The sequence below is a fragment of the Carettochelys insculpta genome, chromosome 5 (genome assembly GCF_033958435.1).
Source record: "Carettochelys insculpta isolate YL-2023 chromosome 5, ASM3395843v1, whole genome shotgun sequence".
In the NCBI taxonomy this organism is placed as follows: Eukaryota; Metazoa; Chordata; order Testudines; family Carettochelyidae; genus Carettochelys; species Carettochelys insculpta.
In genome coordinates this window covers 111,232,439-111,376,617 of record NC_134141.1, presented here as the reverse complement: position 1 = coordinate 111,376,617, position 144,179 = coordinate 111,232,439, and the positions used below count along the sequence as shown (strand labels likewise).

The 144,179-nt window shown below is 42.0% G+C and overlaps 2 protein-coding genes across 5 annotated transcripts; one reads left to right on the top strand and one right to left on the bottom strand.

The window, feature by feature from the left end:
* Positions 1–49,359: 49,359 nt before the first annotated feature.
* On the top strand, positions 49,360–102,139 carry RAB27B (RAB27B, member RAS oncogene family). 2 transcript variants are annotated; one of them, XM_074995775.1, is made up of 7 exons: positions 49,360–49,426; positions 81,616–81,787; positions 86,520–86,608; positions 88,542–88,645; positions 90,916–91,039; positions 95,061–95,266; positions 101,477–102,139. In XM_074995775.1, exons 2-6 carry the CDS (start codon positions 81,635–81,637, stop codon positions 95,248–95,250), a joined length of 660 nt encoding a protein of 219 aa, XP_074851876.1. In that variant the 5' UTR covers positions 49,360–49,426; positions 81,616–81,634; the 3' UTR covers positions 95,251–95,266; positions 101,477–102,139. The 2 variants fall into 2 exon arrangements, with proteins under 2 accessions (XP_074851876.1, XP_074851874.1); XM_074995773.1 differs by lacking the exon at positions 101,477–102,139 and having other exon boundaries at positions 95,061–99,388.
* Positions 102,140–102,212: 73 nt separating this feature from the next.
* Positions 102,213–138,857, bottom strand: CCDC68 (coiled-coil domain containing 68). Of its 3 annotated transcripts, none has more exons than XM_074995772.1 (10): positions 138,616–138,857; positions 123,934–124,076; positions 120,745–120,885; positions 120,013–120,138; positions 119,216–119,344; positions 115,291–115,373; positions 113,827–113,932; positions 112,059–112,142; positions 109,900–109,976; positions 102,213–108,615 (listed from the first exon to the last, which is right to left on the bottom strand). In XM_074995772.1, exons 2-10 carry the CDS (start codon positions 124,054–124,056, stop codon positions 108,549–108,551), a joined length of 936 nt encoding a protein of 311 aa, XP_074851873.1. In that variant the 5' UTR covers positions 124,057–124,076; positions 138,616–138,857; the 3' UTR covers positions 102,213–108,548. The 3 variants fall into 3 exon arrangements, with proteins under 3 accessions (XP_074851873.1, XP_074851871.1, XP_074851872.1); XM_074995770.1 differs by having other exon boundaries at positions 120,745–120,888; positions 138,616–138,855; XM_074995771.1 differs by lacking the exon at positions 138,616–138,857 and adding an exon at positions 126,891–126,927 and having other exon boundaries at positions 120,745–120,888.
* Between the last annotated feature and the right edge of the window lie 5,322 nt (positions 138,858–144,179).

Here is a 144,179-nt window from a genome sequence, read left to right as displayed (position 1 = left end):
AGAGTGCAGGACATGGTGTAGGGTCTGAGAGGGATTTTGGGTAAAGGAGGGGGTTGTGACCTGGGGAACAGAACTGGGGTGCAGAAAATGATTCTGGCCTGGGGGAGAGATGTAGTAGGATGTGCAGGGCCTGGGAAGGAGTTGTGACCTGAGGCAGGGAGGGGAGGTGCAGAGGGTTTGGGTGGTGATGGGGCAAGGAAGAGGTGCTGACCTGGGGCAGAGGATTGGGATGTGGGAGAGAGTAGAGTGTCAGAGACAGACTCTGGCCAGGAGGCACTTACCTAGTCACCTCACAGTCAGCAACCCAATAGGACCCGTCAGCAGGCTACCTGCCTGCCACAGCCCTGCACCACTCAAAGCAGCTGGCTGCTCCCTACATGTGCCTCTTTGTGCCATGCTCAGTGGAGGGCAGAGGCTTTGTGCACTGGCCCCACCCCTAGCAGACAATCTCTCAGCTCCCATTGGGCGGAACTGCATTGCTCTGTGGAGGGGGGAGGGGTTTTGCATGCTGCCCCCACCCATAGCACAATCTCTCAGCTCCCATTGGCCGGAACCTCATTTTTCTGGCTGTTAGAAACATCCTCCATACTTTCAGCCTAAACTCACTCATAGCCAGTTTAAACCTGTTTGTTTTTTGTATACTATGGCCCCACTGAAACACTGTGGAGGATTTGTGGATGAAGCAGTATATTTTCCCCTCTTTTTTCATTCTCTGTACCTTATAGCAAAGCTAGATGAAATATATTTGTCATAGACAAGGTGGGTGGAGGAATAGCTTTTTTATTGGACTGACTTCTGTTGGGGAAAGAGACAAACTTGATCTTACAGAGCCACTTTTAAATTAGCTTCTTCTGCTGCGGGACTCTGGTTGCATCAGGCCTTCACATACAGAACACTTACAACAAGGGTACAACCAAGCACTCATTTAGCACAAAATAAAGACATTAAGCATGAATTTAATTAAGGCATTGAAGGTCAGGAAAAGAGAAAATTCTTTAACTGCCTCTGAACTAATGGAAAAAGTATAATAAACACAAGGAATTGTAATTGCTCATTTATGAAAATAAATTCAACCCAGGTGGTATTATTGAAACCTGATGGGAAGATTTGCATGATTGAAATGTTAAAATCACTGGATGGAACATATTTAAGGAAGATCAAGTGGATTAAGAGAAGGGTATTGGGCACTCTGTCAAAAATTGTTTCCCGGTAACTGACAACTCATGATCTTTAAAGTTTATGTGTCATTGTTCAGTCAGATAAAGTGCATGATGAGTTATTAGATGATGTCTCATACAGACTGGAAAATCATACTTGGGATAAAGAAGTTCTAAAAATTGTAGATGAAAATGTCCTAACTGAAAATATTTCATCTACTATAAGGGAATTCCGATTAGGTTGTCTCCTGATAGATGGAAAAAAGGGAAATAATTGCAGAATAAAAGTTAGTGGCTGCTTAGGTGTAACTTATGTTGACTTGATTGTATTTGCTCTGCAGAATTAAGTGTAAAGCAGAAATATATAATATTGATGGTTTAATTTCCTGAAAATGTAAAAAATTGAGCCCAATCACCTTGGAGAATTTAAACAAGAATATTAAACGATAATTGGGAAAATGTTTTAAAAGCTATGTCTGAGTCACAGTCCCACAATCGAGAAAGAAGATGACATTTGTTAAAGAACAATGTGTGTTAGCAGGAATTTGATAGCAATGAATATAAATGGGAAACTAGAATTTGTAGAATATTGATTGTGGAAGCAAAAGGATGCGAGAAGTCTGTGGCTCTCAATGTTAAGGACAGTGGGAAAGAGTTGCTTATTAGGGACAAAAGGAATTATAATAATAAGAATGTTCCGTTATCAGATAGAAATTGTGGAATCAGCAGTAACAGAAAAAGCAGAAATAGTCAATAAATATTTTTGTTCTGTATTTGGGGAAAAAAAGGGCAGATGGTGCATCACATGATGACAAGAATGAAAATGCTTTCTATTCCGACAGCAACTCAGGAGTATATTAAAACATCAGACACTAAAGTTAGACTTTTTTCTTTTTAAATCAGCAGGTCGGGATATCAGCAGGTCCAGAAGTTTTGAAAGAGCTACCCAAGGAACACTGTAAACAACTAATGTTGATTTTTTTCCATAGTTCTTGGAACACTGGGGAAGTGCCAGGGGACTGGTAGAAAACTAATATTGGACCAAAATTTTTAAAAGAATAATTGGGTAATTATAAACATGTCACTAAGGGCTAAATAATAGAATGGCTTATACTAGACTCAATTAAAGAAATATAGAAGGAAGATATGATTAATGGCAGTCAACATAGGTTTATGGAAAAAAAACCATTCTTGTCAAAATAGATGGATAACTTTATCAACCAAACTTGAAATCTCATAAAAAATGCATTGCTCTATTATACTTAGACTTCTGTAAGTCTAGATTTTGCACCACAGTTTGTTTAAGAAACTAGACTGATACAAAATTAACATGGCACACATTAAATGGATTAACCACTGGCTAGCCAAGAGTTCTCAAACTGTAATTGTGAATGGGACATAATCCTCCAGCAACTGTATTTCTAGTGGAGTAAAAGAAATTGGTTTGAGTGATATTTTGACATTTGTATCAAAGACCTAGAGGGAAACATGAACTGATCTCTGATAAATTGTGCAGATGATTCAGAGATTGAAGGACTGGTAAAGAATGAACATTCAGAGCAGTCTATTCATCATCCCAAATGTGCATTATGATACAGTCCCACTAGCCAGTGCTCGTTTCTTGGGCACCACCATCTGCTGATGGCTCCATGAATGCCACCAACAGCTGTAACTTGATTTGTGCTATGTCCCAAAGCTAACTGTCCTCCAAAAAATCGTCAGGTTCCCACAGTTCTTCTAGTGCGCCTGCAAATACCAGATGATCATGCATCCTGTGCCTTTGCTTGCAATGCTTTTGACAATAGTACTAGATTATACAAGCTCCAAGCATCTGTCAGAGACAGTGGACAGCAACAAGTCCATCAGAGGTTCATGGGAAACTGAAATAGCTGCAAAATTATGGGACAGAGCTAATTTTATGGGATGGGAAACACAGCATTGTGGGAAATTGACACACTTGCTCTCCATCATCTGTGCATGACTTGTTTCTTCTTCATCATGCATCACCAAAACTGCCCAGAAGGCAGTGTGCTGAAGGGTGGTGGATTGCTGACTGGGATACCTACCACTGCACCTCACTATGCACTGATACAAACAAACACTCCTGAGTATGCCCAAGCACTGACCCAAGGAACCAAGTATCTGCATGCAGATGCACTACACTAACTCTGGTGTCTTTATGCCAACATCAAATGAATCAGCAAAACTTTGTAAGAAATACCCTTGATTTATTGACAAGATGGATGCATGCAGATTCAATATGTAGTCATTCATCTAGGAACAAAGAATGCAGAGCCAGCTTACAGGAGAGGGAATTCTATGCTGGAAAACAATGACTTTGAAAGAGACTTGGGGTTTAACAGTGGTTAATTAGCTGAACATGAGCTTCTGTGTGATGCTGTTGCCAAAAATGGCTAATGTGATCCTTGGCTTATCAACAGAAGAATATCAAGCAGGAGTGAAGAGTTCATATCAGTTCTGTATTTGGCTCTGGTATGACTGCTGGAACACTGGGTCCAGTTCTGGTGTCCACAATTCAAGAAGGATGTTGGTAAGTTGGAGAGGGTTCAGAAAACCACCAAGAGGATGATAAAAGATATGAAAACATTCCCTATAAGGGAAGACTCAGGGAGCTCAATGTATTTAGTTAATAAAAGAGAATATTAAGAGTGACTTGATCACAGCCTATGAATACGTACCTTGGAAACAGAAATTGGATAATGGTGGACTTTTCAATGTAGCAGACAAGGTGTGACAAAATCACTGGCTGAAATCTGAAGCTTCAGAAATGTAGACGGGAAAGAATGCATTCATATTTTATAGTGAGGGTAATCAATCATTGGAATAATTTACCAATGGTTGAGGAGGAGTCTCCACTGGTGAAATTTTTTTAAATCAAGATTGGATTTTTTTTTTGGAAACGATATACTGTAATCCAAACAGGACTTATTTCAGGGAAGTCGTACTGTACTGTATTATACAGGAAGTAAGATAAGATGATGACAATGGCCCCTTTTGTCTTTATAATCTAGGAATCGATGAAGTGCACTGGTACAGTTTTCCTCTCCTCTCCTTACTAAAGTTGGTCAAATAGCTCATTTTCAATATTAACAATAACAACAAAAGCAATAATAATAATTATAAAATGGTTGATTTTGAGCAAACTATTTTTTCCAGATTTCTTTGCACAAATGAAAACCCAAATTGAAATAAGCTGAAATGAAGCATTTCAAGCTTCATTTCCAAACATTTTCTAAGTAAAGCATTTTGAATTTTTGATTGCGTCCCTCTCGCTCTCCCCACGTCTTTTTTCCTCAGTTTTTATTCAAATGAAGCCATTTGCCCTATTCAACCAAAATTTATGAATATAGTTTTGGTTATTCCAAAACTTTGTTTAGGCAAATTTACTGTTTGATTGAATTTTGTCCTGCTCTACTCCTTCCACTGTGACTTTGGCTCTAAAACCCACAATGAATCTCTCAAACTATAGATTATTACATCTGACAAAATGAGCACAGTCTGTACTGCCTCCAGGAAAATAAGTTGCAGTCCTTCACTTAAGCAACAGCCAAAAGATTTGTAGATTGATACCACCATAGATTTGAGCTCACAATTGGATCTCAGGGCCCCAGACTTCTTGTCAGTGAAGTTAATGCAAAGCACAGACTGTTTTCAATTAAAAGAAAATCAGGACTATTGTATTAAATTATATGAGACTAGCACATTTACCTGGAGTTACTTGAGTCCTAACTCAGTTATAGTTTTTTTTAAATAAAAGGAAAATGTGCATGTTTTATTTAAATGGTAGATTTTTTTTAAAAAATATACTTATTTTATGTATTTAATTTTATCTCAGATTTCTTTAAAAAGGGATGGTTAAAATTAGTCCATTTAATTTTTTGTCCTTTTTTGAAAAAATGGGAATTCCATCAGATGTATTTTTTCTTCATTCCAATAAATGCTTATCATTTGCTATGTTTTAACAAAAAAGGGCTCTAGTCAGTTTGCTTTCCAGTAACGTCTTCTTCAGTTTTCAAAACTTAGGCATTGATTTTGCTGTGTCAAACCAGAGGACTACTCTAAATTTCTCCATTTTCTCTCTTTTCTGATATTGAGAAGCAATCCAATTCTCTGTTCACCTATTTTTCCTGCTCATCTTGAGTCAGTCTTTTTCAGCATTATCTCAGTTGTGTCAGTTTGGAGAACTGTATTTGATTTGGTGATTCTGTCTCTTTTCTCTTTGGTTTATGAGAAGCAGTCCCATTCCAGGCACATTCTGTTTTCCTGGACCAACCAAACCCTTACACTGCTTTAAGTTATGATAAAAGGAAGCTGCATACTAAATTTGGTTGTCCTACCTCTTACCATTTTTAGGAAGAGTTCTTGATCAACCAGACAGAGAAACTCTCTAAAATATATAGTAGATACAGGGTGTAAACCATGTGATTGTCCAACCTTAAATAGTGTTTGGAGGTTTGGTATTCAGTTTGGTTTGCCATTTTAAATAGACCACTAAAGATCCTTTTAGCTTTTTATTAAACCTAAACAAAAGAAAGAATAAAAACAGTTAAAACTTCTGAAACAAGGTATTAAATAAAGCTTTAATTTTAATGACATTATTTTCTTCTTTTCAGTCTGGCTAGATAGAGTTTTAGAACAAAAAAAAAACAGGCTTAAAGCCTTTCTCATGCTACAGCTATGCTACAGAGCTATTTTAAGATAACAGCTGTTATTTCAAAATAGCTTTGCTAATGTGTACAGTACACACATGCTATTTCTAAATAAATTCAAAATAGCGGGTGTATTATTTCAAAATCGATATTTTGAAATAGGTGCTGTTAAGACACAGAATAGTTCTATTTCAAAATAAGTCATAATGGCATCCAATGGTACTATTTAAAAATAATGCTATGTGTCCAGAAATACTAATGTGAAATAGCTGGGTGCTCTTTCGAAATGCATTTTGTGTGTAGCTGTGTTATCTCAAAATAAGATATTTTTAAATATCTGTTTCAAAATATCAGATTTCAAAATACCTCTGTAGTGTAGATGTAGATTCATCTGGCTTGTTGATGGCTGGAACTATTCTTGATGCTGTTAGAATTCGGGTTTCAGTCTAAGCTGGCAGTATCATCTAGGTCCCTCTTTCTGGGTTGATTTTGTCAGGATATCTTTCTGGATAGGCATGATGAAGGTCCAGGGCCCCAGGAAATGGTGGGAGTGGCATGCTGATGATGGAGCTCACATTTTCTTCTCCCATTGTTTCCATGAATTCCTTGTCAGCTGACTTGTTCCAGTGAGTGGGTAATTGGTTAATCATCACTGACTCCATTTGGCAGCTGAGCCCATTATTTCTCTCATGCTTCATGGATAAGACGGCTTCAATTCAGATACAATTTTTGGTTCCTATGGTGCCATAGAAGGAGTAGGGGTGTCTGGAGATATTTTTAGTGGGGAGGTGAGGTTAGTCCAACAATCTTATTAGGGAGGTTGGTTCTTTTTGTTAGCATGTAATTTATAATAGTATTAAATTGGACCATTTTTTCTTAAGTCTAAATAAAAATGAAGCATTGTGCAAAGCTTGTAGCCATGTCTTGCTATGCGTACCTGTGGAGATACAGTGGGAAAGGGTAAAAATGTCTCTAACATTAGAAGACCATAGTATTTGTATTCTCTTCTTTAAGCACTGCTAAAAATGTTGCATCCCTATTCTGCAGTTGTCTCCAGATAAGAACATAAGAACATAAGAATGGCCATACTGGGTCAGACCAAAGGTCCATCCAGCCCAGCATCCCATCTGCCAACGGAGGCCAATGCCAGGTGCCCCAGAGAAGGAGAACAGAAGACAATGATCAAGTGATTTATCTCCTGCCATCCATCTCCTGCCCTTGTTCTGAAGGCTAGGGCACCATACTTTATCCCTGGCTAATAGCCATTTATGGACCTAAACTGCAAAAATTTATCAAGCTCTTTTTTAAACCCTAATAGAGTCCTGGCCTTCACAGCCTCCTCGGGCAAGGAGTTCCACAGGTTGACTGTGCGCTGTGTGAAGAAAAATTTCCTTTTATTAGTTTTGAACCTACTATGCATCAATTTCATTTGGTGTCCCCTAGTTCTTGTATTATGGGAAAAGGTAAATAATTTTTCTATATTCACTTTCTCCACACCATTCATGATTTTATATACCTCTATCATATCGCCCCTCAATCGCCTCTTTTCCAAACTGAAAAGTCCCAGTCTCTCTAGCCTCTCCCCATATGGGACCCGTTCCAAGCCCCTAATCATCTTAGTCGCCCTTTTCTGAACCTTTTCTAATGCCAATATATCTTTTTTGAGGTGAGGAGACCACATCTGCACGCAGTACTCAAGATGTGGGCGTACCATAGTTTTATATAGGGGAAGTATGATATCTTTTGTCTTATTATCGATCCCTTTTTTAATAATTCCTAACATCCTATTTGCCTTACTAACTGCCGCTGCACATTGCGTGGATGTCTTCAGAGAACTATCCACTATAACTCCAAGATCCCTTTCCTGATCTGTCGTAGCTAAATTTGACCCCATCATGTAGTACGTGTAATTTGGGTTATTTTTTCCAACATGCATTACCTTACACTTACCCACATTAAATTTCATTTGCCATTTTGCTGCCCAATCACTCAGTTTGCTGAGATCTTTTTGTAGTTCTTCACAATCTGTTTTGGTTTTGACTGTCCTGAACAACTTGGTGTCATCTGCAAACTTTGCCACCTCACTGCTTACCTCATTTTCTAGATCATTGATGAACAAGTTGAACAGGATCGGTCCCAGGACTGACCCCTGGGGAACACCACTAGTTACCCTCCTCCATTGTGAAAATTTACCATTTATTCCCACCCTTTGTTTTCTGTCTTTTAACCAATTCCCGATCCATGAAAGGATCTTTCCTCCTATCCCATGACCACCTAATTTACATAAAAGCCTTTGGTGTGGGACCGTGTCAAAGGCTTTCTGGAAATCTAGGTATATTATGTCCACTGGGTGCCCCTTGTCCACATGTTTATTAACCCCTTCAAAGCATTCTAATAGATTAGTTAGACACGACTTCCCTCTGCAGAAACCATGCTGACTTTTGCCCAACAATTCATGCTCTTCTACGTGCCTTGCAATTTTATTCTTTACTAGTGTTTCTACTAATTTGCCTGGTACTGATGTTAAACTTATCGGTCTATAATTTCCAGGGTCTCCTCTAGAGCCTTTTTTAAATATTGGTGTTATATTGGCCGTCTTCCAGTCATTTGGTACCAAAGTGGATTTAAAGGATAGGTTACAAACCACTGTTGTTAACTCCGCAATTTCACATTTGAGTTCTTTCAGAACCCTTGGGTGAATACCGTCTGGTCCTGGAGACTTGTTACTATTCAGCTTATCAATTAACTCCAAAACCTCCTCTAATGTCACTTCAATTTGAGTGAGTTCCTCAGATTTGTCACCTAAAAAGGCTGGCTCAGATTTAGGACCCTCTGTAACATCCTCAGCCGTGAAGACTGAAGCAAAGAAATCATTTAATCGCTCTGCAATGGCACTGTCTTCCTTGATCGCTCCTTTTATATCTTTATCATCCAAGGGCCCCACTGCTTTTTTAGCGGGCTTCCTGCTTCTAATGTATTTAAAAAACATTTTACTATCATTTTTTGAATTTTTGGCTAGCTGTTCCTCAAAATCTTTTTTGGCTTTTCTTACTACATTATGACACTAGCTTTTATGTCCAGCATATACACAACAGATCTGTATTTCTCACTGACCTTGGCAGCACAGGATAGATTGTTAACCATTTTCTCTATTGTACTAAGCATCAGGAGGCTTTTACTTAACATCAGGTTTATGTTTGTTTTCAGCACATTGTGTTACAGGCTGCTGTAGCAAGAAAAAGCTGAACACCTCATTAATGATCCCCTGTCTATCTTCTACAGTATTATAGGAAACATTTTGATGGAAAACAGAAATCCATTTTTCAGTTCCCCAATGCTTTAAATCCTTTAAATCACGGTTCACATTTATATAATACATCACAAATCATGCATCATAGCACTACAAAATTGCAGCCAGCCACTGGTACAAAGGATTGTTGCAGAGAGATGAAATGGTGAAAGGCACAAGGTCAAACCTTCTCTTAGGAAAGTATCCTGGTGCTTTTTCATGTTGGGCAAAGAAGACATTGCTTTAGAGAACTTATTGACAGTGAAGAATGGCACTTCAGTTTAGCCAGGAATTTGAACCTGCCTTTTCAGGAAGTCTAGATATTGCAAACTTAATGCTTAGTTGATGTGAAGCCATCCCCGCTTTCATAACTCCTGGTTCGCAATAAAGTGATGAAAGAGTACTGAGAGTGAATTGTTTTATCAGGGTATGTGAAGATTTGAAGTGTGCTGTTTTGTTAATTTTCTTAAAAGAAAAAGAACAGGAAATATCATCTTCAGCAAGCACTCACCTTGATCATCATGGCATCGAAAATTAATGGAAACAAGATAATGCATTCCTATGAGGAAAAAAAAAGAGCATCGTAAAATAAATGTGAAATGTCATCCAAAGTATCATATTTCCTCACTTCTCACTGCTTCTTAGCATGCAGCATTCTCTTGTTTCCTTGAGCAAAGATGTTATGAGAGAGTCTGAATTTCCATGCACTGAATGGGTATCAGCCTGTATTGCTCCACGTAAGAATTCTCATGGGAACTATCATATTACATTCATTCTCCAGAGTTCTTGCGTAAAGGCACTCATTTCTTTTATTGGGGCATGCCAATCCTTGTTGTCTAAAACACTGGTCCTAATGGCTCAGGATATATCGGAAGCTGTGTTCACAATCAGAAAGAGGAGCAGAAGTATGGGCAGGCTTTGGTCAGTTCTAAACACCTGTTTCCAGTAAATCTAAGTAGCTCACTTGCTTTGTGCATCTTGGTAAGAGAATAGCTGAAGTACAAGTACTGGGCATTGAAGAAGTCACTGTTAATGGTAATATGGGTATTGCAGTCTGGGCCCCAAATGCTCTACTCATGGTTTGGACTTACGTCTTTTGGGTGCAGGGGACTGGGGTACCCCTGGTCTGCCTCAGTAAGCAGTCCCTCCCCAGCCTCACCTGGTGGGAGGGGAGCCAAAACAGTCCCTCTGGGATCCCTTTACTTACCCTACTCTGTCTGGCAATCAGCTCTCTCACTTTATCTGTTGTCCTGTCCTGTCCTGTCCTGTCCTGTCCTGTCCTCTGTCTAACTTCCTCTTCCCTTTTCCTCCCCTTCTCCCAGCAGGGAAGACTTTTTAAACAGTCCCATGTCAGCCTCAGATAAGCTCAGCTGGCCCTAATTGATTTATAGCAGCCCTTTCTCTGTCGCTTCCACAGGTCAGCTGCCCCCGGCTGCCCTGAAGTATCCCTCTGCTAATTAGCGAGGCCATGGCTTGCTTTGTGTTGCCTCTCTTCCCTTGTACTTTAGCCCTCTGGCCTGACCCCATCAAGCAGATTAGTGTTCCTAATGTGAATCACTGTATAGGAATACAAGCACTACATGTCCTATGTCATCTTCAATGAATTGGTGCTCTGGGGTATTGTTACAATGTATAACAGTAACATTAATCATTTGAAAAAATGCCAAGAAGTTCTGTGGCACGTTGTAGACTAACAGATTTTTGGAGCATAAGCTTTCATGGGCAGAGACTCACTTTGTCAATATATGCATCTGACAAAGTGGGTCTTTGCCCATGAAAGCTTATGCCCCAAAAAGTCTGTTAGTCTATAAGATGCCACAGGACTTCTCATTGTTTTTGTGGATACAGACTAACACAGCTACCTCTCTGATATGAAGCATTTTGTGGCCTTGCGCTCATTTTGTGTGAATAATCTAGTGTAACATTTGCATTTTTTTTCCTACATGCTCAGTTTGCTGAATAGGTTGATTCTTGTTAAATGTTTGCCTATTTTACCTCAGTGCCTTTTATCATGACCTTTTTAATGTGACCTGAATTTTCAAAGCACCATAGTATGAACAGCATGAACCTAGAAAAGCAAAGAATGGGAGGCAGCACAAAATTAAAAACCTATCACAAATGTCAAATTAATTCAGAGTACATAGCTAGCTACAGTAAACCCTTGATTTAATGGGTGGGAGGGGTGTCCATTAAAGCCAAAAGTCCTCATCATTATTTATCATACACTCAGTGTTGATGTAATCAGCAAACTACCAGTGGTGATTTTATGTTTTCTTCCAAGTCATTGATCAAAATACTAAAAGGTAGAGGGTCAAAACCAGATCTCTCATGGGGCCTCATTAGGAATAGACCAGCTCAGTGATAATTCTCTGTTTATAGCTACTTTTTGCCACATTACCACCCAGTTTTTAATTCATTTAATGTGTACCTAAAGCAAATTGTGGTGTAGTGAAATGATATTGGCATAATTTTAGTCCTAAGAGCCAGGTAATACCTTTAGGTACAGACCTTGGTAAGCAAATGTGTGTATCCTATAGAGCTGGATGAATAGTGGTTTTCTGCCAATTAGGAAAAATCTAAATAAATTCATTGCTGGTTGAATAAAATGTTTCCTTCATCCTGCAACACTTCATTTAACGTTGGAGCATTTTAAGTTGTACTAGAATAAAATTAAAGAAAGTTTCATGGTGAAGTCTTTTTGAACAAAAAAGCACATTTTATTTCAGAGATATCACAGCTTAATGTATAGCGTGATAGTTTCAGAATTGTGCCTAGGGGTTTATTTTGTCAACTGAAACAGCTTAACAAAACTGATAGGAATTCAGGGAGTCCTGTAGCTGAATCTGTGTTATTTGTTGACAAAATATTTCAGTTGAAAAATTTCACTCAGTTCTAGTAGCTGCTTCCCTCACCTTCCCTGTCCCCCTTAAAGGACTATCTGTGGGCCACAGTTCTGATTTCTGAAGTCACCAGTCCTCTCTTGTTCCATCCTTCTCTTTGGGAAAAATCTGCAATAATCCTTGCCAGTAGAAATCATTTCCTCCTTGGCTACGTCTACGCTAGAGGGTTTTTTTGACAAAACAGGCATTTTGTTGATAAAACCTGTGGAGTGTCCACACTAAAAATTCCTTCTGTCAACATACTGTCCTACGAGCTACATAGCGCCTTTAAGTATAGACCTCAGTAAGCGAGTGTGTGTGTGTCCTGTGGATGACTAGTGATTTTTTTTTTTTTTGGTTTTCTGCCAATTAGGAAAAATCTAAATAAATTCATTGCTGGTTGAAGTTTCTTTCATCCTGCAACACACCCTGTCAACATACCATTGACAGGACTCAACACTTTTGTTGACAGCCTTCTGCCTCTCTCCCATGAGGCAGAACACCTGTTTTGAAAGAATCTTTCTACCCAAAATCTGTGTGGACACTCTGGGGCGGGGGGTCCTCTGTCAACAGACAGGGTTTCCAGGTCACTGGGCAGCCCTGTCTGCTGTGCTTACTGTTGGCTGTTCTGTCAAGAGAGGGCCAGGCAGTACAGCCACTCTCTGCCAACAGAACGGATCCCTTTTTCAATAGCTTTTGTGTGTGAACACACTCTGTTGACAGAAGCCTTGTCAGAAGATCTCTTCAGACAGTGAATTCTGTTGACAGACTGCTGTAGCGTAGATGTAGCCCTCTTCATGCTAGCTGCAATGGGCAGGCTGGAATGGGAAGAAAAGCAGTGCCCGAGTTCACACAGCTGCAGCCCAGCTTGCCATCCCAAACTGGTGCCTTTGGCTGAAACGCATGCTGAAGTCTGCCTCTCCTCCATGTAATTTGTTGTACAGGGAGATAGTGTAGAGGAATATGTCTGGTGGAATCTTACCCCTCATCTTTCCTTATGCCATTACGCTGTTGTATAACATGAGGCTACCATCTGTCTTTACAAATGGAGGATCCTCAATGACAGGAATCCTCCCAGTTTCCTTAGCACTGCATGTCTATAATTTTCCCTCGACAAAGATTTGTTAACAATCCTGACATCTGATGGATTTTCAAGCAGTCTTGCAATATCTTCCTACCTAGACTTCTGCTTTGGTTTTACTGACATTGCCTGGATAGCTTTTGAATCAGAATCCCTACTTTGTACGCTGTAATGGGAAGGTAAAAATTTACTGTCATGGAAATTCCTGGATTATCTGGAAAAAAAAGATACAAACCACTGGGGCCCTTGCTGGAAAATGACTCCACTAATTATATATTACTAGGAGATTTACCCTGCATTGCTTGGGAATCTTAACTCAAAGAAGTGTCTTTCTTAAATAAAAGGAGAAATGTACATGTGTTATTTAAATTATTGCATTTTTCCAAAATAGTGTCATTTTTATTAAATTAAATTTTCCTTTTGGATTTCTTAAAAATGGGGGTTGTTAAATTTTTTCCATTTAATTCTTTTAGTACTTTTTTAAAATGGAAATTCCTTCAAGTGTGGGGTTCTTTTCTCCATCCCTATAAACTTTTATTATTCACCGGGTTTTATGAAAAGCGATCCCATTGCAGACACATCCCATTTTCCTGACACAACCAGATCCTTACAATGCTTTAACTTATGCTAAGAGGAAGCTGTTTACCAAATTGGTGGTCCAAGCTTTTACCATTTAGGAGGAGTTTTTGATCAGATAGACAAATTCTCTAAAATATATGAGAGTGGTTATGTTGAGCCATGTTGTCAATAACCCTTGATGTTAACTCTTAGAGCAACATAGCCTCTTACAATGTTATCAAGGACCTTGTGTGCTGCTCACTGACATTTAAATCCTGTAATAAATTTCACAACTAAAAGTTAATTCATAAAAAAAACCTGTGCATAATTAGCACTGAAATTAGAAGTCATTAACTTGGTCTATATATTCCCTCTTTATATACCGACTTGGAGGAAATTTTTGACTCCTTTCAAATTTGTGCATGTGTATCAGTTCTACAAAGCATTACAGAGTGTCTTCTATATAATTTCAGAATAATTCTTCTAAAATTATATTATAAAACAATTTAAAAAATTTGGAATCTTTTCTAATGCACTCAGGCTGCAGACAAAAATCCCCATTGTCTTGTTTATTTTCATGCATTCAACATAGATTCAACAATCTACCTAACTGTGTACCTAACAAACATGAGTAGCCCCAGACCAATATATATTTGGGCTCCACTGAATGAGTGAGGCTACTCGTGCCTAAAGATAGGCATGTGACTCAGTACTCGGCTGAACTGGGGACACAGGCTCTAAATTCCCCAGGATAAGAACCCATCATTTTGTATTTGTCACACCCATCCATAATGCTATCAAAATATAAATTATGGTATTGGTATTTGTTTAAACCACCAAATTTTAAACCTGTTGGTTCCACTGCAATAAACCAATCCAGGAATGCAAAGAACCAGAGGGCTTGTCTACACTAGTTCCCTACTTTGAAGGGAGCATGCTAAGTAGGGTGCTGGGAGTTTATTAATGAAGTGCTGCCTGCCAACTCAAAATTTGAGGAGTAAAGGGACTTCGAAGTACCCAGGTCCTTAGAAGTACCGGCGGGTGAGCTGCGGCTAGACGTGAGCCGGCACTTTGAAGTTTAACACATCGCAGTTGCTGTGGGGGTGGGGGGGAATTTGTTTAATGAAGTGCAGCATATGCACCACAGCACTTCATTCATAAACTCCCAACACCCTACTTACCATCCTCCCTTCAAACTAGGGAGTTAGTGTAGACAAGCCCACATTGTTTGAGTACTATACTGCCCTTCCAGTGTATGGGAGAGATGATTACAATCACATGATGTAATTAACTAGTGATGTTGCTAGTGTGTGAGGGATTATAACTAGCTCCCAGACAGAGTTTTCATTGTCATCTTTAGCACTGGAATGCAATAAACTAGCACATTGTGCTCTAGACCAAGGACCTATAAAGTAGAGGGCAGGCCCCCTTCGGGGGTTGTGAAATTTTGTAAGCGGGGTGCAGCATGATCAACTGCAGGGTCTCAGGCTCATCCATTTAATTAAAAATGTTGACATATGTTAGTTTTTGTGTCTGTGTATTCACATTTATATACCAATTAATAAAGTTTTTACATTCTGTGGCCTTATTTCCTTACACATCCCAAAAGGTATTTTTTTCATGTGCACATAACTGAAATTTCCGTTGATTTGGATGTCATTTGACAGGTTGGGGGTCCTGCTAATTGTAGAGTTGAAAAGTGGAGCCTGATGTTAAAAGTTTGCTCACCCCTGCTCTAGACTGCATAAGACCATATAGGACATAGGCCTAAATCACTAATTAGCCCTAATATTCCAGGTTAGAGGTGCAGGATTGCCTCTCCCCTGTGTCACTTCTTGGCATATAGGATCAGCTGAGTTAATCATATGTTCTATGTTGAAGTTATTCTAGTTTGTGAGGAGTCAGGACATTCTTAGTGGATGATCCCATCTCTATGACCTCTTCTGTATCTAGCCTTTGTAGTTGCCAGCATGGCTCATAAGGATTCCTTATTGAATATTTTGACTTTCTATTTTCACCACCTTTTCCTCAGAGACGTTTTTCATTGTTAATTGTTTTCATTTGCATGTGTCTTTTGAAACTGCCTGGTTTTTGAGTGATGGCCCAGTATTATTTTCCCTCAATTGGCTTCGATGCACATTTTTCATAACAGAAAAATAAATTAAATGTGAGAAGTTGCCATGACAGTCATTCTCCTTTATTTACCTATTCTTGCACATACATTTAACATGGGAAGGAGAATACATTTCTCATTTAAAACACTGGTGTCGTTGCTTGCAACTGAGCAGCTGTCTTTTAAAGACTTCCATGGTACTACACCACCTTTATTGATTTAAAAGCATACTGCTTCTCTTGTCATCTGAAGGTCTTTCAGATGCTGACATTTGCTTTTTCATTTCTCGTCAGACTGTAGGATGGGCACTCATAGCCAGTGGTTGAAGCAGGAGTCAGTAGCTAGGAAGGAGAGCCCGAGGGTTAGATCCAGAGTCAGGGTATGTCTAGACAGCAGTCTTCTTTTGAAATAACCTGTTCTGGAAGAGCTATTCTGGAATAGTTATTTCAAAATAATGCTGTAACACACAATGCATTTTGAAATAGCATTTAGCTATTTCAAAATACAGGCTACATCTACGCTAGCCCAAAACTTTGAAATAGCCATGCAAATGGCCATTTCGAAGTTTACTAATGAACCGCTGAAATACGTATTCAGCGCCTCATTAGAATGCTGGCAGCCACGGCACTTCAAAATTGATGTGTCTCGCCGCCACACGGCTCGTCCTGACAGGGCTCCTTTTCGAAAGGACCCTGGCAACTTCGAAATCCCCTTATTCCTAACAGCAGATAGTAAAAAGGGGATTTCGAAGTTGCCGGGGTCCTTTTGAAAAGGAGCCCCATCTGGATGAGCCACACCAATTTTGAAGTGCCGCGGCTGCCAGCATTCTTATGAGGTGCTGAATATGTATTTCAGCACTTCATTAGTAAACTTCAAAATGGCCATTTCGAAGTATTGGGCCAGTGTAGACACGGCCACAGTGTCTACTCACAGTAGAGCCTATTTTGAAATAGAGCCATTGGATGCACTGTGGCTTATTTGAAATAGCCTTTATTCCCTATCTTAGCAGTACCTATTCTATATAGCTATTTTGAAATAAGCACTATTCCTTATACAGTGAAGTTTACTTAGTTTGAAATATGCCAATAATTTTGAAATTATTTTGAAAGAGTGGTTGCATTGTGAAGATGCTAGGGTAGTTATTTTGAAATAATTTTGCTATGTAGACATGCCCACAGAGACCAGAACTGAGAGTCTGAGCTGGGTTACATGGAGAGAAGCAACATTTGGAGTAAAGCAGAAGTTATATATTTATATTCCAAATAATTTATTTCATACTTCTATAGCAAAAAAATGAGAAAGTAAGCAATGTTTCAGTACCAGTGGGCTGTGAAACTTGCATTTTATGTATGATTTTGTAAGCAAGTAGTTCTTAAATGAGGTGAAACTTGTGGGTACACATAATAAATCAGGCTTCTGAAAAGGCTACAATAGTTTGGAAAGGTTGAGAGCCACTGCCATATGACAGACATACACGTCCCTCTTCCAAGATGCATGTGAATATTCCATGAGTCATCAAATGTATAGTTTGTTGAATACAAAGAGTTTGAGCTAAAAGCCTGAATGAATCTTGTGCCCATGGTTAATTCTGATCACTATCCCCAGTTCCCTGGGAATGCTGGATAATAATGCTTATACTGTACTAAAAACCAAACCAAAACAAAAAAACATATTGCTGGGACAAAGTCTGGATACTGTATGTGAAACAACAAAGGTTTATTACAACCAGCTGGTGGAGTGATTCTGAATTTGGTTGAGTTCCAGAATGCACTGACAGGCCTCACGCTGTGATTGGTTATATGGAGAGCTGATAGGCAGAGGAAAGAATAGGAGCAGACAGTAAGGAAATGAGCATAATCAATGAAAAATCAACGAACAATCCAGATGAACTAGTGAACAATCTGGGAGTTACAGAGAATTTCCACATGCAGTTTACAGAACATTTTATCTATAAACAATAGGTCTTTTGAAGAATGCAGTTGCCAACACCAATGTGTGAAGCTGTGATATCTCATCTGTAATACACTGATGTGTAAAGTGGTGATATCTCATCTGGCATTCTGATGTAATCTTTGCACAGATATGACCATTCGTGTTATCACTACAGAACCAAAGTAAGCAGGCAATGCAGGATCAAAGCAGAAGGTAGTGAAGGAATCATGTGAATTGCCTTTTAAGTGTAGTCCAATTCCTCTCCCTGAGGGTCCCTTCCTGGACTGTGGCTACCTAGGGAGTTATTTACACAGTTGGGATGACCTCTCCAGATGGCCGGCAGATGGGGTTTAACCAGACTCCATTTTGGAACAGTGGTTCTTAGCAAATGTCATGGCCTCCTTCAGAATTTTCTTCTATGCATACTAATAACGAATTGAGCTGGGCACGTTATTGTTTATTTATTTGAAATGGTTAATTCATCAGAATTAGGTAATTTTTTGGCATAGGCAATGGACCTTATCATACGCATGAAAGCAGCTTCAGAAATGCAATACTGGTACGGGATTTTCGACCTGGGTAGCATTCTATTTGCCAGTTAAAGGATGTTTAAAGATGCAGTATGTGGACTCAGTGCAGATATGCTTTCATTATCAATGAGAACAGAGAAAGTTGAATCCAGTCTGCCATTACCTAAGAGAATATTTTTTTTTCAAAATTTGGAAACTGTATAGAGTGAGTGATAAAGAGACATGTCCCTGAAGATGACAAAGCCCTTGACTTTCAAGGGGAACCTATCCAAAATATTTAAAGATGTTAAAAAGGAGCCTTCAAAACACATCAAGAAAGCATTTAAGTAGGGAAAAGGCTTCTGTTGCCATAAGTAACTTTCTTAAATACCAAATATTTAATTGTGTCATTTCATACATTTAGGCCGTTTCTACACAGGCTACTTTCTTCGAAAGTGGCATGGCAATACATGGCCCGAAATATGCTAATGAGGCACGGATGCAAATTCCCTGCACTTCATTAGCATATGGTCATGTGATTTGGAGTCCAGAAGACCATTCTTCTGGACTTCAAAACGCCGTTTAGAAGTGCGGCCCCAGGGGAGCTTCCGGAAGGAAGTCCTTCTTCCAGAGGCCCCTTCTTCCTGAAAATTTTTGGGAAGAAGGAGCCTCTGGAAGAAGGACTTCCTTCCTGAAGACCCCCCCCCCGGGGGCCACGCTTCTAAACGGCGTTTTGGAGTCCGGAAGAATGGTCTTCCGGACTCCAAATCACGTGACCGTATGCTAATGAGATGCAGGGAATTTGCATCCGTGCCTCATTAGCGTATTTTGGGCTGTGTATTACCATGCCACTTTTGAAGAAAGTGGCCTGTGTAGAAACAGCTTTAGATGTATATGGTTCTCCTCTCCTCAGTCTGAATAGGCAATCGTTCCTTTTGCAGAGGTACATCAGAGCAGTGAGAAAGACAGATATTTTATAATTTAGTCTTGGCCAAAATGAATGTATTGGCCTACATATATCACAGGGTCCAAAGAAAGTTTAAAAAATGTAACACTATTGTAAAATTTTAGTTTGTGTCTTAATTATTTTCACAGCTAGTAGTAGTGTGTCCCTAGAAAGAGGCTGTAAAAGACAGTTTTTGATATCAGTAGCATTATTATCTCTAGAGTAAATCACTTGTTCCCAGCTTGTGTGTGCTAGAGATAATCAAGACAGTTCATCTCTGGGCATAGATTATGCAGTTTGGTTGATTCTGAAACAAAAACAGCTTTTATGTTTTGTTATTGTAAGTGAATACATAGTAGTTGGTATAATTGGTGGAGACGAAGGGAAAGTTTTGTTTGAAAAATCACATTTCAGTTGCTTAAGTGCATTATGATTTATACTCCCTATTATGCAATCCTTGTTTTGACCTTTAGGTGCAAATACTAATCCCACTTTGCTTCCTTGTGTTCTTTGCTGTAACTCCCTATTCAGCAATGTACCTAAAAGCACTTAGTAGCAGTAGGGTTTGGTTTCTGGCTAGAATGTCTGTGTCTACACTAGTGGCCCCCCCTTTTGAAAGGGAGATACTAATGAAACACTTTGGGATATGCTAATGAAGCACTACAATGAATATGCAGAGCCTCATTAGCATAATGCAAGTGCCACTTTTGATCACGTGCAGCTTGTCTACATAGGGACCTTTCTGAAAGGACCTAGCACATGTTGAAATTCCCTTATTCCTATAACCAAGCCACAGGCGATTGAAAGCAGCACTTTTGAAGTGCTGTGGCCACCATTATGCTAATGGGGCATAGCATATTCATTGCAGCACCTCACTGCAGCGGGGAGCAAAACCTGCAGGTAAGTGGAGAGCATGGATACCTGGGAGATGAATGTGAAATGGGAGGGAGTATGGGCTACACTGGGAGAGTAAAAAGAGGGCCAGGGCAAAACTGGGAGGCAAGACCAAATCAATGTCTGAGATGCATATATACAAATGCAAGAAGTATGGGAAATAAACAAGATGAATTGGAAGTACTAATAAATGAATACAACTATGATATCGTTGGCATCACAGAAACTTGGTGGGATAGTACTCATGATTGGAATGTTGGTATTGAAGGGTACAGCCTGCTTAGGAAGGACAGACAGGGAAAGAAGGGAGGAGGTGTTGCCCTGTATATTAAAAATGTACACACTTGGACAGAGGTGAAGATGGACGTAGGAGATGTACGGGTTGAAAGTCTCTGGGTTAGACTCAGAGGAGTAAGAAACAAGGATGAGGTCCTACTAGGAGTCTACTACAGGCCCCCTAGCCAGGTGGAAGAAGTGGATGAGGCTTTCTTTAAACAGCTAACAAAATCATCCAGGACCCAGAATTTGGTGGTGATGGGGGACTTCGACTATCCAGGTATATGTTGGGAAACTAATACAGCAGGGCACAGACTGTCCAATAAATTCTTGGATTGCATTGCAGACAACTTTTTATTCCAAAAGGTTGAAAAAGCTACCAGGGGGAAGTTGTTCTAGATTTAATTTTAACAAATAGGGAGGAAATTACTGAGAATTTGAAAGTGGAAGGATGCTTGGGTGAAGGTGATCATGAAATCATACAGTTCACAATTCTAAGGAAGGGTGGAAGGGAAAACAGTACAATAGAGATAATGGATTTCAGGAAGGCAGATTTTGGTAAACTCAGACAGCTGGTAGGTAAGGTCCCATGGGAAGCTAAACTGAGGGGAAAAACGGCTGAGGAGAGTTGGCAGTTTTTCAAAGGGACATTATTAAGGGCCCAAAAGCAAGCTATCCCGCTGTGTAGGAAAGATAGAAACCATGGCAAAAAGACTGCCTTGGCTTAACCAGGAGATCTTCCATAATCTCAAAGTAAAAAAGGAATTGTATAAGAAATGGAAACTAGGACAAATTACAAAGGACGAATATAGGCAAACAACACGGGCATGCAGGAGCAAGATTAGAAAGGCTAAGGCACAAAATGAGCTCAAACTAGCTACAAGCATAAAGGGAAACAAGAAGGCTTTTTACAAATACATTGGTAACAAGAGGAAGACCAAGGAGAGGGTAGGACCATTGGTCAGTGAGGAGGGAGAAACAGTAACAGGGAATTTGGAAATGGCAGAGATGTTTAATGATTTCTTTGTTTCAGTCTTCACTGAGAAATCTGAAGGAATGCCTGACATAGAGAATGCTATTGAAAAAGGGGTAGGTTTCGAAGTTGAAATAAGAAAAGAACAAATTAAAATTTACTTAGAAAAATTAGATGTCTGCAAATCACCAGGGCCTGATGAAATGTATCCTAGAATCCTCAAAGAGCTGATAGAAGAGGTATCTTAACCTTTAGCAATCATTTTTGGAAAATCGTGGGAGACGAGAGAGATTCCAGAAGACTGGAAAAGGGCAAATATAGTACCCATTTATAAAAAGGGGAACAAGAATAACCCAGGAAACTACAGGCCAGTCAGCTTAACTTCTGTGCCAGGAAAGATAATGGAGCAGGTAATTAAAGAAATCATCTGCAAGCATTTGGAATGTGGTAAGGTGATAGGGAACAGCCAGCATGGTTTTGTTAGAAACAGATCATGTCATACCAATCTAATAGCTTTCTTTGATAGAATAACGAGCCTTGTGAATAAGGGAGAAGCGGTGGATGTGTTATACCTAGACTTCAGTAAAGCATTTGACACTGTCTCACATAATATACTTATCAATAAACTATGCAAATACAACTTAGATGGGGCTACTATCAGGTGGGTGAACAACTGGCTGGATAACCGTACCCAGAGAGTAGTTATTAATGGTTTTCAATCCTGCTGGAAAAGTATAACTAGTGGGGTTCCGCAAGGGTCTGTTTTAGTACCGGTTCTGTTCAATATCTTCATTAATTATTTAGATATTGACATAGAAAGTACACTTATTAAGTTTGCAGATGATACCAAGCTGGGAGGGGTTACAACTTCTTTGGAGGATAGGGTCATAATTCAAAAGGATCTGGATAAACTGGAGAAATGGTGTGAGGTAAACAGGATGAAGTTTAATAAGGACAAATGCAAAGTGCTCCACTTAGGAAGGAACAATCAGTGTCACACATACAGAATGGGAAAGGACTGCCTAGGAATGAGTACAGCAGAAAGGGATCTAGGGGTTATAGTGGACCACAAGCTAAATATGAGTCAACAGTGTGATGCTGTTGCAAAAAAAGCAAACATGATTCTAGGATGCATTAACAGGTGTGTTGTGAACAAGACATGATAAGTCATTCTCCCCCTCTACTCTGCGCTGGTTAGGCCTCAGCTGAAGTATTGTGTCCAGTTCTGGGCACCGCAGTTCAGGAAGGATGTGGAGAAATTGGATGTGGAGAAATTGGAGAGGGTCCAGAGGAGAGCAATGAAAATGATCAAAGGTCTAGAGAACATGACCTATGAAGAAAGGCTGAAAGAATTGGGCTTATTTAGTTTGGAAAAGAGAAGATTGAGGGGGGACATGATAGCAGTTTTCAGGTATTTAAAAGGGTGTCATAAGGCAGAGGGAGGGAACTTGTTCTTCCTTGCCTCTGAGGATAGAACAAGAGGCAATGGACTTAAATTGCAGCAGGGGAGGTTCAGGTTGGACATTAGGAAAAAGTTCCTAACTGTCAGGGTGATCAAACACTGGAATGAATTGCCAAGGGAGGTGGTAGAATCTCCATCACTGGAGATATTTAAGAAGAGGTTAGATAGATGGCTTTCAGGGATGGTCTAGAAAGTGCTTGGTCCTGCCATAAGGGCAGGGGGCTGGACTCGATTGTCTGTCGAGGTCCTTTCCAGTCCTACTCTTCTATGATTCTATGAATAACATATCCCAAAGTGTCTTATTAGTATCCCTGTTTCAAAAACGGGGGGGGGGCAGGGTTAGTGTAGACACAGCCAATGTATTTTAAAAATTACAAAACATAGCAATCCTTTTTTGTAATATGAAGTTTTAATATGAGTGATTTTTAAATGAACTTTCAAGGAGTATTATTGTTTGCATGTTGTTGTGCTCATACCTGGAAGCATCAGTTGTGGACTAGATCTGCATTGCGCTAGGTGCTGTACAAAAACAGAACAGATATTGTACCTGACTCCTCAAACACTTGAAGTTTATTCAAAATTTAGTACGTCTTTCTAGACATAATTTCTTTTTCAGCTTTATTAGGGAAGTACCCCTCTGAGTTTGATTACTTATTATAATTCACCACATTTATTTATTTATTTTATTCTTTGGAATAGATTAGTGATTACTTCTTTTTATTTAGTTTGCATAAGACACTACATAAGCACACATCATAAGACATACCCTGCTCCAAATTGCTTACGATATAATTTGAATTGCTTACGATATAATTGGAGGCAAAAAGTGATAATGAAAGGAAAGAAGTAGGATAAGGGCAATAAAAATAAGATTGTATGGTTACACTGATTATCAGGTTCCTGATTGTCCTCGACTTTAAAAGAGCTTATATTATTCCTGTTTTTAATTTTCTTCTAGAAGAACAAAATACTGCCCCAAACTCCCCTTCCTGTGGAACATTTTGGTAGAGACATCTCATAGATTATAAAGCCATAAGAACTGTGATAATCTATTCTGATTTTTTGTACAAGCCCTGAAATGTCTCCATTTTAATTCCTGTTTGAACCAAAACATTTTCAGGAAAAAAGAAATCCAAATTGTGATTTAAAAATTTCTACAATGGAGACTCTATCATTGACCTTGGTATTTATCCAATAGTTAATAACCCACACTATTACATATTGCTACTTTATTTCTAGTCTTACTTTTTCAATCTTTGTGTGCCAGAATGAAGAGTCCTCAAGTATTAAATGTCTGTCCTCCATGTGGATAATTAGAGAATGGGATCAAGTCACCCATTAACTAGGTTTGAGTCAGGTCCTCTCTCACCTTGCCCTCGGGCCTGCAGTGGCTGTCTGCACCACGGGGGATGGTTGCTCCACTCTGGCAGGGAGAGATTAACGCAGGCTGGAAGGGGCCTGCGCAGGGCCCCAGTCAATCAGAAAAAGGCTCATAGGGAGCCAATAAGAGGGCAGCCTGCTGGGGCAGCCCTGTTTATAAAGAGATGCTCAGCAAAGCAGATGGCAGTTGAGTCCTAACCAGGGAGGGTGCAGGACTGGTTCCTAGAGAGAAGCAACTCAAGCAGAGCAGTTCTGGGCAGGCTTCCCTCATGCATCACATTGAGCCACCACAATGAGAGGCTTTTATAGACTTTGGCCTGCCCCTAAAGCTAGGGGCTAGACCTGTGCTACAGCTGGTCACAGTGGCAGAGGGTGAGACTGAGGACTGCTGATACCCCCCCAGAAGGGGGTAAGATTCTGGAGTAGTAGGCACTGCCAGATGGCAGCATCCCAAAGAAGTGGCCGCAGCCCTGAGAGCGACACAGTTGCAGATGGTGGAGACATCAGAGTGGAGAGTGAAGATAGGTGAGACACTGGCTAGAAGAGTGCTCCATGCTGAAGAACAGAGCTAATTCCCAGAGTGACCAGCAGGAGGTACCACAAAAGCGAGTCAATCCCATTACAACCCCTCTCCACAGAGTCGCTAGCAGCTATTTGAACTGTAGGTTCTGTATCTAAGAAGTCTCCTGCTTTTTTCCCTCAGATGCACAACCCCCAGAACTGGCGAGATATTCCACCTTCTGTGAATGTTCAAGTCCTTCATGTGTGCAGTTTGCAACAGTGTTATCAGCCCAGTGAGCGACAAGTTAATGGTTGTTAGTAGATTGCCAAGGGACCATCTCTTTGTAAAATGCTTCCTATTCCACATCAGCCTATAGCAGGGTTTTGTGGAAATGAAGGGGTAATAAACCTCTAACATGGTTTACAGTGAGAGGTGTAAGAAGTTTAAACTGCTTGGTTTATCCAGGAGAAAGTTAAGAAGTGACTTGTTCATGGTCCGCAAGTATCTACATGTGGAAGAGATTTCTGTTGGTAGACAGCTATGGAACCCTTTAATCTATGAATCTTAACTTCTATGTCTCCATATGTAAACTGGGAGAACAATTCAGCCCAACTAGCCTTAATCGTTAAGTTCCTCACTGAAGATTTCTCTGTATGGTTCAAGAGTGGTCTTTAGAAAAAGAAAAGAAAATGGTACAGAGTCCTATCTTCTCAAAGCCTTCACTGCCTTCTCTGCTTTCAAAGGAGCCAATTCTTAATGATCTCCTGCCCCTTCGTACCCACTCTCCTGAGCATGCCTGCTAAAAGTGGGAAAAGCAGACCAGTGCTTTACTCTATACCTCTGAGCAACCAAGCAATGCTCCTTCTCCTGTCACATGGGGATAATAGTACACAACTGACTGCTCCACAGGGCTACTGTGAAAATTAATCCAAAGAGTCCACATAGCCTTTTGAACAGTGCTTCAGAAATACTATGATTAAGTCTCTGTAGTATTATTGTGATGCAGCATGTCTTTCATTTTCAGTTATTTACAGTTATTCCCCTGCAGAGATGAAGATACCTCACTATCAGTTATCCCAGAACTGGGCTTTGAAGCCCAGTGACAGCTCTGATGTACAGGAAAAGCCTCTATTCATTCTGTCCTGTCTCTTTAGCAGGTGGGCCTTCCTGCTCATTTGGGTGACTAGATAGGTAATCTCAAGATAGACTGTGAATTGAATGATCATGACGATGAAATAACATGCACACCTTTCGCTCTAGTTCAGGGATGACACGTGTTGAACAAGGTACTGGAGAGTGGGGAGAAGAACACTGTTGTATCATCTGCTGAGAAGCAGTGGTCTGTAGTGGCTAGAGCATGAACCTGTGCATTGAGAGTGCTCAGTTCTATTTCCAGCTCTTCCATGAAATTATGCTGGCTGGCTGTGAGCGTGCCAATTTGTCTACTTATGTCTCAGTGTACTTTTTATTAAATGCTGGATGTAAGTTGTGAGATCTAATTCATGAAGTTTGTATCAATGGAGCGGGCAGCAATATGATTCCACCCATCATTCCCTTGGGAGCCCAGTTACTCTGGCTTGTCATTCAGACAGCTTTTTGTCCTAAGAGTAGATTTGCTATGGATGCACTTTATTTGTCATGAAAATTAAAAGTACACACAGCAAAGGAAAAAGTAAATGTTGACATGAAGTCTTATACGAAATATAATGCCATTTGATCACCATCTAACTGTCTGCATGTTTTATGTCTGTGATTTTCTGGGTGTTTTCATTTTGAATTCAATAAAAATGTTTGATATCTGGATTAAATTGCTGATTTAATATCTATTCCTGCTGCTTTGCCGTGTAGTATTTTTTCAGCAGTTACTTAATAAAATTGCAAAGAAGTTGTGAAAATGCAGCTATCCCATAATATTTCTTTCTGACACCTTTTCTGTCTGGCCTTGTAAGACAAACTACCTTTCCATTTAATGTCCAGATGAGCCTCCAGTGGAGTATTGCTACTTCAACACCTGAACAGATGGGTGAAATTTTTACTATAACTTTTTAATGAAAAATGCAGATTCAGTAACACCAAAACAAGGTAAGAATTTGCCAGTTTCAGTGAACATTTTCAGTTAAATAAAAATGCCTGAAAAAAATCCCCAAATTTCCAAAGTTTCAACATTTTTTAAATGGAGCACATCAGTTTTTCACTTCAAATCTGCTTTTCATTTAAAATTTCCTTTAATTTTATTTTAAAATTTTAAAAAATTTCAATTTTATTTTAATTAAAAATTTTAATTTTATTTTATTTATTTTATTTTAAAACCAATCAAATATGCTAATTCTTCAAAGCACACTGTAACATTTTGTTTCAAATCAAATGAATCATTTGCTGTTCTTTCAATTTTTTGATGAGATGGAAGTTTTCAAAACTTTTCACTTTGTTTTGACTTGAAATTTGTCTGTGTGTTCATGATTCTTATTCCTTTTGAATATTCAGTGAACTTAAAAATCCATTATTTACATAGTTGTAATCACTAGTATTAGTAATCTTCATATGTGCTGTGAGTACTTTAGAATTCAGAAGTTTACAGTCGCATAATAGCTGGTTCTTCACGCAGAAGACATTAGACCACAAAAACATCAAACAAAAGCTAGAGATGAGCAAGCAGAAACACACATTCTCCAAAATGCGCATCGGGTGAGAAAAAAGGCATACTGAGTGAAATTCATATACACGTAACTGGTGACCTCAGTGAAAAGACACCACTCATGATTTTGGCCCATTTTATTTATTACTTGGCATCCTCATTATTCACTTTTTCTCAATGCACAGTGCAGAGATTCACTTTACTCAGAGTAGTCTCTTCATTTTAGGGTATGTTTACAGTGTGCAAAAAAACTATGTTGACATCACCTTGTTGCAGAAAGTCAGTGTGTGTGAATGAAGTTTGTTGGAACTTCTGTGGACAGAATACTTCCATGCCCTATCCTGCCTTTTGCTTTGCTGGCAGGAGACAAGCAGGGTTCACACTTTCACTTGCCACGGCAAACCTTTGTTTATTGAGAGAAGTGATTAAGGACTCATGAACAACATAAGTTTTGTCGATCAAGGGGAAATGTAGCCATATCCTTACAGTGCTTAGAGTAAACATTGCAATGAAGGGTGTGTGTACATGTGTAGCAGATGCTACAGTTGTAGTTCCTGATCAGCCCCAGCCGTCATTAAGAAATATTTATACCTCTGTTTGAAGAATGCAGTGTTGTAATAGAATTGATCCAAGGATATTAGAGAAAACAAGTGAGTGAGGTAACAGGCCTATACACAGGTGGCATGTGAGAGGGGCAAACAGGCGCCCCCCCAGTGGGCTGCCCCTCCCCTCCCCTCCCCTACTTTGTCCCCACCTTGATTCCTGGCCCCCTCCATGACCACCCTAGCTGGGGATTTCTGAGGCAAAGGGTGGGCAGGTGGCAGCAGCAGCCACAAGGGATCTTCTCCCTGTGGCCTCCATCACCCCCCCTGCACTCAGAGTGTGGTCACCCTTTTTTTTTTTTTTAAGTTCTTCCCTCCCTCCCCTTCCCCGCTATATAAATGCTGGATTCTTATTGTCTGTTCCAGACTAAAAAAGTGAGTCTTATCCATGAAAACGCATTACCTAATAAATAAATGTGTTCGTTTTTAAAGTGCTACAAGACTGCTTGTTTTTTGTGATGCCACAGACTCACATAGCTCTGAGACTATTGAGTGTAGGTAGTCAGCACATATTGTAAGGACCAGAAGTGGACTATTAGCATCCCTGGCATCACATGACAGAAAGAGAACAGGGGCTTGTGAGTTATAGATTGTTGTAAGAAGCTATAAATCCAGTGTCTTGATTAAGACCATGATTTTTAACATCTTACAAAGTTATGAATTTAGCTCCCAAACTCAGCTACATATTTCATTTGAGGATGGGGACTGTTAGGTAAGATATAGGTTGAGCAGTTTGTGAAAATTGTTCATCCACAGGTGATGGGTGTTTGGTCTTCTGTCATTTTCCTGTGTGAGTTCATTCAAGAACGTATTGTCGGGTTTCATGCATTTAGTGGTTCTTGGGATATTGAGTTCCCTGGATGAGGTACACCGTATGTTGTGATCCACACATGTAGGACACAGGGGTCTTGCAAGATGTGTTGTTGGAGGTGCTTATTATTCTGAAGAAGTCTTATCAGTGTATAAATGGGCTGAAATGACTGCTGAATATCTTGGCATTATTTTGAGTGTGTTGGACTGATCTATGCTTGTATAACTGCTGATGCCCTCAAGCAGCTTCCTGAAAATGAGGCTATCCCAGTGTGCCCATGGAAAATAATCATAGTGTATAGAAAAGGCAGAGTATGAAGAAGAGTCCTAAGAGGACAAGCAAACAGTGACTCAGAATGTACAGTACACATTGATAGCCCTTTCCTGAGTTCACACTGCTCCTGGGAACACATGAGTAATCAAGAGAACTCAGGAGTGGTGCCATCAACCAACTGTGCATTTATTTTCCTTCACAATGGACTAGGAGGGGTGTGATCACACTGTAACTATCTGAGTAAGACCCTGAACCTTGAAATAGGAAAAGAAGTGGGACACTGATGATGATGCTTGCAAGAGACTGAGTTAAGAGTCCCAGTCCTGGAACAGGGATTTAAGTGTGTTCCACTTGGCTTATTAAAAGTATCCAGATGCCCTGGGACCAAGAAAACTGAACCATTTGCTTCTAATATGTGAGAAAAGCAGCCTAGCGCTTCTGCAAGAGAAGAGTAGATTTTATGCCTGGTTTGGAGAAGGGCTGATGGCTAATTCCAAAAGAACTATTCAAGGGGAGTGGAAACAGAGCAAAAAGAGAACGCTGGTAAACTGGAATAGCCCATGAGAGGGTTTGGTGAGGTATATCTGACTTGAAATCATAGTGGCTGGGTTAGCTTCCAGTCTGAATTCTTAGTCACTGCCAACACTATCAATTTGGGGTGTGGTTGAGAGGAGGAAAGAAGGGTAAGGCATGACTCACTTGTATGGTATTTGATTTTTTTTTTAAATAGCTGACCTACTAGAGCCTAGTGAATGATCATACACATGTGGTTCCTTTCTTCCCACAGGGGCAAGGTTGGAAGAGAAGGAACACTGGTGGTACTGGTATTGTCCTATGACAACTCAGGTCCCTGCCATCTCTCTAAATAACTCCCTCCTGGCTTTTGCTGCAGCTCAACCAGCTCTTGCCAGAGGTGTGCACCAGGGCACACCCCTTACTTTTACCTCCAAATCATGAGCAATGAAGGAGTTAACAGTGTTGGTATCTTAGCTATCCTCAGAGTCAGGTACCCATTTAGATGAGTGGAGCAGGTCACACCTCCCTTCCAGCCATTGGACCTCGTTCTCCAATCACTTGCTCCAGTGTCAACTGAGAGTAGCTCTGTGTAGATATGACAAGGATCTTCCAGTCTGAGGTAGATGTCATAAGCTTCCCTCACCCTTTACATACGTAGCAGCTGGCAGTGGCAGAGTGAGCCCCCCCGCCCCCCGCAATGCTAGCTCTGCCCACTGGAATTTCAAATCCCAGAAGCCCTTTCAAAATTCCTCGGGAAATGGCACAAACCATTGCATCCATAATCTGTATCTATGCTGCTAAGAGTGGACAGAGAAAAAGCTGAGCCCCAAATGCTCATTCTGGCAACATCTGCATCCAAATATTACTGTGTCAAGTCCACCCATCTTTAGTGGCAACACTGGAAATGTACAGAGTCTGGCATGTCCAGAGAAGTTCATGCAGCTGAGCTGCCAGATCAGAAGTTCAGTTTTTTCTGGGAGACATGCATGTTTGTCAATCAATCTGTAGCACTTCTTTTTCATCCCAATACATGTCACAAAGTCTCATCGCATCTTAATCTCAGACTTCACAACCACCAAGATCTTTCAGTTTGATCAGTTAAAGGGTTGTTCCTTAATGGAACTGAAACAAAAGGTATAGCTCCTGTGTTAGGACTGCTCTGAGTAATGGTTTGTGGGAGTAAACCTTTAATTACTTGGTCATAGAAGGTACTTAAGAATGCTTCTCCAGAAAGGACAATATCTGAGCTTTATAGAGACAAGGATCATTCAGTACAAAGCATGCAATATTGTTTGTGCTTCAAGCGCTATTGGTAATAGAGATGAAACATGCGGAAAAATGAGACAAGAAAAAAAGACTGGAAGGGATAAATAAAGGTCAGATTGGGATGATTTTATTTTTATTATATTTTTAGAGATTTCATTTGATAACAGGTTTTTCCCAAATTTTTAATTTTTTTAAATGATACGGAACTACATCTGTGGATATGAGTTCATCACAGTAAAATTAGGCAAAATTCACTGACCAGTCATGGTAAAACTGTAGAAAATCTGGGTGTGGTCGTGGCAGGGCTGAAGCTAAAACCAAGCTGCTAGGGGCAAAGCTGGAACCCGAGAAGTCACGGAGCTCTTAAAATCTCAGAATCTGTGACATTCCATGACGAAAGTATATACTGACGCTCACTTGCAAACTTTTGAAAATTCTTGATTTACAGACTTACACTCAAGAAAAGTAAACAAATAGTGCAGATACAAATTAAGAGAGTGCTGGAAAACAACAAGACCAAGATTTATAAATAACTCTCTTGATTTCTTTTTCTATATGATAAATCTTTAGAGCTGCGTCTACACGTGCACGCTACTTCGAAGTAGCGGCACCAACTTCGAAATAGCGCCCGTCGCGTCTACACGCGTCAGGCGCTATTTCGAAGTTAACTTCGATGTTAGGCGGCGAGACGTCGAAGTCGCTAACCTCATGAGGAGATAGGAATAGCGCCCTACTTCGACGTTCAACGTCGAAGTAGGGACCGTGTAGACGATCCGCGTCCCGCAACATCGAAATTGCTGGGTCCTCCATGGCGGCCATCAGCTGGGGGGTTGAGAGATGCTCTCTCTCCAGCCCCTGCGGGGCTCTGTGGTCACCGTGGGCAGCAGCCCTTAGCCCAGGGCTTCTGGCTGCTTCTGCGGCAGCTGGGGATCTATGCTGCAGGCACAGGGTCTGCAACCAGTTGTCAGCTCTGTGGATCTTGTGTTGTTTAGTGCAACTGTGTCTGGGAGGGGCCCTTTAAGGGAGCGGCTGGCTGTTGAGTCCGCCCTGTGACCCTGTCTGCAGCTGTGCCTGGCATCCCTATTTTGATGTGTGCTACTTTGACGTGTAGACGTTCCCTCGCTGCGCCTATTTCGATGTTGGGCTGAGCAACGTTGAAGTTGAACATCGACGTTGCCGGCCCTGGAGGACGTGTAGACCTTATTCATCGAAATAGACTATTTCGATGTCGCAACATCGAAATAAGCTATTTCGATGTTGGCTGCACGTGTAGACGTAGCCTAGATATGATAAATCTTTAGATGTTGCCCACAAGCCTTGTCTTTAATGTGAGAGCTTAAGCTCAGTTGGTCCCTCGAGAGTTGGAATAATCTGAGTAAAGGACCAAGTATCACAAAAATGAGCTTACCTGGCTGGCAAAAGAGATCAAAGTACCCCAGGGGACTGTCCATTACTACATGTTAAAGCTGTATCAGGGCCTGTAGATTTTATACTTGAAACTCGTTAGTGATCTAAACATATTACTAACAACCAATTTGGGGTTTGTGCCTTGATTCTTAATAGAGTGGCCTGAGGTTTGTACTGATGCTTTTGAGTCACTGCCAAATGCCTTGACATTGAGATTGTCTCCAAAATGCAGCAGTCAGACTGGGAATCTTATTTGGTCATTTTGGTTATGTTCTACTACCTGTTTAATCTGAAGAGCTGTATGCCAATATGTGTCAAAAGTTTGCAGCTCTTCCACTGCATTGCAGATTCTGTGGTCTTACGTGTTTCTTTTTGGCCAAATGTCCTTCTTCTCTTCCTCCTAACTGAGCATTTCTTCTTTCTGCCAACAATCATCTCCATTTGCTTTTGTTACTTATGGTCAGATGCAGTCTTCAGTACCTTCTTCAACCACCTTTCCAGCACTAACTTCTGCATTTGTAGTTTGTAATAGCGCCATATCTTTAATGTATCCCTGCCCCACCCACTTAAATTGCTCCACATTTTTCTTTCATGCTTCTGAGGCTCCCAGATGGACTGCCACTTCCATTCCCTCACCAATTCTCCCAATTGCTTCCTCAGACTCTTTTCCAGTCTTTTTTCTGTAGCTGATTCCTCATGCTTAGCTTACAATTTTCTCCATCATTAGAGCTTTTCTGTCTGCTACAATGTACCTGATTTCCTAAGAACATAGAAAAGGTATCAGTAGATGGTCTCAGTATTTGCCATTAGGCTTCTTGTTGAGAGTGAGGTCAATACTCAATACTTCCAATTAATAAATCCAATATCTCCACCATGTGACACTGTGGAGTAGCTTAGTCTTTTTGCAGAAGTGTAGACAGGTTGGTCAAAATGGCTTATCATATTTTGTCACACATTACACTGACGTCCTTGCTCACACAAATGATTATCTAGACTCGGTTAACAGCAACATTATCTTGCAGCAGTTATACAGAATTAGTCACAGATATGTTTAGAGGTTCTTTCTGAGAAGATCATGATTTTATGGCAATCTTGTTAGAAAGATTAATCTCTACAATGAGAGAAGAGTTCCTGTTGCTCTGTAGAGTGAATCATATTTTCCATTGACCAACAGTGGTTTAATTAAAAAGCTCTCAGTTTCTACTTGAGATTTAATCTAGTTTAGAGCATTTTACTTTTCCCCCATAATGCATATACCATCAAAAATGAGAGTAATTGGGAGCAAAGAAGGGATTTATAATTCTTTTACGGTTAAAATACATGATGACTCTCCAGTCTACGTTCTGGATTGCAGACAGCCGTGTGCCCTCAATTCTCCAATCCGGGGGAGCGTTCTACTCTGCTTTGCTCTCAGAATAGCTATTCCTGGCCTGTTCACACATGGCCTTGCGTATGCAAAATCACTCCGACCTAAATGGCATGAGTGCATCTGACAGTCGCTCCTGACTTATATTGTGGAGAAATAACAGCAAATGCTGAGTCCCAGAAACATCTGTCTTTTACTTCCCAGCACCCTCCTGGACAATCTTAGCTCACAGAAACTCCATCATTATAGTAATAGAACATGACATGCACATATCCTCACAAAACCAAAAAGCAGTTCTGTAGCACTTTAAAGACTAACAAAATGATTTTTTGTGAAGATACAGACTAACACAGCTACTCTCTGTGACTATGTACATATCCTGTTAGCTCAAGTGGAGGTTTCCAAACAAACCCCAGTTTAGTTAATATAATAGTAGTTTATTAACTACAGAACAATAGATTTTAAGTGTTCGGAAGTAATGAGGCATAAAAGCCAAAAATGTTTGCAAAGAAGTAAAAGGTAAAATACAAACGGATACCCAACTTAACAAGCTTAGGCTGTTGAGAACAACAAAAAGTCTTGTGGCACCTTATAGACTAACAGATATTTTGGAGCATAAGCTTTTGTGGGCAAAGACCCACTTCATCAGATGCATAAGTGGGGCTGTGGTGGTTTCAGAGCGGTATTTAAAGAATGGGGTCCCAGTAAAAGGGAGGGCCAGAGCTGACAAGTTCTATTCAGAAAGGTGGAAATGGCCCATTATCAATAGTACATATTAAAAGAGGAAAAAACAAGTCAAATCAGACAGGGATGTGGGCCATTGTCAGAGTCTAATGGGGAGATCTTAACCCACAGGGCAGAGAAGCTGCTTTTGTAAGCTGCGAGCCACTCCCAGTCTCTGTTTAATCCATGGTTAATGGAGTCAAATTTGCGAATAAATTGCAGCTCAGAGATTTCTCTCTCCATTTGATTTTTGAAATTTCTTTGTTTCAGGACTGCCACCCTCAAATCTGCTACTGAGTGTCCAGGGAGATTGAAGTGTTCCCCCACAGGCTTCTGTACATGACCATTCCTGATGTCTGATTCATGTCCATTTATTCTTTTACATAGAGACTATCCAGTTTGGCCAATGTAAATTGCAGTGGAGCATTGCTGGCACATGATGGTGTATATTATATTAGCAGATGTGCAGGTAAAGGAGCCCCTGATGGTGTGCTTGATGTTAGGTCCTGTGATGTTGTCACTGGTGTAGATATGTGAGCAGAGTTGGCAATGAGGACTATTTCAGGGGCTGGTTCCAGGCCTAGAGTCACTGGTTTGTGATCTGTAGTGGCTGATGAGGATTTGTTTAAGGTTGGCAGGCTGTCTATAGGTGAGGACAGGCCTGCCTCCCAAGGTCTGTGAGAGTGAAAGATCATTGTTCAGGATGGGTTGCAGATCACTGATGATGAGAGATGAAGAAGCCTTAGGTGGGGTCTGTATGTGATGGTCAGTGGTGTTCTCTTGTTTTCCTTGCGAGGCCTGTCTTGTAGCAGGTGGCTTCTGGGTATCTGTCTGGCTCTGTTAATCTGTTTCCTCACTTCATTAAGTGGGTATTGTAGTTTGAGGAAAGTTTGGTAAAGGTCTTGTAGATGTTAGTCTGATGGATCAGAGCAAATACGGTTGTACCTTAGTATCTGGCTGTAAACAATGGATCGTGCAGTACAGTATGCCCTGGATGGAAGCTGGAGGCATGTAGATAAGCATAGTGGTCCATGGGTTTTCGGTATAGGGTGGTATGTATGTGACTGTCGCTTATCTGCACAGTAGTGTCCAAGAAGTGAATCTTTTGTGTGGACTGGTCCAGGCTAAGGTTGATGGTAGGGTGGAAACTGTTGAAATGATGATGTAACTCTTCAAGAGCCTCCTTCCCATAGGTCCAGATGATGAAGATGTCATCACTGTAGCGCAGGTGGAGGAGGGGCACTAGGGTACAAGAACTGAGAAAGCATTGTTCCAGGTCAACCATAAAAATGTTAGCATACTGTGGGGCCATGCGGGTACCCATAGTAGTGCCATTGATTTGAAGGTATAATTTGTCCTCAAACCTGAAATAGTTGTGGGTGAGGAGAAAGTCACAAAGCTCCGCCACCATTTGTGCCTTGGTCTCATCAGGGATAATATTCCTAACAGCTTGGAATCCATCTTCATGTGGGATACTGGTGTAAAGGGCCTCTACATCCATGGTGTCCAGGATGGTGTTTTCAGGAAGGTCACCAATGGATTGTAGTTTCCTGAGGAAGTTGGTGGTATCTAAAAGAAAGCTGGGGGTGCTGGTAGCATAGGGTCTAAGTAGACCCCCCCATATCCGGACAATCCTGTGGTGAGGGTGCCAATGCGTGAGATGATGGGGCGTCCGGGATTCCCAGCTTTATGGATCTTGGGTAGCAGGTAGAATAAACCTGGTTTGGGTTCAACGGGTGTGTCTGTGTAAATCTGTTCCTGTGTTTTACCTGCACATCTACTAATATAATATAAGCCATCATGTGCCAGCAATGCCCCAATGCAATTTACATTGACCAAACTGGACAGTCTCTACGTAAAAGAATAAATGGACATAAATCAGACATCAGGAATGGTCATGTACAGAAGCCTGCGGGGGAACACTTCAATCTCCCTGGACACTCAGTAGCAGATTTAAGGGTGGCAGTCCTGAAACAAAAAAAATTCAAAAATCAAATGGAGAGAGAAATCTCTGACCTGCAATTTATTTGCAAATTTGACTCCACTAACCAAGGATTAAACAGAGACTGGGAGTGGCTTGCAGCTTACAAAAACAGCTTCTCTGCCCTGGGTGTTAATATCTCCCCATTAGACTCTGACAAAGACTCACATCCTCCTGTCTGATCTGACTTGTTTTTTCCTCTTTTGATACATACTATTGATAATGGGCCACTTCCACCCTGCTGAATAGACCTTGTCAGTTCTGGCCCTCCCTTTCACTGGGATCCCGTTCTTTCCACACTGCTCTGAAACCACCACAGCCCCACTTATGCATCTGATGAAGTGGGTCTTTGCCCACAAAAGCTTATGCTCCAAAATATCCGTTAGTCTATAGGGTGCAACAGGACTTCTTGTTGTTCTTGAAGCTATGGACTAACACGGCTACCTCTCTGAAGCTTAGGCTGTTTCTACACTAGGGATCTTACAGCAGTACAGCTGTTCAAATGCAGCTGCACCATTCTAACTTGTAAGATTTCTTGTGTAGCTGTTCTCTGCCAATCAGAGAGCTCTCCTGTTAACATAAGTAAACCACCTGCAATGAGCAGCAGTAAAAATGTTAGCAGGAGACGCTCCCTCCCTGACATAGTTCTGTGCACAGTTCCACTTGTACTGTTGAAATTCTTGTTGGTTGGGAAGGTGGTTTTGTCATTCCCCCCACCCCTCGCACCAGCAACATAGTGTGAATGGGCCTTGAAGCAAAAAGGTCTTTTTCATCATAAGCTCTTAACAGCGTGGCTGGATCTTTCAGCCAGAAACACTCCCCCAGTTCAATGATGCTCTTTTGTTTTTCAAAGGTTGTTGATACTGTGAGTAGAGATAAAGGGATGGGGTGTTTTGTATCCTGTGTTATCCCTTTCTGCAGCATTTCTCTTCTTCACAAATCACCTCTCTCTGGTGTTCAGGCAACAGCAAGACTGCTTGGGAAGGGAACCCTCAGTTGTTTACTTGCAACATGAAAATTTCTCACCTATACCCTCTTTCATGCCAAAGAATATCTGCTTCCCCCAGTGATAGGCCATCTGATTTTGTTAACATCTCAGTTTGCCGTTTGTCTCCAATAATGTGGTTGTGCATGCTTTTCTAACCTAGGAGAACATTTCACCAATGTCATATGATAGCATCTTATAACCTGATGTACAATGTTGCTAGAACATTTTATTATGATAATAATGATTAGTGAATTATGAGTTTTCAAATGGTACCTCACAAGGCACACTTTGTACAAAACTTATCATTGTCTTGTAAAAGTAGTGAACATATGGTACAGACTGTCATAGTTTGACAATATGGATGGAGCAGATATGAGAAACTGCTTATAGAAACAGCAACGAAGGGTCCTGTGGCACCTTATGGACTAACAGAAAAGTTTTGAGCATGAGCTTTCGTGAGCACAGACTCACTTCATCAGATGCTGGTCTTGGAAACCTGCAGGGCCAGGTATAAATAAGCCAGAGCAAGGGTGGGGATAACAAGGTTAGCTCAGTCAGCAAGGGTGAGGTTTACTACCAGCAGTTGATCTGGAGGTGTGAACACCAAGGGAGGGGAAGCTGCTTCTGTATTTAGCCAGCCATTCGCAGTCTTTGTTTAAGCCAGAGCTGAGGGCATCGAATTTGCAGATGAATTGTAGCTCAGAAATTTCTCTTTGGAGTCTGGTCCTGAAATTTCTTTGCTGTAGCATAGCTACTTTTAAGTCTGCTACTGTGTGGCCTGGGAGATTGAAGTGCTCTCCTACGGGTTTTTGTATATTGCCATTTCTGATATCTGATTTGTGTGCGTTTATTCTTTTACGTAGAGACTGTCCAGTTTGTCCGATGTATATAGCAGAGGGGATGACATCTTCATCATCTGGACCCATGGGAAGGAGACTCTGGAGGAATTCCACCGGGACTTCAACAACTTTCACCCCAACATCAACCTCGGCCTGGAACAGTCCACACAGGAGATCCACTTCCTGGACACCATGGTGCTAATACACGACGGCCACATCAATACCACCCTGTACCATAAACCTACTGACCGCTATGCCTACCTTCATGCCTCCAGCTTCCATCCCAGACACACCACACGATCCATTGTCTACAGCCAAGCACTAAGATATAACCGCATTTGCTCCAACCCCTCCAACAGAGACAAACGCCTACAGGATCTCTACCAAGCATTCTTGAAACTGCAATACCCACCTGAGGAAGTGAAAAAACAGATCAACAGAGCCGGACGTGTGCCACGAAGCCTCTTACTACAGGACAAGCCCAAGAGAGAAACCAACAGAACACCACTAACTATCACCTACAGTCCTCAGCTAAAACCTCTACAGCGCATCATGAGAGATTTACAACCCATCCTGGACAATGATCCCCCACTTTCACAGGCCTTGGGAGGCAGACCAGTCCTTGCCCACAGACAACCTGCCAACCTGAAGCAAATCCTAACCAGCAACTATACACCGCACCACAGTCACTCTAACTCAGGGACCCATCCATGCAACAAACCTCGTTGCCAGCTCTGCCCACATATCTACACCAGCAACACCATTACAGGACCTAACCAGATCAGCCACACCATCGTGGGTTCATTCAGCTGCACATCTACCAATATAATTTATGCCATCATGTGCCAGCAATGCCCCTCTGCTATATACATCGGACAAACTGGACAGTCTCTACGTAAAAGAATAAATGCACACAAATCAGATATCAGAAATGGCAATATACAAAAACCCATAGGAGAGCACTTCAATCTCCCAGGCCACACAGTAGCAGACTTAAAAGTAGCTATCCTACAGCAAAGAAATTTCAGGACCAGACTCCAAAGAGAAATTTCTGAGCTACAATTCATCTGCAAATTCGACGCCCTCAGCTCTGGCTTAAACAAAGACTGCGAATGGCTGGCTAAATACAGAAGCAGCTTCCCCTCCCTTGGTATTCACGCCTCCAGATCAACTGCTGGTAGTAAACCTCACCCTTGCTGACTGAGCTAACCTTGTTATCCCCACCCTTGCTCTGGCTTATTTATACCTGGCCCTGCAGATTTCCAAGACCAGCATCTGATGAAGTGAGTCTGTGCTCACGAAAGCGCATGCTCAAAACTTTTCTGTAAGTCTATAAGGTTCCAAAGGACCCTTCGTTGCTGTTACAGATGCAGACTAACACGGCTACCCCTCCAATGCTTATAGAAAGGGGCTAATAGTTCATTAGGATGGTCTAGTGATCACAGTTGGAACTTCTAATCAGAAAATCTTGGTTCTATTTCTGGTACTTCTTAAGAGTCATGTGGCGGCAGCATCACTTTTATAAATTTGAATGCCAAAAGGAGCCAGTAGAATCATCTAGACTGATGCCCATAATACAGGGGATAGTTATTCACGTTGCATGAAACACAGTAACTTGTGGTTGAACTTCAGTATATCATTTAGAAAAACATCCATTTCAAGTGATGAAGAATCCACCATAATCATTATCCACATCCACTGGAAATATTGTTCTGACATTAATTGCCCTCACTTGTAAAAGATTTGTACCCTGTTTGAATTTGTCTAGCTTCATCTTCCAACAGCTGTATTTTGTTAGGCCACAGCCAAATCAGAGAACTCAATCAAATTTCACTCAGTTAACCTGTCTGTGGGCACTGTCTTTAAATCGAGATAGTGATACTTCCCTCATGAGGGTGTTCTGAGTATTAAACATTGAATTATCTTTAAAATATAGGCCAGATTGTTTGTCTGCCAAATAGAGCTGGTCAGGAATTTGTGGTTGAAAAACTATACCAATAGAAATCCAGTTTCCATAACATATTTTGCTTAATTTATTGCTTAATATGCTACTGGAAGGCACTCAGGTACCATGGTGATGAGTGTATATAGCTAGTAGAATACAAAATGAGCATGTCCACTCTTTTCAAAAGTGTTGATCTTTCTATTGGGAAAACCAAAACAAAACCTTCCAGGCTCCTGGCAACCCACCTGGTATATCCCCACTTAAGTAAAAGCATTGGCTAAAATGTTCAGATTTGAGAACTTAAGTCAGACACCTGTGACATAGTTTAGAAGTTGGCTGATAAACAAGATTTGTATCTATTACATGGCTAATAAAAAGAAGATATCAAAGACATGGGAAGACGTGGGTTACAGAACATATTCATTTGTCAAATTCAAGTTTTGGGCTCTGTAGAGGAACTGGATATAATTCTATGGTCTGCATGATATAGATAAACATGGTTCTTTCTGGCATCACAATTTATGGGTTATAGGGGAATGCTGTTTCCTCTTTCTTCTCAAAGCTGTAAAGACCCAGTTAATTATCAGCACTAGCTTGATCTGATTGATTATGGCTTTTAGTTTGTGTTTTGTAAGGAGACCTGTAATTGAGACATCATTTTCCCCTCTTGGGTTGGTAAGTCTGTATTCTGAGATGGTTTACAGCCATCTCTGCTACTGCACAATCAATTCCACAAAACTGTACCATCATACAATGTAAGTATCGTTATCTTTTGGTAGGAAACTAGGATAGACCGTGTTCAGTGCAGAAAGGTGCCAATCAGAAATGGACATTGTTAAGTACCTAAATAAAGTGGCCTTATTTTCAGAGATGCTGAATGCAATGAAATTAACACAAACAGCAGCATCTGAAAATCAGACCATGTTGATTTAGATGCTAAACTTTTCTGATTTAAGTTACGACAATGTCTTCCCAATGTCTTCATTTCCCCTCTAGGGACAATAGTATTTGCCACCTTTGTAACATGCTTTCAGATGCTGGACTTGATTCTCCATGGCCTTGTACCTTGTGTTGCCATCTACTCCAGTAAAATATCAATTCAGAAAGATATTGGAGGAGCAAGGCAGCTGGGCAGAAGATAGTCTTTGGTAGTGGCTAGTGTGTGCCTTGGAAAGGATTAAGGGGTACATTTAAAGTGGCAATCATCCTTGTTTTCCCTGAGAGCTGTGAAAGAAGTGACCAGACCAGAACTGCAGTGGTGCACCAGTTCGTAGCACTAGACCTGTAACTGGTGTGTCTCTCTGGCCATTTCTAGACACTCCACTTTCTCCGAAAAATGCTAATGAGGCACAGATGTAAATTTCTGGCACCTCATTAGCATAGGGTCACATGATTTGGAGTCTGGAAAGAAGCTCTTCAGGACCCCAAAACAGCATGCAGAGGGCAGCCCCTGGGGGATCTCCCAGAAGGAATGGCCTCTGGGTCTGGGTACTTAAAAGGGCCACACCCTCCCCCAAAGTACTCTTGGGATGCACTGTTCCAAGCTGTTGCTGTGGGTGTGAAGATACCGTTAAGGGCCCCAGAACCTTGTTCTTATGGTTTCTAGCTGAGGTGTGGGGCAGGAGGGCTAGTGCTGGTGTGAGCGCACCAATTTACAAACCCGCCTCCAAGGTGGCCAGTTGTAGCCCTGTACATTACACAAGTATTAATAACTTCAAAAGGTCCAAGCTGGTGGTGAATCAGGACCCAAAATGTGTGCCAAGTTACATAAGTGCTCAGTGCCTGTAGATGGGGCTGTAGACAGTGGGGAAGGGCAAGGGGGCAGCTTCCATAGGGTTCAGTGATTTAAATGGAGCTAGGGCTCCTGGTGGCAGCTGCTGCTACTTTGAGCGGGACCTTTAAACTGGAGATCCAAACGGTGCGCTCTGGGCACTCCTGAAGGACTGGCTTTGGAAGGCTACCCGAGCCCCAGCCCTGCCCCTTCCACCCAAGGCCCCATCCCTTCTGAGGGCATGGAACTGGGCCCCACTCCCACCTTGCCCAGGGACCCAGCAAGTCTGTCCTCAGCCCTGCCCATGGGTGATGAGCAAAGCTACTGTTTGGACAATCAGGCTCTTCAGTTTGTGGCCCCGCCCATACTCCACCCTTGCTCCATCCAGGCCAGGCCCCTCCACACTGTCTCCTTCTTCTCTTCCCTCCTCCCTCTGCTAACCCCTTCCATCCAAGTCCCTGAACCCAAATGTAGCAAATGACATTGAAAAAACACTCTTCTAAAATTTCTTTTTAAAGGAAATGGACCACGTTTTCTACTGTGTGCCAGATTGTGAAGACTGGACATGCAGAAGGTACCTAATTAAAACCAGTAAATTTGGAATTAAAATGTCACAGTTTTTTTTTATAGATACCCTGAAGTTTGTCAGAGATTTATTTGCACAAACTCTGTTTTATGTGCAAGTCAGCTGTCCTGCTGAATACAACGTTAAATATAAAGGAGCAAAATTCAGCTCTTTTCTGTTTTGCTTTTTCTTTATCAGTATCTTGAAGCTGATTTTATATTTTAAAGGTACTCTTAAGCTTTCATACAGTAATTATTCCAAATTCCTACATATTTAACACATTGAAACAAAAACATTATATTAAATTGATAAGTGAAAGTGGGTTAACATGTTTATAACAAAGTTAATTGCTTTTATAAAAAGGGAACACGTATTTTGTGCAATCTTCATAACAATAAGCTGTATTTATGAAATTTCATCACATGTTTACATTAAAAATGTTTCCAAAGATTTTAGGCATAACAAAGAATTTTATATCTTAATTTAAATTACTGATTTTGGTGGAGGGTTCTCTTAAATCTAGTTAATCAAATAGTCAGAAGTAAAGAAAGGGAAACCTATTTGTCCAGGTATCTGGAAGAAAAAGAATGTTGTCAGGGGAATGAAAGGAAATCAGAGATGGACAGAAAGGACAGGAAGATTTTGGAAGCAAGTTTTTGTACTACAGTAATTTAAATTAAAATGTGTATTTGGGAACAGGGGGCATCTTTTGAAGAATTTATTTAAAATTTATATGTCTGAAGATCCAAGCATTTAAGGCTAAAGCTGAATACTTAGATTCTGCTTCTACAAATCTACCTAAGGATTTTTTTAGAGATGTGATTTTATAATTTTCAGCAACAAACTAGCGAAATATTTAAAGCATATTTTAAACTAAGGTCATGTAGACATAGTTGACAACTGTTTTGTCAATAAATTCAGAAACTGACAGTATGTATCTCCAGGTTGGCACAAGCCTATTAAATGGGTTCATTACCACTTAATAGCTCTTTCACAGGTTCACTGTTATGCTAATAAGTCTGGCAAGCTTTTCAGTTAATAGATCCACTTTGAGGGAAGACTCACCAGTCTGCAGCAGCCTGCTGTGTGGGTCTTCAGGAATTGTCATAATAGGGATAGGAGGAAGGGAGACGTTGAGCACTAAGGCCCAGGAAAGGCTGTACCTTCCCTTTCTTCTCATGCCCATTGTCCATGGCCCTGTCTGTAGACAAATGATATAACAGTTGAAATACGATATTCTAATACTCTGCTCAGATTTTGAACATTTCTAGAGTGTGACAGCAACATAAATGTCATGCTGAGTGGAACCTTTTTGGTTCTGCATAATTAATCAAAACTGGACCTTTATTACAGCTAAGTTCATAACCCATTACATGGCAGACTCTGGTTCTAATGACAATTGCTAGGCAGTGATGATAATAATTCACTTTCTTTCTTTTTTACTCTGTCCTAAATCTCAATGGTTAATCATTAACAATTCTCTAATTATATGTACCAAAGTGACAAGAGGTCTTGCCTAAATGTGGCAGTGAGAGGAGAGAAATGGCTGGAAACAGAAAGAAAGAGAGAGAAAAAGAGAAAGAAAGCTCAGATTTCAGTCAGTAGATGCATGGGGGCACCCAGTCAAATATGCAGGTATTGAAAAGGACATGCAATAAGGTAACAAAGAGGAAGCCGTGCTAGTCTATACACTATCAAAACAAAAAGCAGTCAAGTAGCACTTTAAAGACTAGCAAAATGGTTTATTAGGTGAGCTTTTGTGGGACAGACCCACTTCTTCAGAGCATAGCCAGACCAGAACAGACTCAATATTTAAGGCACAGAGAACCAAAAACAGTAAGCAAGGAGGACAAATCAGAAAAAGATAATCGAGGTGAGCAAATCAGAGAGTGGAGGGGTCGGGGGGAAGGTCAAGAATTAGATTGAGCCAAGTATGCAGACGAGCCCCTAGAGTGACTCAGAAAGTTCCCATCACGATTTAAACCATGTGTTAATGTGCCGAATTTGAATATAAAAGCCAGCTCAGATGTTTCTCTTTGGCTACATCTACATGTGAAGCCTACATCGAAGTAGCTTATTTCGATGTAGCAACATCGAAATAGGCTATTTTGATGAATAACATCTACACGTCCTCCAGGGCTGGCAACGTCGATGTTCAACATCGACGTTGCACAGCACCACATCGAAATAGGCGCTGCGAGGGAACGTCTACACACCAAAGTAGCACACATCGAAATAAGGGTGCCAGGCACAGCTGCAGACAGGGTCACAGGGCGGACTCAACAGCAAGCCGCTCCCTTAAAGGGCCCCTCCCAGACACACTTGCACTAAACAACACAAGATCCACAGAGCCGACAACTGGTTGCGGACCCTGTGCATGCAGCATGGATCCCCAGCTGCAGCAGCAGCAGCCAGAAGCCCTGGGCTAAGGGCTGCTGCACACGGTGACCATAGAGCCCCGCAGGGGCTGGAGAGAGAGCGTCTCTCAACCCCTCAGCTGATGGCCGCCATGGCGGACCCCGCTATTTCGATGTTGCGGGACGCGGATCGGCTACACGTGCCCTACTTCGACGTTGAACGTCGAAGTAGGGCGCTATTCCCATCCCCTCATGGGGTTAGCGGCTTCGACGTCTCGCCGCCTAACATCGATGTTAACGTCGAAATAGCACCCAACACGTGTAGCCGTGACGGGCGCTATTTCGAAGTTAGCGCCTCTACTTTGAAGTAGCGTGCACGTGTAGACACGGCTTTTCTGGTCTGGCTATGGTCTGAAGAAGTGGGTCTGTCCCACGAAAGCTCACCTAATAAACCATTTTGCTAGTCTTTAATGTAATAAGGTGTTTGTCTTTTAGTGTGTTGTAATGTAACAGTTAGTACAAATATCCTCTTGAAAGGCTTGATAAATTCAGACCGAAAGCTTTCTTCTAAAAGAAAGTTCATTCAATAAATGGCATTTGTTTTTTTACTGCAGTCATCTTTTTTAATAATTGTTTAGTCACTGCTATGTGCAGTAAACCATTCCTCTCTATCTTGAAAGAACAGAGTCCTTACACATTTCCTGCTCTTGCAAATAATGCTTGATTTTAATTAGCAGAGGCATAGGCAGGAAACTGAGGTCCTTGAGAGACATTCCTTTTGTTTAAGTGAGCCAAAGGAAACAGACTATATGGATTAGTACATCTAGTCACAGCCAATTCAAAGGAAAAAGGAAAAGTTATCCAGAAATTAGAGGGTTGCTTGTCTCTGAAGCAGGGCTGGGGAACCTACCGCCAGGATCAAGCCACTGGCTTAATTTGATCTGGCCCACAACAATTCTCTGTGCCAGGGACCAGAAAACTTGAGCCTCAGCATCTCCCTGCAGGGCCAGTCACCAAGCATTGGTGCCTGTCTGGCTGTCCCCTGTGAAGCTGGAGCATGGTGTGGGCTGAATTAAGTCTAAGGGAGGGGTGGGCTTTTGGGTATTTTTGTATTTTGCTTCCCACCTTGGAAGCATTGGAAGCAGGTGAGTAGTGAGGGGTTTTGGTGGTTTGTTTTGCTTTGCTTTTGGCTTGTGTGGCCCCAACAGATTTTTCTGTGGGTCACTGGCCCCTGACTGAAACAAGTATTCCCACCCCTGCTCTAAAGTATCCTGCTGTAGCTGAGCATTTCCAGCAATACCTGCAAAGCCCGTGAGTGTACACAGGGCAGAACTGAAGTTAAGTCAGCACTGTGACCCTTAAGCTACTTTGGATGATGCTTGAAGGGATCGGAGAGTGTCTGTTCTGAGGCAGCGAGTCTTAAAGAAATGTTTGCCGGCAGCATTTGATTTCGTGGGCTCACAAGCACTGGTTGCTATTGGATCAGTGGAGCCCACATGGGAAAAAAGAGTACCAAAGGAAATGAGCAGTCAGAAGCAGGGATGTTCTGAGGAGGAAAGGCAGGGCCTGCGGTAAGACCCCCCCCCAACCCCACTGGCCTGGGTCTGGGGCTACCTCCCATGCTGTAGGCCTTATCCTTCTGCTGTTCTGTCTCCACCTGTCCCCTTATTCCCCCACACCCCGAACAACTGGGCCAGGAATTACATGGGGAAGGGTGTGCTGGCAGCAGGGTAACCTGTGCCAGGGTGTATGTGGTGGGGAGTGGAGGCTGCTTCCCACTGCTGCAGCAAAGCAGGGCTCAACAGGACGGGAGGGCACAGTGTGGCACAGCAAAGCGGAAGAGGAGGCAACCCCCACTGCTGCTGCTGCCACCTGCCACCACTACTGCTCCCCGTCCAGTCCATAGCATGTCTGGGGAAGCCAGACAAAAGCACAGGGACTAAGGTGGCCACCCCAGTTTGACCTATGGATGGGATGTCTCTGGCGGGGAAGAGTGAAGTCTGCCACATGAACAGAAGTGAGCAGCCAAATGTGAACAGCTTGTGCTGATCACTGAGTTAATGGCTGTCATTTCACAGGGGAGCTGTGTTGGAACTGCCACAAAGAAGGACTCATGCAGCACTACGTCAAGAAGCCCAAATTAAACCAAAAGAATAAAGCTGTTCAGGCTGTGGGAGAGAGAGCGTCTCTGCTAGTGGTAGCGACTCTGCTACTGTAAATGCTGCCAGTAAACAAACCCCAGATACCATTTACACAGAGACACAGGGGGAGTGCATTTTGACCAATTGCCCAGAAAGGTTACGAAAGGTTATTTGTGGCTATGCCATTTGTGCATGCATCTCTGCACCCACACAATTACAGCATAAATGAATAAATAGAGTCAGCCAGGGTCCTGCACGTTCAATACTAGAATCAGCCATCACAGCCTTGTTTGTGCTTCTTACTCTGGCACTGAGTTCTCAGTTATCTCATCTAGACATTCTGTAACTAGATACCGAGTCTCCTGCTACAGTCTGCCTCCATCTCTTCTGTCTCACCCTGCAGGCCAGAGCCCCACTTTCCAGCAGGCATTTGATTGCTTATCCACACCCCACATCTTTATAAAACAATAGCAGCTGGTCTGCACAATTTACTATATAAATCCATTCAGGACCCCAGCCAAGCTTTACCAGGCCTGGGCATGAAGAATAAATGGAGCCTCTTTGGGTATGTCTACATTGCATTGGAGAGATGCAATATCCACAGTGAGCAGGCAGACTCTTGCTAGCTTTTCTCACAGTAGCTCACTAAAATGAGGCATGTGGGTGTTGCAGCAGGGTTGGTCACTCCAGCTAGCTGTCTGAGTTTGGACTTGGGGGATCAGACAAGCTTGGATTTGGGTGGCTTGGTCCATCTACCTCAGCCTCACATTGTTTCCTGCAGCCCTCCTCCCACCTGAAGGCTACCCTTTGACTAGGTCTCTGCCCTATTTCATTCAACTCTGAGCATTTCACTGTCCTCTTCCCCCATTCTACTTGTTTCTCACCTTTTTCTTTCATATTGGGGTGGATGGGGTCTCACAGATCTCCCTGAGACTGTCACCTACTGTGCTGATTACAGTCACAGCCCATAGCAGAGCATCACAGATAGTGAGAACACCTCCACTCTTGGAAGGCTCAGTCACAGGGACTTGCCACTACATCCCCATGTACAGCCCCAATGGGACTAGAACCACAGATAAATCCATCTTACTCTGCATAAAGTTTATACAGTGCAAGCTCGTAAGTTATTTGCCTCCTTAATCAATGAAAGAGAGCATTAAAAGGGATATACTGCTCACCTGAACTCTTAGGGACAATGATCACACACCCATGAGGGACAGATTATTCCACACCTGCCTTTGGTTGTGTTCCTTGTCCCCTCCTGTAACATAGCCTGGGGTGGCTGCTATCAGAAACAGCCTATCGAGCTAAATGGACCAATTGTCTGCTCCAGGGTGGCAATTCCTATGTATCTTTTCCTTCCCACTGTTTATGGATCTTTGAAGGCAAGGTGGGTTCACAGGATGGCAAAGTCTATGGGACCAAAAAGAATAAAACACCCAAAGACCTTGATAGACATCAGAACTGTTCCATAGATACCAGTCACCTACTCTGAAGTCCAGCACTGTAAATAGAAAAGGCAAAAAGGCAAAATTGAGTACATGTATTTCAGGGCTCTACTGTATTGCTTTGCCAAAGCTGTGGTCATTTGAACACAACCTATGCATGGTGTCTATTGTGGAGCATACTTCTCAAGGATACCCCGTTCAGAGAGAAATTCTCATTTTGTTCCCCAGACTACTAACATTGCACACAAAGGTGGTATACCCTCTTCCTGTTATCAAAAGTTATTTTAATCAGCCCTAAAGGTTCAGAGACCAGAGATGATAGGAGTCATCAGCAACACAAAAGAGCAACCTCTGGCAGCATTTTAAAGTTTCCTCCATGAATAATTGTTGGAGTCTCTTGGGTCTTTGCTTCCTACTGTGCTCCATATTTGGCCTTTGGCAGATTTAGAGGTCAGGTGATAAAGAGGAAGTACAACCAAATTTACGTTTACATAGTAACAGAGAGGAAGCCATGCTTGTCTATACACTATCAAAACAAAAAGCAGTCAAGTAGCACTTTAAAGGCTAGCAAAATAGTTTATTAGGCAAGCTTTCCTGGGACAGACCCACTTCAAAAGCTCATCTAATAAGCTCTTTTGCTAGACTTTAAAGTGCTACTTCACTGCTTTTTGTTTTTACATTTACATAGAAACTGAAAAGCAACACAGAGTAGTACAAATATAAAGAGTAACCCTGAATGATTTAGTGTAAAAATACTCAACCCAATTCTAAGAAGTGGTAACTCCCTCTAAATTAGGTTAATCAGTGCAACCCCCCTATGTGCTTAAAAAGGGATTTAAATTGCTGTAGTTAACCTGAAGCAGCTGATCACCTTTTATGAAGCCTGACATTGCTGTCACCAGCTGTTAGCAGGTGTGCAGAACCTGAAGCAGGGCAGAGCCTTTAACAAAGGGCAGTGTGTATTCAGCAGTTAGTGCCTGCAGCTGAGTCACCAGCAAGATTTGCCCGGGGTTAGTTCCTTACATGCGTGTGCAGACGTTGTGGGCACTCCCCCTTCTCTCACAAGCCTTGGCAGGCTCGCTCCCAGGGGTGGTGCTAAAACAGCCTCTAAACTGCTTCCCTGTCCTGACAGCAGCAGACTCCACGTACATAATCGCTCCGGACTATCCGAGTAAGTTTCTTGGCATACATTTTTAAAGGTTTCCCAGGAAAACTGGGTTGTCAGGGAGGGTTTGCTTAGGAGGAGTTGAATGCAGGACGGGAAAGTAAAGCAAATATCTGTACCTGAAATCTGACACCCAAGTTCGCAGGCTACTCAGTGTGGCAAGCAGGGGAGAGAAAGTCACAGAGAATGGCTGGGCATTATTGCTGGAATGTATTCACACCCATCTAGCGTGTTCATAACTGCTCGGTAGCTGTATGGAAAGGAAGTTAGCAATGCAGGTATGCAGTGCTGGGCCTAAAAGGCAACTAGTGGGATTTTTTTTTCCTTTAATCGCTTTCTCTGCTGTTTTAGTCTAGATTCTGTTATAGAAAGATTTTCAAAGATCCTACTTTCCTAAAGCAGGTGGATTTATATACAGTAGGAATACGTTGGCACTGCAGTCACCAGTCTATAATATTTACATATCAAAAAGCCTCCAGGTATCAGTGTTTTCATTTTATTGCTGTTCCAAATTGTGTGTGCGCTCCGGTAAATGGAGAGAGTGGGCTAATTCTTTAACTTGGCCCCCCTCTGTGTGTGACGTTTGTTTGTGATTTTTATAACTATGTTCTGAATGCCAATAAGGTTCTACTTTATTTTAGTAAGCAGTTGCTACTAATATTTGCTGATGCATTCTTGTTCCATGTTTTACCTCTAGTTTTAAATAAAAGAACTTTTATAGTGGCAGTTTTCACTCATTGTCGGAGCTGCTTGTAGTGAAATAGATATATTTTATAGCCCTAGACAGTATAGAAAACATTCTGTCCTCAGCTATACCCCATGGAAATCAGCAGGATTTCCTGGCGTGTAAATGGAGTACAACTGGTTTCCTTACTTCTGAATTACTTAAAATGCAGGACAGTTAAGGGCAAGGGCTGCTGATGTGTAAGAGGGTTTACATCAGACTGAGTTGAAAAATGGCAGTGGGTTTGCACCAAGTTTCATGTGGCACAAAAGGGGGCAAAAATCTAATTCTAGTTTATAATAGCCACTTTTGTGTGTAAAATCTGAACAGTTTTAAGTGTGGCTTCCTCACTAAAATGAACATTGTCTTCCATTCCTGCATTCTAAAACTTTGTTGTGTCTGGAATAAATCCCTGCTGCTGAACTGTCAGTGTATTAAGAGGTTTTTCCTGGGGAGCCAAGAAATAGCCAGTTGCTTCACAATACTGGAAAAGTCATATTGATTGTGCTGCAGGGCTATCTGAGTTTCACCATTGCTGCTCACAAGGACTGTGCAGATTTTCAACAGCAATTGGATTATTTTGTGCTCCCTGCAGATGTCACTACATGGACAAAGTCAACGCTGATTTGTGCAGAATGCTTGATTCCGTCCACTCCTATTTGTTGACTAAATTAGCTTTCTGAATTAAAACACACAATATTGAGTGATTCACTTAGAATGTTAGTGTTGGGATTGTTGTGATCTGTGGATTCACTAGTCTCTTTAGCAAATAGTAGTGGAGGGTTGTAATCTGCCAGGTCTACACTGGAAAAATAAATTGGCTCTCGCTAGACAATGGCAGTAGCTAGTATTATCTGAAATTGACTTACCTGGCTGTCTCACCAAGGAAGATTGAGAGGAAAAACTCTCCCATTGACTTCCCTTACTCCTCACGATAGCGAGGAGTACAGGGGCTGATAGCTGACCCCTGATAGGCTGAATCATAGAACACTAGAACTGGAAGGGACCACAAGAGGTCATCAAGTGCAGTTCCCTGCCGTCTTGGCAGGACCAAACACTGTCTAGATCATCCCCGATAGGAGTCTGTCTAAGCTGTTGTTAAATATCGCCAGCAATGGAGATTCCACAACTTCCCTAGGTAACTTATTCCAGTGTCTAATCACCCTGACAGGAAGCTTTTTTTCCTAATGTCTAATCTAAACCTCCTTTGCTGCAGGTTAAGCCCATTGCTCCTTATCCTATCCTCAGAGGCCAAGGAGAATAATTTTTCTCCCTCCTCCTTGTAACCCTCTTCAAGGTACTTTGAAAAATGCTATCACATCCCCTCTGTCTTCTCTTTTCTAAACTAAACAAGCCCAATTCTTTCAGTTGTCCCTCATAGCTCATGTTCTCAAGACCTTTAACCATTCTTGTTGGTCTACTCTGGACCTTTTCTAATTTCTCCACATCTTTCTTGAAATGTGGTTCCCAGAACTGGACACACTACTCCAGCTGAGGCCTAATGAGCGCTGAGTAGAGCAGAAGGATGACTTCGAGTCTTGCTCACAGCTCTCCTATTAATACATCCCAGAATCATGTTTGCTTATTTGGCTTATCACACTGTTAACTTATATATTTAGCTTGTTGTCCACTATGACCCCTAAGTCCTTTTCTGCAGTATTCCTTCCTAGACATCACTTCCTATTCTATATGTATGAAGCTGATTGTTTCTTCCTAAATGGAGTACTTTGCATTTGTCCTTATTAAACCATATCCTGTTTACCTCAGACCATTTCTCCAGTTTGTCCAGCTCATTCTGAATTATGAGCCCATCTTCAAAGCAGTTGAAACCCCTCCCAGCTTGGTATCATCTGCAAACTTAATAAGTATACTCTCTATGCCAATATCTAAATCATTGATGAAGATATTGAGTAGAAGTTGTACCAAAACAGATCCCTGCAGAATCCCACTTGTTATACCCTTCCAGAGTGACTTCAAACCATGAATAACTACTCTCTGAGAATGGTTATCTAGCCAGTTATGCACCCACCTTTATAGTGGCCCCATCTAAGTTGTATTTGCTTAGTTTATTGATAAGATCACGTGTGACCCTGTCAAATGCCTTACTAAAGTCTAGGTATACCACATCCACCGCCTCTTCCTTATCCACAAGACTTTGGTCCTGTCCAAAAAAAAAAAGCCAGATTGGTCTGGCATGATTTGTTCTTTAGAAATCCATGCTGGCGGTTACCTGTTGCCTAATTTTCATCCAGATGTTTGCAGATGAATTCCTTAATTATTTGCTCCATTATCTTTCCTGGAACAGAAGTTAAACTGACTAGTCTGTAGTTTCCTGGGTTGTTCTTTTTTTCCCTTTATATAGATGGGCACTATGTTTGCCCTTTTCCAGTCTTCTGGAATCTCTCCTGACTTTCAGGGCTTTTCGAAGATGACCGCTAAAGGCTCAGAAACGTCCTCTGTCAGCTCCCTAAATATTCTAGGATGCATTTGCTTGGGCCCTGGTGACTCAGACATCTAATTTTTCCAAGTAATTTTTAATTTGTTCTTTATGTATTTTATCCTCTAAACCTGCCACCTTCCCACTTGTATACATTATGAGAGGCATTAGTTTGCAGACTCAAAGCATTCACCCAAAGGTAAAATAAAGTGCATGCTTTCAGGCATGTGTAAAGTAAGAGCTGAGTGCTGGAGTTATGCCCATTTACATCAGCATAAGATCTGCCCCCAAAATTCTTAATTCTTGTTTTAGATTTCTGAAAAACTAGTCAGCAGAGCAAAAAGTGGTAAATTTCAGCGTGGCACAATACTCTCAAAATTCAGGGGTTGTGTGTGAAGGCTCAAGAAGATGGTATTGGTAGCTCTGCATACACAGTGTTAGCAGGCCTGGCTCAGCTGTGATTCTGACAGTTTGAACAGCTGTAGAGAGAAGAGAGAGCTCTCATAGCCCTGCACTTATGTTTGCCTTCAGAGAAACAACACTGAAAGACACCTGCTTACAAATCTGCATGAGGTTGCAGCAACTTGTCTAAAATGTCCTCAGAGTGCTCCCTTAGAAACTTGGAGGGCTGATGCACAAAGTTTGGGGCATGTAAGGGGGAGGTACAGTGCAATCAACATTCCCCCCCTCTCTCTGCAGCTTCTGCTGTCTTCCCAGACCTCTGACTTTTCTTGTGTGGTGACTGTGCCTCAAAGGGAACGCCTCCCCTGCACACCACTGGGCCAGTAAGCATATGCAGAGGCCCTGAGTCAAAAAGTGGGGTAGCTGCTGAGTTTGTGGATTCAAAAGGTACCTTCCTGGGGTCCTCCTCTGAGAATCCCTCCTCCTTCAGGGCACCCTCTGGAGCCTCCCACTGCCCTCTTCCCGAGCACCCCCTCACTCCCTTACATCCCTTCCTGTGGCCCTACCACAAGTTGCGGGGAGGAAGGGGCAGCTAATTGCAGACCTAAAAAATTTGCTCACCCCTGCTTTAGGACTCTCGATATGCTTGCTGCCAGAGTATGTGAATTTTAAAAGTAAATATTACTGTTTAGCAAATGGCATGATAAGAACTGCTGGTAACGTGCATAGGTCCTAATAAATTACCATTGTATCCCAGGTGGTATATCATTCCTCGGAACACTGGTGATTTCTACATACTGTAAGTGTGGCTTTTAGACAGACTAAAACTGAGTCCTGATATGAGAATCTACAGTGTTTGGTTTTTTTCCAGTTGAGCCTTTTAAAATTCTGAGCTCAGAATGTCTGTTTTGGTCTCAAATTTATTATAGAAAATATACGTGACGCATACAGTGTGTTCTCTCTCCCTCTCTCATGGAGACTTCTTTTTTACTTTTTTGGAGGAGGCTGTCTTTTCCTCTGCAATGTAGTAAATGGAGTCATTTTAGATGCAAAATGTCTTTATATTTTGTACGTGGAAACATAAGGCCAAAACATTCACTTCAGTGGATTTATATCAAGGGGTGTGAAGAGAAGAGTGAGTCTCATTTGCTTCCCATTTACCCCACCCTTTTGTATATAGCTTGATAATCTGTATTATAATACGAATCTGCAAAGTGAGTGTCTGTCTTTTTAACTAGTGTTTGTTTTATGAAATGGCAGATTTAATTGCTGCCCACAAAGAAACAGTCCTGTCGCCTCATGCTATGGTTTAAAGCACAGCAAATTCAGAGTGCAGTAAGTGATTCCTTGGTGGAGTGGTAAAACAATACATAATGGACTATATGCTTGTTAACATTGTAAAGTTACCATAAAAAAACTACATTCTTGTGTGTCAAGTGGATGCCTGAGGTGCTGGCTTCCATTTATGGAGCTGCCTTGTCCCAGGTGTCTGATAACCAACTAGTTTTGTCACACAAGGATTCTGGTAGAGAGTGTGGGTCAGGAAGGGTTTGGTGGAAGGGAGAAGGAGTTGATAGCTAATCTTGCCTGAGACAGGTCCTGACTCACTTTACCTCCTTGCAGCCAAAATCACTCGCTGATCTCATATCTGCCTGCCCCAAGAAATCCATATCTCTGCCCTCAGGCTGAGCAATTAGCTGGGTGAGGCCAGACATGGGTGTTTTCTGGAGGTCAGAGAGGGAGCAACTGGATGCAACTTTTAAGGGCCTGGTTTTTTCCTCTCCCTGACCACGTGTATATATTTTTGGTAGCTCTGCTGACGTCGAGAGTTTCCAGAGTGTAAAACTGCCCAAAGTGAACACAAGGCAGAGGATTGAGCTGGCAGCAAATAGGGAATGTGATGGGAGGGAGATGTTGTATGGAGTCCTGAACTGGGGAAAGATGGAGAACGTGTTAGGGGGCAGTTCTAAAATAGGCTTGCATATTTGACTGCTATTCATTGTGTCTGTGCAGCTCACTGAGAAGGAGCATGTGCGCACGCTCTCTCTCTCTCTCTCTCAGCATTGTAACAGTTAAGCATTCTGGTATAGTCTTGTGTCTGCAGACTGATATGTTCACAAGACTTTTTACACTGAATAATCAAAATGCTTTAATATTCACATGGCCTCCCAAGGAATGAAGAAGTAATTAAATCATCACTCTTGAAATAGTCAGACCTAGAAAAAGACCTCAATGCTTTAGAATTCACTCCTTACTAATGTGCCACTACCATTAAGAACTTTTCTGTAATATATGCAGTCCTTTAAGTCACACTAACTAGGTTAAGATTATTTGACAGGGCAAACCGTTTTGATTGCTATTGTACATTTGTATTTAAACAGAACAATACAGGAAATGTGAATCTGCCTGAACATATGAGGGAGGTACATCAACTATTATGATCTTTCTTCATCAATTAATATTCTTTGTTTTTGGTAGCACTTAAAAGCACTAGGTGCTTTCTGAGCCTTAAAGAGCACTTTTCACCCCCACAGAACTCCTTCTGAGATGAAGAACCTGATGTTCATTTACACTAAGGTTCTTTTATGCCTTTTTGGTAGCATAAACAGGCCTTGCCATGGGTGGGAATGACTCAGAAGGTCTCCCAACCACGTGTAGAATGGACATGAGTGCTTCTTTGGCCTTGCTCTGGACCTCCAGTTGGGGGCAGATTGGAGACATGGTCAGTGCATTAAGATCACCAACCGTGCAAAGCAGATCATAAATCACCCTATTTCTGAGGCTCTTGTAACTTATACAACAGGGTGGATGAGCCCCTGCCTGGCCCCAGAATACTGGAAATGGGTTTGTAGTTGCCTTTTGACTCTCTCTCCATGCCTTAAGCTCAAGAATAAGGAATTGAAAATCAGGCCAAAAAGTAGGAGGAGGAAAGAATTCATGTGTAAGTGCAATGGGTCGAGCTGGTCATTGGCCTTGTCTTAATGGTACAGTAAAACCTTTTGTTATCATGCAGGGACTGCTGGTTAATCAGACATGACGGTTACTTGAGCTTTTTCACCAAACTCAAAAAATGCGTAGCATTAAGTAAAGGTTTTGAGAAATAACCTTCAACACTATTTCTGTTTACAGCACTGTAATTTACTGTTCCTCTACCACCTCGGGACTATCAGACAAATACAATTTCCACAAATACTAGAAAATGATGCTGGATACTTATCAGAATTTTTCCAGTTAACTGAAGGGGGAATTTGTATTGTCATCTATGGCAGATGCTGGTTAATCAAGTTTTCTGTGTATTAAAGTGCTGGTTAACACAGATTTTACTGTACTAAGCTGCTACAACGGAAGGTTGGCTTGGTTTGTTGATCCATAATATATTGGGGTTTTTGTTTTTTAAGAATTGCAGACAAACTTCCTAATGTTACTATAGAGTTTTGGGATGCAATTCCAAAAAGCGTGGCCGCTTAATTCATTTCCAAATACCAACAGCTAAACAATATGATAAAATACTATTTACACAGTATTTCCAAGAACTATCTTGCCTCCGTGCTGGAAAATTGACAGTTTCTGAGATTAAATGATTTGTAGGAAATACAAGTTGAACCTCTTTTGCCCAGTACCCTTGGGACCTGACCAGTGTTGGATGAGAGAATTTGCTGGGTGACAGGAGGTCAATATCATTTAGCAGTACTGCCAACACTTTCACTTGCCTACCTGGATCTGAGAAGACATTTAGGGGTAAAGTACAGCTTAAAATAATAGTATAGAACACTGAGAGCTAGGACTAGTGGCTGTAAAACTTTATGGGACCACGGGAAACCATAGTTAAATCTCACCCCAGTCAGTTCTCCCTCTCTGTTCAATCAATTCTTTCCCTAAATCTAGGAATATTTCCTAATTAGCCAGTCATTTAATGCTGGTCGTTCTGCCTGAAGCCTTTATTATGCTGCTACTGATGCCTGTTTTCTTCCCTAAACCCACAGAAAGGCCTTGATTGTGTCAGATTCTATGTTTTCAGTTAGGGTCTTCCCTGCTTCATCTCTGTACTATGAGCAGAGGCTGTTCTGTTCCCCACTTCCTCCTTTCAATACCAGGAACATATTTTATCTGCCTATTAAAATACTATCGGGCAAATTCATATAACTAGGAGCAACTCCAGTTTGAAACCAATGGGAATGGTGCACAAATACTGTATGGCTGCATCTACACTACCTCTCCTTTTCAGATGGGGTATGTAAATGCAGTAATTAAAAAATGCCATGAATATGAATATTTGGCGCCTCATTTATATAATGGTGGCCACCCAGAGTCAAAAGTGCTGTTTTTGAAATGTGAAATAGCTGTGTAGATGGAGTTCCTTTGAAAGGAAACCCCAATTTTGAAAGCGCCCTTCTTCCCAATTTTGTTTGGGTGCTTTCAAAATCGGGGCTATTTCACATTTGGAAAGCAACACTTGTAGACTCTCCGGGTGGTTGCCATGATACAAATGAGGTGCTGAATATTCATACCAGTGCTTGTTAGCATTTCCAATCCATGGTATTTACATGCCCCTTCTGAAAGGGAGAGGTAGTGTAGTCATGCCTATATGTGCCAGAGTAGACTTTTGGCCATGTGTCTGTTCTTCTGGCCACTGGCTGCACAGCATGATGTAATCTGACATTGCAGGAATCTATTCACAATGTAAAGGCTAACGTACAGTGACTCTGGATTTAGAATTCTGGTATAAAGAATTTAAAATCTGGTGTAAAGAATACAGTATTTAGCCCTAGATAGGTAGCAGCAGCTAAAGTGTTTCATTTTCTTTGGTTAGGCACGTTGTGGTCAGTAACCAGAGATTTCTCGAACGCTGGATTTCCAGATCATGCGGAAATGTCTAAACAACGCATACTCCCAAAACCTGAAAATCCCCTATGCCCAAATGTGGTCTTTCCAAAAAACTACTTGCTCCCAGCTGCTGCACGAAACCTGTTGCTGTCACTGCAGCAATTAGCAAGAAGTGGAAAATGGGCAATGATTCAGTAAAAGCTTGGTGGTTCCATCTTGCTTCCACAAGAAATTTCAGCTTTGGTGAACTGGCATAGTCCAACTAAATGGAGCTCCAGCCAGCTCTGATGGTAACGCTGGGTGGGTTGGCGGGGAGAGGAAGAAGGGAGGGGTGTGTGTGTGTGTTCGTTAGTTTAACCTCTGTCAGTGAAGAAGGCTGTTACTAATGGTGACAGACTTGTAGTTCAAATCACAGCATTCAGTTTAGCAAATGTCAAGGCAGCTGTGTCACCAGAGACCAAATTCAGTGCTCGGATACTCCTAACAATTTTGTTACAAACATTGTCCACTGCATTTATCAGAAGACGGATTTTAGCTTCAGGTGACTTCCCGTTTAGTTTCCCTTCTCCAACATATAGTAATCTTTGGGACTTGCCCACTTTTTGCTTACAACTTAGGCAGAAAGTCTGGAGGCTTTGAACATTCATTTACTGTGTAGCGAGGAGCTGTAGCTAATCAAAGCTTGTCCAAAGAGAATCGGAACAGAACCATAATGGAACAATGTAGGAACAAACCCTAATGCGTTTAACTGAGATCCATGTTTCAAAAATTACTCTTGAATATCTTGTAATACAAATAAAGTAAAACCAATTGCTTTCAAGGGTCCCACCAGTGATGTCTGAAAATATCATACATGCTAATCTTCCATTTTATTCCTGTATGTGCTTTTTTTGGTACTACTTAACTTTGATTGCTAAGGGCAGATTCTGATAGTATGCATAAAGGCTCAATACCTTATTCAGTCAGTTGTGTGGTATCAGAACCCAGCCCAGCATTTTTCTGTTGCACTCTTGCATTATGGCTAGACTACAAAAAAAACTTTGGAAAAATATGCAAATTGCTCACTAATTTGCATATTTGTCAGGAGGGGATTTTCCAAAATTTGGCACATCTACATGGCACCAAATTTTAGAAAAGCCCATCTTTTGGGCTGTCCCTTCTTCCTTGTATTGCCATCCCTGCAAACCTCATTCTAGAACATGTCTGCTTTTCTGGACGTGTTCTCAGACCCAGCAGACCTTTTCTGGGAAACCTCCAGTATCCTGGAAAAGGGCTGTAGTCTAGGCATAGCCTTGGTGGTGGGTTGCTAGACTCAGGTGAATCTAGCAGCTTCTTCTGTCATTGGAAATGATGGAGCCTCACAAAACTGCACAGCTCCAGAAATGGTGGTAGAGGAGGACTGTAACCCCCACAGCTGGAGGTGTGGTTTGCTGTCAGGTAGTGGCACCTAGACCACTTACACAGAGGAAGATTGGGTCTCCTCTACAGCCTTACCCAACAGCTTGCTGACTTCTAGCTCAAACTGTAGAGGCTCCTTCAGTCTGCTCCACAGGTCCCAGGTTCAAGTTTGCCTGTGGACGGTTACAAATAGTTTTAAAATGCCAAACCAGGAAACCTTTATTGGGAGTGGAGAAGAGCAGGACATTGATCCAGTCATTGATACCTGGGGTTGGAAGGGATGAGCTGACTCCTTGCATTACCAGTTCTGCTCTTCCTCTGTCATATAACTAAGTTCACTTTCTCTTGTTCCCCTACTTTCCTAACTCTTCCCTTACCAACCTCCTTGGCCTTCATTAGACGTTTCAAGCCCTGACTGCCCCTGTAGGATGGGAGTCTGTCCAAGGTGCATGCATATAGTGAGGCTACAGTGCAATGGGTTTTAGGGTTTGTTCCTTTATACATGTAATACAGTGGAATTGTGACTGAAAGAAATGGGTCATTTGTGCCCAAAATGGAGAAAGCTGGGTCTGGGGCAGTTTTATGAAATATTGGGAGAGGTGATCAGGGAGGAAAGTGCTGTTTCCTGGACTAACCAGGATGCTGAAAATATGAGAAGTGAGTGATCTTGAAGCCAGTAGGAACTACTGAATAGAAATAATGGTGCCCATCTTGGGTCTTATGTGTGTGGTGGGGGGGCGGGGGGCAGGGAGGGTGAGTCCCTAGGTAAGTAGATCAGTAGCCTGCATTCCCACCTCTGTTGTCTAGCAGCCTCCAAAACCATGTTTACAAAAAGAGTTAAATATAAGCCCTAAAGAAGGATTTAGGATACTGAAATTACTCTGTAAGTGGTATCTTAGGCTGGTGTAAAATCAGTGCTATGTATCAATACCAGCTGAGGATCTGGCCCCAAAGTCTAGGGTTTAGAGTGTATGCCTTTAGTCTGTCTGTCCAACCTTGGGTTACACCCAGGCACTAATTTTACAGGAAGAGGTGAATAGATTTGTTAAATACATATGAGAAGCTGGCAAATGTTCACATTTGGATTCTTTGCTTTTGTTGAAAAGTTTTGAATCATTGTATTGCTCTTGGCTGTTTTTTTGTTTGTGGGTTTTTTTTAATTTTAAAAGTCAACATTCATTTAAAAATATGGTATACCAGTGTGCTCAGGCTTGAGCACAGGATTTTGTCTTTACAGAGTAGCCCTATTGAGAGAGGGTTGTATTTTTATTTTTTAAATCTTTTGGTCAAACTGACGTGATATTATGGTCCTTTTCATGTATGCCTTAACAAGGGAAGTCTAACCCAGTTCCTCTCTTTCAGATAACTTCACTAGGTCATAAGCGTGAACAGAACTATTACTTTTTCCTGACACTCTAGCAGATAAGGACTAAAATTAAGGGTAGTTTTGACTTTGCTAGCAAGAGATTTTTCAAGTTTTGATCACCAACCAAGTTGCCGTTTGGCAAAGAGCAGCTGAAGTGCTTTTTGAAAAGCTCCCTTTGACTTCACAGGCCCTGTGTCTACACAAGCCCCTTCCTTTTGGGAGGGGCATGTCAATGAGCAGGTTTGAAAGATGTTAGAGGCGCTGCAATGAATATGCAGTGCCTCATTAGCATAATGGTGGCTGCAGTGATTCGAAAGTGCAGCTTTTCGAATTGCACGCTGCCTGTGGAGACGGGACCTTCCAAAAGGGAGCCCCCCCACAGTTTTTGAAAGCCCCTCCTTCCTATCTGGTGTTAGGAAGAAGGGGCTTTCAAAAACTGGGGGGGTCCTTTTGGAAGGTCCCGTCTCCACAGGCGGCACGTGATTCGAAAAGCCGCACTTTATTATTATCACTAGTCATGGTTACGCTAGTCAATCACTCGGATATGACCGAATGGATTGGCTATTAGATGCAAGCACACCTTAGATTAGTGAGCCACAGATCTGAGTCATGTACTTACTGAACAGGTTTCTTTTGAAGCACAGGAGAATGTGTGGTCCCTGGTGTTATAACTAATCCTCTACTATCCACTCAGTTTGGAATTTTATTCCATGCCAACTTCTAAGTGGTAACCTTCAACAATCCACTATTTTCTTTGGTAGTGAAAAATAATTATTGCACTAAACAATCAGACTCTCTGCACAAGAAAGGTGCATATTGAATTTATGGCATGCACATAAGGTGAAGGAACCAGTGCTACATGGAACTTCTGTTTAGGGAATTGGGGAAGGAATTCAGTGTTGCTTCAGCCCTACTTAAGAAAGGCTGAGGTTACTTTTAAACAGTCTTTTTCAAGTGACCACAAAGCTGCAGGTATGTGATTAGGAAATACAGAGGTGCTTGGGTGACAATGTTTTTTAGAATACATGGTGATTTCACTTTTAGAATAAAAGTGAAGTTGAATGGGTAACTGCAATTTTTTTTCTATAACTACCCCATGTAAAAGTAGTGTTTGCAGTTGTGTTGTTAATGTGTCTGAATTTAGAGCTAAATCCTGCTTGTCATACTTGAATGAATAGACTCATTACGGGGCTACTTGCATGAGTAATGTGAGCGGGATTTGACTATTAAGATTTACTGTCTTCTTTTCAGGTCCTGTGTACACTCATCCCTCACTATAAAAGAATAATTGGTTCCCAAATTTCTGCTTGTTGATGGAAAACTCATGAGAGAAACATAAAATTCCTGTTAAAATATATGTAAAAGTCTCCAATTCATTCCAAGTGCTTGGAATGTTGACATAAACCAGTTGAGTTTAGGTACTTTTCTGATGTATTTGAATAGTTTGGCTCCAGAAATAGGATGTAGCATATGTAGGTAGAACAGGGATTCCCAACATATAGGTTGGGACCCATATTTGGGTCCCATTAAATTTAAGGGTCACCAGCTGGGCAGTTCCCAGATGCATGTGACTGTTAAAGAAGCCATTTGCAGTTTCTTAACACTGATGCCTCAGGCAGATATCTATCAATAGAGAGAGCTGCCATCTCCAGCAGCTATATCTCTATCACTACGGCTAACAGTTACCTTATGCCTAGGTGCTGAAACCTTAACACTTAACTGTTGGGAGTAGGAGGGGTGGGGGAGCCACCCAGCCTAGCAGCCCCGACAAAGAGGCTGCAGGAGGAGGAGGAGTGTCTAAGGCTGGGGCTATTTAGAGATGCTGGGGGCAGTTTGGGGCTGCTGAGGGGTGGGTTTAAGGCTGGGGGCAGTTTGGGACCTAGGGGAGAGGGTTAAAACCTGGCCGAGGGTGAGGTCTGTGGGGCAGGTGAGCAGGGGAACTAATACAATAAACTCTAAAGTTACCCAAGGGTTGTTTCTGCAACCCCTGCATAACTCAAATTTTCCTGCAAGGGGAGGGGAGATAAGAACCACCAGGGCTGGTCAGTTTCCTAGCTCCCAGAGTGACAGCAGCTGGAAACCAGGGACAGGCTGGTTCCAGTCTCCCCATGGCTTGTGGGACCTGGAAACTGATCAGCTCATGGCTGGTCGGTTTCACATTCCCGCCATTGCAGGGGAGGGAACCAGGCTAAGAGCCTTCTCCATCTCTTCCCCCAGCCAAAGGGCTCTCTCACAGCTGCATGGCTGAGGGAAGGGAGGGAGAAGGTTCCAGCCACAGGTCTGTGGGTCTCCCTGCCCCCAGCCACGGACCCCATGGCTGGCTCATATAAGCTGGGTGGTGAGAGTTTAGTTATTTTGTGAATAAAAGTGGAGGTGTATGTTCCTTGTTTTAGTGAGTACTTTTAAGTAAAATACTCACTCATTAAACAAGGGATGAGTGTATTAACTAAGTGGCCCTTGTAAATATTGGCATGAATTGCTGAAATACATTTAGTAGCGGGTGTATTTTGGGGTCTTAGCTTTTCATTATTGGGCACTAAAACTTCTGACTGGTAACGGGGTGTGTGTGTGTGTGTTAGTCATACCTCTGTTTAACCCAGAAGAAATTAGAAGTCTATGCAAATGGTCCTAAAAGGCTTTCTGCATGCTGAAGCCTGTTGATTTCAATGGTGCATACATGCACAGTAAACTCTTTGGTATCTGGCAGCCCCAGGACTGGGAGGTTGTCAGGTATTCAAATACTCTGGATAAGAGCAATGCATCATATCTGATCTTGTTTTTCTTTAGTGTTAGAGACAGACAAATATGCAGTGTACTTTATGTGCCAACAACAGTAGTATAGTATGCTGTAAACATACTGTATTTGCTGTATTTATTTTCACTGTACTGTACAGTAGTCCCTCAAGTCATGTGAGCGTTGAATTCCTATGCACCCTCACATAATTCGAGTTTTGTGTAAGTCGAGGGGTGGCTTTTTTCCCCTGGCGGATTGCATGTTCTGCAGCCGGGGAAGCAACAGGAGCACCTGGAGCTCTTTTTGAAAGGTAAGCCCTGAGTTTTGGGCCAGGGGAGAGCATTTGGTGAGGGTTAAACCTGGTTGTGGGTTGAATCCTTGGGAGGTGGACAGGGGGATTAAGCCTGGGGTGGGTTAGGGATGTGGGGGGGGGGTGCCAAGGGGGTGGAGTTGAGCAGGGGCCTCGCAGCCCCATGGGGGACAAGTGAGGTGGGTGAGCTGTGGCTGCATGGGGTGGGGTTGAACCGGGGCTGCACAGCGCAAGGGGTGTTGAAGCTAGGGGTAGGTTAGGGCTGCAGGGGGAAATTGAGCCAGGTGGGGTGAGGGTGGTGAGTCAGGGGGTGTTAAACTGGGGCCATACAGGGGAGGATTTTGAGTTGCACTTGATTTGCATTAATGTGAGTTCAGCACAACTCAAGATCATGCATTTTGGGGGATTACTGTATTTATGGAAAGAACTAAAATTTACTTATGGGAAAAGTGCCAGATATTTGAGAGTTCTGGATGATAGAATGTTGGATATGGAAGAATTTACTGTACTGAGTTTCTGCCTGCAAGGTCCCCAGTGCTGCAAAGTAATCCAATTTACTGCTTGGTAATTTGTAGGATTTATTTTTGTCTGAGTTCAGGAAATGACAAGAGATCCATTTCACTTTCAGATTGGTAGGTACTGGGATGAAATTGACACATACACTGTACATGGAATATTTTCAGTTGTGTGGTTTGGGGTCTTTATTAGAATCATAGAATACTAGGACTGGAAGGGACCTCGAGAGGCCATTGAGTCCAGCCCCCTTCCCCAATGGCAGGACCAAGTACTGTCTAAACCATCCCTGAGGGACATCCATCTAACCTGTTCTTAAATATCTCCAGCGATGGAGATTCCACAACCTCCCTTGGCAATTAATTCCACTGTCTGACCACCCTGACACTTAAGAAATTTTTCTTAATGTCCAACCTAAACCTCCCTTGCTACAGTTTAAGTCCATTGCCTCTTGTTCTATCCTGAGGCCAAAAAGAACAAGTTTTCTCCCTCCTCCTTATGACACCCTTTTAGATACCTGAAAATCACTATCATGTCCCCCCTTAATCTTCTTTTTTTCCAAACTAAACAAGCCCAGTTCTTTCAGCCTTTCTTCATAGCTCATGTTCTCTAGACCTTTGATCATTCTTGTTATTCTTTTCCGGACCCTTTCCAATTTCTCCACATTTTTCTTGAAATGCGGTGGCTGGAACTGGACACAATGCTCCGAATGAGGCCTAACCAGCGCAGAGTAGAGCGGAAGAATGACTTCTCATGTCTTGTTCACAACACACCTGTTAATGCATCCCAGAATCATGTTTGCTTTTATTGCAACAGCATCACACTGACTCATATGTAGCTTGTGGTGCACTATGATCCCTAGATCCCTTTCTGCTGTAGTCATTCCTAGACAGTCTCTCCCCATTCTGTATTTGTGAAACTGATTGTTCAAAATTATCTGGAGAAATGGTCTGAGGTGAATTTTGACCCTATCCTCCAGAGCAGTTGCAACCCCTCCCAGCTTGGTATCATGTGCAAACATAATAAGTGTACTTTCTATGCCAATATCTATCTAAATCGTCAATTAAGATATTGAACAGAACTAGTTCTAAAACAGACCTCTGTGGAACTCCACTTGTTATACTTTTCCAGCAGGATTGAGAACCATTAAAAACTACTCTCTGAGTACAGTTATCCAGCCAGTTATGCACCCACCTTATAGTAACCTCATCTAAATTGTGTTTGCCTAGTTTTTTGATAAGAATGTCATGGGAGACCGTATTAAATGCTTTACTAAAGTCCTAGGTATACCACATCTACCGCTTGTCTCCTATCCACAAGGCTTGTTATCCTATCAAAGAAAGCTATCAGATTAGTTTGAACATAAGAACATAAGAATGGCCATACTGGGTCAGACCAAAGGTCCATCAAGCCCAGCATCCCATCTGCCGACGGTGGCCAATGCCAGGTGCCCCAGAGAAGGAGAACAGAAGACAATGATCAAGTGATTTATCTCCTGCCATCCATCTCCTGCCCTTGTTATGAAGGCTAGGGCACCATACTTTATCCCTGGCTAATAGCCATTTATGGACCTAACCTGCAAAAATTTATCAAGCTCTTTTTTAAACCCTAATAGAGTCCTGGCCTTCACAGCCTCCTCGGGCAAGGAGTTCCACAGGTTGACTGTGCGCTGTGTGAAGAAAAATTTCCTTTTATTAGTTTTGAACCTACTACCCATCAATTTCATTTGGTGTCCCCTAGTTCTTGTATTATGGGAAAAGGTAAATAATTTTTCTATATTCACTTTCTCCACACCATTCATGATTTTATATACCTCTATCATATCGCCCCTCAATCGCCTTTTTTCCAAACTGAAAAGTCCCAGTCTCTCTAGCCTCTCCCCATATGGGACCCTTTCCAAGCCCCTAATCATCTTAGTCGCCCTTTTCTGAACCTTTTCTAATGCCAATATATCTTTTTTGAGGTGAGGAGACCACATCTGCACGCAGTACTCGAGATGTGGGCGTACCATAGTTTTATATAGGGGAAGTATGATATCTTTTGTCTTATTATCGATCCCTTTTTTAATAATTCCTAACATCCTATTTGCCTTACTAACTGCCGCTGCACACTGCGTGGATGTCTTCAGAGAACTATCCACTATAACTCCAAGATCCCTTTCCTGATCTGTCGTAGCTAAATTTGACCCCATCATGTAGTACGTGTAATTTGGGTTATTTTTTCCAACATGCATTACCTTACACTTACCCACATTAAATTTCATTTGCCATTTTGCTGCCCAATCACTCAGTTTGACAAGATTTGTTCTTTACAAATCTATGCTGGCAGTTCCCTATCACTTTACCACCTTCCAAGTGCTTGCAGATGATTTGTTTAATGACCTGCTCCATTATCTTTCCTGGCACAGAAGTTAAGCTGACTGGCCTGTAGTTTCCTGGGTGGTTGTTATTTCCCCTTTTTATAGATGGGCATTATATTTGCCCTTTTCCAGCCTTCTGGAATCTCTCCTGTCTCCCATGATTTTCCAAAGATGATAGGTACCTCCTCTATCAGCTCCTTGAGTATTCTAAGATGCATTTCATCAGGCCCTGGTGACTTGCAGACATCTAACTTTTCCAAGTGGTTTTTAACTTGTTCTTTTCTTTTATTTCAACTTCTAACCCTACTCCTTTCCCACTAGCATTCACAATGTTAGTCATTCCTTCATCAGACTTCTCAGGGAAGACTGAAACAAAGAAGTCATTAAGCATCTCTGCCATTTCCAAGTTCCCTGTTACTGTTTTCCCCCCTCCTCACTGAGCAATGGCCCTACCCTGTCCCTGGTCTTCCTCTTGTTTCTAATATATTTATAAAAACCCTTCTTGTTTCCCTTTATGCCTGTGGCTAGTTTGAGCTCATTTTGTGCCTTAGCCTTTCTAATCTTGTTCCTGCATTCTTGTGTTGTTTGCCTATATTCATCTTTTGTAATTTGTCCTTGTTTCCATTGTTTTATGATTTAGGGGGAGGGTCTTCTCTATGTGGGCAAAGGGACCCTGATTCTGATCCCACACTCATCTGACAGTGATGCAATTCCAGGGAGTTGAATATCCCTTCAGACAGGGTGAAAGTGGTGATGAACGACAAAGGTTTTGAATCTTATTTTACAGAGAGGAGAGGTTGGCTTTCTCTTTTTGCCATAGGATTCCAGATGTGCACTTGATACGACTGATGGAAAATGTTGATCTTGAGCTTCTCTTGCTCACTGTTCTGTATAGTTATTTCCCATTCTGGGAAGCAGTCATGAGGTCATACGTGCGTAACTGAAATCCTTAACATGTAGATTCTGCACCTTCCTCCTGTTCTGCATCTGTGACCTCACCCTCTCTCTCTCTCTCCTTGTGGAACATGCCTCAGATCCAAAAGAGAGAATTCTGGGGAGTTTTCAGTGTATTCTTAAAAAAGGTGTATTCATTTTGAGCTATGAAGTCCAAGTCCAGGTTCCTACAGAGGTTGCTCAAAACTCTGTTGTGAGACTCAGTCGTCGACCCTAGGCACTTATTCAAAAGGCCTGGTGGTCAAAGTTCTGTTATGGAACAATCCTCATAAGAGGTGGTTACACTTGTGATAGGATAAGGAACTTCATTACCTGAGTGATAGAAAAGTAGGGAAATCCCTTTGAGGTTCTCCTCAAAACTGAAAGCCATTCCTGAATTTTCACTTTCAGGAAGATTGGTGTAAAATCTGGCAAGCTGCTTGTTGTCACGTTGAGTGGAGCAAGCTACTGAGAAATTCAATTTGTTTTGTAGGAGTTTTTAAATTAGTAACTTTTAGTGAGGAGGAAGGAATAATTTGTGACTTCTGAAAGCAAATTCAGTGATTAACTCTTGCGATAGCCTTCTAGGATTATTATTTTTTTTTTAAGTAGCTAATTCTCTTGTGTAGAAATAGGTGACATATAGGAGGTTTCTCAGTAATGCTTCTGTTTGGCCATTGGAATCCAAGACAACTCCTCTTAGAAACTTGCTGTCTAGAGATGATGATTGTTTAAATGGTCTCTCTTCCGCCTAAAACCAACCTTTCCCAGTCCTGTTCATTTCAGAGCTTCAAGTCCTTTCTAAAGTTGCCATTGGCTGGCTTTGCAGAAGAAATATGTAGTTGCATCTCTGAAGCATGGATATCTCAGTGGTTAGAGCATGGCCTTTGTAAATCCAGGGTTGTGATTGAATCCTTGAGGGGGCCTTTCAAGGGTCTGGGGCAGGTTAGCTGTCGGGAGTAGTGATAGGTCCTGCCTGCCATGAGTGCAGGGGACTGATCTTGATAACCTCTAAAGGTCCCTCTCAGCTCTAAGATATGTATATCATCATGTTTCAAGATTTTTTTTTTTTCTTTTTTAAATGGTAAAGCTTGGCTACTCAAGATAGAGGGCACAATAAAGTGTTGTAGACCTACTTTTAAATGGGAACCCTCCTACAAACCACAGGCATTTGAGTAAATGAATGAAAGGGTGAGGGGATGGCCCTGTGATGGTTAGGGCAGGGGGTGGAGTTGTACAGCTTTGACTGTGGTTGACTCTCTCAGGGTGGTTGAGTTAATATAATTGGTGATCCCTTCCGCCAAACCCCGATGCTGCTGAATGCATTGTGCTGTTGTAGAAGCAACAGTTACAGTACCTAGAACACTGATTTGTATTTTCACTGTTTTTCTTTGTAGAGACTGGCTTGGTTTGGTTGGTTTTTTTTTTTTAAAGTCAGGGAAGCAGAGCTGAAGGCTTGGCAGTGTTTGGGGAGGCCAGGTTCTGGGCGCAAGGCAGAAGAAAGTCCACTGGAAATGGGGAAAATTTTGCACTGCTGTATCCCCAGGCCCCACTCCAGTGCAGTTTAGAGCTATCCAGTGTAGTTTCCAGTGTAGGCTAGCCTAGTATGACCAAGAAATACTCCATATCCATCACGTAATCTAGGATACTAAAGGAAAGTGCTTGAGACATGTATCTCCAGGGCAGACTTCCATGGATTGGTTTCCCACAACACCTTTGCTGGAACTTAAGGCTGCCATCCTTGATAGAGCGTCATTCCGCAATAAGGGATCGCCATCTACTGCCACACTGCCTGTGAACTTGGTGCCCTGTGGCTGTACATCTATGGGAATTTATCCTGCTCTCTTAAGAGTCAGTTTTTTCTTTATGTGGTAGATTCTTGTTTTGTGTAGCTCTTCCCTGACTGCCTCCTAAAGGCAAATGCAAGAGACCTTGGCTATGTCTACACTATTGAGTTTTGTCAACAAAACACCACTCTTGTTGACAAAACTTGCAGAGCATCCACACTGAATGTGTTCTGTCAGCAGTAAATTGACCGAATGCAGTACTTATGTCAACAACCTTCTGCCTCTCCCCCACGAGGCAGAATGCCTTTCTCAACAGAATCTGTCAACACACAAGCTGTGTGGACTCTCCAGGAGGGCTCTTTGTTGACAGACTAGGTTTCTGGGTCACCGGCTTGCCCTGTCTGCTGTGCTTCCAGTTGGTTGCTCTGTCAAGAGAGCAGCCAGGCAGTCCAGCCACTCTGTCGACCAGAAGGATGGCTTTTTCAGTGTTGTTCAGTCTGGCTGTGATCTGTAAACAGAAGTTTAGTTGAAAGGTATCTTCTAACAGTAACTTCTGTAGTGTAGACATAGCCCTTGTGTTTTTGAGAGCGCCTCCTCCCCCTCCCCTCCTGCCACCCAGGCTGCAGAAATACTGTCCTTAAAGATCACAGGTGATTACCCTGAAGACTTTGTCCTTGTACAAATATCCCTGTTTTTCTGTCAGTTGCTTTTCCCTTACTAAGTAGACTTCCATAGAAATTTGTTTTCAAAAAAGTCTCTGAGATACCAGATGTTGTTTACTATGGTTCTTGGCTGGTAACTAGCAGCTTCTGCAGTGAAAGTGGGAATAAATACAGCCTAAATTGTTAAGTGTTCCACCCCATACCTTGTTCCCTCCTTGCATAGAAAAGCAACAATAAGGGGCACATGCTTTAATCCTGTGCCTTGAACTAAGGTACAGTGCTGTTCATCCAGAAAATAGAGTTGATGGCTGCCTTTTTCACCCTACAGAGACCAGCCTTCCAGTTATAGCTAAAGATATTTATTTTTGTCATGGCAATCACAGATTCTATGACGACTTTGGCTTCAGCTGTCACTGGAGCAAGCGGTGGTAATGAACCCACAACTATTAGTGTGTCCCTCAGTATTTTTACTAAATGTCGGGGATGCATCACGTATGCTTGTGGCTGTTTCTGGCTTTTTTCCCCCCATACCTGTGGCAAAACATTAACCTTAATTATAGCAAAGGCAAAGAATAGGGCCACCTATTTGATTACATTGAGGATCGCCAGAATCCTTAATAAACTTGCAGACAGTTGGTAGCACTTGCCTGTTAAGCTTTTTCTTCGGTTAAGCATGGTGCCAGATTACATTGTTTTAAACAGTGTATTAGTATTCTAGAAAGAAGAGTTTCAGGTTCAGTGCCCTGAAATTGCATGTTGTATTTTTCATGACAGTAGCTTTCTAGGGCACTGCTTCTCAACCTTTTCACAAAAAAAAAAAAAAAAAAAAAAAGGACCCCCAGTATCTACAATTTTCAGACACACAGGTTTTTTTTTCTACCATTGCACACGTTTAAACAGCTTAATTGAAATTGCCAATAGACAATAAACTTGCCATCGTACTTATGATTGTGCAAATAGGATAAATTAAAAAAAGGCTTTTTTATGAATAGATGAACATGAAATGGGCTGAGAAACAGAATTAATGTACCCTCTGGAAGAGGTCTGTGTACCGCTGGAGGTACATGTGCCCCTGGTTGAGAACCACTGACCTAGAGAATCTAGCTGTGCAAAGGCATATAAGAGTGTTCCTTAGGGAAATAGCTTAGTCTCAGTAGACAAGGGTGGGAAGAAGGAATACAACATGTAAGGATTTGGGTCAGTGGGGAAAGAACCTGTGTAAAGCAGTCAAAGTCATGGAAGGAGTTGGGAAAGAGGAAGGCAGAAAAATTGGTGAGTCACATAAGGCCTTGGGTGTGAAGGGACACTTGCGTTAAAAATTTAAAGCCTCAGCATTCATTTTGTCTGATCTCCAACTGAAAACATTGGCAAATCCTCATAACATTTTGATTATAGTCCTATACCTGTACATAGTCTTTGATCACAAGCTTTTTAAAAAAAAAAAAAGTTGAAATAAGCTGGATAATGAGAACAGGCTCTGACCTCATTTGCCTAAATTAAATTCAACTTTGTTTTCAAGTTGTCTCTAGAACATGGGAATCAGAAAGCACTCTGGCAGATGAGCATACACAAATGGATCAAGGCCCCAATTTCTTCAATGTGGCAAAAGTACAATGCATGCTAACTGTGCATTGAAACTGATGTTTGAAAAAACAAATCTGTGGACTCTGCTTCAGCTACTGTGGTCACAGAGCGGTAGCCGTGTTACTCTGTACCGTCAGAAAACGAAAGCAGTCCTGTAGCACTTTAAGGACTAACAAAATAATTTTATTGGGTGACGAGCTTTTGTGGGACAGACCCACTTCACATCTGGAAAATTCTGAATCTGTCCTATGAACTCAGCTACAATGGTGAGCCACTGCTGGGGTCAGCAACCTTTCTGAGGCAGAGTGCTGAAATTTGACTTTTAGACCCCAGTATGGTCTGAATGCCAGTGATACTTTTTTAAAGTCACTAATAGTCCTACGTGCAGCTTTATTCATAAATTAAGGTGCAGGGCTTTGCCATTTAGCTGGTGGCTGGTAGCATTAGCTGGTCTTTTGTTAATCCACAGGCGGCATGGCTTTGAGCAAGCTCCTGCCTTACATGTTGATGAAAATCAGCTCAGTGCCCTTCTTAGAACCCATGCCGGGGTTGCTGACCCCTGGGCCAGTGCATGTAAAGAGCAAATACCCTCCATCTTGCAATTTTATTACTCAACCTCAGGATATTCAATTGAATTAATTGAAGCAATATCATGATCCAGTGCAGCTACTCTGGAATATTGCATCTGATGAAGCGGGTCTTTGGCCACGAAAGCTTATGCTCCAAAATATCTGTTAGTCTATAAGATGCCACAGGACTTCTTGTTGTTCTTGAAGCTACAGACTAACACATCTACCTCTCTGAGTCTGGAATATCTGTGACAAATGGCAGACTTTCAATTATCTGCCACACTATGGTTGGAAGGAAAATTCAGTAATCAAAACTGAAGAAAATGATAGGCTAATAAGAGTCTTAGCTGTCTGTACAGAAAGAGAAGATTTTGATTTCCACCCCACCCCTCTCCCCGCACCCAGTCCCTGCCTTTGAATTAGACTTCATCTGAGTGTGATGGCAGGGTGGGAGGAAAGATTAAAAGACAGGTGTCAAAACTGACACATGCACCCCTCCCTGGATATTGTCCTGATTGACAGGAAGGCTTTGGAGGAAAGGTAAGAGGGTCAGTCTGAGGCATGTTTGCCATCTGGGAGGAGGTATCAGGGTGACAGGCTGAGATAAGGAATTGGCTAGATGGAGAGATTGCATGGTGAGGAGTAAAAATGGAGTTGAGTCATCTGCATATAGGTGCAGTTGGCAGCTGTGTGAGCAAATGAGATTGCTAGACAGTATGTAAAAAGTGGTTTTAAAATAGTTCAGGGTTTTGTTGAGATAACAGCCATTTTGTCAACAAACCCCATAAGCTGTGCCTACACTGGAGAGTTCTGTCGACAGAAGGGGCCTTCTGTAGACAGTCTTGACAGAACTCTGCTTTTACCCCCCACACAGTTATGCCTCAATTTTTTGGCGGGGGATAACTCTGTGTCAACACAAGTGTAGATGCCTGTGTCAACAGAGAGGGCTTCTAGTTGTCAGGTAGCTGTTTGCAGAGCTGCCATCCCACTTCCTGTCACCAGAGGGCAGGGCAGCCTGGCAGTTCTCTTACAGAGCAAGTTGTGTGTAGTGGCAGTCTGACAGAACTTTCCTTGTGTGGTTTGTTTTTTTTTTTCCTCTGTCGACAGTAATGTCTGTTGGCAGATGCTTCTAGCATGGACATTGCCAAGTGCATCCTGTTGACAGTAAGTCGACAGAACACAGTGCTTTTGTCAGCAGCCATACCCCACTCGCCATGAGGAAGAATGCCACGGTCAACAAAATGCCGGTGTGGACATTCCAGGCGGCCTTCTGTTGATAGAAAACGCCTCCAAGATGCCACGCAACCCTGTCTGCTGTTTTGCCGATAGAGCAGCTGGGCAGTCTGGAAGAGGCATGGTCTTCTGTCTGAATCGCAATTCCTGAGCAATATCTTTGTGACCTGTGATAAATGAGCGTGGTACACACTGGATAGTACAACTCCATTGCATAATGTAGGGGGTTTTTGTCCTGGTCTCCTGAAATATACAAGAACCACAGCATTTCATCCTCACTGAGCTCATTATAGTACTGCCATTAGCAGCATTTTATTATTACAACTGCAGCATTTAAAGTCTATGCGTATGAGGGGCCTTTCCCTAATACACTTATTTGCTAGCCAATTCCCTTCTAAATCCCCTCTCTCCCCCCTTTGCACAAGGGAATGTCAACAAGGTCCACTTTTACTTCCACCGCTCCTTCTGTCACTGAGGCTATGGCTAAACTACAGGGAATTGCCAGTAGACGTTTGTGTCAGAAGATCTCTTGCATCAAAATTTCTGTTGCCAGGTTGTGTCCAGACCACAAGGTGGATCAAAATTTTTGGGAAGAAGGGGCCTCCAGAAGAAGGTCTTCCTTCCGGAAGCCTCCCCCCAACACCACCCCGGGGCCGTGCTTCTACACGGCATTTTGGAGTCCGGAAGAACAGTCTTCCGGACTCCAAATCACACATTTATGCTAATGAGACACAGGGAATTTGCATCTGCACTTCCATTAGCAGCTTTCCTTTCGTGTATTAGCATGCCACTTCCTTTGGCACAAACAGCCCATGATGCAGAAGGATGTAAAATTCCCTATCAAACTGCTCATGGAGCCACCTGATGAACATATCTTAACCTTCCAAAAGCTATTTCGTCCTGTGGCAGGGATAAGTTTAGCCCAGTGGTTTCTGCTTTAAAATGTGGAACCAACAAACCAGTAATATACAGGACAAATGATCTTGTTGCCTCTGTTCTTAAAGAAGTTTGGCTGTTGAGTATGCTCACAGCCAGTCCTCTTCTCTCATGAGACCATGCATGATAGTTGCTCGGCTTTCTTATTAGGATTAGAGCTATTACAACAAAGCTTCTAGTGTGCTTATCAGTAGATTTCCTGAATGGGGGTGACCTGTTAGGTCTTCCACATGCAGACTTGTCAGTAGACCCATAAACTTAGTTTTCACACCCACTTGTTAATTTGGTGTTATCTGTAGAGCCAATGCATCTTGATGAACAACTTTTATGCAGGTTGAACCTCTGTTGTCCAGCACCATTGGGACCTGACCGGTGTTGGAGGACCGAATTTACCAGATGATGGGAGGTCAATATTTTCCAGCACATTACCAACACTTCCACTGCATACTGAGCTCTTAGACATTTAGGGGTAAAGTACAGCTAAACAACAGCACAGAACACTGAGACCCAGGACCCATGGCTATAAAGAAATGTTATGGGGCCATGGGAAACTTGGCCATGCCCATGATAACTGAAGTCATGCTGGATTACAGACTTTGGTGGACAAGTGTGTTCTGGATTAGAGAGGTTCAACCTGTAATTCCATGCTTGTGTATTTAACTATGCGCTTTGGACACTGAAACCTTGTTTTAATAGAGCGTTTTAAAACACAGCTTTCCAGAAACATGAAGTTTTGAGACACATGCTTGGCCGGTGCCTAGGGGTGGGCAAGACACAGGCCTCATCTGGCCCACCAAGCTGCCAGGTCCAGCCCATGGGCCACCGCAGGTGCAGAGTAGCCAGCCACTTCTTTACATGGCTTTCTGGCTGGGAGGGAGGGGGAAGTTTCATGTGGTGTTCCCTTTCCCTTGCAAAGTATCTTGGCTTCCATTGGCTGGTTTATGACCAATGGGAGCTGAGGATTTTATTTTTGCTGTAGGGAGGGACAGCGTGTGAAACCTCTCCCTCTCCTCAGCATGTGGGGGGCAAAGCAGTTTTGAAGGCTTGGGGCTGCAGCAGGCAGAGAGCCTGTTTGAGTGCTGATGGCCATGAGCCACACTAAGGAGCCTTCCTTCCTCTGGCACTCCAGATCCTCTCTCCCCCAAACTTTCTGTCCCCCACTACCAAACCCGTCTCCCCCTCCTCCTGCACACATACTCTCCATTCCTATGCTTTGGGTCACAATCCCTTCCTTCTCTAGGTCACATCCCAAATCCTTGCACTCCCTCCTATGCCCATGTCGTGGATCACAACTGCCCCCTTCACCCAAACTCCCGTAAGGACCCCACAACTCCGCCTACAGCCAATCCCTTATTATGGGCTCCATTCTGCACCCAACCTTCATCCCAGACCCCACATCTCTTCCATGAATATCATAGAAGAGTGCAGCCATTGACCTGTAGCCAAATGCTTGGAGTGACCTCCCCAGCAAAAATTACTGCCTACCCTGGTCTATACACTATGACGGTTTGCAATGCTCATTTAAGGCAACTTGAGACAGGATTCTTGAAAGTGGCTATTATTAGGTTGCTTCCTTTCTCTGCTTCATCTAATGGGTCACACAAGAGATGGTGGTAAAGAACAGTACATGAGGCTACATAATTCTGCTTCATGTTTTGACCTACCTGCTGGAAGAGAGAAGCTGCTCCTTTTTTGGCCTATGTGGAATCTCTGGCAATGAACTTGGTTTGCAGCAATCTAACAAGCACTAAAATAACCCTGTGAATGTTCTGTCCTTTCTCTGCTGTGTGCAGGACAAAGGAGACCCCAAGCTGTCTGTGACTAGACTGTCACAAAAGCTGATGCTGCCACACTTTTTGAAACTTTGATTTCTTCCAAGACACAAGATGCCATGTCGCTGTTTGTAGGTGCAATTGCATTGTATTCAAGAAGATCTCACCCATGCAGATGATAAATCAAATTTCAGGTTAAACAACAGATTTTGTTACTAAATCAAGCTGGGTCTTCCTTATTCATGCACCAGCGAAGATAGTCTGTTACTGAAATTAATGGAATTATACTGATGTAAATAGCAGTATCTGAGAGCAGAGTTTGACCCAGGGAATCTTGCCCAGGTGCCAGGGTGACACATGATGAAGATTTGAATAGATACTCTTGTTCATTAAGGATGTGTTAAGGTTTTACTTATGAGGAATATGAAGATTCTGTTAGTATCAAATGGCTTGCATATATGTAGTTTCCTTCATTTCATGATCTGAAGCCATTTTCATAAGTAGTGGAGTATTTAGCCTCTTGAAGTTGGAAGCCTCTTATTCAAAGGGGAGGTAAAATCATGATTCTATTGCATTTACTATAAAAGTAAGAAGAAAACATAGGTAACAGAGGAATTATATGGGCCTATTTGTATGTGTTTGAGAGCTTAACACAGTTCACCACAAAGAATGGGAAACAATCTTTGCAACATTTTCAGGGCTCAGGACCAGCCCCCCCCCCCGGCATTTTGGGTCCCTGAGAATTGTGACTTTCTTTGTTAGAGTTGAGGAACGCTGTTACAGCTAACTTCCCTGTTGCTTTAAATAATCAAGGCAAGACAATCTGCAGACCTTGGAATGAATCCCAGGTCCACTGAATCTTGGTTTACTCCTGCTTTCACTGCTGAACTAGTGCCTCAAATTTGCAGTTGATCCTAATTTGAAGACTAATTTTTTGTCAGATTTGGGACAATAGCTAACATCTACATTTTGTAAGTACTTCCTTTCAAAAACAGATGGAGAACATGTTTGCAAAAACGTGATTCTTTAGCTGCCAGGCTCATGCTGCAGTAGCACTGACCAATTAAGAGTTCACTGTCTGGGCTTGCATCCTGCAAACTAACCACAGCAGAGGGCTACTTGGGATCTCGACTGGTCAGAACTACTGTTAATAATCATGATCCTCTCTTTCCCAAACCAGTAGGAGCTCTGTCTACTAATAAGTGACACTTGACTGTCACTTGCTATTCTTATGCTGTAACCACACAGTCAGGATGGTCTGTGACTTTTTTCCTCAGTATAGAGAGATAGTAGACCTCTACAGCCTGCACCTGTGTTAGTCAGACAGGAGCACTATCAAGTGATGCATCTTTCCCTGTTGCTTAGGGGGCAGATTCCTGGTGTTGATGACATTAGCATAAGGAGGGCAAGTAACTGACTAAATAGAAGTGGCAGGGAGAAATTTAATGAAGTAACTAGCATATCTCCAAGTTCTGGTCAACAAGATTCAGCGACTAAAACTCCTACAACGTAAGCAGAAGGGCAATCTCTGCCTTTTGTCAATGGTAAAATTGTCCCCAAGATTAATTTTGCAAGGTTCAGAGTGGATTCTCTCTATTGCTAGCAACTCCTCAATGAAGGTAGAAAACATAACCAAAATAAACCAAAACATCCTGTCTGGGGTGTGGTGGCTTGTGTTTTGAAAGCTCTCCTCCAGGGTAAACTTTGCCAACCTGCAAAAGGCTCTGCTGTGTAAATAACAAGATTAAACAGCTGCCATGTGGGGGCAAAGGAAGTCCTTCAGAAGTGGTGGTGTTACTGCAGCTGAAGTACTTAGTTCTAAGAACATATGCTCAGTGCAAACAGAACAGGTCAGGCATCTCTTTTTCAACGTTTCTCATTTTTGTATAACTGTAGGCTATCCTCTTTAACTTAATGATTTAAATATTTGTAGCAGAAGTGTTTGCCGCTTTTATAGATATGGCTAATTGCTATCTTCAGATATAGAAACAGCATTTAAATTCTCAACATTGAATGTTCTAAATGGTAATTAGTTTTGTATTTTACTTATTTGGTATCTGTGCAAAATTCTTATCTTCAGTGTATTTTAAATATGGTAATGTATTCATAAGTGGAAGTATTGGGATGTGCATATATCACAAACAAGCAATTATTTGAACATATTGTAGGCTAACAAAACAAAGCACCAGAAATGTAGCACTTTAAAGATTAACAAAATGATTTATTACATGATGATCGTCACAGTGCTACATTTCTGCTGTTTTTGTTTTGTTGGAGTACAGACTAACCTGGCTACCTCTCTTACTATTCATACTGTAACCGAAGATGTTCTTCATCCCATTCCTAAGTACTACTGAACTAAAACCAGGTGAATATAGTGGGTTTTAAAAAATAAATTTTGGGGGGTGGAGGTGAGGGTCTAGAATGATGGGGAAAACAGGGAGGGTAGAAAGTTGAGCTGGAGTGTATTTATTTATATTTTGAGGACTGAATCATAAAATCCCAAAAGCATTTAATTCACTTTGAACCACAATCTTTTCTTAAAATTTTTCCCTTCAAACTTGTTCATAATGAATTTTTTCTCAGGTTTTTAAAGTGAAACAATTTGGGTGTTGCATTTTGATTTTGTTTTAGGGTTCTTGGATTTTAGACTCACTAGATTCATAATTAGAATGTCATTTTAAATAGGAATATTTTGACATTTTTGAGCACACACCCTCTTTAATGAACCAAAAGCATGTGCTGAATTCAACACAAATACAAGAAACTCTAGTTCAGCGTTTCCCTATTCATTTGGTACCCCCAATAATTAAGATAAGTTAGGCACTTAATGTAAATACTATGTACTGTTATTATTGTGAATAAATAATAAACATGAAAATTTATTCTTTTTTATATTTTTGGCCTGAAAAAAAAGATACCACAGGGAAAAAAGCGTGTTCCAACTATATAATGTTTAGAAAACCCTGCTCTAGTTGATCCAAATCTGTGTGTGTGTGTGTGTGTGTAAAATCATTCTAAAAATTTCTCCCACCTCCTGAGGCATCACTATGCATACACATTGTAGACTTACTCTCTCCGTTTAACCTTGCCCGTGACTCAAGTTGGCTTTAGACATATTCTTGTATTTAGCAGTGACCTTAGCACAGTTGCTTACTGAAACTTACTTTAGGAAAACTTTTTTTTAAATCAGGGAGTAGCAAAATATACCACCTCCTGGCTATGTACATAATTCTAATGCTGGTCATGTCATTTGAGGGTATATAGCACTGCAAGATGGAGTTTTTTCCTGTTGTCTCCTTTTGATCTTGAAGACCCATTTCGTTCTTGTACTTGTGGTATGTGTTCTTCTCTCTTAGTTTTTGGAACCTGAAAGTAAATTGTTTAAGATAAGATGGATTTCCACACATGCAACTTTTCTCCCCACCCCACCCCAACCCAAGCATCAGTAGAACAGGCTATAAAACTTATGCAATAAAGATGAGTTTTTACAAACCTATCTGATGGAATAATCCAATAATCTAGAGGAGTGTTCTCATTTTAGCTGGGATGACCTATCACATAACACATCCGTGGAAGATTATACCATCTTCTTCCGTTATACAAATATATTCTAAGTCAGGTGGAGAAAGACGGACAATTTGTCTGACTATCCTATAATGTGTGCTTATTTATAAACCCTGTAAAAGTTCAGTGAATGAGTACAGATGGCATAGTGAACAACTGATAGAGATTAGAGTAATTTAAAGAATAAATAGCTACATCTGTGATGCCTTTTTCTTTTTAACTAACAAAAAAATGACTTGACGAGAAGGTTGTAACCTTGTGTTGTGCTGTTACCCTTTGGGTACCAGAAAGTACCAGTTATTCTACCTGTGGTTTAGCCTCTTATGGGCTGTGATATTTTTTTTTTTTTTTTCCTTTGGTGGTTTGAGTTTAGTATGGGGGTGGTGGCCTGTGGCATCCAGGAGGTCAGACTAGGTATGGTTGTCCTTTGGCCTTACACTCAGAATATTGAGGTGTGTAAAAGTATAAATGAAATTTCATCCCAGCTTTTACCATCTCACACGCTTAAAAATTAGACCAGCCTTAGCCTTTAGTTTTGGCCCAAGTAACATGAGAACACAAATGCTATTTTCAAAGTGTGAGTATGGCCTTCCTTCTAATCTCTTCCAATGTAAAGCTTTGTAGCACACAATCTTGAGTACAGCAACTAATGCAGTCAAGGAAAAAGTTGATTTTTTTTTTAAATCAGTTATACAGTTGTCCCTTGAGTTATGTGAAGGTTGAGTTCCCACACACACTAGCAAGACTCAAATTTTGCGTAAGTAGAGGGGTGGCTTTTTTCCCCTCCAGTGGAACGCATGTTCTGCAGCTGGGGAAGCAGCAGGAGCACATGGAGCTCCTTTTGAAAGGTAAGTTGGGGCTGGGGGTGGTGAAGGGGGATTTAAGCCTTTGGTGGGTTAGGGCTGTGGGGAGGCAGGTCAGTGGAGTTGAACTGGGGCTGCACGGTCCTGTGTGGGGGAAGGGGAGGGGTGAGTCAGGGCTGGGGAGAGCAGGATTTTGAGATGTGCTTAACTCGCATTAATGCGAGTTAAGCGCAACTCAAAATTGTGCATTTTGAGAGATTACTGTACTAACAATTGATTGAGCTCAATTATGCTTTCTGCTTTAAAGAATTAGCCAGCTTCAGAGAAAAGAGATCCAGCAACGGTTATGAACCAAAATGGTCAGGAATGCAACCCCGGCTACGTCTACACGTGAAGCCAACATCGAAATAGGCTATTTCGATGAATAACGTCTACACGTCCTCCAGGGCTGGCAACGTCGATGTTCAACTTCGACGTTGCGCGGCACCACATCGAAATAGGCACTGCGAGGGAACGTCTACACGCCAAAGTAGCACACATCGAAATAAGGGTGCCAGGCACAGCTGCAGACAGGGTCACAGGGCGGACTCAACAGCCAGCTGCTCCCTTAAAGGGCCCCTCCCAGACACAGTTGCACTAAACAACACAAGATACACAGAGCCGACAACTGGTTGCAGACCCTGTGCATGCAGCATGGATCCCCAGCTGCCGCAGCAGCAGCCAGAAGCCCTGGGCTAAGGGCTGCTGCCCACGGTGACCATAGAGCCCCGCAGGGGCTGGAGAGAGAGCATCTCTCAACCCCCCCCACTGATGGCCGCCATGGAGGACCCGGCAATTCCGACGTTGCGGGACGCGGATCGTCTACACGGTCCCTACTTCGACGTTGAACGTCGAAGTAGGGCACTATTCCGATCCCCTCATGAGGTTAGCGACTTCGACGTCTCGCCGCCTAATGTCAAAGTTAACTTCGAAATAGTGCCCGACGCGTGTAGCCGCGATGGGCACTATTTCGAAGTTAGTGCCGCTACTTCGAAGTAGCGTGCACGTGTAGACACAGCTCCCATGTTCTGGGAGCCCCTAATTCTGACTTACTAGAAGGCAGCAGTAGACAGCAGGGGATAGATCACTCAAAATTGCCCTGTTCTGTATCTGCCCTCTGAAGCATTTTACCATAGGCCACTGTCAGAAAAAAGATAGATAGTTGGGTATGTGGTCTGACTTAGTTTGGCTGTTATGTTCATCACTGTCTTTTCAAACCAGTTGTTCCTCTCTCTTGCTGCAGGCTCATAAAGATCAGCACTATGACTGATGGGGACTACGATTATCTGATCAAACTCCTGGCCCTGGGGGATTCTGGGGTTGGGAAGACAACATTCCTTTACAGATACACGGACAACAAATTTAATCCAAAATTCATCACAACAGTAGGAATAGACTTTCGGGAAAAACGTGTGGTAAGTTTCTCAAGTTATTTAATGTCTGCCCTTCTTCCGGTTTCCCACAGTGCTGCGAATGTGCTTTAGGTAATGTGTTCCTCTTATTGAAAAGGTTAAGGCAGTGGTGTCCAAAGGCAATTGATTGGATTGCCACATGCCCCCCACACCCACCCTCTTGCAAACTGTTGGTGACTCACCAGAGCCACACTGTCTGGAGCCCCGAGCCACATGCGCACTCTGCCACCCAAGCCATGTGAGCTGTCCAGCAACGAGGCGCCCTGTGTGAGCTGCCCCATGGCCCCAGCGAGCTGCAGGAGGAGTCACTTCGGCTTTTGCTTCCATGCTCGTCCCACCGAGCTGTGGGGCGCATGCGTCACGGGTTGGCGGGTGCTCCACGTGTGTGGCTCTATGGAGCCGCTTCACCATGTTGTGCTGTCCAGTTTGCCATGTGGCAAACAGACAGCATGTTGGACACCGCAGATTTAAGGCTTGTTGAAAGAGCCTTTTCTGCTTTAGTTTCTGGCTTGAGCCCAGTCAGACTTCAAGGGTTTGGGGTTGAGATCTCTTGCCCTCAGATAGTGGTTCATTAAGTATTTTTATATTAGCACCAAACAGGATTGGTGACAGACTTCACCAGGTCCTGGGCAGTGTGCAGAGGGCTTGGCTTTGGACCCTCTGGAAGGGGTGAGACTTCTGTCAGAAGCGGCCAGACTGAGAGCTAGCCTCTCCCTCACAGCCATCAGTACCACATGGACTTTGCTGTGTGGGGGTCCAGCCAGCAATGCTGCCATTGTGGCAGTGGGCCAATGCAATGGGCCCTTTTAAATTTAAATTGCCAGCCCTGAGGCAACCTGCCACCATTTTCCAAATGCTTCCGCCCTCCCCGTTAGTGGCTTTGGCACTAAAGGCCTCTGGTGGGGCCTTCTGTGCTAGCTGATGTACAAACACACTAGAGACAGCCTCTGCCAGAAATAGTTTGCTGTCTAGGTAGATAAGATGACAGAAAAAGCACAGAACTGGTGTGTTGCCCAAGGTCAGAAAGCAGATAAATGGTAGTACTGGAAGCAAAACTTCCTGTCCTGTACTCCATTCGCTGACTAATACTACTTCCCAAGGAGTCTGTAGCACAAACGATTGACTTCTTTGACTCATTTAACTATCTTCATGCCTCTCTAGATGGCCCATTTAAGGCTGCATTTGTAGAGTAGCATGGGCTAGCTTGTTCTGTGGTGTATTTAAGATAAAATCTTCTGTGCTGTCAACATGATTCCTTTCATAGGTACTAATGTTCACTACCACTGTTTCAACAGAACACCATGATAGTGCATATCCACAAGCCTGGACAAAAATGGATAGTATTTTTATTGCAGCGTACAAAAAAAAGTTCTACCGTCAGATAAGAGTGTTCTTTTTGCTATTGTACTTCAAGCAAGCCATCATAATAAAGCCTAAGATTAGAAATCAGGAAATCTGGGCTTCACTTCTAGTTCTACAACTGACTTTCTCTTTTTATATTATACTTGCCTAACTCAAGAGAGTGCCTACATTCACGTGTGTGTAAAGTGTTTGCATGGAATTGCAAAATGTTTTGAAACATCAACCATAACCAGAAAGGTAACAGACAGCTGTGCTAGTCCTAGATACTAGCAAAACAAAAAAGCAGTAAAGTAGCCCTTTAAAGACTAACAAAATAATTTATTAGGTGAGCTTTTGTGGGACAGACCCACGTCTTCAGACCATAACCATACCAGAACAGACTCAATATTTAAGGTACAGAGAACCAAAAATAGTAATGAAGGTTGACAAATCAGGAAAAAAAATGATCAAGGTGAACAAATCAGAGGTGGGGGGCGGGGGGAGGTCAAGAATTAGATTAAGCCAAGTATGCAAAAGAGCCTCTATAATGACCCAGAAAATTCGCATCCCAGTTCAAACCACATGTTAATGTGTCGAATTTGAATATAAAAGAGAGTTCATCAGCCTCTCTTTCCAGACTGTTGTGAAAATTCCTCTTCAGTAAGACACACTTTTAAGCCATTAACAGAATGGCCCACTCCATTAAAATGTTGGCTGACTGGTTTGTGAATCAGGAGTGTTTTTATGTCTGTTTTATGCCCATTAACTCTGTTAATAACCAGAACCAGAAAGGAGCATTTATGAAAAGTAGGTCTTTAGTGCACTGCAGGCCATAATGACCACTGAATTTAAACCAGCATGCATACTTGTAAAGTGTGTTTCAATCTGGGATGGGTAGGAGTAGGAAGTCTAGCCTTTCATCACTCAAAGTCCAACAAAACCTTCTGTAGTAGTTACTGTAAACAAAGTTGCTTGTATCTTCAGTCTTCTGTGTGCTTGGTGTTTGTGCAGGTGCTAAAACAAGGATATACATGTTGTAAAATCTCTAGTGCTAAAGGAATTTAAGGAGCAAAATCCTAGCCATTTAGAGGCAGGACTCATTTTATTATGAGAGGGCATGTTGCAGTCTGACAAATAACTGACCTCCACCTGCAAGAATATTGATACCAAAAAATAAAAGCCCTTCTAGATAAGTGGAAAGCACTGTGGCTTACTGGGAAATTTTATTTTTATTTAAAAAACGGGAGAAAAAAAAAGAAACCCTCTCTCAACTTCTGCTTAGTGTCTATCATTAAACTTGTAAATACAGTTTTACAATAATTAGAACTATTAATTAAAGAAGCTATTGTCAAAGCTGACCCCACCCCCATGCAAGTTGCAGCTAGTTTATTGTGTTCTGGAGTTCCATATTTGTTACCTTCTGTTTTGATAAATAAAGCTGCCATTGCTAATAACTGTCAAGCTTGTATAATCAAGCTGGGTTCTTTCTAATTTGTGCACTTCAGTAATATATTCTGATACCCTAATTCTTCCTGCATTGTGTCTTACTCCACAGTGGAACTACTTTGTGGCATAAGGTACAATCCAGAATAAAGAAGAAACCAGAATCTGGCCTTTGGGGGCCTCTCTCCTTCTGGGCATATGCTCTGAAATGACGCATGAATTATTTCTGCATGTTTGTGCATAGGCAGCCCTAGATCAATAAATCTGAAATGCAGCCTGGAGTAGTCCACCTCAGTTTATCTTCTCAGAGGGGTTGTGTGTATGGGGGAGGTGGGGTTGTTTTTTGCTTTATAAAGCCAACCTGGAGTAAAGTACTTAAAACCTTATCTGAATTGACAAAATAAGCAGAAATTATTCTGAACACACACTCAACATAGATCTCTAACATGGGGTGCCATTTCTACATATTTTTTCCTTTTTAGGGTAGGTTAACCTTCGTATTATAAAGCCATAAGGGATCACAGTGATCATCTAAGCTCACTTGTATAGCACAGGCTATAAGAATTCGTGAGTTACACTTAACTCAAACTAGAGTATATCTTTTAGACAAATGTTTAAAACATTTCTACTAGACATAAATAAGTCATTCAAAAGGACTTCCAGAAAACTTAACTCCAAATTTCTAATACACTTGCTCCCTTGCCCTGACATGGGAACTACAGGTTACTTTGTATGGGATGTGAAAATTTGGCCCCCTGAGGGATCTCATTGGCCTTCAGATTCTTCCTTTTAGGTCTCTGGCCAAATCCCTTTTCAGTGAGGCATTACTCAAAGGTTAATGCAATATGTGTCATTGCATAGTTCTACTCTTAAAGTGACTTTTCAAAAACTAAATGGCAGTGGAGGTTCCATATTTGTCTGCTTACACATCCAGTGTCATCACTTGTAAGTGATAGGAAGCATCTTTTGTTTACACAGTAAAGCTTGGTTCAGTGACAAGGCAAGTTGTTCTCTTTATTTTCATGTGTGGGTAGTAATGTAGGTGTTGGCAGCTGTAATCTGCCCTCATTGACATGTTGACAATCTTGCTACCCACCATGGGGTTACTGATATGCCACTAAGGACAAAATCTGTTCTAAAGAAACTGGTGGTGTGGGCTGATGCCCAGAGTTCTGATTTGGTTTTTGCACCATGCTCATCACCATGGTAACCTACCATGAAGGAAATAAGAGTCACATAATGAAGGACTATATGCAAGTTGTTGTATTTATGTATTCACATGAAACACATTTGTTCAGACTATATACAAATAGATTATTTGCTGGACAACATTGTTCCTGAAAATTCTGATGCAGAAACTGCTGTGCTACCTCCTGACAAGGAAAGAATCCCTGTGTGCTTGCCTTAATGTTTCTTGTACCATTTTATTGAAAAGAGATGTGACGTTCTTAAAAGTGAACCCTGACAAAGGAGCACAATGATTTCTTCATGCAAAATTACTTTGCAATTCAGGTTGATAAAGCAAGTCCTTAAATGACTGACAAAGCATTTTAAAAAATAGATGTTTCTTCATGTATAGAGGTTCATCTTGTCAATCTATCATAAGCATGCATCTGAACACAAAGTAACTAAGTCTAGAAGGTAGTTCAATGCCTCTTGTACGCTGGAATGAGCAGAATCAGGATCTAAATGATGGTAGTAAGTACAGACCTTTTTTTCGGAAGACAACGCTATTGGCTCGGGTTTTGATATATTGTTTGTCAGAGGCCCTTTGAAGTGGAATATTTATGTAAATGTGAATCTCTGTAATATAAACTCAGCTTATTCATTTGTTCTGGAGTGCTTTTTCACAATGCAAAATTTTAGTCAGGGTAACAACATTCATAAACTAAGCAAAAGACTGTATAGTGTATAAAAAAAGGAGTTGCTGATTCTACTCTGTATTTGTCAGATGTACAATAGCAGAGGACCAAATGGATCTTCTTCAGGAAAAGCCTTTAATGTGCACCTGCAGCTGTGGGACACTGCTGGGCAGGAAAGGTAATGCAAAGACTTCAGCATCTCATATGCGGTTAATCAGAATCCAAAGCAGGTATCTAAAATAAAGACAGATCCTGTTCAGGTGAGTCAGGAAACAAAACCCTGAACTTCTGATACAGATATTGGTTGTTGCAAGAAATGAACATGTGTCCTTGTTTGCAAAAGGTACTTTTAAACTGTTGCTGTTTTGCATACAATGTTCATTTCTTCTGCAAGCACGACCAGCTACTCTGGAGCAGCAGTAAAGTTCATGGCTGTTCACTAGCATACAGTGTGTTGGGGCTTACTCTTGATTAATATTGGCTGTGCCCAGAGGCAGGAAGTGTGTTGTGGTGGGGAGGGAATCAAATGTGCAGTAGGGAACAGCATTGAGATGCTGGGTTGGGAAACAGCAGCCTAAGGTCATTTAAAGGGAGAAGGGGGAAACCATGAGTGCAAACTAAAGTTGAACATGAAAGAAAATGGTTTACTGCACAATGGAGTGGACAGGAAACCAAAATCGGACCTGAGGAAAACCAGTTGCTGTGTGTGTGTCTGTCTTCTATTCATGGAAAGATTAAGTCTGACTTGAACCACTATTTCTCATGCTCCCTTTCTCAAGCCCTTCTGAAGACATAGGTTGTATATATCCTAGACTTCCAATGGCAGAGGTCATAAAATAAATGACCGACAAAGATCTGGATGCATGTTAAACATCATAGCTCAAGCACACTCTGCCACACCCATCGCTCTGTCCATAATCTGTGCTATGTCTAAATTATAAATTCATCAAAGTAGGAGCCTTTCTCCTGAGTTTTTTGTAGGTAGTGAACACACTTACTATGGTACTATATTAAATTTTGATCTCTAAAACACATCCACTTCTTCTGGCTTGAACCACTCCCATTATTTCTTTGACAAACACACAAAAGACCTCACCTCTTCAAAAGAGCTAATTTGTAATTGCGAAAACTCTCAAGTATGTGGCTCCTTTCAGTAGAAGTAGTTTGTTTAATTTGCTGCTTGTGCTGTCAGTTATCTTATCTACAACATCTGCTGCAGACAGATGTGCCAGATTGTGGTGGCTTTTGCGGTGTGATTAAATCCTCATGTACATAAAACAGAGCATCTGTTTTGTAGTTTTTTTTGTATAAAAGTTTTTTAATGTTTGGCTTCCTAATTCACTGGAGACGCTGGCTTGTGGTTCTGTAGCAGCAAACTGGGGCTGTGTTTTGGGTCCTGGGCCAAAGGCTTTGTGGGAATCTGTAAAATGTCATCTGTGCATGCCTAAAGACCAAACTAGTTTGACTGAGCTTATCTTGTAAACTACAGGTAAATTAGAGCCTCTAGATGAGCTACAGAGATTGACCTAGGTTCAACTGATCTTCCCAGTAACCTGTTTTTATTCTAAACTATGATTAAACATACACATTTTTTTCATATTTGCCCTATTTAGCTGATGATATCCAACTCTCAAACACTTCTTCTTTGCAATACCCTTGCTATGTTCAACTGGACTGATTTCTGTCCCAATTATTAGGGCTGCACTGAATGCATCCATATCATGATTAAACAAGAAACAAACTAACTTCAGGCCAATCCAAAGAACAGAGAATTTGACCTAATGGAGTTGTCATTGACAGCATAACATTCTCTCATGTAAGCATCCTCTGGTAAATTTACATACACTCTCTTTCCAGAGGCTATGATGCATTTAGCTAAAAGGAGGGGCATGGGCTTTTGACTATTATGAGAACATTTGGCTGATAATTTGTGCTGCTTTCATGGGTTTGGATTTTTTTTAAACTGTTGCAAAGGAGATCTTCAGTAAAGATGCTTTGTATCTACCCTTGAGGTTTTTTTTTTTCCTCCAGTAAATCGTGCTGTAAAAATGATTACCTAGTAATATTAGAGTCTGTATTAACTGAGCTGCTTATTTGTTCCTTCCTTTCAGATTTCGAAGTCTCACCACGGCATTTTTCAGAGATGCCATGGGCTTTTTATTAATGTTTGATCTCACCAGTCAACAGAGTTTCTTAAATGTCAGAAACTGGATGAGTAAGTAAAGCAGAACAGCTTATCTATATCTGATAACTAGCAGTTTTGTGGGGGGGGGGAGGTGGAAGGGGTTTCTGGGTTATTGCATGTTGTCACTTTTCTAGAAATGTTAATTTCAAAGAGTCATCCAGGATTTTCAGGTGGTTCATAAGCCTGTGGTTTGGGTAGATGGGCTCTTAAGTCTCAGCTGTGGGAAATCACACAGATGTGTTAACCTCCAACCTGTCTGAGAAAAGGTTATGTGGTGGGTTTTGTCGTGGTCAGGTTTGGGGATAATAAAATAAAATTGGTCTTAAAACATTTGCAGATGAAGGGTCTTCTGAAATGGGGCTTTCCTTCAGAAGGACCTCTGTTTCCTTCCAAAGGAACCCCTATCAACATGGCAGCTTTTGCTTCTGTAAGGGGATCTTGTGGGAATATGCAAATGAGGTACAAGGTAGTTTAATCTGTGCCTCTTCTGCTGTGCTCATTACAATTTCCCTTCTGGAAGGAGTTGTGGGGATGGTGGGGGGTGGGAATGCAAGTGTAGATGCGGCCAGGGAGTCCAGACTTCTGCTTTTTACCTGATACTAATTTTTTTTCACTTGTGACCATGGCCATTTCACTGAACTTTAGTGCCTTTTTTTTGTTTGTTTTTTTTTCCTATCCCTAAAATAGGATATTATTGGTTTCATTAACAATGAGCTTTGAGGCTCCTGAGAGGCAGTGTTAGTACAGTGCATATTTTTAATTTCTAACAATTGACTGTATTTATTTTGAATCTTAAGAAGCATGCCACTTCTAAATAATTCTGCATTTTGAACAATGTGGTTACTTTCTGCATCTTCTGCCTGTTTCCCATGGTCTTCAGCAGGATCAGGATTTGAACAGAGAGTTTATTTAAAAATCAAGTGAAAGATAACAGAGGGGTTTATGAGGCTTTTTGCAAGGCAGAAATATCTCATGCAGAAGCAATACATGTAACCTGAAGCAGGTTAAAACAAAATTGCTGGAGAGAATGGATCATCCTGATTTAAAATAAGAGTGTTTTTTAAAAAAATCAGTGTATGTATTCTTCTTTACTACTGAAAAGATGAGCTATTGTACTGGAGGAAAAGACAACATCCAAAAGGTACCCAGACTTCTTTTCAGATTCTGTATAATTAGGACTTGCTGTTTGCTAACTAACATCTACATATTTAGTTTGGAGTATGTGCACATGCCAGAACAAGAAAAACACCTATAAAAGGCAATATGTGAATACAGTTACATCCCTGCATAGCAAAGGGTTTTTAATGCAAGTTGAACCACTGCAATCCAGGACCCTTGGGACCTGACCTGTGTCAAACAAGAGAATTTGCTGAAGGATGGGAGGTCGATATTGTCTAGCAGTATTGAGCAATACTTCCACTGCTTCCTGGGCTCTGAGAAAACATTTAGGGGTAAATTACAGATAAGTAACGGCACAGAACACTGAGAGCAAGGACTGGCTGTAAACAAACTTTTATGGCAAACTTGGCCACACCCAGGATAGCTGGATATCTACATCACTAAAATGATGCTGGACTTAAGGATGTTACCTGGCAGGAGAGTGCCAGATTAGAGAGGTTCAACCTGTAGAAATGGCAAAAAACCAAAAACTTCCCCTTTGCTCCACTGTTGAGCTGCTGAAAAATTAATGCATTGGACACTTATCTGCTTCAGCTGTTCCTTGCAAACTAAATCAGCAAATTTCCTCTAAATTTCTTCCACATACTCATATATACTGTAGCACTTCAATTTTGCTTACCTCAAAATTGGGGTGAGCATAAGGAAATTACCTTTAAACATGATGTTTGTTTAACACAGAATAAAACTGTCTAGATGCACTAAAACTGGGACATCATTCTATTCTTGAGGAAGTTTAGGCTTCAAATGTCAAAACTGCTTGTGGAAGCATTTGGAGTTTTCTGTCTTTGTGAGCTCCTTATTGGCTTATTTGAATAAGGAAATCTTTCCGTGTATTAAAGAGAACCTAACCCAAAGGTACTGATGCCTTTTATTTGTATTCTGAGGTACTGTATGTAGATGCATCTTTGATTCTCTGCTTTCTAAGTTATATGGAGAAGTGAGTAGCTAACTGAAAATAAAGTTCTAATTACATCTGGTCTGTTTTCCTCTATAGAAAAATACTTTAATGAGCTAATGCATTATGAAAAGTCCATATGGCTTAATTTTTTTTTAAACCAATCTTGGCCCTTGGGGACGGCATTTCAGTATTTTCTTTACTCTAGGCTTGTTTTCTTTTTAAGGTCAACTGCAAGCCAATGCATATTGTGAGAATCCTGATATAGTATTGCTGGGTAATAAGGCTGATTTGTCAGATCAGAGAGAAGTCAATGAGAGACAAGCAAGAGACCTTGCAGATAAATATGGGTAAGTAAACGCTGTGATTGGAAGATCACCTTATACTGATGTAAAGATCAGCTAATGGTTTTTAAAAGCTAAACTGCCCCATGGAGCTTTGAAATTTGGGAAACCAGCTCCTTTGGTTGGAGATCACAGTAGTGCAAAATGTTCATTGCTGCCAACCTCGTTGCATTTTTGGTGCATGATTTCAAGTGTAACAAGTGGTGTTGGTTTTAAATATTGCTGTGGATGCTGAAGTGTATTGATGCTCAGGCAAAATGTACCCACTATAAAGCTACATTCTAATTCAGCTGGTTAGTCCTGAGACCTAAGGGAGGGGGCAGGAGGAGTCAGTCATATACCCTACAAATCACCTGAGAGATGGACTGCATAGCAGAAGAGACTGGAAACATAATCGACCTGTCATGACTGTGTCTAGTGGCTGCAAGACCTTACAAGCAGAAGATTTTGGGGGACAGTTTAACACACTGACTCCTTTTGTATTGTATGATGCCAAATCACCATTTTTGCATGATCATGCTCTGTAATTGTTTAAAGATGAGCAGTGCTTAATACAAGAAGTACCCTCTCCTAAACAAATGTACTGTGCAGTAAACTTTCATATTTGGTATTCTATTCTGAACTCTCAAATAACCAGCAATTTAACCATAAGTAATTTTACTTGTTTTCCGTAAGTATAGTAATGTGAAAGTAAATACAAATACAGTATAAGTTAGTGTACAATACTACTATTGGTAAATAAAGTACTCTGCAGGCGTTTGTTTCTTAATATCTAATCTTGTTTTCTTTAGGGTTATGCATCGCTAGGTATACCTCTCTTTATTATCCAGAACAGTGGTGTCCAATAGAAATTTAAGGATTGCCACAGCCCTCCCCCACTCAAAATAAATACCCATACCACCACCACCACCACCACCACCACATCACCATCCATACAACCCACTGGTGGCTCGCCGCCACTGGGCCAGAGCCATGTGAGCCACGCTGCACCATGTCTGGAACCACGCGAGCCTTTGCGCCAAGGCAAGAGTCACAGGAGGAGCCACCACTGCCATGCACGTGTCCTACCAAGTGGCAGGGCACATGCATGGAGTGTGCAGAGGGGGCGCCCCATGTGTGGCTCTGAGGAGCCACATTTCACCATACCATGGTGTCTAGTTTGCCATGGGGTGAGGTGGCGAGCGTATTGGACACCATGGATACAGAATATTTGACTGACTAGCAACCTCCCAGTCCTGGGGTTTCCAGATATGGAACAGTTCACTGCAATTAGAAATGGGGATTCATAGTATGAATATTTAATAAAATGCTGGTTAAACTCAGAAAATAGCACCAAGTCTGCCATTTTAAACAAGTAAGTAAAGCAGCATCTTCTCCCCTTCATTCCAGTCAGATTCACTTGGGCTTAATATCTCTATGCAGAGAAAATCTGAGCCCAGGAAAGCTGAGACTAGAAAAGGCAATTTATCAAAAAAAATGCTTATTTAGGTACATCGGAAGTAGAAAGAATTGTCCACAGCCAATTTAAGGAGTTAAGAGCACTACAGAGATGGTGAAATGGCTGCATCAACCTGCCTAAGAGTATTTGTGGGAGATCAATGAGGTCTTAACAAAGATTTGATTGGCCCAGCAGCACTGAGAGCCATTGCGGGCTGCAGAGCAAGACTGGAAGGGATCCAGCTCCACTCCTCAGACGGAGTGAGGCTATGAGCAGTCAGTTCTCAGTGCTGCACAGACTGTGCTCTGCTCCCCACATCCCCCATGCGCCCTCAGGCCTGTGCACAGCTGTAGCAGCACTGCCAGGGCCTTTCTAAGGGGCCCTATGCTCCAGGTGCCACCACTGCCAAACTAGCAATGGTGGTGGCTAGAGCACTGGGCCTCTTTGAAATGCCCCGTGCCCTCCCCCGTCGGTGGGCCTGGATGAGTCAAAAGAGGAGCACTGGAGCACCCTGGTAGTTTTTTTGCTTGTTAGACAAAGCAACAGAGCTAGAGGACAGTCTTCTGAGTGCCAGGATGAGGCTCAGGCATGCACTTAAATAGGGGGATTCTCTTTTGAAATCATCCCTCACTAATTCAAAGGACTGGGGAGTATCAAATGCACATCATAATTCACTGTAAGCTGGGTACATATATGGGCACTCAGGAGAGATACAAATACCCTAGGTGTGGGCACTCTGCTAGGTTTTTGTTTCTCCTGGTGTGCTGTAGGATACCCATGCTTCAGTGCACATAAAAATGTATTCCACACATGAATCAAAATTTATTAGAGGGAACATGGGTACAAACAATCTTGCTGTTACTACTTTTTTAGATCAGTAATGTTTACTTCCTAGTCAGGTAAATTGGTTGAAACACTAATCAGAAGTAGTAGAGTTGTTCTAGGTGTCTTTACATGATAATACAATATTATCCCTCAGCAGAGGCTATTAAGGAAACTAAGTGGTGGTTCTGAATGGTAGTACTCATGACAATCCTGGATCTGAGACAGAAAATGGCAGAAGAATGAATAGTATACTTTGAATTACAGCAAAACCCATCATTCCATAATAGGGTGGCACTATTTGTTTGTTTGACTCACAGCAAGTAGAATTACGTGTTAAGAAATTCAGTGAAAGGGATAATTTGAACTATTCATACTCTCTCTTCTAAATGGACAGGAACAGCTAAAAGCAAACTGGTAATCATGGGTGTCTGCTCAAGGGGAACTGCTGTCTGATAGCTGATGCTCAATACTAGAATGAGTTTAAAGCAATGGGGGACTATACATAAACTATTAGTGTGACACCCCCCCCCACCTCAGAGTACTGTATTCCATCCTGTTCACTCATTTCAAAACAGTTGTAGAGGGGTTTGTAAACTAGACGATGATGATCAGACATAGAGAAACTTTCATATAAAGAGACTAAATGAACTCTTTCTGAGGTCAGACGTAAGAGTACCCCAGAGAGCAGGAATAGGCAGTCTGCAGCCTGTAGTCTGCATGCAGCCCATCAGGGTAATCTGGTTGCAGATCTTGAGACATTTTGCTGATGTTGACTGTCCACAGGCATTTCACCCCACAGCTCCTAGTGGTCACAATTCTCTGCTCCTGGCCAGTGGGAGCCATGAGAAGCAGCAACTGCAGGTGAAGGGGCTGCAGGGCCATGGTGGCCACAGCTTTCCAGAGCTCCCATTGCTCAAAAGCAGAGAATTGCAGACACTGGGAGCTGCAGTGGGCATTGCCTGAAGACCTTCAGTGTTTGGTAAAATCTCTCTCAGCTTGCAGTTGGACTTCCCTGATGGACTGCAGGTTGCCCACCATTGTAGTAGTGGGTGCATGTGTATTGGAATCATGGCCACTCATGAGAACAGGTAACTGGAATGCTTTCTGTTAAAAATCAAAATACCACAATTTAAAATCTGTAAAGCAGGATTCTGGAGGTCATTGACCTAGGATATTGGAGGCAAAGATCATGTTAGCCACAGCTACATTTAAATAGAAATTAAATCTTGTTCCCAACATGAATACATTTTTCCCATATTTCTATGTGTGAAGCTTCTCCATAACTGTCTACTAGATAGTCACTGCATCTTTTTACTGAAGCTCTTGATAAATGCTGCTTTTGGGAGATAAACCATGTCTACGTGTTATGGCATTTTCCATGTTGCTTGAGAGTTACTGTAGAAGCGGTCATCACTCTTTCCACCTGGTGACGAAATGAACTGGTTGTGAATAAAAGTGTGACATTCTGACCTTCTAACATCTGTTAATCCATGTTGCAAAATACTGAGGAAGAGTGACACAGGAAATACTCCTGCTTGCACTAAACCTATCATTGTCAGTGCAGCTTTGCTTTCTGGTCTGGCTCTTTGATATTCCATTTCTGCCTGTCAGAACCCTGGAAAAAGTGAACTTTTTATTAAGGCCTATTTCTCTTTTCTATAGCTTGTGCAAGTGTATTTGTTTCCTCAGGGGCTCATCTCTTTGTCATTTCTAATGAGCCTTTTATATATATTTTTTTTTTTCCCCCCATGTCCAACATATTAGCATACCATACTTTGAAACAAGTGCAGCTACCGGGCAAAATGTGGATAAGGCGGTGGAAACACTCCTGGACTTGATAATGAAGCGCATGGAACAATGTGTTGACAAGACACAAGTATCTGACACAGCCAATGGAGGAAGCTCGGGGAACCTAGATTCAGCAAAACCAGAGGAGAAAAAGTGTGCTTGCTAGACTTCGCCTCAAAACTGTGAGAACCAATAAGAATATTTGATCTGAAAATCACTGATCTACCACTAAAGTCAAACCTTGCCAAGCACAGAAGCAAAGTTTTGTCCTTGTCTTGTTTTGGGTTTATGTTCTTCTCCACAGAACTGAATTTCCAGAGAGGTTTCTGTGCTGGAACAAATATTCCTTGTAAGGCAACATGGAAGATTCAAAAACGCCTTCATCATTTATCTTAATACCATGAGGCTAGAAAATGTAGGAGCAGTATTCTGGCCTTCCTTTGGAAAAAAGCAAAACTTGTTGGTTGTAGATGGAGGTGTGATAAACTAAAAGGGGGTACTTTGTAGGTCTTTGCTATGTCTTAATTGATCTTGCTTCTTTTATATTTACATCAGACGAAGCATTTGCTAAAGTGGAGCTGTAAGTAAAGAGAGATTTATTTGGAGTATGAAGAATGATCTTGTTTCTTGCATAGAGCAAGCAATGGGGTGATGCTTTCTTGACTGAATTACTAATAAGCTCATGTGCGAGGAGAAAACAGGGGAGGGTATTTTAAAAATAAAACTGGGGGAAATGTGCAACATTTGTCTTGTGTTTTGCCAGTAAATAATCCAGCAGGGTTTGGCCAAAGAGGAGATAAGGAGAAGAAGCTCAAATTCCAGCACTACAGAGGAAGTGGCAACACTTGGTACTTGAGGACAGTAGAATGTATTTATCGGAATGTGGTGCTAATTTCACCATCAGCAAAAGCACTCTTTGCTAGTCAGAAAAATTCTGTGTTTAACACCAGAAAACAGGCTGTGTGCAGCAGGGCATATAAGGGGAGTTGGGTGTCACCAGCTAAAGTTGCAAAAATTTTATAGCGCTTACTGATTCTTTTCAAAAGTTTCCCAGTTGCTGACTGGGAAGTCCAGCACCTGCACTGGCTTTGTGGTGGTTGTCAGTATACTTTCATTTCAAATGAGCACAATTTTTTTCATACGAAATAGACTAGTCAGTGACCCTCTTGTAAAATAGTGCTGTGTGGGGATTTGGAAAAACATAGAAATGATATAATTTAACTGCCCCCAGGCAGACTTGGACCTGTGGAGCTTAGTGCAGGCAGCTCCTCAGCTTAAGCTAAAGGTGAGCTGCCTTTCAACTTAAGCTGTAGAGGAGACACATTCTTTCTCTGAAGTGGTCAAGGCACTATTACGTGGGACAGTTAACAGGCTGTGTATACGCTGAGCCCTAGTGCTGACAGTTTGATGCAAATAAGCAGTCTCAAAAATGCAAAATAACACTTGTGTAGCTGATATGCATATTCATGAGGCTAATTTGCCTTTTCATAGCAGAAATCAAGCAGTGTAGACATTCTGCTGGCCAAAAAAAAAAACAAACTTTTGTTGGCAGCCCCTTATGCCTGGGAAAACTCAGGCATAAGGAGCGGCTGACAGCTTGATTTCTGCTGTGAAAAGGTAAATTAGCCTCAATATGCACATGAGCCATCGTTTTGCATTTTCAAGACTGTTATTTGCATCAAACTGTCAGCACTAGGGCTCAATGTAGACACAGCCACAGGTGTGTGGGTTACAATAACCCTACATAAAAATCTATAGTACAGGGCCTAGAGAAGTGGAGGTGGAATGGCAGTAATTAGAAGGTACCACTAGATGCATTAAAAATAAAGCAGAAAGGTAAAACGTGTTTTGTTTTTTTTAGTTAGGATTGGAGTATGTATAAGAGAAGCAATGAGAGAGTTCTATAACAGCATGTCTCTCGCATCACTGGCTTATCCATTTAAAAGCAAAGAATAGGAGAAAATATTGAGCATTCCCTTTATAATAAATAGAGAAGAGTCTATCAACATGTACAAATTCATAGAGTGCTCTGAACTTCCAACTAATTTTTAAAAACCACTCCTGGGGAAAAAATAGTTCATAGAAGAGCTCAGCAAAAGTAAATTGCTCAGTGGAGAGGAGACAATGGAAAAGAGGCAGACTTCCACTGCTTTCAGTTTAAAACAAATGTGAGGCTTTGAGTTAGTTTTTGAAGCACTATGATTCTGAATCAATTAAGCTTATCAGGTGATTAGCCCATAAACTATGAGAATATTTTTTTGAAAAACAAAGCAAACAAATAAAAACTAGAGGGGCTTAACAGCTGCTTTGTTGACTGAGCAGCACTGGGCATGTAGACAGGGCAGATGGCCTAACAATGAGGGTAGCAGTGTTCTGAAAAACCTGCCGCTCTTTTGTAACCTATAGAAAGTACTTGTTACATCTGAACTTCAGTGGATGCAAGAGAACCACTGTAATAATTGGTAGCTATTACCTAGGGAAAATGCTGAAGTAGGCTGTTTTTTAAACTTCAAGTAGTCCTAGGAAATGGAGTTAGTGGCGTTTTTCTTCCTTGTAAATACTAAGCCAACACCTTATCTATGGACTACTCAGAGCTGATGAATTAAATGTCTTTAAAAATACTAAGTGCTTTTAAGTCCTCCAGAATCTGTGGTAAGGGTGAGTGGTTGTAACCTAAGATTTCCTGCCTCTGATATCCTTCACCAGGTAGAATCCGTACTTGTTTTACAGTGTTTGGTTTTGTCCATTCAGAGTGAGGGGTGTAGTTCAAACTAGCTCACTTATTTTCAGTGTGACTAAATTACCTAAAGTGACATAAGTTAATGTTTAAAGTTTTGAGCATCTAGTCATAGATGGCTGTTTGTTAGCCTAGCAGAATGTTAAGACAGGGTGATTATATTGTGCAAAGCTGTGAAGAGTTCATATACCAAATTACAAAGCAGCCAAAATATGCAAAATCATCTCCATTTAAACAAAGATGATGTTAAGGCCAGCACTCTGGAACACATGTCTTTTTGCTCCCCTTTTATCCAAAGTGGATTGGCCTAGAGCAGAACCCTGTAATCCTCCGCATTAAACTTTGGGTGCCTGACCATTCACAAGGGGAAAGGAGTATCTCAGAACGGGTGTTCATACTAAATTTTACTGTTTTTAAGACATGTCAGTGCCTGAAGGTGGAATGTGCAACATGGCAAAAGTTACAAGTGATCACATTTCTTGCATCTTTAGTTGAGAAATATAAACAGTTGTGTGGTTATAGTTTCTATTGCCTTAATACAAGCTCATCCAAAAAGCTCACATCAATTTGTAATTATCACTGTCTTGCTTCTGTGTACATTATTTTCAGATGTTGAAGTGGATGGGCCGTTAACCACCAAACCACAGTGTGAGGTGGAAGGGGAGAAAAGGGAATCTATACCTTGCCATTTAGCTACCCTGCCAAACTTCCCGTGTAGCCTTCAACTTAATTAAATAAACTCCAAATCAGCTACTAACTGCTTTTGTAGAACTCCTGGGTTCATATGCCTCACAGGATGCTACATAACTTTAACAGATGCTGATTTCTTAAGTTTCCCTGGCTTACTTCCATTTTCACTACACCCTTCATGTTCCTCTAATGAAAAGAAAGCAGCTATATTTGTGCAATAGCCTTTTGAGCCCGATCCTAAGCACTGAACTGGTGCAATGCCTCTACACATCAATGGGTGACTTTTGAGATGCTGAGCATCTCGTTCAGATCGCTCCTGTTGTAGCAGTGAAGCTGTCTCCATCACTGCACAAGATCGAAGTCTGAAAGCTCCCACACATGAGGTAGTTTAGGGATTTCTAATGGGAGCTACTTAGATAGTAAAAGGCCATTGTAAGCTGCCCTGAAATGCATGAGAGTACTGTGCCTACGCATTTTGAGGAGCCTGTACTGGTGGAACTCTAACCTATTGCTCCAGCTGCCTCCTTCAGCCACTTCCTGTGAGAGGGGCTATGACTGCAGGTGTAATTTGAAGCCTTTTTTCCCCTTTTTAAACTAACTTGAGGTTCAGCACACACAGGTACAAATACATAATACATAATTTTATCCAGAACCGATAAATTATATCGCTCAGTATTGTCAGCTCAGTATGACAGGTTGTGACTCATTGTTTGTGCACCAGTGAGTTTCCACGTTAGAGCTGACATGTTAAGGCTATGTCTACACTAACCCAAACTTCTAAAGCACTGAAATACATATTCAGCATCTCATTAGAATTCAGCAGCCGCAGCACTTCCAAATTGACGCAGCTTATCCAGAAGGGGCTCCTTTTCAAAAGGACCCCAGCAACTTTGAAATCCCCTTTATTCCCATCTGCTGTTAGGAATAAGGGGATTTCAAAGTTGCCGAGGTCCTTTTTGAAAAGGAGCCCCAACTGGACACGCTGCACGGTGGTGAGCTGCGTTAATTTCGACGTGCCGTGGCTGCTGACATTCTAATGAGGTGCTGAATATGTATTTCAGTGCTTCATTAGTAAGCTTCAAAATGGCCCTTTCAAAGTTTTGGGCTAGTGTAGACATAGCCTAATAGAATAGTTTTGATTTCTGTATAGATGTGGCGATGAAGGGGGGAAAATTGAGTCCCTTGCCTAGGGTTGCCAGGTGTCTGGTTTTTGACCGGATTGAAAAAGGACCTAGCTGGCTCCAGTCAGCACCACTGACCAGGCCAATAAAAGTCTGGCTGGCCCCGGGCCTGGCAAGTTCCTTGCCTGCCTCTCCAGAAGCAGTAACATGTTGCTCTGCTCCTAGGTGGAGTGATGGCCATGAGGTCTCCATGCATTGCCTCCTTCCCAGGCAGAGTGTTGGTTCTGCAGCTTTCATTTGCCAGCAGCCTGTTGCCACACTCCAAATCCCTCAGCCCTAGGCTCGAGCTCCCTCCTGCTTCCCAAATCCTTCACTCTTCAGCCCACACCAGAGCCTGCACTGGCAGCTGGAGCCCTAACCACTCCTGCACTCAAACCCTCAGTCGTGCCCATCCCTGGAGCAATCACCCCCAGCTTGGAGCACGTCTGCTACCTGAACTCCCTTCCTCAGTGCCAATCCCTTCACACACTGAACCCCTTATCACTGACCCTGTGTTTAGAAGCCACACCATTGGGTCACCCTCACCTGCACCTTGAGTCAGGGGCAGAGAGCTAGCCTGTGGGGGGTAAGTGGGGGCTGAGCATTGGACAAGGGGTGGGACAGAGGCAAGTCCTTGAAAGGGTGTGGAAGGGGGTCAGGGACAGGACAAGCTGACCAAGTCTACGTAGCCCTGGTCTTCAGTGCTGCTGCTGGCAGTGTTTATGCTGATCAGGTTTCTGGAAAATGCAGATGGATTCCCATTTGCTTACTCATGTGGCTAATTAGCATAGCATGACTGCTCAGTGTTGGCACAGGCTGCTGCCGGCAGTAAACATGCCATGTAGACGTGCCTCTGCTGGCTAACCCCCACCCCCTCTGTCGCCAGTCCCTTATCCCTGAATTCATAATTAGCATAGCCATGCGAGTAGCAAATGAGAGCTCATTTGCAATTTCCAGAAACCTGATCAACATAACACTGTCGGCAGAACTGCTGAAGACTAGGGCTGTGTAGATGTGTCTGTTGTGTGCAATTAGACAATTGACAAGTTTACTCTTGCCATGACATCATGCCAATTCAAACTTAGGTCTACATTGTAAACTGCTCTTCAGAGCACTGCACTTAAGCATAATCTTCCCTTCATAGTCACCTAGGCCTACACAGCCTCCAACCGAACTCACTTTCCTGTAGCATCATGCAGCAAGAAGTGGCTACTCTCATTTTCAAGTAATTTAGATGCACTATTTTGAATTTTCCTATTGTGTAAGTTGTGTGGTACACAGCTGGATCAAATGCTTAACCTAGCTACTATCCTAAATGCCTCACACCTAGTTACACGTGTATCCACAAGTACTTAATATTAGTATAAACTTTCTGCTGCTGCTAACTTTTGTTTAAACTTAATTCACACAAGGATTCCTGTGTCCTGCTAAATTTGTTTTTTCATTACAAATGTGTTCCTCCCTTCCAAAATTCCCTTCATTTAATGCCCATTTTGCAGCCTGCTTCTAGGCAGGGCTCATTTCTGAGTTGGTATTTACACATGGTGCTATGCATGGGCCAAACCCGAGTATGGTCGTTTCTTAAGTAGTGATGTGCAGCGCCCAAGATGACGATACTGCCACACCTATGTAATTCTGATTGTTCAAGGACTTTATTGCTGGGTTTAATGTGGTGTTTCTGTTGGTTGTAGGTTTTTTTTTTTTGGTGTGTGTGTGTGTGTGTGTGTGTGTGTGTGTGTGTGTGTTTAAATCAAATATGTCTTCAGTTCGTATTCTCTCTCTCTCCCTCTCTCTCTCTCTTATAGCCTTCAGCCTTTTGTATAACTCAGAGGTCCTCAGATTTCTGACTTTCATCTGTCATCTTGTTCATCGTCAGTAGGTCAAAAAGTTAATGGAGCATGCTGGTAGGGTCAGAAATTACATTTTTTAACTCCAGGTAAATCAGGAAGAAATAAAAGGTTACTACAAGTATTTTGTCCTTTTAATCTCAAGCATGAATGTAAAATTGTGATTATTTAATGCACTAAGCAAGCACAGTGTTATATGAAGATTTATTTTTAGAATGATCAAAATAAATGTATTTATTATAGGAAAAATGAAGATTTTTTTATAACAATTTTCACCCCAACCTTCAGCTCCATCTGTTTGAGGTGGAACAGAGGGTAGGACATACCAGTGCAGACAAGTAAATACCTGTGTCATTGTTTTAAGCTTCTGAAAAAGGTGTGCTCTGCTGCATGTAGAGTGCCATCTTCAGAGCTTGCCAAAAATCCATGTGGGAAATAATTTAGACCAGCTTTTTCTTCCCATCCATGCTCTAAAGCTGAAAGTCCTCTTAGCCAAGGATATTCTTTTTAATTCTCCATTTCCACATCCTTTTGTTTGTTCTAAATTAGTCCTATTCTCTACTGCTTGCCTGAATTTTAAGAGCAACAAGAAGTCTTGGGGCACCTTATAAGCTAACAGATATTTTGGAGCCTAAGCGTTCGTGGGCAAAGACCCACTTCATCTGATGAAGCAGGCCTTTGCCCACAACGCTTAGGCTCCAAAATATCTGTTAGCCTTTAAGGTGCCCCAAGACTACTTCTTGTTCTTGAAGCTACAGACTAACGTGGCTACCTCTCTGATACTGAATTTTAAGGGCGTTCCAACTGTATCTGTGGGAAAACATAGGAAGGCTGACGTGGTAGCACATTCTTCCAAAATTTGATAGCAGATTTGGGAAATTTGTTTCTGCCGTGTATTTACACTAGCCATGTTTGTCACTATCATGATGTCTTAGCACTTCCGGGACCAAAAGCTTCTTAAATCCTTCCCTGTTACCTATGAAATCTGCATGGTCAAAGGCATCCGTTATAGGTGACATTATCTTGAGTAGCAGAGCCTAAATGTGGACTAGTGCACCACTTAAATCTCAGAGTTGAAGGGTACACATCTTGCAGACATTTAGTGATATCTTCATGAGGGTTGAGTCTGTCTCTACAGTTACTCCAGCGCTGAAACTCGGTAAACAGTTCTAAAATATGCCAAAGTGCTGTGCTTTGAATCAGGAGCTGGAGCACCTTTGATCTGTAGGTATTTTACTCTGGTAGTTGGATTTCTCACCATAAAACAACCCTTAAAAATCAGCTTTGTAGACAAGAACCTTTTTGTAAGCAAAGTGAACAAGTTTGGGGGGAAAGGCTAAACGTATTTTTATTAACTTGCCTCAAAGATTAGTTGCAGCTTTAAGCATATGATTTTCTTCTTCACCCACCTCTGATATCTAGGTAAGGAGTATAGTCAGCCACCTGTTTGCGTGGAAGCAGCACCACCCCTCCTGATCTCTTTTTAGGGTTTAACTCTTACTCCAAGTTGATAGCAAAAACAGTTTGAATCTCAAATAGTCTTCTGTGGTTTTTGTACTTTACATCATTAAGCCTAATATTAGTCTCCCCCTTCTATCTATACAATGCATGCATTTGTTTAACCTTCTGTACTAAATTCCTGGTTCTAATTGTGTTCTTCACTTGAAAAAAATTAGAATGCAAAACTAACAATACCTTTTAACCTTCACAGGGTGAAGAATTTTCTGTCACTTTATATAAGCCCTAAATGCTATCTTCCTTTGAGTACAAGTTCTCTGTTTTGCTTTTGTGTGTAAAAAGATAGTATTTTTGTCTGAAAATACATTGGGTCTCCCAGGATGTACTTGGGTTCATAACCATCTAAAGTCTCCTAAATAAATCTTGCCTACATAAATATAAACTTCTTTGTGTATGGCCCTGCAGCCGCCTAAGACAAGAAAGCTTTAAATAAAGGCCATCTCTTTAAGAGACGTGAAAAGGAATGCAGATACTCCCTTTTACTTCTAGTTCACTGTTTCCCAAAGTGTGTTGCATGTATCACCAGTGGTATGTGAAAGGGTTTCAAGGAGTACAAGGCAGAAAATTACTAAAAATCTGGAGAGACAGTAGGATGGCATTGACAGAGGGCGTACGTCAATAAGGCTGAAGTCCCAAAAGGGGAACATGAATGTTTTAAATTTGGGAAACATGGATCTAGTGGGTCAAAGATGCCTCTTCCACTGTTCTTTGTTTTCACGGCCATATAGGTGAGAGTGTTGTTGGATATGGTGTACCCAAACTCTACAATTAATTCAGTTGTTTTGTAGCATGTTGTTGAGCAGCTGCCATTTGCTAATTTTGTAGAATGTTGCCTTAGAAATGTTATCTAAAAGCTAAATCTTAGTTAAAACATTGAATATGTAAAGGATTATCAAGCAGTTATTTACCCTTTCACATAGCACTGCCCATCTGTCTACTTTAGTAAAAGATACATATAAGAGCTTGACTGAAAGTGGAAAGTTCATCTGCTAAATTAATACATACTGTAAGGCTTGCAAATAGATTCCTTAATTAGCACCCAGTCTCTAGAGACATTAAGCCAAATGTTCTGCTAGAACTAGATTTCTGATATTAATCAGATAGCTATGAACTAAGTTTTAAGGCACTTTACAATTTTGCTTTCTTTAATAGAGCCACTTGTTTAAGTGGGGCATAATTGAAGGATCTGGTAATAGGAAACTGGAATTAGCAACTGCTACTTTAGTACAGGAACTAAACATTCTGATTTTCCTCAAACCACCTTTTTACACTGGTATAATTCCAAAGATGTCCATGTGAATCAAATAAGACCATGCATTGCAGTATCTTTTGGGGGTTAGTTTCTAGAGGAAACTCAGGTTTCATAGCTGATTGCCTGTCATCAATAGTCTGTAAGCCATCTGCTCTACACATCCCCCTTCATGCAGATAATTTTTGGACAGGACATAGGCAGTCAGCTGAGAGCCATCCCTCTGGATACTGGACAGATCTATTTTTAGCCCTCCCTTTTTCCCCACCCCCAACTTAGTTCTATATTCTCTAATTCAGGGAAATAACTTTCACTGTGTGCTTCTTCACATGGTAGTTTAAAAATGGATAACATTCTCCAAAAAACATACCTGAAGGGTTTAAGCCTCATTGCTCAATAGGGCTTTTAATGTACATACTGTATTACTGAGAACAATTACTGTACCTTTATTTATGGATGCAATGTTTGATTTTTGTTAAGGGTAACCAGCTGACAAATGCAAATGATGTTTTACTGTTACTGTTAAAAATTACCTTAAGCATGTTCTGTTTGTCTTTGCAACAGATCTCTAAGCATTATCCCTAGTGATATGGATGTGATTTTAAACTCATAATATTTTTATTATATAGCCCAAGTGATGGTGCTTGCATATTGCTTATTTTTGTTGTACTGACTACTGGTGGCTTCAAACTACATTGTCAAATGATTTTCTGGTGTCTGGGTTTGTATGATATGGTCAAGGAATGTAATCCTGTGATTCAGTTTCTGCACTGTTTTCAAAATAAAAATGCATTTTTAATCTATTGTATTGGCTCTTGGGGAGCGGGGGGGAGGGGAAAAAAGCTCCTTTATGAATGAAATGCCCTAACTGTCTAGTGTTTTGCTACAGAACAATTGCAAGTTTAGAATGACTGACCAAGCAGAGAGAGGAACACTTCAGGTTTTTTATAGGCTGTTTCAATGTAGCTGATCCTCAGTTGGCTTTAATATTTGGACCAGATCAAGTTTCTCTAAATTAGTTTGTGGTAGGGACCCTACAGAACCTGGCCCGTGTTGAAACAGAGCACTGTGCCATTACAATATGCCTAATAATAGTACACCATGTTCTACCTCTGTATAAAGGATTGATCAAGTTCCCAGCTTTCTTCCTGACCAGTTTTTTGCAAGAAACAAACTTGAGCACTGTTGACCTGGATGCATGGCTGGCCACCCAAGAAACTGTGAAGTGATGCCCAGCTGATGAACAGAGAGCCCACATCCAGCAGCATATGTTCTTATGGGGGGTGCACATGCCTCTGCACACGCATTTTATTCCATACATGCATGTGGGGCGGGGGAAGGAACATTGCTGGAGTGGACTAGCACTTTGCTAAATGACATAAGGAGTCAAAGGCTGAGTCCACCGCTGAGATGGAAACTAGTTCAGAATTTGTCCCAGCACTTACAGGGCATAGCATCCCCTACCTGTCTGACTTAAGCCTTGTTAGGTACATTTTTCAGTAACAGGGTTATATTTTGACTGAGGAGATCACACATTCACCACTCAGAAGCAAGGGAGAGGGATTTGGTGCAACTGACTCCTACCTACTTGATACACATTTGAGTACAGCACTTGTGATGTGTCTTTCAAGGTTAGCATTCATGCAAGAGAACCAAGCTTTTTTTTTTTTTTTTTCTATCTAAGCTTGTTCAAATGTTTAATCAGTCTTAGCACTGCAAGACACTGACTTAACTGCTAGACTCGCTGGAAGGTGAATGACATTTGTACCTTAATGGCAAGCAATACTAGAGTTACAAGCTTCATGAAGGCAAATCTATTGCCTCATGCAGAACCAAGAGGGATAGTTCACTATCCATTTAAAGTTTTGAGTCTGTGGTAATTTCCTATACATTTGTGTACTGCATCCAGGCTGGATGAAACTGAATCATTTCTCTAGACAGATGAGTAAAGGGAATTGTTTTTTCCAGAAGGGATTATGGGGCATTCCACTCAAATAACTACATAGAGTATTTTTCCCTCTAGTAGTTCATGAGCAGCTTATACAGAACACTAGAAACACTGAAATAAGGAGCTTGTACTGAACAACTTATTTTCTCTGTTATAGGATGTAGCTCAAATAGAAAAACAAATAGTTTATAGGCTACTTCTACAAGTGCTGCTGAGCAGTCACAGCCCTGCCTTCCACAAGGAAGGGTAATCTATTGAGCTTTGCAATAAGCTTTACCTTTGAAAGGATGTTTCATTAGGTATCTAGTTTGGGAAATGAGCCTGTCAGCATCTTGGAACTAAATGTTGAAAGTGACATTGCAGCAGCATCCTGTATTCCTGAGGGCTTGTCCACACTTCAGATTATGTTTACATTTGTTTCTCAGAGTTGGACTGAACTACCCATGAGCAACAGAACAGCAGGTGTGGACTGCACTGTGACAGTAGAAGAGCTCCTCCTGTCACCCTAGCTACAACCTTATGCCCCTAGGGGAAATACCACTGTAGCAGTTGCAGCTCTCAATTTGCTCACCTCTCAAACTACAATTGTCTAGTCAAATAGCTTAGAATGGAGACAGTCAACTACCCAGTAAGCCTGACTAGCAGCAACTTACCTTGTATCTGCTGCTCATTTGTATCCTGTTTGTAATCCAACTCTTCACCTCCTCTGATGAGATTCTTGTAACCTACAGCTGGATGGAATAACCCCTAATGATCACAGCTTGGCATATTTGGCTTAAATATCAGAAAGCCAGTTTCTTGCAGAAGTGCTAGCTTTCCTATCAGCTTAACCAAGGGCCAAAAACAGTGGAGGCATAAAAGTTGGTCTCTACCCTGCTTTTTGCTGCTCTAGCCCCATGATTTACATTGCTAGTGCTGCAGACATTTAGTAAGTCAGTACAATTTAGTTGTTTACTCACTACTGGCACTGATTGCACAGCAGTGATATTTCAGTGTCCCCTTCATTTCCACATGTGAGTTTGTAATAATTTTCTTTAAGTTTGGATCCTGCAGCCAGTACTAATAAAAGCAACTTCCATGTGAAAATAAACAAAGTGAACAGCAGCTGTCGAGTCAGGGTTGTTAACTACTCAGTAGTACTTCCACTTACAACAGTCTGACTAGGTGTGAGGGAACAGACAAGTGCATGCATCACAGAATCTAGGTTAGTAGTTTGAATCTAGTTAGCTTAGCCCTGGATTCTGGTCACTGACAGTTAATAGAGCCAATATGAAAGTAGCTCAGTCTAGGACCTACAGTAGAACTATCTATTCCCTCACAAATAACAGCCAGGGAGACTGTCTCATGAGTGAAAGGATACAGAAACAACTGCTCTCTTTACAGGTGGCAGCAGTAACTTACTTAAGAATTATTGGCAGGCTCTGGAAAGAAAGTTTACCTCGGAAAAGCCTTAAAATAAAAAGGGCTGGACTACAATATTCTGACTTAAGTTAGGGGCCATTTTAAGATATATAGGGTTACTACAAAAGTGTTAGATAATTTCTGTTCCAGCTTCCAAAACTTATGACATTGAAGTGCCATAGAAGATAAGCTTTTGCTTTTCCTTTTCCTAAAACTGTTTAAAGCACTAATTAGTCTTTTCCCAAAGTCTGGGAATGCTGCAATCAACATGCATAGCATAGTTTTGCAACCATTGGAAGAAGCTGTCTAATGTTTGTATAAAAAACAATATAACCTCTATTGTATTCTGACAGCTACAAACCCCCCCCATTAACACACCATCTATAAATTTTAAAAAAGTCAAATTAACATGGAATGCTTGAAAAGATTATGTATGCCTTTACAATTAATGTATCAATTTTTAAAAGTTCTTAGTTATATTAAAAGTGTTACAACTTGATAAACTTCAGTCTTTTTTGCATATAATTATGAACATTTTAGCTTGAGTATGCTCTATTTGATGTATCTCACAGCCCACTAAACGCTGGTTGGAGGTGGACCCTTCCGTATGAAAGAAGCTGGTACAATGGTGTGCATGTCACCATCAGCAATCTTCATGTGATGCTGCTGTCTTTTGGCTATACTTTAAAGAAAATAGTGTCTTTTCAGTTCTTGGCTTAAATCCAAATTTGTTTAATCATGTAATGAATCCTCTTCCATCCAAGTGCCATTCCTGGGGGGGCTATGCTTGCCAAGTGTTCAAGTTGCTGTGTTATAACAAAAGATACATAAAAGGACTAAATGGAGGGTTGCTAGCAGAGAGAGACAGAGTTTCTTATGAGGAAGCTGGAAACAGACACCATGGATGAACTCATCTAGCCATTTTGCTTCCGTAGCCTAGCTAGCAACACATAGGGGGACACCGCGTCAGTCCCAGAAGAACTGAAAAAAGAGCAGACAGACAACAATTACTCAGAATATGAAGCATGCCAATACAAAACAAACTTAGTATAGGCCACTAGATATGTCCACTGTACTCAGGTATTGGTGTAAAAGATACTCTCTATTCACCTCCACACATTTCCTGCCCCTTACAGCCTCTCATCACAGAGCTGTATCATGGTTGCCTTCCCTCTGTAGCACAGGTTGAACCTCTCTAGTCCGGCACACACTTCTCACCCAGCAACATCTGTAATCTGGTACAATTTTAGTTAGCTGGGTGACCATTTATGGACATGGCCAAGTTTCTCATGGTCCTGGCTGTCACTGTTCTGTGATGTTATTTAGCTCTAATTTATACCTAAATGTCTTCTAAAAGAGCAGGAACTAAGTGTTGGTAATGCTGCTAGACAATATTGACGTCCAGTGGTTCAGCGAATTCTCTGATTCAGGCACTGGTAAGGTCCTAAGGCTGCCAAACTGGAAAGGTTCAACCTTTAATCATTTTCTTGCCTCTCCAGAGTCCATCAATACTGGTCTGGAGTGAACAGTTCACTTCCTCTGATGCAGTTAAGGTTGATCTCACTCAAGACCTGAGAGTTTTCTGAAAGAGTTTTCGTGTCTTTTTTTTTTTTTAGAATGTGTAATTTTCTCTCCCATGTAATTACACACATCATTAAAGTGGAATTAATGGAGATGGCATTCCTCTTTGGCAAGATGTTTTACAGTTGCAACTGCAAGACTTCAATCCCAGTCTGATTCTAACCATGGTATTCAGCATCTTCTTTAACCATTATTAAAAATTAGTTTTCATACTCAGTGTTCATCTGACTTCATTTTGTGTAGATCTTAACTACTTGGTGTAATTATCATTTTGACTGCACAAGCGCTTCAGTAAATAGGGCAAACATCACAGGCTCCCATTTCCAAGTCAGAATGCACCATAAGACAGACAAAATGATGCACCACTGATGAAATTATTTCCCAGCTGGACAATTAAGATCCCTGTTACACAGAATGTCAGTTACTTCTCTCGCATGGAGGCTTTTGTTTTCCTTCTTTACAAAGGAATTACAGCAGAAAACTTATGACTATTTCCAAAAAGCCCAAATTAGAATTACAGTTTGGAATAAATTTGATATAAACATACTAACAGCACCTATTAATCATTTGACACATTTTTATGAGTAACAATATTTGGAGACAGTGTAGGAAGAAAGTTCTTGGATACATGCGAATAACTTCAGAAGATCTTACATTGCTGAATACCCCTCTGAGTCTACTTACATAGTTGAGACACCTTTTGAAACTTTTGTCTTGGGTTGGCCAGACCAGAATTCCACCTTACATTTAAGTTCTTTATTCTGTAATTGAAACATTAAAATTAATTGCATTTCCACCAACATATCACATTAAGGTTCAGAGCTCAGCTGGAATAATCAACAACACAGCTGCACTGAAGCCTGTCCTCTTAATATATTGCTAACTCCAGTAGTATATAGCTACTCCAGTCACATAATCTTAAGGGCTTTGCCCTTAGGTACACCCACAAGGTCAATACAGCTTACAGGTACTGAGGGATACCATGCAGTCCCTTTTGAAAATCTTGCATGCTGGCCAATCCGCACAACATGAAGAAATGCCAAGTTCCTGTGCCCAGGATTATTGTCACTGTTTGGCTTTTGCTCTGTTGGTAAGAAAATCCTGCACAGCTCTTTTGACTTGCAGGAGTATTTTTGTTAGTTGAAAAGTAGTTTTGATCATTGAAAATCCATTTTTTGAATAGAGAGAGAAGAGGTTTGACTAACTCATGTTTATATGTTTAGATATTTTTCCATCAAAAACAAACACCCACAAAATATTCGGAGTTGGCTGCAGTGCCTCATACTCCCATTTTCCTTGATGGCCTGGACACTTCAGAAAGACAACAACATCTCACATGATGCACTAGTCTCCTCTTCTGGTCTGTCTGAAAAATGACAGTAATGAAGCTTTGATCTGTCTTGTTTATTTAAACTGAAATCCTTGGGGGCAGGGATAGCCTTACATGCAGTTCCTGGATGAGATACTGTAACACTAATTAGTTGATACAAGTCACTTTGAAAATATACATTCCTAAATAGAGAGTTATAATTATCACATGTATTATATAATACCTGTATTTTACATAATCCCTCCCATACTAGAATTTGAATCAATTTACTGGGTCTTCTAGGACAGAAATTAAAATTCTGAATAGCAGAAATACATTTATTGTGTTCTGTGATCAATGTAATAAAGTAACTTTCAGGATTATAGGCAAGTGTTTACAATGGGCTGTCAGGAACTATACTGCTGCAGTGCTTCATTACACAAGCTTCTTACAAACTGTAAACTGTTGCCAAAACTACATGAAAAACAAACAAATATTGCTACTGATGACTATGTGGAACTGACAAGAGACTAGTTTCTATGCAATGCTGAAAATAAGAGGTAATTATCTGAAAAGAATACACAGTTCTTCACTGTAGCCTAATGCTTTCTAAACTACCAAGATATACTATTTTCTCAGACGCTGAATGTGAGTAAGACACATTAGAAAGTCCTAACACAAGATGTTTTGAGACTATTTTACAGGTCCTAGGCTGAAAAAATATACACAGTTGCTTCACTTTATTTGTGTGTGAAGTTTGCCATGTAGATAAGCGTTTGCAAGATCAGGGCCTACATTATATCCTCACCGCCAAAATTCTCATCCAGGCATTCATTTCATATCTGCATTACTGTAAACTCCTTCTCTCTAGCCATCCCAAAACACACACATTGATTCCCTCTAGTCCCTATAAAATGCAAAACCCACTTCCATCCTGTGGCCTACAAGAAATTAAAATCAGGCAGAAGGCTGACTAGGGAAAGCAGATAAATAAAAAAGTGATTATCCTATCATCGCTCATCTTTATATCCTTACACATTGACTGCATTCTCAGGTTGAGCTCTTTTGGGTAGGCCCAGTGTCTTAACACATATTTGAAAAATGCCTGACAGCTAGCAGGTTTTACCATAGTGCAAAAATAATGGTTAAATAGACATTACCAGTTTTGACTATCTTCCCTCCACACTCACCAGTCCTGTATGTTAACTAGAAATATTTCTAGAGATGTAAAAGGTGAGAATTCACAGAACACTCTAGTTTTGATCACACTTACCATTGCACCTCACTAGAAATAGAGTTTATCTTTGCTGAGTGCTTTTGAAAAAAAATCTCACCTGCGCCATACCAACCATTAGAACTTCTCTGTTCTTCGAAAAATACTTCATCTTATTATACCATACTGTTGGCTGAAGATGATTATATAAAATTTCTCCTACTTGGGCAAGGGGGGAAAAAAGACTCAAAAACTTGCAGATTTTAAATAGTTTGGGACTCACAATTGTAGAGTTTATAATCATACTATCTTTTCTTTTACCTGAGCTTCAAGCATATTTATCTTTTCTTTCATATTCTTAATTTTTTTTTCTTGGTTTTCTAATTCATTGTTCAGTTCTTCAATCTAAGTGTCAGAAAGTAAAAGTTAGCAATGGTTTTTCAGTCTTGTAATATATTAGATACATTTTCAATAGAGGGGAAATCAAGAAAGTAAATAGGAGTCTAAAGTCTACATGATAAAGAAAATGCTCTAGAGCAGAGGTCAGCAACCCCTGGCGTAGGTGCCCAAAAGTGGCACATAAGCTGCTTTTCACTAGCACAAGCTCAGCCTTGTCCCTTCTTCCCCATGCAGTCAGGAGCATGCATGGGGAAGAAGCCATGCTTGTTCAAAGCCATGCTGCCTGTGGATTAACAAAGTACCAGCTAATGCTACAAATCACCACCTAAACAGTACAGCTCTGCATCTTTATTTATTTATTAATGAAGCTGTCTTAAGTAGGACTATTAGTGACTTTAAAAAGTATCACTGGCACTCAAAAGGTACATAGAGGTCAAAAGGTCAAATTTCAGCACTTCACCTTGGAAAAGTTGCAGACCCCTGCTCTATGGAAAGTATGATGATGACATGACTGATTGGCTGACAAACAAATGAAACAGATCGCGAAGTCACACTTTCATTTAGGGTAACATGATTGCCTTTTTTATTATTAAGCACACATCTGTTCCCTGCAAGCAGCTTTCTTAGCTTAAACTAGTGGAGGCTGGTGAGAGAAGTTTGCATCCTATGAGGATTCGCAAAATGTGAATTAAATTTTGCGGTTTGTTTCGCTAAGCACAAATTAATTCTCTTCATGACATTAGCTCATAGCGGTACCTTCTTTAAAAGTAACAGAGAGAAAGCTGTACTAGTCTATCTACTATCAAAACAAAAAAGCAGTCAAGTAGCACTTTAAAGACTAATAAAATAATTAGATGAGCTTTCGTGGGGCAGACCCACTTCTTCAGACCATAGCCATAAAAGGAATTTCAAGTAATAAATATTAAATGGCTTTACATTTTGTTCCCCATTTTTCTGGGACCAAATCACTTTTGCTTCACTTTTTGCATTTATTTGGACAACACCAGGCAAGCAGGATTTTTGCATCTAGTGAGATACAGCCTATAGATTTCTAGGCACCTGTTTATATTGACTGTCTTACACAGTACCTATAAACTGCAACAGTAAATCATTATTAGAGACTCAATGTTCCCACATAAAAAAGCAATTAATTTTGGCAACAATGCACAAGAGCTTCACTACACTTGTATTCATTGCTGCCTCAGCAGCAGCTATGAACTAAACATTATTTCAGAAGCTACATTAAGCTTTGTCTGAGTATCCATGGCCTGCCACACCCCACATTTCAGGGATATTCCTAATGTACCTTAAATTGTTTGGGGACTCAGTGTTTGCTATGGTATGGGGCTGTTCTCCTGTGCACCTTGGGCAGTTACCTCAACACTTCCATTACATTTGCAGGAAACAAAAACCTGTCTGCCTTCCCAGAAACGTTTTATTTTAATCACTGTCACTCTGGAGGGGAGGGTTGGGGGGAGGCTGAGGAGGGAAGAATCCCTCATCTGACTTTTTTAAATGCCACTTTCTTTTGACTTTTATATAAAATGTTACATAATACCAATTTCTAACTGTTTTTGCATGTGCTGAGATGGAGATCACATCAATAATAAACTTTACAAAGTGAAGTAAGCACTAAAACAAGTCACTAGTGCTTGTTCCCCAAACATTAAATGTGTTTGGTTAATCTGACCTCTTGTATCACACTGCGTAGACTTTGATGCTGAATCTGGATCATGTGCTGCAAGTGAGAAATCTGCTCTTGTAAAGTGGAAATCTCCATTTCAAGATCAAGGCAGCTGGAAATAAAATTACCAGTAACTTCATGAGTTGATATTGAGGGTATATATTATTTCTAAAGGACCTAATGAATAGCCTGATATAGGCTTTCTGAACCAAAACTAAGACAAATTAGCTATCCAAGCACTAACTTTTTTGGTTTAGCCAAAGTTGTATTTATATATGAATTATAAATATAGGTATTAAGATTTATTTAATGACCTGATCAAGTAATTTACAAACCACACAGGATTCCAACTCATTGTGTCAGCCTTGACTCAGATCAGCTGTATGTGAACTAATTCAATTCATGGGTAATAAGCATAGTCTGATATAAAAAGGAACAACAGAAATTTATTTCTTACATTAGTTGTAACAACTTATATTTAATATAGGAAAAACAGTAATGGTGCACTACCTAGCAACGTGGGTACAACTACAGAGCTCTTGGCAGTAAGCCTCCCATCCTGGGTTCAGAGATTTGGCCATGTGCTCACTACATCAATGTTTTGAAATTGCAGCTAGGGCTGGAAACTTAGGGAGAGAAGTGGGCATCAGAGGAAATTGAACTGCATAAAAGATGGAAATTATTAAAATATATTGTTTGGGAGGGACCCCAAAAGCCATTAAGATATTGATTCTGGTTAACAGGGCAGGGGATAGAATGGTTTCCTCTCTGCAGGCCAATCTGTAATTCATTTTTACGCAGAATTCCTATTAATTGAACCAAGAGTTTTCCCTGAGAAAGGAGAACAAGATCTGATTGCTTGTCTTAACATTTGAGTAGCCAAGAATGGATTACTTACTCTCTAAACCTGCATCTGGAATCCTTACTGATAACGTTACAGGAAAATTTATATTCTTCTTTAAAATATAAAAGTTACATCTACACTAGCCCAAATCTTTGAAATGGCCATGCAAATGGCCATTTTGAAGATTACTAATGAGACACTGAAATACATATTCAGCACCTTATTAGCATGCCGCCGGCCACAGCACTTCAAAATTGCCGCAGCTCACCACTGCGTGGCTCGTCCAGATGGGGTGCCTTTTCGAATGGACCCCAGGAAATTCGAAATCCCCTTATTCCTATCTGCTGGTAGAAATAAGGGGATTTCGAAGTTCCTGGGGTTCTTTAGAAAAGGATCCCCATCTGGACGAGCCGCAGCAATTTCGAAGCGCCGTAGCCGGCGGCATGCTAATGAGGCACTGAATATGTATTTCAGCCCCTCACTAGTAATCTTCAGAAAAGATTTGGGTTAGTGTAGACATGGCCAAGGACTGTGAAGGCATTAGGCCTAATACCATGTGTATATCCACTAGCTGGGAGAACTTAAGCAAGTTAAGTTTTTCCCTTGAAATAATCCCATTTGCTCACCTTGTGGTATCTTCAGAGTTTGATAACGTCTCTAGAAGCTTCTTTTCATATGATTGCCTTTTTTCTATTAAAGTTTTCTTTTCCTTGGGAACAAGGAATTAGTGATAATGTGCATATAGAAAAAAGTTATCTGAAGTTATTAACTACATTTGTCAATCACTATCTGAAAACATGCAAAACCACCAGAGGATATGTCAGCAGTAAATTTGCCTACAGATATACCCTCATCCCCTTGCTTCTGTCAGAAAATGCAGGGTTACTAGAAGCAACTGGTGTACTGATTTACAGTGAAAAAAATGATTATTTTAAATGGAAATTTTTAAAGGAAATCATGTCAGTAAAGAGGATTAGTTTTTTCACTGACAGGTTCAAAGACACATTCTGCTCCAGGAACTACACTAAAAGGACACTGGTACTTTGCATTGCAAAAATGGATCTGAGGGTCAAGAAATTTCCAGTTGAATTAATTTTAATCTTCTTCTTCAGTTACAAAATTTGGCAACCAAAGTCTAACAGTTCAGTGAGCCAAGTGCAATAATTCCCAGTTGTAAATTTAAAGAGTACAGTGATACATAGAGCCACTCCATGGATTTATCTCAGGGGTGGTAATAAGCTGGATGTGGTTCACAAGGGTTAATCCCTGGTCGGCCACCAGTGGTTTATTTACAGCCACTTGCAATTCCTGTTGGCCACAGTTTGCTATTTTGGGCCAATGGGAGCTACGGGAGGCAGCGTAGACCAGGACATATCTTCCCATAGCTCCCAAAGGCCAAGAAAAGCAAACCACAGCCAGTGGGAGCTGCAAGGTAAATAAATTGCTGGGGGTCCACTGAGGCTAATCCTGGCGACCACATCTGGCTCACAGGGCAGTTATTGCCTACCCCAATGCATCTTTTCAGCCTTTAAAGGTGGACTCCTGGCCCTAATGAAGTCAAATGAAGTAATAAATAAATAAATAAATAAATAAAAAGTTTTGCAACTGATTTCAACATGGCAAACCCTTTTAGGAGCAAGAGGTACAAGTCAGACAAGGATTATCTGTTGATATGTTTACCTAGGAGCTGGGTTAGTGGGTTCTCTAGCTGTGACGAATGTAGCCATGAAACCTGAGCTTTGTTTGTTCCACGCACCATACCTTTCCTCGGCCAGCTCCACAGTGCAACAGACTAATTTGCATTACAAATTTGCGCACACAGTGCTAAACCACATCTGCTGCTATCAGCATGCTCAGTCAGATGTGAGGTATAGAAGGCATGTCTGAAAGTCTCAGTGCATGGGGCAGGAAACTCAAGACTATATTCTGCCTTCACTTACATCCATGTAACCCTATTGATGTCAACGAAGAGTGCCTGGATCCACCAGAGGGCAGGTCTTGGGACCACCATTGAGAAAAGTTTCAGGAGAACATAGTAAGGGACAGAGAGAAAAATCTTCAAAAGGTGTATTAAAAGTATCTGAAGGTGAATTACTCTGGCTGATTGGAAACAGCTGTGAAAAAAGCGTAGGGCTGAGTGAAAGTGAGGAGAGGGCACAAACAGATGTCCCATCACTTGGCCCCAGATGCCTAAGCCAGTGCTATTTCCGGTCCTCCTGACCCTAACCACAAGACCGGGCAGGGACTCTAAAAGGATAGATGGAGTTATGAATGAGGTTAGGGTGCCCCCCTGCTCCTGTACTGGTGAGGTACTGATCCAGTAAGGGGGTAAGAGAACACTCATGATGTCACCCTATTAAATTACATAGCAGCCACCACTGCAGAACTATGCTGCTTCCCCATCACAGGCTGAAGCCTACCTGCGCAGGAGCATAGCATAGCTTGGCACAACAAGTGATAGAAGTGTTCTGAAAGCACTCTTCCCTTAAATTTGACTTTTTGGCAGAGCTGTATTAGTGACACGTAATCTTGCTACTTTCTTAATTATTCCAGAGCAGATGGTAAAAGTTACAATTTAGGTGGCATGATCAATGCAATCTAGCTAACAGTTATTCACTACAATTGGAAAGCTGTTGTCTATAAACACTCACTGCTTTTGAACCAAATGAGAACTTGTGAAGAGTTTTGGAAAGAAATTCAGTAAAAAAAGAAAGGAAGGGAATTAATAGCATATTGCTATGAACTGTACTTTGACAAAACAAGAAGAGCAATTGAAGGTATTTCCTCTTATATTGGAAACCAGGACATTTCAAGTCTCATAAATTAGAATTAATGACAGTGCTTAGTTTAAATAAGTTAATTTATTTTAAAATTGAGTTTTTAAATAACTGACAGAAAAAAGCCCAGACCTCTCATTTCATTACAAATTACATTTAAAGGGCCAGATGCTCAGCGGATGTAAACTGAGCTAGCCTTAATGAAATCAAAGGGATTTTAGACTAGTTAAGGATCTAGCCCAACCATTTTTAGAAGTAACTGACTTCTTCTTTATAATTAGATTGCAACATGAGACTGACAATGAAGAGTGCTTAGTACAGGGTACACCCATTATACTGCAATTCTATTACTTAAGAGGGAGGGGCTAATACAATGGAAATTCATATTTATTGTAATTCCAAAGAGTTCACAGCCACATAGAATCATAGAAGAGTAGGACTGGAAGGGACCTCGAGAGGCCATCGAGTCCAGCCCCCTGCCCTCACGGCAGGACCAAGCACTTTCTAGACCATCCCTGAAAGCTATCTATCTAACCTCTTCTTAAATATCTCCAGTGATGGAGATTCTACCACCTCCCTTGGCAATTCGTTCCAGTGTTTGATCACCCTGACAGTTAGGAACTTTTTCCTAATGTCCAACCTGAACCTCCCCTGCTGCAATTTAAGTCCATTGCCTCTGGTTCTATCCTCAGAGGCAAGGAAGAACAAGTTCCCTCCCTCTGCCTTATGACACCCTTTTAGATACCTGAAAACTGCTATCATGTCCCCCCCTCAATCTTCTCTTTTCCAAACTAAATAAGCCCAATTCTTTCAGCCTTTCTTCATAGGTCATGTTCTCTAGACCTTTGATCATTCTCGTTGCTCTCCTCTGGACCCTCTCCAATTTCTCCACATCCCTCCTGAACTGTGGTGCCCAGAACTGGACACAATACTCCAGCTGAGGCCTAACCAGCACAGAGTAGAGGGGGAGAATGACTTCTCATGTTTTGTTCACAATACACCTGTTAATGCATCCTACAATCATGTTTGCTTTTTTTGCAACAGCATCACACTGTTGACTCATATTTAGCTTGTGGTCCACTATAACCCCTAGATCCCTTTCTGCTGTACTCATTCCTAGGCAGTCCTTTCCCATTCTGCATGTGTGACACTGATTGTTCCTTCCCAAGTGGAGCACTTTGCATTTGTCCTTATTAAACTTCATCCTGTTTACCTCAGCCCATTTCTCCAGTTTATCCAGATCCTTTTGAATTATGACCCTATCCTCCAAAGAAGTTGCAACCCCTCTCAGCTTGGTATCATCTGCAAACTTAATAAGTGTACTTTCTATGTCAATACCTAAATCATTAACGAAGATATTGAACAGAACTGGTCCTAAAACAGACCCCTGCGGAACCCCACTAGTTATACTTTTCCAGCAGGATTGAAAACCATTAATAACTACTCTCTGGGTACGGTTATCCAGCCAGTTGTTCACCCACCTTATAGTAGCCCCATCTAAGTTGTATTTGAGTAGTTTATTGATAAGTATATTATGTGAGACCATGTCAAATGCTTTACATGCTATCACTCAGCAGATCTGCTCCAGATAAAGAGGAATATACAAATGAGTAAGGACTGTCCATATGACTAACAAGGTCAGGCCTCAGTACTGTGCAATATATACCAACGAAAGCCACATAATAGCCTTAGAGAGACGGCGGCTGTGATCCTTGCATAGGCAAGACTCCAGTGGTCTATCCAGGAACTGAATGACTAGACTCTGGGAGCATACCTCTTCCATTCGTTGTACTAGTTTCTCCATGTCTGCAATCCGGCTATACTTTTCTTCAAGTCTTTCAGTTACACAATTGACGTGTTCCAGGTTCTGTTTGAATTTTTGTTCTTGTTCAAGTTTACAGGCCTGGTGTTAGAGAAAAATGGAAAAAGAAGAACAAAGATGATTTCCATTTTCAAAAAAATACTATTTTGCTGCTATTCTCCAGTACGTCTACAGTCCTGCAACTGATCACAGGTGGGCCCTCTGTGGAAATTCTGAACACTGCAGTCAAGAGAGATCCACAGGTCTTCCCCCAATAGGGAGCAGTGAGAGAACTGGGCAAAATTCTATCCTTTCATACATGCCTTATTTTGAGCATCAATCCACTCTGTAGCTGGACACTAGATGTCAGGAAAAAACAAAGCAAGAGCTTTGTTCTAAGCTTTCCATTTTTACATTATACTGCAGTTAAAGATATGCCTATAAAACAATGTTAAACTGCATTAGAAGCAACCCTGCCCTTAATTTTCAAGAGTGACTAGGAATTTTGTACCCCTCCATGTTTGGTGTCCACCTTAAACGAACCTGGTTTTCAGAATGTACTGAGCAACCTCTGAAATTCAGGCCCCTTTAAGGAATGTTCAGCTGAGCCCCCAAAGCTGTGTTTGAAAGAGCCAGGCCCTTGGATGTATAAGCAAGGTGCTGATTTGTTATCTAGACCCATGGAGTTGCAAATATATCAGGCAGAAGTAGCATTTGCATTCCTACATGCTCTGGGGTTTGCCTTTTCCCACCATAGGAGAGTTCTGTACCTGCATCAGCTGTTTCCCATCTTCATGCTTTTTCTTAAGTGCTTCAGACCGAGCATAGTAATTCTCATATAGACTTTTCGAGGCATGTCTGAGAGATTGTGCACCTGCTTCTCTTGTTGCATCCAGCTGGAAAAAGCCATTGCAATAGGATTAATAACTTATATCATGCTTTGAAAGTGTGATGTGGAAATCAAGTAGCACAAAAATGAAGCACTCCTGTCTGAACACCTGTTAGCATCAATTCTTGAGCAGGGAGGGGGAAGAGAAACTTTACAACTCCATTAAAAGTATATGGCAAATAAATTCTAACTGTGAATAAAGGAAACAGATTTTCTACCTGAGACAACAGCCCCTGAGATGAATATGATGATATATGAGGTATATGAGCCCCTGAGATTAAATGACCAATATATTTGTGACTAGTTACCAGCACACCTACTCTAAACCACTGCCTGAGCAGACTCCCTGCCTGGAGCCAATCAGAGCAGAGCCCAACAAGATGTAGTTCCCAACAACTCCTCCACCAGCAGCTAGTTAAAAATCTATTTCAACCTAATGAGAAAATCAGATGAGAGTCTGCAGGGTTATGGCACTACTCAGCAAGGGCAAAGGCACAAGGAATGAATGCTTTCCTGCCACTGCTGAGATGGAACTTTAGTCCAGGTAAAACTAGACCTTCTCTTAGACTGACAAGATAGAATATGCATTAGAGACTGCTAAAATGGAATGCACCTTGATCTTTAGTATTTGATTCTCCCTGTTCACATGCAAGAGTTGCTGATCAGTCTCTTTCAGCTTTTTCATGGTTAGACTGTAGCTGGAGTTAAGTTCATCCTTCTCAGCCTCCATCTCATTTCTGGACACTCGGAAAGGCTGCTAAAATGAATAAACAGGAAAATAATTGTAAGAAAGACAGCTTTGGATGACTAGGTTCATGAAGTTAATCCTACACTCCTTTACCTTCCTATCTCAGGTCCCTACCCTGCATGAAGCTCATTGCGTGGTCTAGAGTAATTACAAAGCAACAGTCACCACAGTTTCCAGGTACTGACTAATTCCTCATCTTTAATATTAAATATAACATTGTTCTATTTGTGTAGCTCTCCAGCACTTTACACTTGAAAGCATTAACATGTCATTATCAATAAACTGTTTTTGGATCTCCAGAGTGTTACTTTGTGCATGAGATTAATTAACGTTTAGAATTTTGCAACATGTGGAATATTGTAGTATTGGGACTGGCAGCAATGGCTGTTATGAAAGTTGCCTGACACTTTCCAGAGCAGCCTAGAGATTATGCTTATAAATGGATTTACGAGTCATAGTAGACCAAAAGGTAAATTATAAAAATTGTGGAGGATACCAAGCTGGTAGAAGTTGCAAGTGGTTTGGATGATAGGGTTATAATTCAAAATGATCTGAACACATTGGAGAAATGGTCTGAGGTAAATAAGATGAAGTTCAATAAGGACAAATGCAAAAGTACTCCACTTAGGAAATAAAGTTTCACGCACACAAAATGGGAAATGACTGTCTAGGAAGGAGTACTGCATAAAGGGATCTACGTAGCACAGTGGACCACAGGCTAAATATGAGGCAACAGTGTGATGCAATTACAAAAAAAGCAAGCATCATTCTGGAATGCATTAACAGGAGTGTCATAAGTAAGCCACAAGAAGTAATTATTCTGCTCTACCCTGCCCTGATTAGGCCTTAAGTGGAGTGTTGTGTACAGTCCTGGGCACCACATTTAAGGAAAGAAATGGAGAAGGTCCAGAGAAGATCAACAAGAATGATGAAAGGTCTAGAAAACTTGACTTCAAGGGACAACTGAAAAAATAAGGTTTGTTCAGTTTGGAAGACTGAGAGGTGACATGATAAGAGCTTTCAAGTCCCTAAAAGGTTGTTATAAGGAAGAGGGGAAAAAATTATTCTTCATAACCTCTGAGGACAGGACAAGCGAGGGTTTAAATTGCAATAAGGGAGGTTTAGGTTGGACATTACGAAAAACTTCCTGTCATGGTGGTTAAGCACTGGAATAAATTGTCTAGGGAAGTTACAAAATCTCCATCACTGGAAATACTTAAGAGCATGTTAGAGAAACATCTGCCAGGGATGAGTTAGATGGACTGGACTTGATGGCCTCTTAAGGTCCCTTCCAGTTCTAGTATTCTATTATTTTATTCCCATTATAAAAGCCTCTTCTAGTTGCTTATACTTGCCATAATTTAACCATTTGGCCTAATATTTTTAATGCCAGGAGTCTCCTTCAGGGTGTTTTTGAAATATTTCTATCCAACTGGTTCAGCCATTTTAGAATGATGCTAGAGAAACTCCCAGCTTTGGAGCATAGACTGGATATTTGGCAAGAGGGTACCCTGTGCACCACTGGTGCCACTCCCTTATGGCAGGATACACAGATAGCGTTGCACTGCCCTCCACACCACTCCCGACTAATGGGAGCGACGTGGGGGGAGGTTGCAGGCAAGCTTCTCTGCACTGGTTTCAGGTGGTGGAGAAAGGGAAACGGCAGTGTGCAGAACCATTTCCTTCCCCACCGGGCACTCCCATCACACCCCCTGCCACACACACAGAGCGGAGAGCTAGTATTCAAGCTCCAGCCATGGGAGGGGTTAGGGAGAGAGGGTACCCAGGCTTGTATACTAGCCATGGGTTGGAGCACTAGAGTCAGCTCACCCCACTGTGGAGGGAGGTGGTGAGGGCTCCGAGCCTCACTGTGGGCCAGATCAAGGCAAGCCACGGGCTGGATCTGTCCCACGAGCCGTAGGTTCCCCATCCCTGCTTCAAATAATCTCAGTTGTCACATGCACTGTAGAGATATTAGAACTGACTAAAATCTCTAAGATTCCATCCACACTGAGCAAGTTCCAGCTCCTCAACTCCTCGTGCTGACAAGAACGCCCACAGAACGACTGAACATGCTCCCAGGACAAACTGAGGGAATTTTGGGTGTGAAGAGAGAAGCTGTGACTGAGGAGGTAGGGAGCGATACTGGGAGCCAAAGGGGAGATGGTGATTGGCTAGGACTGGTATTTGGTGGAGGAAAGGATGCCTTCAGTTCTGACTTGTCATTTGTAATTCTATGGGTTGCTGCTTCTTGGCAAACCTGATTTTGAATCTTGCTAGTGTGGATCTGATCTGCACGGGAAAGATTAGAAATAGGTCACAAAAAGACTTTTTTATTTAAGGTTATATTTTCCTGTCAATCTGTCTGGTTAGTTATTCCAAGATGTTCTCTTTAGGTCTGCAGAGATGTAGAAAAGGTGCTTTGGGCTCAATCACTATTGTGCTCTTTTGCTTGGATACTAGAAATAAACCATCTGTCCTCAATAAGCCAAAGAAATCAAGAGATCACTGAGGCAGAAATGCATGGAATTCAACTACTTTAGTGTCAGGATCAACATACTGTTCATTGTCCCAAAAGAGGGTCTATGCTGTAAGTCGTCTCACACGTTTCAAAAATTCATCTCTTTCTTAGTCATTGCATCATGAATATGACTTAGACCATGGGTTGCTTGAAAACTTTGGTTAAAAAATCCAAGAGTGACAATCTGACAAGCATTTAGTCTGCTCCATCCTATGGCTGGTTAAAAAGAGACAGATGAACAAACGCCAATTAAATACTTGTCTCATATGAATCAATGTTCCTTACAATTTCTTATTAGACTCCGTAATAATGGCATAAGGCCAGAAAGAGGTAGAGGGAAAGTGAGTTGTAACCTTTCCTGGTAAGTCAACACATGCTTGTTTAGCTTAGAATATTTAGACTGCACAGGATTCCAATTTTTATTAACTTTTTTTTAAATTTCTAATTTGCAACAGGATGTATTCATTGTTTTCCTCAGGATCTTAGGAGAAGACAACACAGTAAGAATAATGAAACAAAAAACAACCATATACCTTTCTTATATATTCTGTTTCTTCCGTGATTTGGGCACAAGAGGATCCATAAAAAATACAGTTTCCTTCCATCCCATGATCACCTCCTGTTACATGTTCTATGACCCTCAAGGCTGTAGTCATTATGTATGCACTTCACTGCTCTGTATAGTTGGGACAGAAGTAGATTTTGTCTTTTATTTATACTAATATCCATAGAGAACAAACTTAATTTTGTACATGTACACATCGTTGCATCACAAACAAAAATATACAGTACTGCACATATTACACAGTTATGCACTATAAAGAAGCTGCAAATATGTCCTTTTGTGTAATTTTCATATTTTAAAAAGACCTCCCAAGTCTTCAAGATGTGTTACTATCCCACTCAGCCCTTTAAGAATAAATGGCAATCCAAATAATTTCAGTGTAAATATTTGCTTTTTCAAAAGCTTTGTTTCGCCTGTTACTTCATTCCAGACCCTATGGTCATATCTCATGTTATATGAGTTCCTGTCTCTGCCATTTTAGCCAGATTGAGTAACACTTTACTCTACAGCCATGTCTATACTAGCCCCCTTCTTTAAAGGGGGTACAGAAATGACACAGATAGGGGAATATCAATGAGGCACTGCTATGCATGTGCAGCGCCTCATTAGCATAATGGCAGCTACTCAAATTTCAAATCAGTTAACTTTGAAGTGCTGATAGGCAGTCTAGCCACGGGCACTTCGAAATACACATCCAACTTCAAAATTCCCTTACTCCCAGTTCGTTTTAGGAGTAAGGGAATTTCGAAGTTGGGCACATCTTTCAAAGCACCTGCGGCTGGACTGCCTATCAGAACTTTGAAGTCAGCCACTTCAAAATTCATGTGGACACCATTATGCTAATAAACCACAGCATATGCATAACAGTACCTCATTGATATTCCCCAGGCCGTGTCATTTCCATGTCCCCTTCAAAGAAGGGGGCTAGTGTAGACACAGCTTACAAATAGTTGTGATGATTTCAGTGGAATTGGCACTGCCAGTCTTGGTGAAATCAACAGGACTTCTCACCACAAGACAACTTCTTTTCAATTTGAGAAACAGTGGCAAGACTGGACTTGAGGTTAGCATTCCACAACTCAAGGGTTTACTTCAAAAGTGGGAGAATCACAAACCAAAACACATTTTTCTAAAGCACAGGAAAACTGGCTTCACATGCCAAGAATGAGATCCCAGCCTGCTTTCAGTTATGTTTCTGTGGCACAATGGTGACATCCAGTGTCAGTAGCATTAATCTCAAGTGAGCACACGCAACAGATCTCAGAAAAGGTGCACCTATTTCACAACATTTACCACACACATAATCAGGTTAATGTGTGTTTATATAAGTCAGGTTGTCAAGTGTTTGGAGTATCTGAAATTAATTAACAATTGTTTCTGCAATAATAAAGTCCAATTATGTTGTGCAATGTTGTATTAAGGTTTAAAACATTTCAGAGAAAGAGGAAGCAGTAGATACAGAATTTACAGTTTACTGCTTATTTTGCAGGTTTGTATTTTAAAATCTCATTTAAAATATTATTTAAGCACAGAAGGTTAATTTAATAAGAACTTAAGGTTGTTTCCATTTAACTCAACAAGCAATCTGTTTTCTATGCTTCAGCCTATAGCATCAGCACTTGTTTATCTATCCCAGACTGAAATTATGCCTTACTAACAGGAAGTACCATCAAGTCAGCTCAGTTAATTAAGGATCTTTCTCATAAAACCCAATTAGATAATTTGAAACTCTTAATGCTGTAATAAATGAGGAATGCTGCTGCCACCACCAGGAACAGCAAGGACCTGGCTTGCATATTTTACTTAGTGACTCATAAGCAACTCATCCAGGCTACAGAAATTTTCACGTAAGTCAAATACACATCTCAGACAGACAACAAAAAAAGAGAAACAGCAATTTCTTTTAACACATGGCTTTTGGGTGCTCTTTACAAACATCTAAGATTGACATTTTAAAAAAATTACAGATTACTAACCCAGCAATTTCAATCCAGATTTAGTCTTTTCACATCAAATAGGAAGACTTTGTTACAAATGAGGAGTTTTGGAACAGAACAGGACAAGAACCAACTGACACTGAAATCAAGAGAAGAAAGTGGGGATAGCTACTCCACACACTCAGAAATTATCATCCAGCATAGTCCATCAAGCTCTGACATGGAACCCTCAAGGAAAACGCAACAGGAGGAAGATCATGGACAACTTGAGGAAGGTCTACTGAGACTGAAGGGCTTCATCTACATGAGACCCCTATTTTCAGAAGGGGCATGTTAATGAGGGAGTTCGAAAGATGCTCATGAGGAGCTATCATGAATATGCAGGACCTCATTAGCATAATGGCAGCAGCAGCGATTCAAAAGTGCCACTGTCGAATTGCGTGCTGCCCATGTAGCTGGGGTCCTTTCAAAACACCCCCCCAGTCTTCGAAAGCCCCTTCTTCCGAAAACAATGGAGAAAAAGGGGCTTTCAAAGACTGGGGGGAGTGTTTCGAAAGGCCCCCAGCTACACAGGCAGCGCACGATTCAAAAGCAGCACTTTTGAATCACCGCAGCTGTCATTATGCTAATGAGGTCCTGCATATTCATGGAAGCACCGCATTAGCATCTTTCAAACTCCTTCATTAACATGAGCCTTCTGAAAGGAAGGGCTCATGTAGACACAGCCAAGGACAACAATTGGAGTATTCCTGGATTCAGATAGAAGTTTTGTCCCAAGACAGAGTGAAGCGGAGGAGACTTGTAGATGACCCATACTCCATGCAAAGTACAAGGGTTAAGTAGGAGTAGGAGTAGTAGTAATCAGTCCTTGTATATACACCAGTCTTACCAATATACTGACAAAGCACATCTTTGCCCAGGTTGGACAGAATGATGACAGACATCTGAATATCCCCAATATACTGAAGAACTGTATCTCCTCACTCACCCTCCTAGAAGTCCAATGAACACATTCCATGGGGAACACAAGACAGAACCTCGTGGTGCCACTTATATGAGGGCTGAGTGAAATATGGCCCATAGTCTGCATCCAGCCTGCCAAGCCACTGGATCCAGCCAGTGTATGCAGCAGGGAGCCTCAAGCTGCCGCTATGCCTATGTAATGGGGTTCAGGGATCCCAGGCACTGCACCCCATCCACACCCAGAAGTGACTCTCACCTCAGCAGGTAGGACAGGAAGTTTATTAGTGAACAGAGGCACAACATAGTATAGTGGTGTCAGTACAGCCAGAGACAGTCATTCCAATCCATCTCGGGGAGGGGAGGCTCGAGGAGAACCCCCCAAGCCAGGACCTTGGTTCCACCCCCTTTGTCCCTCTCCTCTAGTCCAGAAAGCAGTCAAGTAGCACTTTAAAGTCTAGCAAAATAGTTTATCAGGTGATATTTCATGGGACAGACCCACTTCTTCAGACCATAGCCAGACCAGAACAGACTCAATATTTAAGACTCAATATTGAGTCTGTTCTGGTCTGGCTATGGTCTGAAGAAGTGGGTCTGTCTCACAAAAGCTCACCTAATAAACTATTTTGTTAGTCTTTAAAGTGCTACTTGACTGCTTTTTGTTTTGAGTGTGTATAGACGAGCACGGCTCCCTCTCTGTTACTCCTCTAGTCCAGGTTAACTACCTTCCAGATCCTCACACACTAACCGCACACCTCTAATTCAAAGCCAGCTGGGTTTCTCCCTGCTCTTTGTTCAGGGACAGAGGTGTTACCTGACAGCTTAGGTTACAGCCAGCAGTGGATCAACCACAGCCTGTGTGAGCTGCTCAGCCTGTCACTCACACTTGCACCCTCCACTACATCACAACCAGTCCTGCCCCTGCTGCACACTGTTGAGAAAAGTATCACAGAGGTAGCCGTGTTAGTCTGTATCTTCGAGAAAAACAAGAAGTCCCGTGGCACCTTATAGACTAACAGATATTTTGGAACATACGCTTTTGTGGGCAAAGACCCGCTTCATCAGATGCAACTGATGCAGTGGGTCTTTGCCCACGAAGACTTACTGCTGAGAAAAGCGGCTGTGGAGCGTTATTTGTTTTTGAGTCATTGTGAACTGGGGTGGGGGGGAGAAGGCAGAAGAAAGGAGGTTCGTATGATGCCCCTTAGTCCAAGCACAATGTCATTAGCTGGTTTCTGGCCAATGTGAGCTCCTGTTTGAAGCACGCTCTCCCCTCTCCCTCAGCCTCATAGCTATTCGCAGAACACATGTTCCTCGCCATGGCTGGGCGGACAGAGAGTCCACCTGAGAAACCTGCTTGGCTGCTGGCCAGGAGTCACCCGGGTAAGTCTCCCTTCCAGACCCTGCATCTGGCACCCCAGTTGTTCCCTCCCCAGAAAAATCTCTGTCCCTCCAGTCCTGTCCCTTACCCCATGTAACCCAAACTCTGAACCCGAATCCCCTGCCCCAGGTCTCAACTCACAGCATAAACACCTGCACCCCAGTCACCTGCCCCAGGTCACAACGTCCTCCTGCCTTCCATCACAGCACAAACTTCTGTACCCTCTCCTGCACCTCAGTCCTCTCTCCTAGGTCAAACCTGCCTCCTCCACCCAAACTGCCTCCCAGACCCCATACATCCATGTACCCCAAGCTCCTTTCTGCACCCAACCACCATCCCAGACCCTGCATCTCCTCCATTAATATCACGGAAGTGTGCAGCCCTTGACCACTTTCCAAATTCTTGGAGCAACCTCTCCCATGAAAAATTATTGCCCAACCCAACTTATATAAAACACCCTGGCTATGTCTAGACTATCCTCCAACTTTGAAGGGAGCATGGTAATTAGAGTGTTGGGAGATTACTAATGAAGTGCTGGGGTGCATATGCAGCATTTCATTAGGCTAATTCTCCCCCATGGCAACTTTTAAGTGTCAAACTTCCAAGTGCCAGCTTGTGTGTAGCCACAGGCACTTTGAAGTGCCCGTGGCTACACGCAAGCCAACAAAGTTTGACACTTCAAAGTTGCCACGGGGGAGATTTAGCCTAATGAAGTGCTGCATATGCACCCCAGCACTTCATTAGTAATCTCCCAACACTCTAATTACCATGCTCCCTTCAAAGTTGGGGGTTAGTCTAGACACAGCCCATCAGAAAGGAGGAAAACTAGTCCTCAAAAATTAGTTTTGAATGTTCACCAAGCACGGAGCGACCCCCCACCCCTAAATATCTCCTCCATTTCTACTATGAAACAGAGATCTATCCAACATCATCTCGCAATCAACAGCTCTGAAGGCGCTAAAAGACTGAATACCAGCTTTGACACAACCTCTTCATCCTTATCCAGGAGGAGACATTACAGTACAGTCAGCCTAGTCTTTACATCATATGTGACAGAATGGCTGTGGCTACACTACCCCTTGCTTTTGGAAGGGGCATGTAAATTATGGCTGCTCAAAAATGCAAATAAGGTGCTGATATGAATATTCAGTGCCTCATTTGCATAATAGCAACCACCCACCATGTCAAAAGTGCTGATTTCAAAATAAAAATAGCTGTGTAGACAGGGTTCCTTCAAAAGGGTGCCCCAAGTTCAAAAGCACCTTGGGAAGAAGGGTGCTGAATATTCATATCAGTGCCTCATTTGTATTTTTGAATGGTCATAATTGAATGGAATGTCCTTCTACAGAGACTGCCTGTCACCTTGCTCCTGGCAGGAAATATTTTTCAAGAGAGGGACTGAAACTATAAAAAAAAAAAAAAAAAAAAAAAAAACCAGCCGCAAACACCCCAAGATGCTTCTCATTCTCTCTGCCCATCATATTTTCTACACCTGAAAACACAAAGGAAGCAGCCACTGTTCTCTGGAGGAGGCTCTAACCTAAAGGGTTTGGTCAGTAAGACAGATAGAAGCACATGGTGGCAAAGACAAGGCAACCAGAAGGATTCTATCTTTACTTTTCCTGTAACCATCTCTGACTTTATGCTTTGTTACTTATACTCACTTAAAATTTCTCTTCTGCAGTTTATAAACTAGTTTTATTTCATCATCCAATAGAGTGTGTTCTAATTGAGGTGTCTAGATAACTTCATTTGAGTTACCAAATTGTATGTATTACTGCTAGTACTACTACTTAACCCTTTTACTCTGAGGCTATGTCTACACTAGCCAAAAACTTCGAAATGGCCATGCAAATGGCCATTTTGAAGTTTACTAATGAAGCTCTGAAATACATATTCAGCACCTCATTAGCATGCGGGCAGCTGTGGCACTTCGAAATTGACACAGCTCGCCGCCACGTGGCTCGTCCAGATGGGGCTCCTTTTCGAAAGGACCCTGCCTACTTCGAAGTCCCCTTATTCCCATCTGCTCATAGGAATAAGGGGACTTCGAAGTAGGCGGGGTCCTTTCGAAAAGGAGCCCCGTCTGGACGAGCCACATGGCGGCGAGCCGCGTCAATGTTGAAATGCCGCGGCTGCCCGCATGCTAATGAGGTGCTGAATATGTATTTTGGCGCTTCATTAGTAAACTTCAAAATGGTCATTTCGAAGTTTTTGGCTAGTGTAGACATAGCCACAGAGATATAGCTGGGAGCAACTTACATGTTGGAGGTGGCAGAAGCAAGACATTGAAAAAGCATGTCAGGTTGAAAGAGGAGTGACAGCTACTCATTTGTCAAGATGTACCCTAGTATCAGGCCCACTGACAGGGGAGGAGGGGCAAAGAGGGCAGTTGCTCTGCGGTGCAGCATTTCAAAGGGACCTGGAGCTCCAACTTCTGCTTCTGGTCCCCTTTGATGTTCCTCAGCAGCATTGCTCCCACTGCACAAAGCTGTGAGGACGGCAGCGATGTGGTTGGAGTGAGTGCCCTTGGCCCAATCCCTTCTGTGCTGCTCCACCTCTTCCAGGGCATGGAACCAGGCTGCCCTCCCACCTTGCCCTGGGGCCCACAGCAGCTGCCAGCCCTGTTGCCTGCTATGTCACACCATGAAGTTATTCCATTTGACAGAGTCCATGAGGAGATCTAAGTCACTTAGGCACACAAAGCAGAAGCTCTAAAAAGCAGGCTATAGGTTCTTTACATTTCAGAAAATCTACACAACCTTCACACTAAACAAGACTTTCTGTATGGCCATTTAGATCAGTGTTTCTTAAACTTTTTAAAACCATGGAACATCAAATAATAGTATAAACCAAAACACCCCACCAAAAAACAAACAAAAAACCCTACCAAAACACCCCCAACCAACAACATATACAGCAAAAACAAAATAATTTTATCAGGTATCGTAGCAATGAAAAAAAAATATTGTATCTGGTTTGAATAATAGAAGGCACACAGCATTAGTGTATTTTTCCAAACGCACATGGCACATTTGCAAGTTGTTCATGGAACACCAGTGTTCCGCAGAACGTAGTTTAAGAAACACTGATTTAGATACCATGGTAAAGGATTCAGATCTTTAACATAAAAGTAACAGATTATTTATATTCTCAAAACAGAAAAACAGTCCACTTTTTTCTTTTTTGCTTTGTGAAGATGCAGACTAACACAGCTACCTTTTTGTGACTCTTTTTATTCTGTTGTATTGTATAGTGTGTTAACAGAATGAAATGATACAGAAAGCTGGATTTCTGCCCCCACTCGCCCTCGCCCCAACATGCACACAATGCAGCACCGAGCTCAGCACAGAAAGAAATTCTTTGGTCTTCTTACACTCAGCAAGTACAATCTAAAGGGCACAACAGTCTTGGAAAAGACCTTTGGCACACTGGCACATGCCAACTAGTGTCTTATACAAATGTCCTACTGCCATAGTCTGAAATTGTGAAGTAAGTAACATTTTCTTGGCAACTTTTGCAGCTGCCAGGTGTGACAAGTAAGGAAACATCTGTATTATAGTTTATGAATAAGGTGCATGATTCTGTGTTTATGAGGAGAAACCTCCTATGGAATTAGATCCAAAGGGCTTGGCAGGGGAAACAAACAGGAAAGGCAACAACATGGCTCTGATAAGGAGCATCCCAACATTCATCTGTTCCCGATATCGAAGTTCCTCATATCAAAGGGCAATTGTTTGTGTTATCTGTAGCTACACAAGCTGTCATCGTACAGCAACCTCAGAAATAAATCTTTGCAGTTACTTTTACTGCAAATGGTGCAGGCATTAAAGCGGGGGTCCCACACTCCCAAAGCACTAAACCAACAGGACTCTTCACACAGTTCGATTAAGCATACACTGAAATGCTCTGCTAAACGGGAATTTCTGTATAGCTACTGTGACAAAGTTCCCTGTCAACCCCTGTGGGTCCCTGCGCTTCCTGGTGGTTCTATGCTGCCTCAGAGACTCAAGGAGGCCCCTTTTGGCCTAGGCCTTTCCAAAGGCAGGGGTTGCCACTTAGCGAGCCACCCTCATCATAGGCAAAACCAGTATGGGGGAAATAATATCAGCCCCACTTTGCAGGCCCACGCCTGCTCCAGTAGAGTGATCCTTCTGGGGAAGGGTGGGGGGAGTCCATACACACCCTCTACCCTGGACTCTGGCCCAGGGTCCCTACGAGGACAAGAGGCAACCGACAGGGCCTTCACCCCTGCCCCAATGTAGTAGCCTCACCCTGGGCCACTTTGCCCACCGCTTCCCTGTGGCACCTTCTCGCTTTGCTCTGCTCCACTCCTCTGGTGCACCTTCCAAAACCTTCCCCCCATAACCAGATGGGGAGCCTTTTATAGGGAGCACAGGGTCCATCTGACCAATGAGGACCTGGGCCTGGGCCTAGACAGGGAACAGAAACGTATTGGCCCACCACCCAGTACACTGACCTTCTAGAAGGCTCCAGAAGCTTCCAGGTAAGAGTCTGCCACATATCCTCCCCCCCGCTCAACACCAGGGGGTTGCGCAACTTGGGACGTCATGCAGTGCATTCGGGAAAGTCCATCTGCTTTCCCGTTTAGTTTTCCTCCCGTGCTGTACCCTAAATTTAAACGGCTGTAACAATACGAACCACCGGGTCACCCTAGCATTCTTTTCTTTGTTTCGCTGCATCCATTGTAGTGGGGCGTGGTCCGTGGCCAGGATAAACTGATGCCCGAGAAGATAATACCATAAGGCCTCCATAGCCCATTTTACCGCCAGGCACTCCCTCTCCACAACTGCATATTTTCTTTCCCTGGGGAGCAGTTTCCTGCTGAGGTACAAAATTGGGTGCTCTTCTCCTTCTGTCACCTGGGACAGGACTTCCCCTAAGCCTACATCTGATGTGTCTGTTTGTAGGATGAATTCTTTGGTGAAATCGGGTGCTATCAATACTGGATTACTACACAGCGCAGTATGGAGATCTTTGAACGCAGCTTCAGCTGCCTCTGACCAGTTTACTGGGTCAGGGCCTTGAGCTTTCACCAAGTCTGTCGGGGGCTGGCACGCGTAGCGAAATGGGGAATGAACTGTCTATAATACCCCACAACCCCTAAGAAAGCCTGAACCTGTTTCTTCCATTTTGGTTGGGGCCACTGTTGAATGGCCTCTAGTTTGTTTACCTGGGGTTTTACTACCCCTTTCCCTACAACATACCCAAGGTACTTGGCCTCAGCAAACCCCACAGCACACTTAGAAGGGTTTGCCATAAGGCCCGCTCGTCTGAAGGTGTCTAGGACGGCCTCTACCCTTTCCAGGTGGTTTCCCAGTCCGGGGTGTGTATCGCTACGTCATCTAGGTAGGCGGCCGCGTACCTGGTGTGGGGTGGCAGCAGTTTGTCCATCAGCCATTGGAAGGTGGCTGGTGCCCCATGTAAACCAAATGGGAGAATGGTATATTGAAATAGTCCCTCAGGCGTGGAGAATGCCGTCTTCTCCTTGGCATCCTCAGCCAGTGGGATCTGCCAGTAGCCTTTGGTTAAGTCCAACGTGGTCAGGTACCAAGCATTTCTCAGGCGGTCTATCAATTCATCGATGCGTGGTATGGGGTAGGCATCGAACTGGGAGATTTCATTTAGTCTCCTAAAATCATTACAAAAACGCGTAGTGCCATCTGGTTTTGGTACCAGGACTATAGGGCTGGACCACTGGCTATGGGATTCCTCAATAATGCCCTTCTTCAACATCTTGCGCACCTCTGTCTTGATTTCCTCTCTTTTGGCAGCTGGGACTCAGTAACGTCTCATTGTCACACGGGCCCCAGGATTTGTAATAATATGATGAACTGCTTCCGATGTCCGGCCAGGTTTTTCGGAGAGGTACGGCTTCAGGGTACCTTGTGGCATAGTCCAGGATCACTAAGATATACTGGTGTCCTCGGGCAGTCTTCTCCAGCGGTCCCACTAGGTTCTTCATCAGCCGAGACATGAACGGGGTGCCTTGATCAGTCAGAATTTCCTTTGGTAGACCAACCAAAGCAAAAATCTCCATCAGTGCCTTGGCGATGTTCTTAGAGGCTGTAGCTTGGACTAATGCCCTCACTAGCTCCTTCATTTCAAGATATCCTAACACCCACACGCAGGTGCTCTTTTCTTTTTTTTGCCCTGTGTAGTTACTATTGACCACCGCGCAGTGCTATCCCACCATTGCCACCAGTGTGACAAAGTTCCTTGTCAGCCCCTGTGGGTCCCTGCGCTTCCTGGTGGTTCTATGCTGCCTCAGAGACTCACGGAGGCCCCTTTTGGCCTAGGCCTTTCCAAAGGCCACTTAGCGAGCCACCCTCATCATAGGCAAGACCAGTATGGGGGAAATACCAGCCCCCCTTTGCAGGCCCATGCCTGCTCCGGTAGAGTGATCCCTCTGGGGAAGGGTGGGGGGAGTCCAGACCCACCCTCTACCCTGGACTCCTGCCCAGGGTCCCTACAAGGACAAGAGGCAACCGGCAGGGCCTTCACCCCTGCCCCAACGTAGTAGCCTCACCCTGGGCCACTTTGCCCACCGCTTCCCTGTGTTACCTTCTTGCTCTGCTCTTGCTCTGCTCCACTCCTCTGATGCACCTTCCAAAACCTTCCCCACTGCTACCAGATGGGGAGCCTTTTATAGGCAGCACAGGGTCCATCTGACCAATGAGGGCCTGGGCCTGGGCCTAGATAGGGAACAGAAACGCATTGGCCCACCATTCAGTATACTGACCTTCTAGAAGGCTCCGGAAGCTTCCAGGTAAGGGTCTGCCACACTACCATGTGCAAATGGGATGGTAATGATTCCCATAATCAGAGTGAAGGGCCCATCGGTATTTAGGACAAATGGGTTCTACTTCTGCCCCATTCCACTGCCTGAAGTTACATCAGTAATATGTGCCTCCGTCTTCCCTCCCCTCCCACCTGTCAAACTTCATCAGACTGTGGCCTGTGCAGAGTAGAGGTTCTCACTACATACAGCAACAAAGGGTCCTGTGGCACCTTATAGACTAACAGAAAAGTTTTGAGCATGAGCTTTCGTGAGCACAGACTCACTTCATCACGAAAGCTCATGCTCAAAACTTTTCTGTTAGTCTATAAGGTGCCACAGGACCCTTCATTGCTGTTACAGATCCAGACTAACACGGCTACCCCTCCAATACTTCACTACATACAGCGACTTCTACAATGGTGTCCTTTTTTCAGGTACACCCTGCTGATGTTATTGTAATACAAAGAAGATTTTTCCCCCAAACTGTGCAAAATCATCATCATCATCATCTCACCCTTAGAATACAACATGTGAAGTTTCAGCACAAGTAAACACCCCCACCCCCACCAAAGGGTTCTAAGTGTCTGAAAATAAATCATAGAAGTACCATCATCCCTTGATACAGCAGCACAACATAACTATAGCTGCAACGGTCATGCTCACGCTTCAGAGCTTGTAAATGCCCAGAACATCACCACTAATGGACTTGCCTCATATTTGTGTGAGTCTCCTGTGACTTTTTGTCTATACTGAGATTATTGTTGGACAGAAGATACACAGTTGAGTTAATTAGGCCCTAACGCTGCAAAGCCTCATGCACATACTTAAGTTTACATATCACTCGTAACCCCACTGACGAGTCAGACAACTTAAGCACATATACAAACATATACATATACAGACATATACAAAGTCTGGCAAGATCGGTGCCAATTTGTACATCTAAGCACAATCTTTTCCCTTCTTTGCACTTCTATTCCTCCTTTCCTTTATACTAATGACACCTAATGGTGATTTCACTTCATAGCCAGAGACACTGTAAACATTAAGGGGGATCTGAGGAGTAGCCAAGTTAGTAGATATATTCAAAAACAATAAGCAGTCTTGTGGCTCCTTAGAGATGAACAAATATATTAGGTCATGAGCTTTCATGAGTAAAGCCCACTTCTTCAAACGTTTCAAGCAGAAATTACAGAATCCAGGGTATATATAGTAGGGAAAAAAAAAGATGAAGTTAATTACTAGTAGGACCAATTAATGAAGCAATTTAAACTGGATGTGTTTCATTCATGGTATGTGAATACTGACAGAGTTAGAGAAGTACCTAGAAGTCACCTACTTCATGATAGGCCCAAAAAGAAAAACACGACCACCACTGGTCATCACCTTCAGCCCCCAGCTTAAACCCCTTCAGCCCATCACCGACAATCTACAACCTATCCTGAAAAATGATCCCTCATTCTCACAGACCTTGGGAGATGAGCTTGTTCTCACCTACTGACAGCAAATACTAAACCCCCAAACTGAAGCAAATATTCACCAGCAGCGACACACCACATCACAGAAATACTAACCCATGAACCTATCCCTGCAACAAATCCCATTGCTGAACTATTACAGGGCCTAACCATATAAGCTCCTGCATCAGCACATCCACTAATGTGATATGCCATCTTGCGCTAGCAATGCTCCTCTTCCACGGAGGCTGGCCAAATCGGACAGCCTCTGCACCAAAGGCAAATGGATACAAACCAAACCTCAGGAATGGTAACACACAAAAACCTGTAGGGGAATGTTTTAACTTCCCTGGACATTCAATAAAGGTTTTTCAAGTAGCCATTCTTCTACAAAAGAATTTTATCACCCAATTACTGAGAGAGACATGGGAACTGGAATTCATTCACAAATGTAACACCATTAATTTAAGCTTAAATTAAGATTTTAACTATCTAACAAATTACAAAGGCAATTTCCACTTCCCTTAAAATTTACACTCCTACTTCACATGTCATGAATGAAACACACCCAGCTAAATTTACTTCATTAACTGGTCCTACTAATGACAGATAACTTTTTTTATATGCTGGATTCTGTAATTTCCACTCCAACCCATTGATGAAGTGGGTTTTACCCACAAAAGCTCATGACATAATTTATTATTCTCTAAGGTGCCACAGAATTACTTGTTATTAAGGGGCTTGATAGTGCCACCCCTTTCTCAAGTATACAGCATTGGTTTTGCTATGTTGATGCTCAAATATTAGAGAGTCAAGGTGGATGAGGCCATATCTTTTATTGGATCACCTGTGGGTCAGAGAAATTTAGAGGAAGAAGAGCTTTGTGCAGCTCAAAAGCTCGTCTCTCTTACCAGCAGCGACTGACACCAAATAAAAGATGTCACCTTCCTCATCCTGTATCCCCTTCTCAGGTTAAGTCTAGTGTACCTTATTTCCCAGCGCTACTCACAAGAGGGTTTTAACAAGTAAAGGGTTGGAAGGATGATAGGTCCTGACTGAAATCAAACAGTCACATTCTACATCTTCTCCACCAATAAGATGTGTTAAATTCAAAACACACCCCAGCTGGCTTTATTACCATTTCTAACTCACCACACATCACACATTTAGCATTCCTACCCCAGGAGAGCACGCATAACCTGTTCTATGGCCAACTAACCCCAAAAGGGTTTCTGACGGACAGAGGAAGGGAACCCATTGTTAACTCAAGTTTTGTGTTTTTCACTGGTCTCCAATCCAGGTGCTTTAAATCAGGGAGTGGGCAATAATTTTGATGAGGGTGAGGAGAGGCCACTGAAAGACTCTGGTGAGTGGCCAAGGTCTGCACTCTTCTGTTGGAGGGTGTGTGGGGTCTGGGATGGAGGTTGGGTGCAGAAGGGAGCTCAGAGTAGAGATCTGGAGCGCAGGACAGTGTGTGAGGGAGGTTGGTGAAGGAGGGGGTTGTGAGCTGGGACAAGGTATGGGTGCAGGAGAGGAATATGGCCTAGGGGAGAGAAGCAGGAGTGGGTGCAGCATGTGATAGGGAGCCATGACCTGGGGTGTGCAGGGGGAGGAGGGTGGAGTTTGAGAGATGACGACATGGAAAAGGGTCTGGGCGATGTAAGAGAGGGTGCAGTGCCAGAAGCAGGCTCTGGCCAGGAGGCCCGTTCCCTCAGCGGCTCCTGGCCAACAGCACCCCCAGGTAGGCTTCCCCGCCTGCCAGCAGCCCGCCCACGGGTAATAGGAGCAGCAGCCGGAAGAGGCGGCTAGGTGAGCCGGATTTGGCCTCTGAGCCTGAGCTCCCACCCCTGCTTTAACCCCGGGGGGTGGAGGGACGGGCAGGCAGCAAACTAAGCGGCTAATGACGGAATCAGCTGAGCTCCCCCCCCCGCCCCGTCCCACGCCTGCCTTGCACGTTTCCAGCCTCCAGGGCTCAGCTCCAGCCCGCCGGGGAGCGGCCGCCCTGTGCTTGTCCCCCCGCCAGGAAGGAACGGCGGGCGGCCCCGCGCAGGGGCTACGTCGCTCGGAAATGCCCCGTTCTGCTCCCCAGCGGGCGGCGCTCACAGCCCCTTACCTGCTGCGCCGCCGACTCCCTCCAGCTCCCTACCGATCAGTTCCTCTCCCGGCAGCGGCGGTCAGGGAAGGGCCACCCCGCAGCTGGCCCCGCCCTGGCTCCGCGGAGCACAGCGTTCTTGGTACCCTGCCCGCTGCCGGGACTGGCGAGGGGGTTACCAGCCGTGCCTTGTCACCCCTTCTGCGTTCGCTACCCTGCTGGGAAGGAGTTTGCAGGGCTCGGAACTCCCCGTCCTTGTGGGCCCCTGAAACTTTGGGGAAAGTTTAGATCCAGTTCCAGAAGGGGACAAACCAACTGCCCCGCCCTCCCGGGTGCCGCCATCCCAAAGCTGTGGGGAGCAGGAGGAATTTCAGAGCTCCTCATTCCCAGGCTGTGGAGAAGCTCAGACTCAGCAGGGAGACCTCACCAGTCGTTCTCTGCAGTTTCTCTCTCTCTCCCCGAATGCCCCGAGCTCATGCATAGGAGAGAAGAGCCAGGATCAGTCCTTTGGCCCCAGTTCCTTGAGGAATTTAGAGCCGGATGGGCCTTCAAGGCCGTGGTGTCCAGCACGCTAGCCGCATGCGGCTATTTGGCTGGTTGAGTGTGGTTCGTTTGGGTTGAACCATAAATACATTTTCAGAATAATGTGGCTTGTTCTGTTCAGAACTGGTTGCACACCATGGCACTGTGGTATTTACACTCCTGTCTTCCATTGATTTCAAGTACGTTTGAAGAGCTGAGCCCTAAAGACCAGGCAGGGATAAAAATAGGAATACTGAGAAGAGAAAAGGAATTAGACAAGATTGCAGACAACAATAGAGGTGAGGGTGGAGAATGGGTAGGTTGGGATAGAGAAACAACTTGAAGAAAGAGTGGTGCAAAAAGAAACTGTAATTAAAATGAGGCCAGGAAAACTAGATAAATGTACTTGCAGGGAAACCAGCATGGAAAAGAGTGAAGGCATGATGTATATCCAGGAGTCAACATGGAGATGGAGAAGAAGAAAAATAAGGGCATTTAATAGTGCTGCAGCAGCCTGGGTTTGCATCTTATACAGGTTTTATTGTTTGGTTTAATGGCTGTTAGGTTCAACCCCCGCCTGCCCCCAACTGTTTCAGCAGCACTGATTTTTTTTTTTTTCCAAGCACATGCAACAAAATCTGAAATTTCCAGTTGAACGTTATATAACTACCCATGGTTGAACACCAAGTATGGTTTTGCTTAGGCAAATGGCTCCATTAACGTCGGACACATCTGTATCAGTTTGCATGATCAGGACTCGATTGATTAAAAATAATTCTTTGTTATTAATAACCCAGCATTGGGTAAAGACTTATTTTGAAAAGGAAGGCAAGGAGCTGCCTTTGAGAGAAGTTTGTGTATCTGACATAGCAGTGGTCTTTGCCCGTGAAAGCTCATGCGCCAAAACCTCTGTTAGTCTATAAGGTGCCACAGCACTGCTTGTTTTTGAAGATACAGACTAACTCAGCTACCTCTCTGATAAATATTTTTTTTTCTTTTTAACAGGTGTATGTGTGGGTTTAAGGCTGGTCTGACTAATTACTAATTTAAAAAAAAACAGGCCTTGGATCTGTGCCCTCTTTCTGCATACAGTTGTGGTCATTTTGTTTTGTTTTTCTCTTTTGTGGCTTTTTGGCTGCATTACTCCTTTCTTTCCTTCTAACAGTAGAAACTGAGTTCCCCAGGAGAGAGAAACCTGGCTCAGTTTCCTTCTGTGTTTGACATGTAAACAGAGGAAAGGCAGGGCAGTTTCAAAGTCTATTACAAGTGAGTTAACCAGGTCAGAGTGTCAGAGCAGTGAGTAAAGCCATTTTTTTTTGTTTGTGTTTTTTTTAAATAATCACTGTTGCCTGTTTCTAAGATTCACACAATATCTCTTGGCAAATGAAATGCTGGGCAGGGCATTTCTTGTTGCTAACAGAAGCCCTACATCTGTAGAGTTAAGTTCTTTTGTTAACACTGCTTTGTCAAGCATATATAAATCATTAAACAACAGTGATCAAGATGCAGTGCATTTGCAGGGGATTAAGAGCAATCTAGGATAAAAGTGGTGGCTCTGATTTGTTGAAGACAAAATCATTAACTCCAGAGAGGAAGTGGTGCTAGTCTATACACTATCAAAACAAAAAGCAGTCAAGTAGCACTTTAAAGACTAGCAAAATAGTTATTAGGTGAGCTTTCGTGGGACAGACCCACTTCTTCATGAAAGCTCACCTAATAAACTATTTTGCTAGTCTTTAAAGTGCTACTTGACTGCTTTTTGTTTTCATTAACTCCAGTTGTCACTAACAACTTTATTGCTGCCTAATGTGCTAGTGATTTGGGGCAAAATGCAACTCCCTTTGTAGCAGCTCTTAAGACAATTTGACAGCTCATTCCCATTCCAAGGCATAGAAGATTAGTTCTATGTATCTCGCTGTAGCTGAGAGATGGGACAGGGAAACGGATATGAATATCTTTTATCAGGAGAGGTGGTTTTAACTGATCTGTAAAGGGATTTTCTATAGTTTGGTCCCCAATCCTGCTATGTGTTCCATTCAGCATAAGACCCTACCCATGTGGATCTCATTGCTGCATTGGGAATTGATGTTTTAAGTAACTTTCAAAGAGCTATGTCAAGATATGCCTTTGGATCACTGCTTATAGTTTCATAAAGATATCTGTGAAGTGTTATTTTACTGTCTGTCTAATAAATCATTTGGATCAATTATTCTCCACGAGGACCCATTTTAACGCAAGAATAAACAAAACTTGTATCTCTATTTAATACTCATGAAAGGAACCACCTGGAGATGAAGGAGATTCACTATTTATCCAAACAATAACATAGTGATACAGCAAAAGGTTAATCTTTCAGCTCTGCTTTTATGCCTCAACCATGATTTAGATTCTAGAAAGATCGACCATAATGCCTTCTGAGAGGATGGTTTAGTCACTATACCCTAGCTGTCATTGACCTCTAACCTGCAAAAAGTGTGGTATGTAACCAGACAGAAATACAGCCAAGCAGAACTTGGCTCAGTGAGAAGCAACTGTAGTATTGTACTAGTAGTTTTGTTGATGTGGATATTTGTTCACTAAGAACTGGACTGAGACACTATATACTGGAAGGCACACTGCAAAATCTGAGCTTGATGATTTAGCTATAAATTTCCAGGAGTCCATCAAATAGAAAATAGCCAGGAAAAAGTTTAAAATATTAAGGAAAAAACACACATTAGTGTCGCAAGGCATAGATGTTCACCCACGATGGTCCCACTCCTGAGATATCATCTCTTTTGCATAAATACATGTCTTTCTCTCTCCTGACTCTTTTTTTATTAAAACAAAAAGGCAGTCCAGTAGCACTTCAAAGACTAACTAAATAATTTATTAGGTGTGAGCTTTCATGGGACGGACCCACTTCTTCAGACCATGAAAGGTCACCACCTAATAAATTATTTTGTTATTCTTTAAAGTGCTTCTGAACTGCCTTTTTGTTTTGATAGAATATAGACTAATATAGCTATCTGTCTTGTTTTTTTAAGATTGTGCAGTTCCCTGACTACACTGTGGTAACTCAGCAAGCCAGAGTGCCTGAACAGGACAATGTCTGCATTTTGCTTTGTCTCTCAAGGCTATGGAGAGCAATAATTTCCAGCAGACCCAGCTTACAACATAGTTCACTATAAGCAAGCATATTTATTTTTAAGGTGAAAGTATTACAGAGAAAACCTACCAAAAAAAAAAAATACAACAACCTACACACATGCTAATTATCTTCCCAAAAGGCATCCCGACTCCAGCTCTGGGCTCTAGTAGATGTTTATTCTTCAAAACCCGCTTGTGGGCTTTTCTTGAGGTTTCAAGTTCAAAATGGTTTCGGATTCAATGCAGAACAACCATCAATAGTTCAGTCTTTCATTTATACATCTTATACCTTTGATTTTGACCTCATGAAACACGTGATCTGCAGTCATAGCTTCAAAATGCAAGGTTTTTTTGCATTGATAGGCAAATTGTGTAACCTCTCCATAGGTATTTTCCAGGAAATCCCGTTGTTACTGAGTGGACTCAAAGTTACATCTTGTCTGTCACATTGTTGTTTGATTATCTGGGCCTTACATCACCTCCCCCTCCCAGAGAGGTTGCACAGAATTGTGACTTTAATAATACAAAAAAAATGCATTTAGTACAATGGTACCCAAAGAGACCTCAACTTAATTTTGTAAGATTTTGCAAGGAATTTACTATATACATTACAGTTAGGAACTAGCAACCTCTTTAAAAATCATTCTTATGCAAGTTACAAGAGCAATTTACAGAAATGCAAGTGCACTATTTATTGCATAGGAGAGCCCTTTGAAATAGAGAAGGAAAGGTCTTTTGTGATAGGGTTATATGGCTTAATCACCAGAAGAATATATACAGATGTGGATATTTTTCTTCCATTGAAAACTTCTGGAGTAAAGGGTAAAGGATTATGACAACTACAGAGGCAACCTTTGGAGAAGTAGGGTGTGAAGATTGTAGCCTGGTATTGACTGTAAATTTCAGGAAAATATTGAATAAATTTTCACATAAATTTCCTTTCCTTGCAGTCAAAAGCTGTCTGTTAGCCAGTCTGATCATGTGACCATTTGCCTCTGTGTTCTGGGTTTAACTGAACACCCTCTGGGTATAGTCTATTGGCTGTGGCAGTTCAGATTTAATTCTTAATTAGCATTTGGTGATACATCACTTTTCTGGTCAGACAAGGTAGTAATTTCCTTGGTGGAAAGTACACCTGTTAAAACAAAATACATTCCTTTCTGAACACCAGTTTTGGCTGACTCATGTTTTTTCCAGTCCCAGTACATAACATGCATATCAGTGTGTATTACTCTCGAATACACTTCTTAATGGAGCTCATCAAATGCATACCTAGTAATTTTTTGACAAGTATCAGAGGGGTAGCTGTGTTAGTCTGTATCCATAAAAACAGCAAGAAGTCCTGTGGCACCTTATAGACTAACAGATATTTTGGAGCATAAACTTTGTGGGCAAAGATCGGCTTCGTCAGATGCAATGTCAATTGCATTTGACGAAGCAGGTCTTTGGCCACAAAAGCTTGTGCTCCAAAATATCTGTTAGTCTATAAGGTGCCACAGGCCTTCTCATTGTTTTTAGTAATTTATTTTTTTATCCTCCAAATATCACAGATAATGTCATCATTTAACCAAATAATGCAGCTGGAGAGAGTTACTGGACCCTGCTCCCCTATTCACAGTTGGGTACAATTTGCTGCCTGCTGTAGAACAGAAGATTTATTAGATGACAGGAATACAGCGTAGAACAGACTTATCAGCACAGGAACCAGAAGCAGTTAGTACAATCCATCTTGGGAAAAGGGAGCTCAAAACTAGGGCCAGGCCCCCCTCCCTGCACCCTCAGCAAGTCCAGACTAACCCACATACCCAGGAGCCTCCTCCCAACCCCCTAATCAGCCCTCCTCTGGCTTTTGTCCTACTTCCAGAGCAAAAGGTGTCACCTGACCACACCCCTCCCCTCCTGAGGTTGTAAAAGGCATGGACCATTGTGTACAT

What these genes read in the sequence shown, in the direction of transcription:
- RAB27B (XM_074995775.1), top strand. Translation starts at nt 81,635, where the DNA reads ATGACTGATGGGGACTACGATTATCTGATCAAACTCCTGGCCCTGGGG. An exon ending in GACACTGCTGGGCAGGAAAG is followed by an intron (nt 86,609 to 88,541) that starts GTAATGCAAAGA and finishes CCTTCCTTTCAG; the next exon opens with ATTTCGAAGTCTCACCACGG. An exon ending in GACCTTGCAGATAAATATGG is followed by an intron (nt 91,040 to 95,060) that starts GTAAGTAAACGC and finishes CCAACATATTAG; the next exon opens with CATACCATACTTTGAAACAA.
- CCDC68 (XM_074995770.1), bottom strand. Translation starts at nt 124,056, where the DNA reads ATGACTACAGCCTTGAGGGTCATAGAACATGTAACAGGAGGTGATCAT. An exon ending in AAACAGAATATATAAGAAAG is followed by an intron (nt 120,889 to 123,933) that starts GTATATGGTTGT and finishes TATTCATTTTAG; the next exon opens with CAGCCTTTCCGAGTGTCCAG. An exon ending in ATCAAATACTAAAGATCAAG is followed by an intron (nt 120,139 to 120,744) that starts GTGCATTCCATT and finishes GGCTTTTTCCAG; the next exon opens with CTGGATGCAACAAGAGAAGC.